Consider the following 144179-nt stretch of genomic DNA (forward strand, 5'->3'; position numbering starts at 1 on the left):
TTTTTTCTCTCTTTGAAAATGATCTTCTATTCATTCTCTTAGTCATAAATGGATACACCTTGAAAACTGGGCTTCGCCAACTAATTTCGGTAGGAACTAACAATTCCTTGTTAGAACGGGTTGATATCTTCTCTCTTCGAGATGGGATGATTTTGTTGGGGAAAAGGCTTGCCTTCCATCATCGATAGGGGAAACAAGGAGCTAGTCCGGGTTTGTCATAGAATCATCTAAAAGCTTGTCACAAACATTGGTTCAGACGGAGGTTTTCTACCACCAGACATGGAATAGGTAAAGGAATCAAACACGGGATCCTAGTGTACCTTATATTTTGAAACAGGACATATTTCTACCCCAGGGATGCCTTTGAGTGTGTTGTGCATTTTATCATGTTTCGTAATGATTGAGGATTGAAAACAAGGGATATTTGGAAACGAAACTGCAACTTTTATTGGAATGACAAATGCTTAAAAGACTCGAAGGAACGATTCCTAGGACACACCCTAGGTCATCGCGGAACAAACGACTCAACTTCAGGAAAAGAAAGTCCTAGACTCGACTCGACTAAGATAAGAAAACGGATCCCGACTCATAATTTTCAAATCTGGTCTTGAGCTTTCTCTTGTTCAGCTGTCAGCTTAGATGCTCGGCTTTTGTCCTTGATCCCTTTGATGGTCTGCCTCCATCCTGAGGTAGTCCTCTGAGGATCTACGCCAATGATGAAGGTTGGTGAATCCAATTGTCTTTTATTAACTTCGTTAATGAGAGGAGTACATTCTAGGGCAAGACTCCCGACTCGAATTTCATTCTTCGGGTTTGGCAAGAATTCAGAGCAATCCACAAATATATTCCCGATAAACACTCCTTTCCAGTGACATGGGCGGATAAGATGGGAATAATCGATATTGTCTTCGACAGAAACAAAGTTGGCGTGATCGGCAAATGGATTGGAGATGTTATTGGGTTTGACAGCTGGGATCGGGAGTGTTCCATTCTCAATCATGTCTTGGATTTCGTGCTTCAGTCGATAGCACCTTTCAGTATCGTGTCCCTTCCCTTGATGAAAGGCACAGTAGGCATTCGGTTTGTACCATTTGCCTTGTTGATCAGTGGGAGGGTCCGGAGTTGGACCAATAGGCTTCAGCTTTCCTTGGGCTATGAGCCTTTGGAGAGCGTATGTATAAGTGCATCCGATATCGGTGAATGCCCTCGGAGCTTGGCGCTGCGGTTTCTTCGATTGCCCTTCTAAGAGATTGATGGCTTCATCATTATGGGTCGTTGCTGGGGCTTTTGTCTTAGATGACGAGGCCCCTTGGTATCCTTTTGGCTTTTCAGCCTCTGCCCTTATGACATCATCTTCTACCTTTATCCCGATTCTTATCAATTCTTTGAAAGAGCCAAAATTCTGGTATTTCAGAGCATTGCGGTAAATAGGTCGTAGATTCTTTACGAACTTATCTACCATTTCAACTTCGTCAGGCTTCTTGACTAATTTCACGCTTTCAGCGCGCCATCTTGCGAGGAATTCAGTAAAGCCCTCTTTTTCCTTTTGTGTCATAACCTCCAAAGTTCTTATGTTGGTTTGAATCTCGACGTTGTCAGCATAGTGCTTACAGAACTCCACCGTAATATCTTCGAAAGTGGGGAAGTTCTTAAGGTCCAGATTATAGAACCACGCCTTCGGGTGTTCATCCAGAGATTGAGCGAAAATTTCGGAGAGCATGTCACAGGCACTCCCTTGAGTGCTAAGTACCCCTTATAGGCCTTAACATGGTGGATGGATCTTTGTGCCCTTGAACTTTGGGATGTCGGTGAGTACCATGTTCGTGGGCAACTTATCTGAATCTGGGGCATAGGCCCTAGCATTCTCATAGTGAATGTTCTTCCCCGGGGAGAGCTTCAAACGGTCCTCGATGAACTTGAACCGTTTTTCCGGATCGATCGTGGTGGAGGGGAATCTTCACCCAGCTTAGATTCGATTGCGTCCATTCGGGTCATCATGAGGTTCACGGCCTCGTAAAGCTTGTTAATGACATCTTCCATTGCTTGACGTCGGGTTTTTGGCGGCCTTTCTACAAGAAAACCCCGAACCGAGTCAATATTCAAATGTAAGAGCCCCTGCACACTTAAGGACACGACACCAACTTGACTCAAGCAAAGACTCGACTTGAGACTGACTAACCAAAAGGTTCGACTCACGGTTGGATTTAGACATCGGTTCATTTTAGACTCGACAAAACGACATGACTCAAACTGTCATAACTCGATTCTAAACCGGACTTGGTGTGACCAAACCCGTGATTGGGCTAACATAGCCCAGGGGTTCGCGTGAAACGTCCATAAGGGCCTAGCCTGGACGTTTTTTGTGGACTATTCTAGACCAAAAGGTCGACCATCATGACTCAAAGCCCAAGAGGTGAGTTTGGGTGACCCAACAAGGTCGTGTTCTAGACCCTTAAAATAAAACATACCCGGCCTAACATGGCCATGACCCGGACACGACTTGACGCATTTCATGCTTGGTTGAGGTTCGAGAAACATTTTGGATTGATTTTGAAAAACGAAGGATTGATTTGAAAACGAGATTTGAAATGGGCAGCATGCCGGCTATAAAAGCTCAATTTGGGCCGAAATTCTAGTCCTATTTGGGCAGCATTCCGCGTTTTGAAAATCATGCTAGGTTTGAAAATAAGTTGTTCAAAAGTTCGGTTTTGGAAAGGACTTGGAATTTTCGAAAAAAAAGACTCGGGAAAACATATTGCACATTGTCATTCTCATGTTATAAGGATGTATGCTCCTAGACATCTCTAAGTCTCGGCAAGTCTTCTACAAGAAGGTCTATGCCCTCCATCCTTTTGCGGTCTTATAAAGCGAGGTGTCTTAAGGTAAAGTACCTAGAAGATCGTCCCCATTCCCAAGAACCACGCGAGGCGAAGTGGAAGCGAGCAATGTGCAGCTTCCTGGCATAGTGGGACGTCGCCCCCCACGCATCACGAAGAAACGCTGGGACGGCCCGGGCAAGTCCTTAAGGGTTTATGCATGAATCGTAGCACTATGAGTAATGTTTTACTTTCCAACACTTTCTTTTCAAGTTTCACCTCGGAGGAAAAGACCCTAGAAACACAATGTAACTAGTCCTCTTTTCCCCAGTGAGTCGCCAAAGCTGTGGACAAGGCCCTCGGGAAGGCTGCGTCCGAGGGATCCACACTGACATAATCGACTCGAGGTTCTTTCGAATCGAATTAAGACATATTAGAGTCGCCACCAAGTTTTTGGGAACTTGGAACCGTTCAAGTCAACTTTACACCTTTCATCGAAAAGCATAAAGCCAATCGACTACGAGTGATTAAAGATAAAGACTTGTACCCTATATCACTCGATTTGAATGACTCTCGTAATCCAATGGTATTTAGACGGATCCACAAACCATAGATCTTGAGTAAGGGGTGAGGGTACGTGTTGGGAAGCCCATAAGGACACCCAACCCCGCCCGTCAATAACGGCCTCTACTAAGTCAAGTGTCGGATTTCAAACAAGGTCATAGCTACTACGATGTATGATATGCAAACGTTGTTTTAACCCTATCATGTGACAACAATTTCTATGTCGTTTTAGATGCAACTAAACTAACTTTGTCAAAGTTGTAATTTAGCATGTGGGTGATTGATCTAACAACATACAAAACAAAGCAAACAAGGCTTAAGGGGGAATGGGGAGCCGTTGGGATCTACTTATTACAAACCAGGCATTTCATGCCGACACAACAACAAATTAAAGATACAACTCGATCTAAATACAATTGCTACATACAACTCAAAACACGACACAAAACACACGGCCATTGGGCCTTGAAAACCGTGCACATGGGGGAGGTGACTCACGGCCTACATGACACACGGCCGTGGGTCCCTCCTCGTGTTGCGTGCTCTCACTTAATCCCATCGAATTAGACATTGGGCTACGCACCAAAGCATGCATTAGCATAAACCGGGCCATGTTGCTTTAAACAACATGCGGTTTACTACGCTCCTACAAGCATTGGGAACAACCGTCTAACCAAATAAAACTAAGGTTTTCAGAAAAGGTTTTGACTCAAAAAAGGAGAACTAATTACAAACAGATTACAAAACGTGACTCAAAGAAACATAAATTAATTACAAGTGATAAAACAAAATAAAGAACGAACGATGCGCAAACAAACGAAATAGGACAGGCCAAACACACGGCCAAACACACGGCCAACCACGGCCCAACCAAAGCCAACCTAGTTCCTAAGTTAGATTCATTAGTTAGATCGAATGATTGCGAAAAGGGATCGAAAACAAGGTCAGAAAACGAGTCAAAAACGATGTTGATTGATTGTCGCGTTATGGTGCATTCTACACGGCCTAAAGGGTCTAATTAGGTCAAATATCATAAGATTAACGCTTACTCGTCGAGTGTTAATAGGAAGGTGCTAATCACGCACTCCTATGCTAGCGAGAAATCAAGTGATAAGAAAGATGCATTCAATTATTTACAGAATCGTTAGTTGATTTATAAAGCTACGTCAAAGCCACCTATTATGTCTAATTAGGTTATTAAATTAAATTAATGTTATCTAAATATGTCATAGGTTAACAACCAGAGGTTAAACTAACATGCAACGGGTCCTAAGGTCCATCGATTTGGCCGAAACAGTAAGAGGGTCGAAAACGAAGATCGAAGTTAGATAACTTGTTTTATTTATGCCCTACCTTGAACACGAGGATATGTAAATGAGACGGGGGTGTACGACCGACAGAAGGAGCGGTTTCTTTTCCCATCTCAAGTCAACGCGGGTGTTCATGGTGGTACTTTAACTCATACTCGGACTAACTAGTTTCATAGTTAATTTAGAACGAACGATAAACAAACAAAAAACAAACAAAAACAAGCTATAAAAAAAGGCATAAAAAACGAAATAAAAAAAAGGAAGAGAAGGGGATTTGATGCACCCTCAACCTACATGTATCGTTGACACCGTCTTGGGTCGTAATCGAAGGTAGGTTTTATCTCGAGAGGCCGTCGTCGACGAAGTAACAAAGCAACACGCGTTTTGGAAAGTTTCTGGACAGCAGTTTTAAAACAGTGATATCTCCCTCGTTTCACGACGAAAATTCGATCCGAAAGATGTTTTGAAAACTAGAAAGAGAGGAGAACAAGGATCTTAAAGCAACCCCTGCTCGATTTGGGTTATTGGGCACGAAAAACGAGCACAAACAGAACTGGACAGACAAGAGTAAACCGCGAAAACAGAGTGTTATTTCACTCTATTTTTCGAGGGATCTCGTGTGCTCTCAAGGTCAATTCGGCTCGTAAATCTTTGTCTAATGTGTAGATGGATGTTATGTGGTTAATTAGGAACAAGAAACTCGAATTTTTATGGTGATTTGATGGAGGAACGAGATGATTTTCGAAGGAGGCACACAAACAGTTTCTGTTTGTGTGTCGGTTTTGTGTAGGGTTTTTGGAGGATGTTTAGGGTTTGTTTCTGAGGTTTAAAGCTTGTGGGTGATGGTTGGATGTATGGAGGACTTAGAGGCATGATTGTATGGTGAAGGGGTGGTATTTATAAGGGTTTAAAATAGGTTAAAAGGGAGTAAGGAGCAGTCGGGCTCATTGAACATGGCTGCTGTCCATCGGTTTTGGGAGGGGTTTCTAGGGTTCGTTTTGGGGGATTTCTTGGTGATCAAGCTAGGATAATATGGGTAGGATACTAGGGTATGGGTTAGGGTTAATGGGTACGGGTCTTGGTAGTGTTTGAAGCGGGTTTGGGCTCGGGAATTGGCTCGCAAAACAGGGGACTGTTTGCGGTTTGGGTGCGGGCTGCTTGTGGTTGGTTTTGAACGAGAATTTGGGCCATGGTATGGGGGGTTCGAACAAGGGTGGATGGGTATTGGTCTAGGTGGGTTAGTGTACTCGAGATTCGTGCCAATTCGTAAAGGAAACGGGCTCAAAAACCGAGCTAAAATCGAGCTCAAAAACAAGATGCAAAACGAGTTTTTCGCTTTTAAAATTGATTTTTCAAACCAATTAACAAATTGAAATAAATGACTTTTCAAATCAAATATACTTATAAAATGATTTTTCAAATCAAATATTTATTTTATTTTCAATAAAATAAACTTTGGGAAAATAAATTTAAAATAAATTAAATTTACCTAAAAAACCAATAATTTAAATATCATTTAAATTAAAAAACGAACTCCCTAAAAAACATTAATTTAAACATCATTTAAATTAATAAAATGAATTCACTTAAAAAAAAACATTAATTTAAATATCATTTAAATTAATAAAATACTTCATCGACGACGCCCATTCTACCTCGTAAAACGAGCTCCAAATAATGACAATGACAACTAAAGAATACATGTGTCCTATCATCATCGGGTGTTTGTCGGGTTCTCTATAAATTCCAATATCGACGGATACGGGTATCTACAGAGAGATTAATCCCGAGCTAGCAGCCTTCGCGCTGATGAAAGGCCTCCCAAGGGGAGACTTAAAAAACGAGCTCATCAAGTCCGGAGGCCTGGGCTTAGACGCCGCCAGGAAGATGGCCGACCAAGCCATCAAGGTAGAGGACTATCACAAGACCTGGGTCGGCCACAGCGAGGCTGGGCACTCAGAGAAGAAGAGCCACCGGGAGGATAACCCGGATGAAAGACGCCGTGACAATAATAGGTCACGGTCGATAGATCGCCGGGAAGCGAGCTCGGCGGGCGCCGGGGAAGTTCGGGAACGTACCACCAAAGGCGGTGCAGTGATCACACCCCCCTGGTTGTATCTGCCGCCGAGGTCTTCGCCCTGAGCAAGGGCAAGGGCCAGAAATGGGAAAGGCCCCCCAAGCCGAAGGGGGACGGTGACACGAGCCAGTACTGCGAGTACCACGGCCACACCGATCACCTTACTGACAACTGCCGGCATCTGAAGAATGCCATTGAAGAGCTGATCCGGAAGGGGAGCCTCGGCAAGTATGTTGCCAAAGGCCAAAAAACTGATGCCGGCGGCTCAAACAAGAAATCCGTCTTTGAACGGATAGGGGTCATCCACGTGGTCATCGGGGGCAACGAGAACGGTGGGTCCGCTCATGGGCACAAACGGCACCTGAATGAGCTATATCAGGCCATCAACTTTGTGCCCAACACAGCGACCCCCGCTTCCAACATCCCCGATATAACTATTGGGAAGAAGGACTACGAGGGAGTCATCGCCCCTCACAGCGACCCACTTATAGTCCACTTGGACATATCCAACCACCTGGTCAAGAGCTGCCTGATTGATACAGGCACCTACATGAACGTCATGTTCAGGGAATGCTTCCTCAACCTCGGTCTGAAAGTCAAGGACCTAAGCCCTTGCACCAGTCCACTGTACAGCTTCTCCGGGGCCGGCCTAGTACCCCTGGGGTCAATCAGACTGCCGGTGATGTTCGGCGAAGGGAGTACGGCTAAGAATGTCCTAGCTGAGTTTGTGGTCATTGACGGCTCGTCCGCCTACAACGTTCTTATCGGCCGAGTCACTCTGAGCGAGGCCGACGCGGTGATGTTCATACGGGCCCTGACACTGATGTATGTCTCGGACCGGGGGGAAGCGCATAAGCTCGTCTCCAAGGACGAGAAGGACGAGGTGGTCAACGTCCAGATATCCGCCAGAGGATGCAACTTGCAATCCCTCAAAGCGGCAAAGAAGTCAGAGAGGGGGAAAAGCCCATCCTTACAACAGGAGGGCGACCTCATGGATGCAACTGACGGCTAACTAGGAAGGTGTGCCTTTAATAAGCCGTTAGAACACTGAGGATCTCAGGGAGTACCTTGTAAAGTGCCGGAGGTGCCCAAGACAACTGTGGGTACCCCGACACATGTTTATATCTAATGAGGAGTCGTCCAAGTTCTCCATCAAAGTGTTCATTTCCCAAATAGTCACTATCGAAAGCAGTCCGGCTCACACTTTGTCATACCGACAAAGAGCGAGTCATCATCAAGAAGCGGCGCCGTCGCAGTCACCCCAAGTAGTAGACGCTACGGCGGTCACCCCAAGAGGTAGACGCCGCAGCAGTCACTCCAAGTGGTAGACGCCACGGCGATCATCATCAAAGCGGCGCCGTCGTTAGTCACCCCAAGTAGTAGACGCTACGGCGATCACCCCAAGAGGTAGATGCGCAGTTAGCCATCACTCCAAGTGGTAGACGCCACGGCAGTCATCATCAAGAAGCAGGCGCCGTCGCAGTCACCCCAAGTAGTAGACGCTACGGCAGTCACCTCAAGAGGTAGATGCCGCAGCAGTCACTCCAAGTGGTAGACGCCACGGCAGTCACCATTAAGAAGCAGGCGCCGTCGCAGTCACCCCAGGAGGTAGACGCCACGGCAGTCACTACCAGCACAGCTGATACTCGCAAAAGCAATCAACATTCCTTAGGAACGTTAAACAGTTGAGATACGCACTCTAGACTGCCTCGGCCAGGCCGAGGCGAAAACAAAAGAGGCGCTCAATTAATAACGTGAGAAGACAACCCAGACGAAGACGAGAAAAGACCTCGGCCAAGCCAGAGGCAAAGTGAAAACGTTTACAGTTAAGACGCTCAACTACTAGCGCAAGAAGACAACTCAGAAAAATGGGGTAAAGACCTCGGCCAAGCCAGAGGCAAAAGAAACGAGCTCTTATTAAAGATGTTCAATAAATTACAAGAAATGCAGGCGACGGCCGTCCCCATAAGGATAAGCCAAAAGACAACCTACCAAGTTTGTACAAAATACAAGGAAAAGAAAGGCAAAAGGTTACAGATATCAGTTAAGCGCCAAAAGATGGCAGGGAGGAAAGGCTTAATAATTGGCCCCCGAACAGCTAAAACTATCCGAGACGCCGGGTGAGCTCGGTGACGACCGCCCGTCTCCTTATGCTGCGCTTGCTTGCCATCGCGCGTTAGCAAAGCATCGTCCTTAATGGGCGACCCGAAGCTGTCTCAATAGTCTCGGCCTTCTCTCAAGACCACGGCCTCGGCGGCCCTGTTTGCCTTCAACCTCTCGGCTTCCTCCTTGGCCGCCTTAGCCTCCTCAGCAAGGGCCGCTCTCTCCGCGGCCGCCTCTTCCTCCTTCTTCACCCTTAGCTCCTCCTTGGCCTTCTCCTTCGCGGCTTCCTCCTTAGCTTCGAGCTTGTCATCAAACAGCTCGTCAAATTTGTCCCACGGAAAGGAGCCATCCAGAGGAAAGAGCTCCTCAATCACTTCCCTGGCAGCTTCTTCGGCCAGGTCCCGGTATTGGGCGCACATGTTAGGGAGGAGCACGGTTTGGAGTGTCTTAATGTCCTCCTCCCTTTGAGCGATAATAGCGTCCTTGTCCCGGACCACCTTCCCCTGGACCTGGAACAAATCTCTAAATTCGTTCCTCTGCGTGAAGTAAAGGTCGGCGCGCTTCTGAACGAGGTCACGCATCTCCCGCAGCTTAACAACTTCAGCCGCCGCAGCCTCGGCCTTGGCTCTCTCAGCGAGGACCTCCTTTTCAGCGTCCTCCCTGAGTTTCCTCTCAGCCTGGACTGCCTCTTCAGCCTCAGCCTTGGCCCTCTTAGCCTCCTTGTTCGCCGCGTCGAGTTCCAGCCTTAGCCGCTCGAGCTGTGGGGCAGCTTCGGCCATGGTCTCCTCTTGCTCCATGATGTGGGAGCCGGCTAGCTGAGTCCATTTCGCCAGCTTCTTACTTATTCTCATCCCCTCTGCCACAAGCTCGGTGGGGGAAACCTTTCGAAGTGGGGGACCGACGGTGACATTTCTATCACCCGCCTTCTCAGGCCGCTTCTCCAATTGCCGCACCGTGTGAACGGCGGCTGCCGACGGTTGATCTGCAAAAAAGTCAATTAAAACATCCGTGTCAGTATACATGGACATATCGGAAAGCCTGTCATCAGGAACGCCTAATTAACCGGCTAAACCTGAGCCACAGGATGTATCTGTACCATGCTTGGCCTTCTTGCCCGGAGGACGCATCTCCTCGCCGGCAGCAGTCGCAGCAGTAGCAGCAGAGGTATCAGCAGCAGGGGTGGGCTCTTTCCTTTTACGGATAAGGGGAGATCCCTCCGCATCGGAGTCCTCCCCATCGGTAATGTCAACGATCTCCACCGTCTCCTTCTGGACTGAAGGGATGGAAGGTGGAGCGGATGTCGACGCCATCGCCGTCGAGGATTTTGTTTTCCGCGTTCGGCGCGGCATGTTACTAGCAACCCTTGCCTGGGCCGCCTCCACATCCAGGCCTTTCAGTTGCTGATCCATCAGATCATTCGGCGACGTCCTGCGATCACGGGCCAGAGCCTTAGGGTGCAAATCAGCAACGGTCTTGTCCTTGTGCAGCCCCATCCTCTTAAGAATATCCTCGGACAGGTCCGCGCCAAAATGATCTGCAAAAGAAGCAAGGCAAGAGTTAAGCAAGGAATGAACCAAAATTCAAAACGGACAGAAACATTGAGAGCAGTCATGGGCCTCACACCGACCCCACTCACCCTGCGCCAGGGCCGGTATGAGGCCGACATGGCAGAGCAGCTCATCCTGAAGGATGATCTGCGTCGGGGGGATCCATCTTTTCGACGCCCCACTCTTGTCCGTCTCAAAGAGCCTCATCGCCAGCCTCTCATCCTCATTAAGAGGGACCTTGTCGGCGTCCATCTTAAGCTTTTTCCGTTTAACCCATCTGTCATGCTCTGCCTTAGTCTCGCACCGCAAATTAACTTGGTGCTGGAAGGACCGGGGGAGCGGATAGTCATCCGGCACCTCAATATACACCCACCGATCTTTCCAGTCTTTACAAGAAGACAGCTTATCAACGGAGACGTAACCCGGCTCCATTTGCACGCTGTACCATCCGACGCGACCGGAAAACGACGGCCGAAGGTGGTGAAGCCGACGGAATAAATTAACCGTTGGGACCTCCCCCTTAAAGAGACAGAGCCAGACAAAGCCGACTATGGTCCTAACAGCCAACGGGTGAAGTGGGCCCACAGCGCGTTCATGGCCCTAATGATGGCCATAACGTAATCATTCGATGGAAGCCGGAGCCCGTACTCGTGTCCGCATATATACGCGGTGCAACCCGGTGGAGGGCAACAGATGGCTGACCCCTCTCGGGGATAACAATTTTGTATCCCCTGCCAAAGTAGAAATGGCCCTCGAAAAATGTCTCGCCGGAACAACGGGCGAACTTATGGGTCCAAGTACGGTCAGGGCCGACCTTACAAGGTTCGCCGTGATCCATGACGTACTGCCTCCCCTCATTAGGATGAGCCCTTTCAGCATCATCACCGAAATCGTCTCCGTCGTCATCAACATCATCATCATCCTCCCATTCCTCCAAAATTTGAGGATCAACTTCAGGAGAAGGAGACCTCGGACCCCCGGACCTTAGTGGGACGGCGGCCAGTGCCTCCCTTTCATCCAGACGCGACAGGGAACCCCTCGGGGCAGGGTTACTAGGTCCGGCCTCAGTAGAAAACATGGTAGCAACAGTTATTCAACAAAATAAGAGATCGAGAAAAGTTTGTTTGTTTACCTTGAAGAAAAACACTAGCCAAAGTAACGACACTGAAGATTAGAAAAGAGAAAAACCCTTGGAAATTTGGAGGAAAGAAAATTTTAAGAGAACGAAATTGGTGCCCAATTTCAAAGACTAACTGCCCTATTTATAGAGGAAAGCCCATGAAGAGGGACCAATCAGGGCACAGCCCATGAAACGTCGACCAATCAAGAATCGGACACGTGTCGACATGCACCACGGAATGTCAATCGTTGCAACAGTTGAATGTCAATCAATGCAACAGTGACCAAGCGTCTTCAACATGCCCCTTCATATCTCTCTGCCTGTTCATCTTCCTCAACAAAATCCTAAGTATCCCTTTCTCCGCCGGCCACATGATCAACCAAGCCAGAAAGCACCGGCCAGGGGGCAATCAGAAACAACCGGCACTCTCAACCCTGGTCTCAGCCAGCGTCATTGCCTTTTCCACATCGGATGTCCATTGCACAACCATGTGGAAGGGGGATATGGTACGGCCTAAGCAGAACCACGCCGAGGTAGAAGAAGCCGGGGCAGAAAATTTTCACTTGCGCAGAATATACGCTCAGCATACATCGGAGCCCATACCACGGCATAGACTACGCTGGGGGCAAATTGATGGGGCATATTCTGCACCCGCTGACCAAGTCAACACATTGAGCAAGGTCAAAGATATCCACAAGCAAGTCAACGGCTTAGACAAACCCTAACCGACGAGGCCTCGTTTCGGCTGTCGGATGGGTCCGGCCGGGGCAACCAGCCAGCCGGGGCACACATCCGCGAACTCATATCCAAGACCCCTCGGCGGTGAGTCAACAGGGCCCGCCGGCCCGCCATAGGTCCCTCGGCCGAGGGGTAGATCGATCTTTCCACCGCTAGCCACTTGGCCACTTGGCCACTACGTGACAAAAGGTGAAAGTCTATAAATACTCCTCAACTATCATTGAGGAAAGGATCCACAATTTAACCTAAGAATCACTATTCATCTGGTAATATCTTCCTTATCTCTCTACAATACGTACTTTGCCAAGTAACAACCACTTACCTCTCTAAGTTACTGACTTGAGCGTCGGAGTGAGTTCGCTCGGTCCAAAGCCGAGCCCTCAGTTTGTTCATCGTTTCAGGAGACCGCAAGGAGGATTCAACTAAAGACGTCATTCTACAAGCACGGGTGGTAACATATAACTGCTCTGGAATTACACCCGGAACAAACATAAAAACGCTTTTAGAAAAATACTCATTTCATTACTTCTTACGATTTAAATTTTTATTTTTTCTAATCAAAATACAATGAGTAGTTAAAAACAAGAAAAATACATGAAACTCTATAGATACCGTGCATACATTGCACGAGGTCTATATTAACCATATATCTCACCATTAGTAAATATTCCAAGTTGATCATGTAAATATTGAAAGTATTATTATTCTTTATTATGTAAATTATTTACTTACCATAGTTGCTAGCATATGTACACTATAAATACATTGTATCCTTCTCAATGTTAATACACAATTTCCATTCACAAACTTATATCTCTTATATGGTATCAAAAGGCTCTCATCGATCCAACCTAACACTTCGACCTAAAAAACCCTTATTCAAACGCCACGCCGCTTCTTCTTCGTCTTTCTTACCAATCGACATGGCAACCAACACCCCCCACAATGATACCGTTGTTCCCAATCCACATGAAACATCGAAACCTTTAACCTCGCTTAACTTGAACCATTGCGTAAAACTCAACGCACTCAACTACACCGCCTGACGATTCCAATTAACCAATATTCTTTTTGGTTTTAGCCTTCTCGGTTTCGTCACTGGAACCGAGACACCACCTGCAAAAACCATGACTGACGCCACCAAAGGTGAGCAACCAATTCCGTCTTATTTGACATGGCTCAAACAAGATGGACTTATTCTTGGCGCCCTCATGGGTACCCTCTCGGCTGCCCTACAACCATTAATAGTACGGGCCAAAACCGCCAAGGAAGCATGAGACATCCTTGCTCAAACCTATGCCAACCCCTCAAGGGCACACATAATGCAACTTAAAAACCGCTTTGAATCTATTTTCAAAACAACTGACCAAACCATAACCGATTACATGAACTCGATAAAGGTTTGTGTTGATCAACTCGCTCTCATGGGCAAAATCCTCGACCCCGAGGACGTCATAGATAGAGTCCTCAAAGGCTTCGACTATGAAACCTATAAACCCGTAATTACCACCGTGAGAGGCAGAGACACACCCATCACATTCGAAGCTCTTCACGAGCAACTGTTAAACCATGACCTACTATCTAACCATGACAACTCCACCTCTCACAACCACTTCACTCCTTCGGCTAACCCAGCCCACCGTCAAACCAACCAATACCGCAACACCAATCGACAACCCTCTGCCACCTACTATCAACAACCTTCTCACCAAAACTCGCCATCAAACCCCCCTGTTTCACGTCCCTTCAAAGGCCGATGCCAATGGTGTCGGGAAACAGGTCATGTTATTGCTAATTGTTCGCTGTTCAGGAAACTATTTCCCAATATTACGTTCCCTGAACCGAACTATCGTCAACACCATGTCCCACCGCAGGCCCCACCGCAAGCACATGTTGCCAATTACGGCAACCAGTCCTACGCTAACACCACTCCAAACCCCAATTTTTTGTTTGACAGTGGCGCCTCGCACCATCTTACGCATGATTTAGACACACTAGCATTCCACTCGCCCTATGATGGCCTTGATGATCTCATAATTGGTGACGGCTCCGCCCTCCAAATCGCTAATACAGGTTCGTTTACGATGCATAATCTTAAATTTCGAAACGTTCTTCATGTTCCACAAATTTCACGCAACATTATATCTATTTCGAAGTTATGTAATGACAACAATGCGTATGTTATTTTTACTGATAATTTCTTCTTTGTAAAGGATCATCAAACCCAGAAAACCCTCCTCCAGGGCCGAGCAACCAAGGGAGTGTATGAATGGTGTCCACCACCGGTCGTCAATCAAGCCGCTCTCCAACATAGAGGAACCACGCCTCCTTCGTGGAAAGGAACCACGCCTCTTTCGTGGCACCATAAGTTAGGTCATCCAACATACGATGTACTTCAACTTATTAATAAAACTTTCTCTTTTCGCATTCGAGATTTTGACCACTGTCATTCTTGTTGTATCTCTAAAAGCAAAAAACTCCCATTTTCTATCACGTCGATCACCTCAAACGCACCCTTGGATTTAATTTTTTCAGACCTATGGACTAGCCCAGTCCTATCTCGTGACAACTACAAATATTACGTCATATTTGTAGACCATTATACTAAATACGTTTGGCTATATCCTTTAAAACGAAAGTCCGAAACCACTAACGTATTTACACAATTTAAAGCACTAGTTGAAAAATATTTTAATCGACCCATTCGTTGCTTCTTTTCAGATAATGGTGGCGAATATACTAAATTAAATCACACATTGCTCGATAATGGCATATCACATAGTACTAGTCCGCCTCACACCCCTGAACATAATGGCTATGCCGAAAGACGACATAGACATATTGTAGAAACCGGTCTTGCCTTACTTAATCACGCTGGCCTTCCCACAATTTATTGGCCATTTGCATTTACTACCGCGACATATCTCATAAATCGTCTACCAACCAAAACTTTAAATGGTGAAACACCTTACTTTAAATTATATCAAATTCAACCCGACTACCATAAGCTTCGAAATTTCGGATGTTTATGCTATCCGCGGCTCAGACCGTATACCAAACACAAGCTAGAAGATCGCTCCATAGCTTGTATTTTTATTGGTTATTCTAATACTCAAAGTGCGTATCATTGTTTAGACCCAAAAACTCATCGAATTTATACCTCTCGACATGTAAAATTCATCGAACAAACCTACCCATTTCACGCCACCACCTCGTCATCCCCTACACCCGTAGTTGATGACTGGTGTACCCTTCATATACTAATCCTTTCTCCGCTGCCCACTGCCATGTCCACACCCACATCTTATCAGCCTACTCCAACCATCGAACCCACACCCTACAACCTACTGTCACAATCACCTATTCACGACGGCCTCGTCCTTCGATTGTGCCACACTCCACGGCTTCCCACCACGAGTCTAACCCACCTGACACCTCTACTTCTAACACTACTTCCGCTGCACCCCCGAACTCCACCCCTAAGGCTCGCAAACAAGCTGCCCAGCCACCTCCCAAAACCATTGTTACTCGTCTAGCTAATGGCATTAGGAAACCTAACCCCAACTACGCTAACAACCTCGCTCAAGCCTCGTCCACCAGTGATACTTTACCAAACACAGTCAAGCAAGCCCTTATTCTTCCTCACTGGCGAACCGCCATGCAAGAAGAATTTGATGACCTTGAACGAAACAACACCTGGACTCTCGTTCCCCGCACTTCCTCTCAAAATGTTATAGGATGTAAGTGGGTTTTCAGAAATAAATTTAACCCCGATGGCACCCTTAAACAACACAAGGCACGCCTTGTAGCTAAGGGATTTCATCAGAGACCTGGCATTGACTTCAATGAGACATTCAGTCCCGTCATCAAACCCACGACCGTACGTTTAATTCTATCCTTAGCTGTCACAAACTCGTGGTCACTAAGGCAACTAGATGTCAATAATGCGTTTCTTCAAGGCACATTAAGTGATGATGTGTTCATGATACAACCACCTGGTTTCGTTAATCAAACCAAAATCGATCATGTATGCAAATTGAATAAAGCTATTTACGGCCTTAAACAGGCTCCTCGAGCCTGGTACACAGAATTAACCTCTTATCTTCTCACCTATGGTTTTAAACAATCAGTTTCTGATTCATCTCTATTTATTTTACAGACACAAACCACCTTCATTTACATGCTTATCTACGTTGACGACATTATCGTCACTGGACCGAATCCTACCCAGCTACACTACTTTATTAACCAATTGTCTCAACGTTTCTCGCTTAAAGACCTAGGACCATTATCTTACTTTCTGGGCATTGAAGTTGCTCATAATCCTCATGGCATTCACCTAAATCAATCCAAATATGTTCATGATTTTTAACCAAATACAAAATGCTCGAAGCTAAGCTTACTACGACACCCATGGCTACCTCTCCTCCCCTGATTCGTGAAGATCACTTAGCTGTTCATAACCATTCGGACTATCGTGCTATTGTTGGTAGCCTCCAGTACCTATCCCTCACCAGGCCTGACATTGCCTTTGCAATTAACCGTCTTGCTCAATTTCTACATCACCCAACCACCACCCATTGGACTGCTTTGAAACGTCTTCTTCGTTACTTACAAGGGACTCAAACCGTTGGCCTCCAATTGTATCGAGACTCACCATCCCGTCTTCATGCATTTTGTGATGCTGATCATGCAGGTGACAAAGACACTTATGTTTCCACCACTGGTTATATTCTCTATGTTGGTCGCAATCCCGTCTCCTGGTCATCCAAGAAATAACGCGGTCTTGCTCTCTCCACTACTGAAGCTGAATTTCGGGCTATTGCATCCGTCACAACCGAGCTTCTCTGGCTCCGTAACCTTCTCACCGAGCTCCATATCTCAGTTCCTACACCTCCTGCCATCTTCTGTGACAATATCTCCGCTACTCTCTATGCCAAAAACCCGGTCTTTCACTCTCGCATGAAGCACATGACTCTCATTTCACTTCGTCAAACAGCAGCTGCTTCATGGTCAAGTTCGCATCCAGCACGTCGCAAGCAAAGATCAGTTGGCTGATATTCTCACCAAACCTTTACACAAGCCTCAGCACCTTGAACTTCGCTCCAAGATTGGTCTTACTCATCGGACGTCCATCTTGCGGGGGCGTATTAACCATATATCTCACCATTAGTAAATATTCCAAGTTGATCATGTAAATATTGAAAGTATTATTATTCTTTATTATGTAAATTATTTACTTACCATAGTTGCTAGCATATGTACACTATAAATACATTGTATCCTTCTCAATGTTAATACACAATTTCCATTCACAAACTTATATCTCTTATAGTCTATACTAGTTCTTTATTAGTTAAGATAATGCGACTATAATGTTGCAAAAAAAAATGTTCACTTGCTTTGTGCTTCAAAAGACAAGGGAGGGGTCGGAATTAGGAGTTTACGGATCATGAATCAAGCTTTACTTTTTAAATTTTTTTGGAGAATTCGGAATCATCCTGACCTGCTTGTAGGCTTGTAGCACGCCTGTTTACAACCCGTTACTCAAAAGACTTGTGCCTGACTCGTGAAAGATCTGCAAGCTTTCGACCTTCTTATGCTTGGCAAGGAATCTATAAGGCTTCACTTCAGTTCAAAAATGGTATTGCTTAGAAATATGGAAATGGAAATCATATAAATTTGGCGACTGATAATTGGGTTAATGGTAATATTTCGAAACTGAAAAATCGGCTCCCTGATACTGTGATTAGTCCTACTTCTCTCATTCTTCCAAATGGAAAATGGAATATGCCTGAAATCCTTAAATGGTTCACGTTTGATACGGCAAAGCATATATGTGCTATGGAAACGCCCGTCTTACCTCGAGTTGATTTTATATATTGGAAGTACACAAGCGACGGGAATTAAACCACCTCTTCAGGCTATAAATATTTGTTGTCCTTAGCTTCTTCTTTAGTACAACCTTCACTTCTGCCAAATATCAAGTGGAATATTATATGGATCTTCCGTGCCTACCCCGATATCGTTTTTTTTTTTGAAAACTAGTGCATGACATTATACCAACTGTGGAGTCTCTTGCAGAGAAAGGCTGCCCAATAAGTCCTTTATGCTCGTTTGGCTGCAAAGAAGAGGAAATAAATTACCATTTATTTCGTACCTGCGTAATAACCATGAGAATTTGGAAGTGTGACAACCTTGGCATTGATACTACTTCGAACCCTACTACCTCTTTCGTTTCTTGGTTTTGGAATCTCCTCACTTACCTTCAACCATTGAATGCCAAAAACCAGGTTTATGTCCAACATTTTTTACATATTTTCAGACAAGTAAAGGTTAATCCCTTGACGATTATGCATCACCTGTAAGTTTTATAGTCTATAATAACATGTTATAGTCTCATAATGAACATGTATAAACTGATTGCGGAAGCGACAAAAAAGATCGATTACTTACCTCCAGCCATTGCTTGAAATAATTGATCCGTCTTAATGAATAACCCAATTTCTTATGCCCCAAATATGACTTGGCTTCCAAATCCTCAGCCTCACAATTTAGACGGTGTATTTTCTTAATGAGGTAGGCTCAGTGAACCTTAATCAGAATAAATATGTTCCCCTTATATAGACTCTTGCCATCAAAGAGTCAACTGAACAGTTTCCTAAATTGTGAATGGTGAGTTATGGGAGATAATAGTGGAAACATGATCCTAGGTAAATTCCATCATATAATGGACCAACTTAATTTCCATAAAATAACTTAACTAAATATTAATATAATACTTATTTATTTTATGGAAATATCTTACATTCTCCCACTTGGTCCATTTAACAAGAGACACAACATATGGATCATGGCGACGAATTCTCTTAGAGCAAGAATTAATCTTCCATGTATCACAATATATCAAGTCACTCACACCACACACATTTAACTTAATGAGTAAACCCCACGTTTACTCGAGGTTCAAACAAAATGATATTTCTCAACATTACTTTATAAATATGCGCATAAATCCAAATGAGAAAATATCCAACTTAATAAAAGTTTCTTACAAAAAACTTAATGAATGTACTACATAATGGAACCAAGTCCCATTCTCACTATATGATCCTTGAAAGTCTTAATTGGCATGCCTTTAGTCAAGGGATCTGCAATCATCAACTCTGTGCTAATGTGTTTAGTTCGACTTCCACTTTTATTATTCTTAGCCATAAACACAACAACTGAATTATCACAATACATTCTTAGCAGCCTACAAATAGAGTCAATAACTCTAAGCCCAGATATGAAACTTTTCAACCAAACACCATGTGAGGTAGCCTCAAAACAAGATACGAACTCAGCCTCCATAGTAGAAGTAGCCGTCAAGGTTTGCTTAACACTCCTCCATGACATAGCTCCATCAGCTAGCATAAGCACATATCCTGATGTGGATTTACGTGAATCTATGCAGCCAGCATAGTCGGAGTCGGAGTAACCTACCACTTCAAGATTCCCAGTCCGTCTAAACATAAGCATGTAATCCTTAGTACCTTGAAGGTATCTTAACACTTTCTTTGCAGCCTTCCAGTGATCAAGTCCTGGGTTACTCTGATATCTTCTTAACACTCCAACCGCATACGCAATGTCGGGCCTAGTACAGACCTGAGCATATATAATGCTACCAACAGCTGAAGCATATGGAATATTCTTCATTTGTTCTTATTCAATGTCATTCCTAGGGCACTGATCCAAGCAGAACCGGTCACATTTCACAATTGGTACTACACTTGGTGATCAATCTTTCATCCTGAATCTTTCAAGTACTTTATTGATATAGGCCTCTTGAGACAACCTCAAAATACCTCGAGATCTATCTCTATGGATCTTAATGTCAATGACATAAGATACCTCACCCATATCCTTCATATCAAAATTACTTGAAAGGAATTGTTTCACCTCATGTAGCAACCCTTTATCACTGGTTGCTAGCAAAATATCATCCACATACAACACTAGAAAACAAACTTTACTCCCACTGACCTTAAGATATATACATTGATCCATTATATTTTCTTCGAAACTGAATGAAGAAATAACTTCATGGAATTTCTTATACCATTGGCGGGAAGCTTGTTTTAAACCGTATATGGATTTATTTAGCTTACAAACCAAATGCTCACCATCTTTAGAGAATAATCCTTCAGGTTGTTTCATATAAACCTCTTCCTCTAAATCACCATTGAGAAATGTTGTTTTCACATCCATCTGATGTAACTCGTAATCAAAATGAGCTACTAATGCCATGATAATTCGAAAAGAATCTTTCTTTGTTACAGGAGAAAAAGTCTCTGGGACTTAAAAATGATCTACTATGGAACAAGGCTGCAGTTGGTAAGCTGGTATGGTGGATCCATGCTAAACCTGACCACCTATGGGTCAAATGGATCAACCATATTTACCTGAAAGGCAAAACCTGGCAGAATTATTCTCCCCCCAATGACTCTAGTTGGTATTGGAGAAAAATCTGCCAAGTTAAGTTTTTACTAGCAGATGCCTATAATCACGATGAATGGGTGGATCAGAAAGGTCGAGAATACACTATCAAGAAAGGCTATGAATTCCTCAGAACTAAAGGAGACAAAATAGAGTGGATGAATTTGGTCTGGACTAACTGGTCGATACCTAAACACAGTATGCTTTCCTGGTTTTACCATCATAATAGCTTAAATACGAAAGAGAAGCTGCATAAATTAGGGATCAGTGAGAATGATACCTGTATCATCTGTGAAAATGGAACCGAAAATAATGAACATCTCTTCTTCCAGTGTGAATATAGCACCGCTATGCTGGATATCATCAGCTCCTGGGTTCGGGTTCATCTTCCCTCTCGGGATCTATTGACTTGGAGATTGAACATGCAGGGATCCTCTCTGCAACAGGATGTGATCAACGCTATTATCAATGCTACCATGTATCATGTTTGGCGACAAAGGAATTTAAGTAAGTTTGAACTTAAATTACTTACCCGGAAAGCTGTAGCTCGTGATATAGTTGAGGAAATCAAATCTAGAATGAGAGGAATGAAGCTCACCAAGGCTGGGGACGGGGATCGTCGCTGGCTGGAGTTGTTGACAGATAGGAAGTGAAATCGATTTGGGGAAGTCTAAGGTTGAAGATGACGACATGAGGATATGTTTTTGTTGGTCTGAGATTTCTCTATTTCCTTTTGTTGTCCATTGGGTTATTGTAAGGCTTTGGGCCGTGATCAGTTGGAGGCTATTCCACTCAGTTTGAGTGGGCTAATCTCTTGTATTTGGAACCGTTTTATTTCGTGATTTATATATACTTACATTTCACCCAAAAAAAAAAAAGTCTCTGTGTAGTCAATTCCTTCCCTTTGAGTGAATCCTTTAGCAACGAGTCTTGCCTTATGTCTCTCGATGTTGCCAAGTGAATCTCTTTTAGTCTTATAGACCCACTTGCACCCAATGGGTTTTACACCATCAGGCAATACAACGAGATCCCAAACTCCATTAGATGCCATAAAATTCATCTCAACTTTCATAACATTCATCCATAAGTTAGAATATGTAGAACTTACGGCTTGTGAAAACGACATAGGATCATTATCAGCTCCAATGTTATAATCCAATTCTTGTAGATATACTTCATAGTCATCAGGAATAGCCGATCTCCTTTCACGAATAGATCTTCTTAATGGAACTTGTTCATCCTCATGGTGAACCTCTTCCTCATTATGATCTACCATATTTTGATCTACATTTTGTGGAATTTCTATCACTGGTTGTGTAACACTCGATTGAACTTGAGGAGTGTTAATGACAACCAATTTGTCACTTGAATCAGAAGGTGGAACTTCCCGATGATCCCTCTCCAGGACAAAGTCCTGAATTAGGTCACTCCCACTGATCAAGCCATTCTCAAGAAATTTAGCATTTCTTGATTCCACAATCTTTGTACTATGAGACGGACAATAGAATCTATAACCCTTATACTTTTCGGCATATCCAATAAAATATCCACTAATAGTCCTTGGATCAAGTTTCTTTTCTTGTGGATTATATACTCTCGCCTCCGACGGGCATCCCAAAATGCGTATATGTCTCAAACTCGGTTTCCATCTTTTAAATAATTCAAAAGGTATCTTAGACACAGCCTTGAAGGAACCCGATTTAATATATACGCTGCCGTCTTAAGAGCATCAACCCACAAAAATGAAGGAAGTTTAACATTATTTCTCATACAACGCACCATATCAATTAATGTCCTATTTCTTCTTTCTGCTACACCATTCTGATCTAGAGAACCAGGCATAGTGTATTGGGCAACAATCCCATGCTCTTGAAGAAATTTAGCAAATGGACCTGGTGCTTGTCCGTTCTCAGTGTATCTACCATAATATTCACCACCTCTATCAGATCTCACAATCTTAATGCGCTTACCGCATATGTTCTCTACTTCAGCCTTAAACAAATTAAAGGCATCAAAAGCTTCATCCTTAGAACGAAGTAAGTAAAGTTACATATAACGTGAGTAATTATCAATAAAGGTGATAAAATATTTTGGATCATTAGCGTTCATATCCGGACAACAAATATCCATATGTATGATTTCTAATAGGCTAGAACTTCTCTTTTCACCTTTCTTAGACATGTTAGTTTGCTTACCCTTAATGCAACTAACACAAGTATCAAAATTAGTAAAGTCTAAAGTATCAAGTACTCCATCTTTACTAATCTTTTTACTCTCTCAATGGAGATATGTCCCAATCTCCGGTGCCACAAAATAGAGGAATTCTCATTCATAATACAACGTTTTAAACCGGCATTGACATGCATAGAATTATGAGTAATATTATTTTGCAGTTCAAGACGATATAAATTATCAGACAAAATACCATAACTAATAATTTCAGAATTCTGAGAATACTGAATCCAGAGTCTGAAAAAGTAAAGGTAAAACCCAAAGGTACAAGTCTTGATACTTAAATCAAGTTTCTAGAGAAATTTGGAACATAAAACGTCTTTTCCAAATGCAAAATAAAACCACTACTTAATATTAAGCTGCATGTCCCAATGGCCTCCACATGTGAACTAATCTGGTTTCCTGAATAGATTGAAAGTTCACCGCCCACTGGTTTCCTTAGGTTTGTCATACTCTGCAAGGTATTCAAAACATGGATTGTAGTTCCAGAATCAATCCACCATGTATTATGATTAACATTAACCATATTAGATTCATAACAAACAAACGCACCAAAATTACCTTTCTTCTTTAGCCAAGCCTTAAACTTTATGCAGTCTATCTTCATGTGTCCCTTCTTTTTACAGAAGAAACACGTAGACTACTTCTTAATGGCTGGCTCAGCTGAAATCTTTCCCTTTCCCTTATCTTTAGTGTGATCCTTTTGCCTCTTTGACGAAGAAGCAAAAGTAAGGTTCACCTTTTCACCTTCCTCCATTAACAATCTGCCCTCCTCTTGAACACACATGGCCATATGTTCATTAATTGACCATTTATCCTTATGTGTGTTGTAAGAGATCTTAAAAGGAGCATATTTTGGAGGAAGAATGCATAAAATGAAGTGCACGAGGAAAGTGTCAGACATGGTAACTTCCAAGGTCTTAAGTTGAGCTGCAATATCCCTCATGTGCATGATATAATCACGCACGCCTTTAGTCTCGGTGAGCCTCAAAGATGAAAACTGCATTATTAAGGTACTAGCAAGAGCTTTATCAGAAGTTGCAAACTGTTCATCGATGGCCTTAATTAGATCTTTAACTTTAGTATCTTTGATCGTGTAACCACGAATACTAGCACACATTCTGGTCTTTATGAACATAATGGAGATACTATTAAATTTCTCCCACTTTTCATAAAGATCAATTGCTTCTTTAGTGCTTTCCTTAGTTACTTTAGGTGGTTCGTCTTTCCGAATAGCATAATCAATATCTAACCATCCCAACTACAGTAGCATTCTCTCTTTCCAGACCTTATAGTTATCACCATTCAATTCAGGAATGTCAAATTTAACATCAGTAGAACTCCCAGGTAAAATTGCTGCAAATATAATAAATAACATACTTATTACCAAAGTTGAGACTTTAAATTTAATCATGCTTTACCAATGTAAATCATGTTCAAATATGAATCTAGAGACATAAAACTTGCCTGTGGGCTAAAGTTCTACTCAATTAGATACATAAAAAATTAACTTAATGACGATACTATCAAATCATATACATCTCTTAACTCCTGTGGGTAGATTAAGAAACAAGATTCAATATATCATCCTAATTAGTCATACAAATACATAAAACAAGATTCATGTGGGTAAGTCTCATTATATTACATACGACTAATCGCAAATAATGTCTAGTTTCCACATGTGATTCCAAAACAAAATTTCAATTAATTAGAGGTGTTGTGGCTACTCTCTAACTAATAAAATTTTGAATCACTCGATATTAAACTTTTTAATCTATATACTCAACTTTATGTATATAGAAAAAAAAACATATGATTGTAAAACTTAATTGATCGTATTTAATACAAGGCAAAAATATCATGTACAGTTGCAATATAATATAACTATCAGAATCCCCCTTAAAATTTAGGGTCCATCACAATCCATAGTAACACGTTTTAAAAGACCAAATTAATAACCTCTCCATAAGGTCAAACCAGTATTAGACACTACGAGTGTACGACATTACAAAGGTAATTCCTTTTGATCTTTTATTTATGAACAATTAGCAAGTGGGCAAGCAATCCACTAACTACGGAGTACATGACAAGCAATACATAATAAAACAATGTTTACGGACAAAGAAGGTGGGATTGTTTGGATTAATTAAATATCAATACATGCTGACATGCTCCAACAATTAGGCATCCAAAAATCAAATCAATATATATGCATATTGCATGGTCACAGGTCGTATAAACAAAATTCTCAAAGCAAGGCCAAATTCATAGAGTACGAATTATTTTATACGACAATGAAAACTTTTTAATTAAGCAAGGCAGAGGCGATAATCGCTCTGATACCAACTGTAAGTTTTATAGTCTATAATAACATGTTCTAGTCTCATAATGAACATGTATAAACTGAATGCGGAAGCGACAAAAGAGATCGATTACTTACCTCCAGCCATTGCTTGAAATAATTGATCTGTCTTAATGAATAACCCAATTTCTTATGTCTCAAATATGACTTGGCTTCCAAATCCTCAGCCTCACAATTTAGATGGTGTATTTTTTTAATGAGGTAGGCTCGGTGAACCTTAATCAGAATAAATATGTTCCCCTTATATAGAATATTGTCATCAAAGAGTCAACAGAACAGTTTCCTAAATTGTGAATGGTGAGTTATGGGAGATAATAGTGGAAACAAGATCCTAGGTAAGTTCCACCATACAATGGACCAACTTAATTTCCATAAAATAACTTAATTAAATATTAATATAATACTTATTTATTTTATGGAAATATCTTACATCACCTACAAGCCCTACTGTTGAAGCATAAACAGATTGATAATCTGATCCGAGGGAGAAAGCTAGATGACAGCCCCACTAATTCATTCCTCAATACTCAATGTCACTCCCAGCAAGACTTTGCTGTCAAAATCCATGCTCACAGAAATAGGCGGGCGGGAAGGTCTTCGTACCAGACTACATCTCCGACTCCGTGGATTTATAATAGTGACTATTTTTAGTCTACATCTTCGTTACAAGCAGACGCAACAGCTTTGAAATTTGCAATTCGTCTTGCACAAGAAAAGCATATCGCAACAACTTCTTTTGAGATCGGAAACAAAACTTTGTACTTCTTGTTAAAAACTGAATCACCACCTCCTATTCATGTTTTACATACTATTAGTTATATTAGAGCAATGTTGCTAGGTAATATAAAATGGAAACTATGTATAAGGTCTTGACACTTTGTTACTTTCTTTCCTATTAATATTAATCCATTGTCAAAAAAAAAACACTTAGCTTCATGCTCATCTACTAACCAAAATTTAATTTATTTTGAGATCCCTCCTAAAAGATAATATATCGCATAGTGATAAATGATGATGCTAGGCTATTTATTTAACCATAGCTAAATATTACTCGCTCTGTCCCAGTTATTTTTTTACCCATTTTATTTTTTAGGTGTCTCAGTCAATTGTTTACCTTCGATGGGTAATTTGATATTCCACACTTAATTTGAACAACTTATCATTCAATAATTGGGTCATGTTTTTGTATTAAAACCAAAGATAAACAAATGACCAAAACGGATGAAGTATATATGAAAACAAACAATCGGGGAGTTGATTTCAATAAACCCTATTACGTAAGAATAATTAGAGATAGTATAACGATAAAAGTGTAAAAAGAACAATACAACAAGGGACCCACATCCGCTATTTTGGGTGCGGCAACTGGGTAAACTCTCGAGTATATGTAATAGTCTGCAAACCACGTATACATAATTTCAGGCTATAGATATCTACAAAATTGCTCTTATAAAGGTTTCAATCTTAATCCTTTGAGGATTTTACCAAATTTTAACCATTATATACTCCACCCTTGCGGGCTGGTCAATCATATTTGATCATCTTTATTATAAGTAGTTCTTATGACGATTAATTTTCCCCATTGACAATTTCTATGTATCCTAAACATGTGATGATAGTTTTAGATCGTTTTAAGTTGTTTTCGATAATTTTTCGTAATTTTTACGGAACATCCTGAAATATGAAAACGACTTATTAACCGAAACGATAAAAGATCTATATCTATATAATAATAACATAAAAAGGCATGATGAGCCTCATTTGATCGACCTGTGGCACCATCAAACCATAACTATGTTGTATGTGGATTAGTAACACCTCGTTCTTACCCGATCAAGGTAATCGGGAGATCATCATCTCGGTTTCCCGAGGCAGTGAATCAGAACTTCAATTAAGCAACATTTTATATAAATATGTTTAATGAATTCCATGAGTGAATAAATGAATGAAAAATGTGAATTATACGTTATACAACTCGGCTAAGGGCTATGTCATCTACCATAGGACTATGCAACTCGACTCCAAGTATCCGTAGCGAGGCCTGTATCTCGATCATTGTCATATCTAAACCCGTACTCCAAACTGCTCCCCATATGACCGGAAATATCATATGGTTCATCACAGACCACCCCAATTAAAGAAGGTGACAGTTACAACAACCAACACACGCCGGTTTCGATAATAAAAACACTCACGGAAAGACATGTAAACATGAACATGATATGCAATGATGAAACACACAAGGCACAAGTCTCCATCCGTCACAACACCACATCCATATAACCCGGTGACGCATCATAACACCGCCACCAAATAACCGGACCGCAGCCCGTAAAACAGGTACTCGGGGGACGTCCGTGGTACTGAGCCCGAGTGCTAACCGGAACCCCTGCTAGACGTCGTGACACCACATGAGTCCCTCCATACTTAAGTCATAAACGTGCACGTCCCTCTTGGAGTGAGTGTAATACTACGGTTTTATGAGTCTTGGGTACTCTATCGAGTGGGGCTTACTCTGTCGAGGAAGTATGTTTTTATACGAAACAGTGTTCTGTCTGATGGGTACTCGATCGAGTAAGTGTGGCACTCGATCGAGTAAGTTGGTCTTACGGGTTATTTTAGCCGGGTTTGTTAATAACGTGTGATTAGTATAAAAGGATTCCGTCACCTTTCTTAATCAGGTTTCACTTTTCTAAAACCTTTCAAGAGAGAAAAAGAGTTACTTTGTTCTCCTTCTTCGCGTTGTTAGCAAATCCCAAAGGCTAAAGTGGTCGGATCGTCGTGTTCTTTACGCCGTTGAGTTCGTCGTGTCGAGGGAAGATCCTTGTATAGTTTTTATGTTATTTTATTGAGTTTGGTTAAAACCCTAATTGGGTAGATTTGGGGGTTTTTGGGTGATTTATATGTATGTGGTAGTAATTGAATGTATACATGTTATAGGAGGAGGATTCGTAGAGGAGAATTATGATTAGCTACTAGATCGTCTGTGGTGATTGCTTTTCCAGGTAGGGTTTTCCCTACTTAGTATTAATTACATAAGTGTGGTTGGTGATTACTGTTGTTGTTGTATATCGTGTTGACATTGGATTCTAATTTGGTGGTTGTGATAGAGTATTATAATTGTTGTTGTATAACTGTCTGTGATATTCAGGGCGCGTCCCTGACTGAGTGTGTAGATACCCAGTATCTGCACCTTCCAAAAACCACCCGATGATGATCGGACTGTAACGTGTTTTTGATATGCGTGCGTGGATTGGCTATACATGAGACGGTTTAATGCACTACTCGAATATGAAAAATGATTTCATAAATGGTTTTCTAACTTCATTTGCATTAAAATAACACTATTTAGAGTTAAAACCGTCTTCGGACCCAAAACCGACTCAGAAACCCGCAACTCGAGTCAACCCAAATCTCGAATATCAAAAATAATGCCATGAATATCTTTATCATGTCATTTCCATTAAAGTGACCTTAACTAGAGTCAAAACTGTGTTCGGACCCAAAACCGACTCAGAAACCCGCAGCTCGAGTCAACCTGAGTCAACCCGAGTCAAACCAAATTTCTAATGTCGAAAATAATGTCATGAATGTCTTTATCATATCATTTCCATTAAAATAACCCTAATTAGAGTCAAAACCGACACCGAGCCAAAAACCGACTCGAAATTCAAATCCCGACTCACACGGACCAAACCCGAGTCAAGGACACAAACCACCTACCTCAAGTAACACCAAAATCATCTTATTTGATGCCCATATTGTTATACGACATCCTATTTGTTTACCACAAATCAAACCAACCAAACAATGGATGGAGAATTGGCCACGTCCAAATTGAAAAGGACAGAGCACCCCATTGTATCACGAGGTAGCTCGCGCCTAAAGCAGGTGTCTACTTAGCCTCTAAGCAAACTCAAACGACCTACCACCCCACATTTCTCTATAAATACCCACCATCACACACTATAATCCTTACGCGAGCGTCCGCCCCTTCACCTCTCCCTTAAACTTCTAGACTCGACTTCCTAAGTCACAAAATCGACACGTGTTTATGACCTAGCGATCGTAAACACAAGCCTTACACATTTTGTTTGGTACCGTCGCCGTGCATTCGACCGAACCATTTGACCAACTCAATTCATCAATCAACATGTTTTAATTAACATATTTTCAAACACATTTTCAAAACAAAATTCTTTTTTAAGGCGCTCTTTAAAACTTCTTGATCGTGAGTAGTCGCTACGAGAAAACTTATCTCTAAAGTCATCTACGTCGCAAAATATCAATACACGTAAGTTTGAGGGTGTAAACAACTCACTTTATTTCATGTATTTACTGTTTTTATGAGTTCATAAGCATGAACCATGCATAACACGATTCAAATACAGGTTAGACGAGCCAAAACCGAGTTTTGGCCCGATACAGAAGCCCTTTGCTATGCAAAGTGGCTCGCGCCTCTTGTGGGTCTTGGGTCAGACTCATCCGTGTTTGTTCTCGTCTTTCCTCTTTATTTCATTTCTTATTTATAATCGGTTTTTACCGTTTCAAATGTTCCAAATCATTTTTATGACAAACTTTTTAGCCATAAATCATAATCACCCTTGGTTCTTAATACCATGACGGTTTAATCCGTGACTCGGTGATATTATTGGTTAATTACAAATTTAATGGGTATTTTAACACCCTTTTCTTTTATTTAGCATTTTTCTCATTTGTTTACGTTTATAAACATATTAGTCATAATTCATAATCATCCTTGATTCTTTATACCATGTCGGTTTAATCCGAGTACGATGACAAATGACTAATTACAAAGAAATGAACTTAACATATTTAGTTCAAATCAAACATTTTACATTTCTATTTGTAAACTATGCTTTTGTACATGAAAATCCGACAACGAATATTACTAACATAATTGTAATTATTCCGAGTCATGTAAACAACACTTGCAAATTATTTAATCATAAATACGGTTTTAAATAACCTTTTCAAGAACCAGGAGACGCCCCCTTATTGGGTCGGCTCATGGCTCGCGCCCCAAGAGGCCGCCTATTTTCCATCTTTTAAAACCTGGGCAGAGCCCTTTATCTCGCCAATAGGTTCGCGCCCTAACGGGGCTGCCTGACACTGTTCTGCCTCGTTTTTAGCACTTGTTTAGGACGATCCCGATTACGGTTAAACCGAATACATGACAGATCAGATTGACAAGTTTATGTTTTTACACTTTGTCATTTGACACCCTTTTTCAAATAAATGGATCGTGTTAAGCATCGTAATCCGAATTTGGTAAATAGATGTTTAATTTCCGTTTTCACATGCAAATCAAACTAAATCCAACTCGACATCAATTACTTGATATTTGGATTAAGAAACCGACTTAGAAAGCTCCCACATGTTAGGTTAAACTTTTGGATGTGCATTCATGCATTTACACCGTTATATCAACTTTTGCACTTATACAACCACGATCGATCAGTAGAGGCCGCTAACGCGGGCGAGATTGGGTGTCCGATTAAAGGGCTTCCCAATACGTACCCTCACCCCTTACTCATAACCTTTGGATAGTGGATGGCCTTATCCAGGGCGTACGAGAGTCATTTTAGGCATAGAATGCTAAAAGGGGGACGAGTCATTATCTTTAGTACCTATGTCAAACACTGCTTTGTGCTTCGTTTGACCGAGGTATAAAGTGGATTTCGAACGGGTTCCAGCCATCCCATAATTGCTTGGTGGCGACTCCGAACATCTCTACATCGTTTCGAGACCTTTACCGAGACGAAACCGACCGATCTAAAGCGATCCGGTCGAAAGCATTTTTACGCCACCGAGCGTGGCTTTCAAAAGACCGTTGTACGTCCACAGTTTGGCCTGGCGTGCTGGTGGCCCGTGACCGCAGATCGGTAGGTGGCCCAAATCCACAAACCGAGATGTGGCCCATGTCCACAGATTGGCGACTCCGCTGGGGAAACTAGGACACTTGTGTCTTTGTGATCCTTAGAGGTGAAACTCGAACGAGGTCGTGGTTAAAAGTGCATTAATTGATATTACGGTCATAAGTCGAGTTCCTTGTCCGGGCCCACAACCTAACCTTTATCGACCAATTGGCTCGTCGCATCGGCGTGAGTTTTCTCATCCCCGCGTTTCGAATCCTGATTGAGTCAAGCATACCGTTGACGTTACACATTTCTGTTTCGTCAAAGAGCTTTCATCACCTTCGAGCACGAGGCTAGGGCACCCTCCTTACACATTTTGTTTGGATTGGTATCTCTCTCGCAAAACGGATTTGATTGCTTGGTGTATAACCCACCCTTTTAAGCCAAAACCCGTGTCAGCATTATGCATAATATAATGAAACTGTGAGTGCTTATGTGCTACTTGATCATAAGTCCTTCCGTGTCATTTCAAAAACACCTTTTCATGCCGTTATAATGGCCGTTTCAAACCTCGGCTTTTCGCCAACCGTTGCACGCCTTTTTAGGCCGTCGTAATGACGATTCTCAAACCCGGTTTTTATAACCGTTTCAAAGCACTTTTTGCGCCGTTATAATGGCCATTTCAAACCTCGGTCTTTCGCCGACCGTTGCATTTCGAACAACACGCCTTTCCAGGCCGTCGTAATAACGATTTTCAAACCCGGTTTTCTATAACCATTTCAACACTCTTTTCTAGGTCGTCGTAATGACGATTTTCAAATCCGGTTTTCACAACCGTTTCAAAATGCACCTTTTTATGCCGTCGTAATGACGATTTCAAACCTTGGTTTTCACAAACCATTTCAAAATATCTTTTTACGTCGTCATAATGGCCGTTTCAAACCTCGATCCCTCGCCGACCGTTGCATTCTCAAAGCGCCCTTTTACGCCGTCGTAATGACGAATTCTACCCTCGAATTTTCAAAATTCGAAATCAGTTTTCAAATAAAAACGTTTTTCAAACCGTCGTAATGACGATTTCAACCCATGCAACTTTCCAAATTTCGAATCTCGTTTTCGAATCAAATTTGGCTTTTATAAGCCGTCGTAATGACAATTTCAATTCTCACGATTTTCGATTTGCATACCTTCTTTCAAGGTTAAAACGGTTTTCTAACCCGCCGTAATGACGGATTTAATCCTCATAATTTCCATTTTCGAATCATTGAAAACAATTTAATCGTTTTCAAATTTCAATTCAAAATCAAATCTTTGAAAACAAATTTAACCGTTTTCATATTTTAATTCAAAATCAAATCTTTGAAAATAAATTTAACCGTTTTCAGATTTTAATCCAATTTCAAATCTTTGAAAACAAATCTAACCGTTTTCACATTTTAAATCAAAATCAAATCTTTGAAAACCAATTTAACCGTTTTCAGATTTCAAATCAAATTTCATATATTTGAAAACAAATTTAACCGTTTTCAAATTTCAAATTCAAAATAAAATCTTTGAAAACAAATTTAACCGTTTTCAAATTTTCAAATTCAAATTTCAAATCTTTGAAAACAAATCTAATCGTTTTCAAATTTCAAATTCAAATTTCAAATCTTTGAAAACAATCTAATCGTTTTCAAATTTCAAATTTCAAATCTTTGAAAACAAATCTAACCGTTTTCAAATTTCAAATTCAAAATCAAATCTTTGAAAACGAATTTAACCGTTTTCAAAGTTCAATTCAAAATCAAGTCTTTGAAAACAAATTTAACCGTTTTCAGATTTCAAATCAAAATTCAATCTTTGAAAACAAATTTAACCGTTTTCAAATTTTCAACCCAATTTTAAATACTTTGAAAACAAATTTAACCGTTTTCATGGCCATTGTGATGACGATTCCAAATTCTTCGATTCTCGATTTTCAAATCCGTAATTCGGAATTTCAAAAACCGTCTCGGAGACATCACATTGTTTTTAGAGCCACCACAATCTCAACTTAAACCGTCTTTTGAAAACAAACCTAAGACAACCCTTTCAACTGGCCGACCTTTTGAAGATCCCTACTCTTCGGAAGCTGTCCATAAAACGACAAATGGATCTTTTTGAAAATTTCTATTTTCGAAAATTTCAGTCCACCTTTCTGATTCAGCCTCGAGTCGATTTCAAGTAAAGTCGTCTAGATAACGTTGAGTCTCCGCCGAAGTTAGTACCTACCTTCTGGTCTAGGTCGTGTCGCCTAATTGTAGAGACATCTTCACCGGCGTTAGCAGAGTCAAAACCTCTCGGGTATTAAACCCGTCTTTTCCCTACATTACGGGTCAAAGGTCAAGTTTGTGTACATATCCTGTCCAACGGCATCACGCCATCAACAAACATCCAATCTCGTCATAAGTCTTCTGTCTAGGCATCACTATGCCAAAGCCGACACTCGAGTCTAAGTTCAAAGTCGTGCACCAAGAGTTCAAACACAAGAGGTCATCCACGATCTTTAATGAACTCATAACTTAGTCACACCGTCGCGTCTTCACGAAAAAACTGCCTTTTATACATATGTGTCGTACTTGCCTTTGTTTGTGCAATCCCCTTCCAAGACAAGTTATAACGCCTATCGTTGTGTCAAATAGGATTCCCTTGGGTGCCATCGATCGCCAACCAGATTCTCAAGAAGCCGATCAATCTGCATCTGCCATGACTTCTGCCGAAACCAACAACATGATCCTTCAACTCCTAGCTACCGTGAAAAACTTAAGCATTCGTCTCTCCCATGTTGAGGACAAACTGATAACCTAGAATCTTCCCTCTTCTGATATTGAGCAAAGGGTTAAGCTTCTTGAAAGCCGGCTACTGGCCAACGACCAAACCAAAACCAGACGACCTCAGAGGTCCTTCCCCGATTTGGGTATGCCTTATGCCACAGCCTTAGAAAGGCTAATCTCACAAGAAAAACTCAAACCAATTGGTCCAACTCCAGACCCTCTACCAAACAAGCGAGGTCGAAGATGGGATGGAAACCTCTTTTGCCAATATCATCAAGGTCGCGGACATAACACCGATATGTGTCTCCCCCTAAAAGGCGCCATCCTTGATATGATTGAAAAGGGTGAATTAAAATTACCTCCCTCAGCAAACAACAAAAACAACCCTCCAGAATACCCTATGGACACAGTCAAGAATCTTTCCTAGACTGCTCTCATCTCATCTCTCCTGACGATGAGCAAATCCATGCAATTGATGAGGATGGCATATAAAGCGGTATAATGATGCTCTCCGTCTCCATCAACAACATATTCTCAAAGCTGCAAGTGGCTATCGATGATTTGAACACTCGGGTAGCAAATCTGGATAAGAGGTTTAGTAGTACCGAAAATAAACCTGGCCATCAAGGAGAAACCCAACCCCACATTCACCAACCAACAACTGTTGAAAATGAGGAGTCATCTGATGGTTCCCATATCTACGAACCTACCAACAAAGAACATGAAATGGCTTCACCAAAATCCCTTTCAAAATACCCAGCAACATCCCAAAAACTTCCCATCGACAATGACCAAATCCTGCTTCCGCCCAGCATTGACAAAATCAAAAACAAAAACAAAACTCACAAAAACATCCCAAAAAACACCAATGTTGGAACCATGGGAAAGCATCAAAGGGTTTTCACAGATCTAGGAATAGAATATGGCACCGCTCTGGGGATACTTGCTTCAGAAGGAATGCTCCAACCCATTGCTCCGACTCCGGACTCACCAGAGCACAGAAGAGCCCGATCCTAGGATGGTAATGCCTATTTCCAATACCATCAAGGCAAGGGACATGACACCGAAGCCTGTCTCAAACTCAAGCATGCCATTCAAGATATGATTGAAGCTGGAAAAATCATAGTCGCACCTCTCAGTCAAGACAATCCTCCTGAATGTCTCAAGTCAAACACCAAGGTTAAACGTTCTCAAAGGACATTCACCAATCTCAACACAACCTATGCCGCAGCTCTTTAAAATCTTGTGACTGAAGGGAAGCTACAACCGATCAGACCCACCCTGGACCCGTCTGATGCTAAGAAAACTCGTTTCTGGGACGACAATGCCTATTGCCAATATCATCAAGGAAAAGGTCATGACACTGAAACATGCTTCAAACTCAAACATGTTATTCAAAATATGATCGACAACTATCAACTGATAGCTTCATCCCTAGGCCAACCAAGTGATGAAAACAACCCTCATGAACATCTCTTTCTGCAAGGAGATGAAAGCCTCATGGACTATTGTCCTCATATCGTCCCAAACAATGAGAGTAAAGTGCTCAATTGGGTCAATGCTCAAGACCAGACATTCAAGCCGATGAACGCTGCGAAGGAGACCTTCGAGGAGGAAAGTGATGATTAGGAGTCCGAGCCTGCGATTGAGTATGAGTCCGAGTCCGAGTCTCAGGCTTTCTCATATCTATCCTAGTGTATGTCCTTTCATTCCTAAGTGACAACTGGGGGGCTGTCCCCATGAGTCACACGTATTCATCGAGTCTGTGCTAACATCTTATTTATATAAATAAAAGCACAATTTCCAACTATCATATATTCTCCTCTTTACCATTTCCCGTTGACAGCGAGAATTGATTTGAGAATTGATTTAAAACAAACAATATGTTCTAATTCAATGTGAGTACACTCGAGTGACATTCCGTACTTAGCAAGCAGAGGACTCGAAACTCCGTGTCCATTCTCTTTACCTATTTCATGTCTGGCAACAGAAACCTTTCATTAGCACCCAATTTCGAACGAGCTTTTATCAAAGGGATTCTACGATGAACCTAGATAACAAACTAGAGCATCTCCTTGTTCATGGTCAATGACAGAAGGCAAGCCTATTCCCCACAAAAATATCCCATCACCAAATATCAACCTCTCACCAATGGGTACATCCCCGTCTGCACATCTACCTTCCTCGAACGAAGGACGGTAAAAAACCAATATATCCAAAGCAAAACCAAAACGAAAGGCCAAAATCAAAGGCCCAAGCCAATAGCCATTCACCCAAAGCCAAAGCGAAAGGCCAAAATCAAAGGCCTAAGCCAATAGCCATTCACCCGAAGCCAAAGTGAAAGGCCAAAATCAAAGGCCCAAGCCAATAGCCATTCACCCAAAGCGAAAGGCCAAAATCAAAGGCTCAAGCCAATATCCATTCCCCAAAGCCAAAGGTCAAGGCCAAAGCAAAAACCAAAGCCAAAAGCAATTCACTCAAGGTCAAAGCCAAAGTGAAAGTCGAAGCAAAAACCAAAGTAAAAAACAATTCACTCAAGGCCAAAGCCAAAGCTAAAATCAAAGCAAAAACCCTAGCCAAAAGCTACTCAGGCGAAGGCCAAGACCTAAGCCAAAATCAAAACAAAACAAGATTGAAACTCTTTTCCCAAAAAGGCCAAAATCCAAAGAAAGCATCCAACACACAAAATCCTGGACAAGTGAGTCCAAAATACCAAGTCCATGACCAACAAGTCCAAAGCCCAGGACCAACGAAGTCCAACACACCAAATCCCGGACCCACAAGTCCAAAACACCGAACACTAAAACCTCAACCAAAACTGCTTCACCCCTAAGTCCTTCTACAGACTGTTACAGGGAGTCCTATCTAGGATCCTAGGGATTCCCCTCGAGATCATAATCAAAACTGCTTCACCCTTAAGTCTTTCTAGAGACTGTTATAGGAGAACTATCCAGGCTTCTGAGGATTCCCCTCAAGTTCGTAATATTACACCTTAACCTTTAAGGTCCAGACATGGGAATCTGATCCCACATTATTTACCAACCATTTCGTGCTCAGGCCACATCAAGCTGGAGACCCCATTCCGCACCACATTACAAGCCGTAACCCATCGGCCTAAACACCACAAAATACAAGCTTCAGATTTTATCTGTTAAGCAAACCTACTATTACCAGGCTCCACATTTCCATAATGTTGAAGCCATTTTCACCCTGACCCAGATACGGAGTTTTCAAAAACATTGCTCCCTGGAACAACACATGCCCATTACATTCTTAGAGTCCACTTTTTAGTGTGCTCACATAACAAGAAACATTTTCACAAACTATACCTCTTCGATTCATGATCAAGAGGTAATTAACTCCAATCAACCTTCGAGTCACCAAACGGAATTTTCCGTCGTGAACCTCAACACCAGATTTTTATCTGACAAACGAACCTGTTATTACCGAACTCCACATTCCATAATGTCGAAGCCATTTTCACCCTGACCCAGATACGGAGTCCTCGAATGCTTTGCCACCGAGAACGGGACATACCCAATCTACCCTTAGGGTCCACTTTTTAGTGTGCTCACATGACAAGGAACATTTTCACAAATTACACCTCTTCAATTCATGATCGAGGGGAATTCTCTCAAATCAATTTTTCGAGTCACTAAACGGAATTTACCGCCGTGACCCTCACACTTTAAGGTCCTAACAACTCGCTTAGGCACACACGCAGAACTACGGTCCGGTTTGATTTCGCAAACACGCGAATACGTAGGCAGTCCTATTACACGGGCACAACCGCATACTCCTTTCAAAACATTTCCAATTTTTAATCCTCAATAACCAGCTCAGAACTACGATCTGGTTTGATTTCGCAAACACGCGAATACGTAGGCAGTCCTCCAACAAGGACACAACCGCACACCCATTTCAATCTCAACCATCGACATCAATCCTCAAAAGCAGCCCACCTAGCTGCAAAAATTAATCTTATACCTCTTTACTGGGGGCTTCTTCCTTAAGACGTCGCCCATTTCCTGTTTTGTCAAATTCCCACCTTCTCACTCTGGGGGCTTCTCTTTCGAGACGCCACCCGTCCTTTATCCTCAAACATCTCTTGAGTCTCAACTACAGTCCAAAATAAAACCCCCCATAGTCTAGTGCTCGGTTCGGACGATGACAAGGTCTTGGTTCTGTTCTCCGAATCAGCATACCCCGAGAAGGGATCTCAAACAAGCAAACAAGGGCAAAGATGTTGGAGAAGATAATCAATTCATGTTCCCCAGCCGAGCGGACCTTCTACCTCAGGGATTTGATACGCGTTGTCACCCTTTCTTGGCTAAGGAGGTGCACACACATAGGCAAAGTCTATCACAGTCACCCTCGTATAGTGTCGATACCAAATTTGCATCATGTTCACGACATCCTGTATGTGATTCTGTCAGTATGCGTCCATGTGAGTCAATATCGCAGCGGTCATATGTCTCTAATCTATCAAATCACAGATCTACGAGTAACAAGACTCGCCTTTAAGCTTCACAACTTTCAAAACTCCTATCTCCCCTCACGCGGGATATTACGTGCTTATATGCCAACTGCTCGCATGCTTATGTGCTTACATGCTTATATGCTTACGTGCTAATTGCTTATATGCAAACTGCTCACATGCTTATGTGCTTACGTGCTTATATGCTTGCATTCAACATGCTTGTCTATGCGACTGCGGATTTGTGTGGTCACTAACCATGCAGATTGTCTTGAGAAGACAAACTCACTCCAACTGAGTACTGGGATCTTCCCAATAAACGAAGACCCGTCAAGTCCAAGGGCTTTTAGCCCCATCGACTACATGGCTGGCGAGTCTCAGAACGCACCTTCAACGTGGCTGGCGAGCCTTACAACGCACCATGACTGGCGAGCCTTACAACGCACCGCGGCGGGCGAGCCCCTTCACATCCGCATCAAGCTGGCGAGCCTTTATCCGCAAACAAGTTACAACTCAAGGACGTATCCCGAAGATGCCTCGGGTACGACTCCTTATCACAGCTGGCGAGCTTTTGTCCGCAAACAACTCAAGGACGTATCCCGAAGATGCCTCAGGTACGACTCCTTATCACAGCCGGCGAGCCTTTGTCCGCAAACAACTCAAGGACGTATCCCGAAGATGCCTCAGGTACGACTCCTTATCACAGCTGGCGAGCCTTTGTCCGCAAACGCGCAAGGACATATGCCGAAGATGCCTCAGGTATAATTCCTTCTTATGGCTGGAGAGCCTTTATACGTAGTCTAATGGACTTTAAACGACCCGAATCGAAAGTCGACAGACTCTAAAATGTTCCCGATGGCAGGTCCTTGACTCGAATCCCCGAGTCTCCTCGACGTCTCCCTTCCCGACGGCAGGTCCTTGGCTCAAACCCTTTTGAGTTGCCTCGACGTCGCAATGGTCTTCAGGTTATGATATTCGATTCACCTGGAGATCATACTTTGACTTTTGCCCCGTCCAAGCCTCAGTCAAAGTGGGGGCTCTACAGATACCCAGTATCTGCACCTTCCAAAAACCACCCGATGATGATCGGACTGTAACGTGTTTTTGATATGCGTGCGTGGATTGGATATACATGAGACGGTTTAATGCACTATTCAAATATGAAAAATGATTTCATAAATGGTTTTCTAACTTCATTTGCATTAAAATAATACTATTTAGAGTTAAAACCGTCTTCGGACCCAAAACCGACTCAGAAACCCGCAACTCGAGTCAACCTGAGTCAACCCGAGTCAACCCAAATCTCGAATGTCAAAAATAATGCCATGAATGTCTTTATCATGTCATTTCCATTAAAATGACCCTAACTAGAGTCAAAACTGTCTTCGGACCCAAAACCGACTCAGAAACCCGCAACTCGAGTCAACCTGAGTCAACCCGAGTCAAAATAAATATCAAATGTCGAAAATAATGCCATGAATGTCTTTATCATGTCATTTCCATTAAAATGACCCTAATTAGAGTCAAAACCGACACCGAGCCAAAAACCGACTCGAAATTCAAATCCCGACTCACACGGGTCAAACCCGAGTCAAGGACACAAACCACCTACCTCAAGTAACACCAAAATCATCTTATTTGATGCCCATATTGTTACACGACATCCTATTTGATTACCACAAATCAAACCAACCAAACAATGGATGGAGAATTGGCCACGTCCAAATTGAAAAGGACAGAGCACCCCATTGTATCACGAGGTAGCTCGCGCCTAAAGCAGGTGTCTACTTAGCCTCTAAGCAAACTCAAACGACCTACCACCCCACATTTCTCTATAAATACCCACCATCACACACTATAATCCTTACGCGAGCGTCCGCCCCTTCACCTCTCCCTTAAACTTCTAGACTCGACTTCCTAAGTCACAAAATCGACACGTGTTTATGACCTAGCGATCGTAAACACAAGCCTTACACATTTTGTTTGGTACCGTCGCCGTGCATTCGACCGAACCATTTGACCAACTCAATTCATCAATCAACATGTTTTAATTAACATATTTTCAAACACATTTTCAAAACAAAATTCTTTTTTAAGGCGCTCTTTAAAACTTCTTGATCGTGAGTAGTCGCTACGAGAAAACTTATCTCTAAAGTCATCTACGTCGCAAAATATCAATACACGTAAGTTTGAGGGTGTAAACAACTCACTTTATTTCATGTATTTACTGTTTTTATGAGTTCATAAGCATGAACAATGCATAACACGATTCAAATATAGGTTAGACGAGCCAAAACCGAGTTTTGGCCCGAGACAGAAGCCCTTTGCTATGCAAAGTGGCTCGCGCCTCTTGTGGGTCTTGGGTCAGACTCATCCGTGTTTGTTCTCGTCTTTCCTCTTTATTTCATTTCTTAATCGGTTTTTACCGTTTCAAATGTTTCAAATCATTTTTATGACAAACTTTTTAGCCATAAATCATAATCACCCTTGGTTCTTAATACCATGACGATTTAATCCGTGACTCGGTGATATTATTGGTTAATTACAAATTTAATGGGTATTTTGACACCCTTTTCTTTTATTTAGCATTTTTCTCATTTGTTTACGTTTGTAAACATATTAGTCATAATTCATAATCATCCTTGATTCTTTATACCATGTCGGTTTAAACCGAGTACGATGACAAATGACTAATTACAAAGAAATGAACTTAACATATTTAGTTCAAATCAAACATTTTACATTTCTATTTGTAAACTATGCTTTTCAACATGCAAATCCGACAACGAATATTACTAACATAATAGTAATTATTCCGAGTCATGTAAACAACACTTGCAAATTATTTAATCACAAATACGGATTTAAATAACCTTTTCAAGAACCAGGAGACGCCGCCTTGGGTCGGCTCATGGCTCGCGCCCCAAGAGGCCGCCTATTTTCCATCTTTTAAAACCTGAGCAGAGCCCTTTATCTCGCCAATAGGCTCGCGCCCTAACGGGGCTGCCTGGCACTGTTCTGCCTCGTTTTTAGCACTTGTCTAGGACGATCCTGATTACGGTTAATCCGAATACATGACGGATCAGATTGACAAGTTTATGCTTTTACACTTTGTCATTTGACACCCTTTTTCAAATAAATGGATCGTGTTAAGCATCGTAATCCGAATTTGGTAAATAGATGTTTAATTTCCGTTTTCACATACAAATCAAACTAAATCCAACTCGACATCAATTACTTGATATTTGGATTAACAAACCGGCTTAGAAAGCTCCCACATGTTAGGTTAAACTTTTGGATGTGCATTCATGCATTTACACCGTTATATCAACTTTTGCACTTAAACAACCACGATCGATCAGTAGAGGCCGCTAACGCGGGCGGGATTGGGTGTCCGATTAAAGGGCTTCCCAATACGTACCCTCACCCCTTACTCAGAACCTTTGGATAGTGGATGGCCTTATCTAGGGCGTACGAGAGTCATTTTAGGCATGGAATGCTAAAAGGGGGACGAGTCCTTATCTTTAATACCTATGTCAAACACTGCTTTTTACTTCGTTTGACCGAGGTATAAAGTGGATTTCGAACGGGTTCCAGGCATCCCATAATTGCTTGGTGGCGACTCCGAACATATCTACATCGTTTTGAGACCTTTACCGAGACGAAACCGACCGATCTAAAGCGATCCGGTCGAAAGCATTTTTACGCCACCGAGCGTGGCTTTCAAAAGACCGCTGTACGTCCACAGTTTGGCCTGGCGTGCAGGTGGCCTGTGACCGCAGATCGGTAGGTGGCCTAAATCCACTGACCGAGATGTGGCCTATGTCCACAGAGTGGAGTCACTTGTTGGAGTGGCTTCACGCCCTTGGTTCGCCCTCTGTGGAACCCGCCATAGGAGGGGATGTGCACATTCAGGAAACTTGGGTTTATTGCTCAGTGGTGATGAGCGGGGATTTGGTGGGTACGGCTGCGGTCCCCCACTGGCGGCGTGGAGTACTTGTTGCGATGGGTACTCTGGCAGGGCTACACACTTTAGTGTGTTGTCAGTTGTGTGGAGATTGGAGATGGAGACTGGAGATTGGTTTGAGCTGTTTGAGCTGTTTGTGTTCCTGTTTCATTGCGGCTATTGTTTTTGTGTAATCAGTACTGACCCCGTTTAAATGTTTTAAAAACTGTCGTGATCCATTCGGGGGTGGTGAGCAGTTATTGAGCAGGTATGAGACGATGCGCATGGGATAGCTGGGATAAGTCATCACGTTGCAGTTTTAGAAGTCTTCCGCTGTGTCGAACATTTTGTAGTTGTTTAGTAGTTGACAGTTTTGAGAATAAACTTTCTTTTATATTATTTCAGTTGGTTTGACAGTTTTGAGAAACAGTTGTATTTACTTTATCGGTGTTGGGATTTGGACTTGTATCACTTTAAACTCATTTATTAAAGTATGTTTCTTTATTGTCAATTTGATATACATTGCCTCGGGTAACCGGGATGGTAGCATTCCCATGCCTTAAGTGGTCCTGGTAAGGCACTTGGAGTATGGGGGTGTTACAAAGTGGTATCAGAGCGACGATCTTGAAACCTGTAACCAATGAACATAATGAACATAGGGAGTCAAACTAAAATGAACCCGGGTAGGAGTTGTTAGGAGCTAATGCAAAGACCTGGGAGACGTCCTAAAGTCGCGAACTCGCCCTACAACTTTAAACCGGTCACTATGGGGTGTCATGGGATCGCTATGTGTTTGTTAATGTTCTATTGCGTATGTTGAATGATGTTTTGAATAGAAATGTTGCATGATAGTTGGTTTACAATGTTGTTTGGAATTGTTGGAAAAGTATATGAGAATGATGAATGATGTGGAGGAAAAAGGAAGTAGTTCATATATGATAATATGTGATGAGTAATGATGTTTCAGGATGGATGATTTATAATGTGTCTATACTAGTAACATGTGATTAGGGGATGTGATATGATTCTACATAATTTTGTTTGCGTAAAGTTATATAATAAGTTCATATAATTGTCTACTGTTGTTAGATGGAGAATGTGATTGAGCAAGATGAATTAATTGGAAAAGATGAAGTGACAATTGCATTAGAATATGAATTTTGTGATTATGAATATATTTAGGTGACAAAGTGGATTTGTAATATATAGTAACATGGAAATAGGATTTGTAATGTATGAGTATGTTTTGTTTTACGAAAAGTTATAAAGTTAAAGTATGCGGTAGTACATGATTGATAAGTTGAATGTTATACGAGCATGATAGATGTTATTGTTTGGCTTTTGGTAGGTAGTAACATGTGGTTAGGGATAGTGGTTTCACAAGTATCGAGTCGCTTTTATTCACCTTGTTGATGTTTAAGTTGTTTGAAAGAGAAAATCAAATAGTATGTCGTCTGATTACAGTGAAGTTGTCTTTAAACTGTTATAACTTGAGATGCATAAATGATTTTTATGTTATTCCAATTGAAAGTGATAGCTTGTTCTTTTACGATTCTAACGATAGGTCACACGCCTCAAATGACCAAGAAACGAGTGAGATATGGCCGTTTTACGAAAATTGGACAGTGCTGAGAAATGCGTAGGGTACTCGATCGAGTGGCCCTCACTCGATCGAGTGCACCTCTTGTTACTCGATCGAGTAACCCTTACTCGATCGAGTAGCCCTGGTAATTTGTTATACGTGTCTCTGACCTTCACCTACTCGATCGAGTAAGTCATTCACTCGATTGAGTGGCCTGTACTCGATCTAGTGACCCCTGTTCTGGGTCATATGCTTATCTTTTGATTTCGTTGCATATTATGTTTAATTCAAAGGTGTTCTTTTGCTTCTTTATGCATTGTTTTACGTATGTATTGGTCCTGATGCGTAAGTTACCCAATCTTATGATGTAAGGAGTGACACCTGTGGTGAGTATGAGTTCGGTGGGAGGACATGAGTTATATGTGGTTGTGATAGATAGTGGAAAAAGAAAAGGAAGATCGGTATGGCTTATTGAGGCATGGAGCATGTTTTGTGAGATGATATGAGTGATAAGATTGTATGTTGAGTGATGTAAAAGTAAGTGAATATGAAGTCTAAGGAACGTGAGAATGAAGAGATTGGAAGGAAGGATGTGGATACTAGCAACTTGAGATGTGTAAGGAATTATGGAGAGAGATGGTTAGATTGTGTTGGTTAAGAATGTATGTAATGAAAGATCGTTGTAGAGGGATGGAGAAGAGTGGTATATAGTGAACTTAGTGGAGACATGTCGCGACGTGGATGTGTGAGCGAGTTTAAGAATCTGTATTGTCAAGAGGTGAAACTATTGTGTGATTTCCTTGGGCGATTAACGGTATGAAATGAGTTTGGGGATTAAAAAAATTGATTGGTGATAAGTATGAGTGATAGCATGATAAGAGAAGATCCATGGTAAGAAAGAGTGAGATGATACTGATATGAAATAATGGGATTTGAGTTTTGGAGCAATGAAAAGGTAACATGATTACTAGAAGGTTAGCTACAAGAAGTAAGGAGATGAATTGTTAATTGATTTTGTCGAATGTAAAAAGAAAAGAAGGATAAAAGTAAGCTGAGAAAAATGTTGACCGGAGTTATGTGATATAGAAGTAAGGAATCGTTGGGATGTGTGATATTATCATGAGAATGTTAGTTAATGGTTATACAGAAGTTTCAGGACAACATAATCATGAGTTTCGAGGAATTAAGGGAGTAAGAAGTTGGTAAAGAATTTGCACGATACGAGATTTTGTGGAGAGTTAGGTGACGATACAATCAAGGATATAATTGGGAAGAATGTCGAGGTAAATTTTGTTGGTGGATTTAATGCTCGTTATTTGGGGTGTTAACTGAAGATGGGAAAGGAACCGTAATATTTAGAGATGAATGTAAGAGGTTTGATATACGAAATAGTGGTAGTGTTGAGGTGTTGTCACTAGTGGTTAAGGGTGATGATAAATAGGAAAGATGGTCATTCTTAAGAGGTTGATTTTGTAGAGACCTGATTGATGTGTATGGTTGTGAGGAAGTATAAGATGTAGTTATAGGAGGCGATTGCTAGTAATTGAGCATTAATGGTATGGTTACATATGGCAGGAGGTGATGGTCATGCGAATGGGATAATATGTTATGAGGGGCATATGAGTTAAGCTCGGGCGAGAGGTAACCTTTATCAGGTGGTAACTTACGTGATCAGGATTGACTAGTTGGATGTGATTATGGGTTTATGATGTGTATAAACGTTTGTGTGAGGTTCTAACCTCACGATAAGTTGTATGGTGTGATAGTCATAAATTTGTTATCTGAATGTTCTGTAATATATATGTTGGATACGGTAACCTAATGGAATGATGTTCAAAAGTGATAGTTTGGGTGATCTGGCATGGCTAGTTATACTTGTATGTGTATTCATGATATATGTTTATTCCGTGAAAAGGTATGGATGATATTCATGAGATTCTTGTCTGTTTATTACGAATAATATGTTGGGGTATGATCTAGTAAAGCAGTTTTGAGTAAGTTTTCTTGTCCGGAAAGTTATACTGAGTCAGTGTTTATGGGAATTGTATGTGGTTGTGATGTTTATCGATGTGGTTGTTGTGCCCCGGGTGGTGATCCGGGCACGGTACTTCGTGTTGTGATGTGGGTATTTTCGCGCTGCGGTGCGGCTGTTGGTGGAGGTGTTGCGATACCGTCACCGGTTGTGGTGGAGTAGGCGGGATGATTACGATACGAGTTTTCGAAAGTACATATCAGTTATACATATATTGTTGTTTTGTTTGCTGCTTTTTCCTGTGAGTTTCGGTTTGGACGGATATACGGTTGTTCTGTTTATTGATGTTTCTTACCAGTTTCAGCTTGGGTGTGAGGGTATATTATGATATGGAAGAGACTTGCGTATGTTTCTGTTGCCGGCATGGTATAGCGATATTATGTTGATGGGACACAGTTGTGATTTTGACCTCATTTTAAGATGAGGCATTGGTAGACATAGTAATGGCAAGTGAGTTGTGGAACATGTGTTGTACGGATTTGAAAGCTACAGATAGTTCATCATGTTTTTTTTTTTTGAGACAGTGAGTATAGGGCGTTGGGAATTAGTATCATGTTAAGTTGTGGAGGGGTTTTGCGGTAATGAAAGAAAAGAACTTGAGGATCTAGTGTGATTGTACGTAACAAGTATGGATCGTGAGTTATGCTTTTCGCGATAGGAGTTTTATATAGTTTAGATAGAGAGTTAAGTCGTATTGCGATAATGTGGAAGAGTTGGAGTGTTGGTTATGATAAGGATTTTGTGGTATTGGTTAGATGAAGTGCAGAATGAGTTGAGGTGTGAGAACTGTTTAAGTAAGAGAGCCTTGGAAATAGGAATGATTATAGGTGTGAGGGTATAGGCGGTTATCTTTGACAGGTGGTGGTGATGAAGATAATGAGAAGATATAGCTAAGGATCTAGTATTAGTAAGTTACGAGGACGTAACATTTATCTTAAGAGGAGTGGGATGCGATAAAAGAAAGTTTCATGGTTGTGCATGTTGTAGTGTAATTGGAAGTAGAGTTTTGGTGTAGCATAAAGGATGGATCTTTGTTGTGATTGAATTTATTAAAAGTCTTGGCCGTACTTGTAGTAGTATGATGTTTAGGAGTGTGAAAATATTTCAACAGTGTTGACAGTTGGATGAGAATGTTTATGAGTTCGATAGTGTTGAGAGTTGGATGGTGGTGTTAGGAGTGTGAGTAAACTTCGAGGACGAAGTTCCTTTTAAGGGTGGTAGAATGTAACATTCCGTTTGATGTTATGAGTATCTTGATATTGGATTTTCTAGTGGATGATATGTTACGGAGCTAGCAGCGTTTGTGTTGGTAGTGTATGGAGTTAGTGTCGAGAGAGATATAATGTAGTTGATACGATATCGTGAGACGTGTTGTGGAGGTAGGAATAGTTGATGGAATTGGTGTTACGAGTTCATGTTTTATAGGTTGGAGTTTTGTTTTGAGTTTTTGGTTGCGTTGTTGTGTGTTGATCGAGTTAGTATGTTTGTTTTTGAGTATGGGTTGAACTTCGGGGACGAAGTTCCTTTTAAGGAGGGAAGACTGTAATACTACGGTTTTATGAGTCTTGGCGTACTCTATCGAGTGGGGCTTACTCTGTTGAGTAAGTATGTTTTTATACGAAACAATGTTCTGTCTGATTTGTACTCGATCGAGTAAGTGTGGCCCTCGATCGAGTAAGGGTCACTCGATCGAGTAAGTAACTTACTCGATCGAGTAAGTTGGTCTTACGGGTTATTTTAGCCGGGTTTTGTTAATAACGCGTAATTAGTATAAAAGGATTCCGTCACCTTTCTTAATCAGTTTTCACTTTTCTAAAACCTTTCAAGAGAGAAAAAGAGTTACGTTATTCTCCTTCTTCGCGTTGTTAGCAAATCCCAAAGGTTGAGGTGGTCGGATCGTCGTGTTCTTTACGCCGTTGAGTTCGTCGTGTCGAGGGTAAGATCCTTATATAGTTTTTATGTTATTTTATTGAGTTTGGTTAAAACCCTAATTGGGTAGATTTGGGGGTTTTTGGGCGATTTATATGTATGTGGTAGTAATTGAATGTATACATGTTATAGGAGGAGGATTCGTAGAGGAGAATTCTGATTAGCTGCTAGATTGTCTGTGGTGATTGCTTTTCCAGGTAGGGTTTTCCCTACTCAGTATTAATTACATAAGTGTGGTTGGTGATTACTGTTGTTGTTATATATCGTGTTGACATTGGATTCTGATTTGGTGGTTGTGATAGAGTATTATAATTGTTGTTGTATAACTGTCTGTGATATTCGGGGCGCGTCCCTGGCTGAGTGGAGTCACTTGCGGGAGTGGCTTCACGCCCTTGGTTCGCCCTCTGTGGAGCCCGTCACAGGAGGGGATGTGCACATTAAGGAAACTTGGGTTTATCGCTCAGGGGTGATGAGCGGGGATTTGGTGGGTACGGCTGCGGTCCCCTACTGGCGGCGTGGAGTACTTGTTGCGATGGGTACTCTGGCAGGGCTACAGACTTTAGTGTGTAGTCAGTTGTGTGGAGATTGGAGATGGAGACTGGAGATTGGTTTGAGCTGTTTGAGCTCTTTGTGTTCCTGTTTCATTGTGGCTATTGTTTTTGTGTAATCAGTACTGACCCCGTTTAAATGTTTTAAAAACTGTGGTGATCCATTCGGGGGTGGTGAGCAGTTATTGAGCAAGTATGAGACAATGCGCATGGGATAGCTGGGATGAGTCATCACGTTGCAGTTTTAGAAGTCTTCCGTTGTGTCGAACATTTTGTAGATGTTTAGTAGTTGACAGTTTTGAGAACCTTGTACTTTCCTTTTAACAGTTTTTGGGTTTGGCTTGAATCACTTAAACTTTATTATCATTTAAATATGTTTCGTTATTGTCTATTTGAGTATCATTGACTCGGGTAACCGAGATGGTAGCACTTCCATGCCTTAAGTGGTCCTGGTAAGGCACTTGGAGTATGGGGGTGTTACAGTGAGAAACTCCAAAAGGCGACCCAAGCGTAAGACGGTCTCCCGAACCGTCTAACGTCTCCTCAACAACCACACAACACAACCACTCTATCAACAACCTCCAACATCTACCAACAATCACATGTATACAATATGCGCACAATATGCCAATTACAATGCTTTCACATGCATAACTCTTACCAATATGCTTCTTCTCATGTATAATGAATGTCAAACATGTCATGTACTCATGTATGTCAACAACCAGAACAATGCCTCAAGATATCATCCCCCATTAATATGTTATAATGCAATTCCACAAACACTATCCTTTGAGACACAATTATCCAATCCACATGTTATAATGCAAATCTAATTAGCATGTAAGACTAACAATAACAAGAACAACATATGTTTTATGATTAAGCATCCATATTACAAAACCAAGTAGGGAAACCCTACCTTTTAGCAAACTTCGTAGGCAACTCGAGACAACCAAGAATCCGTCTCATAAAACTGTCTCATCCAACATAAATCACATAATTATCATCACAACATATCTTGTACTGTTACACTATATAAAACCTCTTATTATTATCCTTTAATTACCCATATTACTAATTAAAATCACTAATTAATATTGCCCATCATAACCCTCAAAAGCTAGGGTTTGATAAAAGACAAAGGAAATAGGTGAGACTGGACTTACAAAGAGTGGAACGTGAAAAAGGTAGGGGAAATGGTGTATCATCTTCAAACTCAAGCTTAGATTCCAGGGCAGGAAAGGGTGTTTCGGAGAAATCTAGAGAAAAGGGAGATGATTTGGAGAGAGAGAGAGAGAGAGAGAGGGATGATTTAGGGTTTGGCGGATTTTAGGACATAGTTTATATCGCCACTGACACGCTGCAGTCGGTCGAGTGTGTCTGTACACTCACTCGGTTGAGATCTGCCCATACTCGGCCGAGTCCACTTACTTGGTCCACTGCACTTCCACTCGGTATAGCACACTCACACTCAGTCTAGAATAGGTCACACTTGGTCTAGTGTGTCTCTCTTTACCCACGATTACGACTCTCCTCAAAGCTAAGGGTGCACTCCCTATTCCTCAAAAGTCTTATAGAAATCTCGAAAGATTCGGATATTACAGTGGAACTCTCTAAGCACTTCTAATAAGAAACAATTAAAGGTTAACTCTTTGTCTTCCCCTACTAAGTTAGGTATTAACATATATATACCTCAATTTTTATAGTCTTTTCATTAATTTCTCATTGCTCATAATTTGACTATTAATCTGATCGATGGTTACTATTGACTTTGAAATCCACACATAATGTCATCCTAAGAAGATGGATATAAGATCCTATGCGTCCGCAAGTTTCACTATCGTAACACTTTAGCTACAAACTCTTTAAGAGGTTATAAGTTTTTTTTTTTTGGTTACCCAAGAGAACACCCGAACACCCTGCAAACCCGGGGACCAGATAAGTTATTAAAGTTAGCCTTGATGGCAGGTATCGCAGCACTCTCGTGTAGGGAGTCGAACCCGGGACCTCTCAATTCATTGCCATTTTACAACGCTTTGAGGTACTCCCACGCTCCACTACACTCAAGCCAATTTGGTAAGAGGTTATAACCAACTTATAAGAGGCTATAAGTTGATTATATAAATTAAAGTTGTTCATCCCAAATACATATATGTTGTGTTCGGAAGTTAGTTAATTTGACCGTTGCCTTTGATTGTTGGCTAATTTGTTTGAGCAGTATTATACATACTTCCTCCTATATTCTAAATAACTGTTCCATTTGCCATTTTTGTCTATTCACATAACTGTCTCATTTGCTATATTTGGACATGGTTTTACTTTCCTACCTTTATCTCTTTTCTTTATTTACCACCCCAACCACCCATAACCCATCATATTCAATACTTTTCATTATTTAACTCATATATTCTTACCTCTATACAATAATTTTCATTATTTTAACTATATTCCTTAATTTTCGTGCCATTGTCCAAATAGGACACTTATTCAGAATAGGAGGGAGTATTTCTTTTAGGTAATAATCAACTTCATACATAAGCAAAATATCTACTAAAAATTCTACTTAAATTAAGGCCTCGTTTGGTTCATGCAGGAATCAAATGCATGTGTTAATTTGCAATGCACGGGAATTTAATTCCAACATCAAAATTCACATGAATAACAAGAATCCGTTTGGTTGCCATGATTCTCCTAGGAGTTTCCAATGACCATGAGGGGGGTAGGTAGTTAAATTCCCCCATCATGCAGGAGTTGGAAACTCCCCCATTTTACAAAAAATGGGGTAATCAAACAACCTCCAAAAACCACAATTCATGGGATTTTAGAATTCCCATAAATTTGGTGGGCAACCAAACGAGGTCTAAGTTGATAAACAACCCTACAATATCGTAACTTGCACATCAATAGTAAAACACATTTGAGTTTATTTCTAATAATAGTACACATACATTGCGTTAAGTAAAAATAAATACATAATCGACGGTGCAAACAACCTTCCCTTTTAAAAAATCTTCTTGACATTGTCAAACATATTATAAAAATACAAATTCTCATTGAAAACGGACATTATTCGTCACAAGTTAAAGATGGATATTGTCTCTCTTACAAAAAGCAAATGGATAGTGCAAGTGAGTGAAATGGATACTCCCACTTGCCTTTCCACTTGCAATTTGTGAGAGGGTCACTATCCGTCTTCAGCTTGTGACGGATAGTGTCCGTCTTCAATGAGACAGTTATAAAAATAATACCAACTTGTCTCATTGAAGACAAACACTATCCATCACAAAGATGAAAACGAATAATATCCCTCTCACAATATCACAAATGGAAAAGCAAGTGGGGTGCTTCATTTAATTTCTACTTAATTTACCACTTGTATATTTCGAGAGAGACTATTTTTGACGGATAAAATTAATATTGTCAACTAGAAATAAGAGTGATGATCCTCTATTCCATTTGGTGTCCCATTGTGTGCCACTCCACCCACCTTCTAACACATCAACAAATTAATGTAATTGTTGCAATATTTTATTTTGCAACAAGTGATGTGTCAAAAAGTGAGTGGAGTGACACACATAATGAGACACAAAAGTGGGACGGATGATCCTCACGTTTAGAAATTAACCGTCGTGTGAATTTGACTTCCAAGTGAATTTCTTCGCCTTCCTATGTCCCACCACTTCCACTGAGAAACTCTGCAATGACTTGTTCAAAAATCCCCAAATTTTCATCTTCAATTGAATGGCGTCACTACTCTCAATTAACGCCGACTATTGCGGAATTAATCCTTCATGATTATCTTGTTCGAAGGTATCTCAACTGCTTATTTAATTTTTTGTTGAACAAGTTGACGTTTTCTTTTTTATTTGTGTCCTTATCTTCATTATTTATTATCTGCAATTCTTATTATTTTAATCCCCCAATCGCATTAATTGATTATATAAAACAATCCTAATGCTCTCATGTGATAGTAGCATCATTATTAGTTGTTATCGCCTTTCGGAGCGAAATTAGGTGAATAAAGCGGTTTTGAGGTTGAAAAATGAAGAAATTCCGCAACTTTGATCATCATTTTAATTTGGTTTATTTGCAAGCTCTCGGAAAGAGGGTTAAGTGAAGAAGTAATGATGAACAAATCGACCCAACTAAAAGGACATGGCGCGTTTGGTTCGCGCGTGGGTATGAGTTTGGAATCAGGAATCATACCTGGGTGGTATGAGTTTGTAACTTGATCCCTCATACCCTGTGATGTTAAAAATAATTATTTTTGATATTGAAAAATCATGAAAATGAAGATTTGATCAAATAAATGTAAAAAAAATTCATTTAAAATGTTCCATATAAGTTTTTTCATAAATTATGGTTTTATTATTTGATATCCATGGGTATCAATCTCATACCCACCTCACCCTTGGGTATGAGAAACCCAGACCTCATGGGTTTGAGTTATGGGTATGAAACCCCTATTTTTGCCACACAAATACCTAGTTTGGGTTTGGCTCATTCCAAACCCATACCTCATACCTTTATTAGTTGAAACAAACACCCCCTAAATGAATGAGACACAAGGAGTACTATTTTAGTCATTGTATCTAACTTGCGCAAATGTAGCTCCTTATAAGATGACAACAACTTTTGATTATTTAAGTGGTCGTCTCGTTGAATACTGTACAATGCACCTGCCTCCGACTATCACTTAGCAAGACAAGATGCTGTTGTTAATCATAGATAAATAATGACTCAATATGGTTATACTTTATAATTTCCAACCACTTGAGACTTTAAAATTAAGAAATGAGCATCCTATGTTTTTTCATGTTCTTTTATTAGCTAAAGCTATAATACATCATAATTATAGCTTCGAGTTCCCTGAAATGCGTTGTGCTTAGTGTTTCGTGTTTTTAGAAGTTGTGTCAACCGAATTCAATTAAAACAAAAAACAAAAAAAAACAAAGCAAATAGTGTATGTTTGTGTTGGGAGAGTAACAATGTCAATATCAGATGCTTTTAAATTTGTGGCAGGGCCTGTGAAGACGTTGGTTGTCGATAGAATAGTACAGTATCTGAAGTTCATCAAGAGTTATGAAGATAACATGAATGTTCTGGTGGAGAAGCTTGAAATTTTATGTGCGAAGAAGCTGGACCTTGATGCAAAAGTGATTGAAAGCAAGCAGAATATGGAGGTGATGACTAGAGAAACTGCGAATTGGCTGAAAAGTTTGTACAGGTTGATCGAGAGGGAGGAAATGAAGGAGCTTATGAGAGAAGACAAGGTGGCTGAGATTACAGTGAAGATGATGAACCAACGTGTTATGAAGAAGTTTTTTAAAGAGGATAGGGAGATTTTCGACATTTTAGTCCATGTGGTAAAAAAGAAATGCAATCTGCAGGCTGATGATGCAGAAGAAGATGCTGACTATAAGAAAGTTGCCAAAATAGCTCGGGAAGTTATGAAAGACATTTCCGAGGAGTTTAAGAAGTTTATAAAAACAGATGACGCAGCCGTTGCTGCTGTTAATTTGTTAAACTATAATGATCTCGAGAAGCTCAAGAAAGACGATGAGGAGATGGCTAAGATTTTGATTAAAGCCGAGGGTATTAATCGATGGGAAGTTGAACATCATGATGATGGGGATGTCCAACCTGTCGATAAAATTAATATTGTCAACGAGAAAGTTGGTTTTTGGCGTAAACATATGGGGAGTTTAATGGCCTTTCTAGATGATGAGAACTTTAAGAAAGACCTGCCAGATGGTGTAAAAATAGGGTTGGAAGTCATGGATGCTTTCAACAAGAGTAGCAAGAGTACGGGGTCTGAGGAGGTTGAAGCGAACGACAAATCACACCGGTACTGTGGCTGTTGTGTCGTTCGATTCAAAGTTTACTCTCATCGTCATGATATGAGTGTAATAGCTGAAATTATGGTTGAGGCTATTAAGTCCATGATTCTTGAATGCCCTTTAGATCATGTGACTAGAAGTATACGAGATGATGAACTTGAAATTATTCCGAGTGAGTTCATAGGGGGTTTGGATTCTAGAGAAATACTTCTGCAAAAAATATTGAAAGTTTTACAAGATGATCAAGTTAACATTGTTGGTGTATTTGGCATGGGCGGTAGTGGTAAGTTTTTTGTCTTCTTCTTCAGATCTTTGATTTTAAATTGGGTTATGGTGTGTTTGGGAACAAAGATTGTATTCTCAAATTCAGATTTGGACCAATTTGCATGTTTGACAAAGCTATTAGATTTGGATTTCCAAATCCCTACAAAATCCAAGTAAGGTTAAAATAAACCCATTTGAAATCCACTCTCTAACCCCCTCATTTCCAAATCTTTATTTCACTTTGCTAAATTTAAAATGATGCATTTTAAATTAAATACTTGTTACCAAAGACTCTCTTATATGAATTCAAGTATACATTTTCCGTTAACTTTTTAGATTTATGGATCGGTTTAAGAGTCAAGTAAATCTTGCTCCTTAATTAGCCGGTCTTTTTGAGTTCTACTTTAGCTCAGATCAGGAGTTAAAGAGAACGAAGGGTTGGTCAACATGTAGGATCTTTATTAGAGGTAGTGGAGAGAGAGGGGGCTTGCAAGGGCACTCACTGATAGCGGGGTTTGTCGCACTCCCCCAATCAAACAATTAACTCAGCTAATGTATAAGGGTAGTCGAGGTCGAACCACAAGGAGAGAGTACTAGTTTTGTCTCAAATTATAAGTTAGCTACGCGGATCAAGAAGTTGGTTTTAAACTAACTAATTAATAACTAACTAAGACAACTAAAATAAGAAAACAAGTAATCGAAATCACAATGGTCTTAAACAATAAAGGAAAGGCTAGGGTCCGATTTCTCCTCCAACACACCATGTTTACACTCATAAATCCCGTTAATAAGTCATTGGGTCATAGCTAGGGGGAAAAACGCCTCTAATTCGCCTACTAACTTCCTCTCGGGCTCATAGTAGGACACTAGTAATCCCGACCAACCTCCCTCTCGTGTTCGTAAGTCGGACTCCCTAATCCAAAGCCTAAGGTCAATAAGTCCACGTTATCTTCCAGGTCATCCCACTCCCTCTCCCAAGGGTCGATTTCAAACCGAAAATTAAAGGCACCCTTCTTAAGTTCTCCCTCCCGGGTTCAACTCAAGTTGGCGATTAGTCTAAATGAGGTGAGCCGACTCCCAACCTAGCCAACTCCCGTCGACGATCAAGGGTCAAAAGTCAACAACAATCTCAAATAAAACATAACAAGTCAAATCCTTTAATTAACCCAAATCAATTACTCAACAACTAATCAAAATGGGATTTAATCATGTAAACTTGGCATGTTAGAGATTAATCAAACCCTAGTGAAAATACTACTCACTAATCATTACTAATTTAACACTAAATACATTTATAATTACTCTAAACATAGTATTAAACAAAATAAAGTGATAAAGATTGAAATTTTAACTAATCTAATGACTAAATATGAATAAATTAACACTAAACATACTAAGAGTAACAAAGACTAAAACTTTAACTAATTAAAGTGATTACTCTAATTAAAAACATAACAATAATTAAATAACAATAAGAAAAAGGAAGGAGAGAAAATAATACCCAACTTGGATTAAAATGAAATTAAAAGGAGAAATCTTCATACAAATGTTCCAAATTAAGACCATAATCTAAATCTAATTCTAAAAACAATTAAAGGAGTGGATTTTTGATGAACAAAAAGCTAAAACTGAGTACTCCTATCTACTGCTACTTCTCGTATTCTGCCCTCTGCCCAGAAATCTCCCAGTAAATGAAGAGCTCTCTGCCGACGTCTCCTGGCACCCAATCCCAAAAAATGGAGGCTCCCCTCTATTTTTGTTCTCTGCCTAATCCTATCCCCCAAAAAATGAATCCCCCTAACCTACTGCTTTCCTCGGCCAAAAACAACAAAACCAAAAATGTGGAGCTCCTCTTGTCTCCAAAGTGGCAACCCAATTTTGTGCTTGTCTCCCCAAATGTCAGCCCACCTTAGCAATTCAAAGTAGCCCAAGTCAAGAAAATGAAATGAAAACCGGTCCATGGTGGATAGTTGATGGCCCAAGTCTTTATTTGGCTCATTTTCTTCCCGTCTTTGTTTTACTATCCGTCTTGATCGCTTTTCATACTCGAACTTTGTACCTATAAAATTAAAAGACAAAAGCATTACCAACATCCAAAAATAATATAGAATTACACTATTTAAAACTAATTTACTAAACTCTATTTTATACTAAAATGAGTAAATAAATTCAACTTGGGTTATTAATTCGATTAAATAAGAGATAAAACGTTGGCTAAAAATACGTAAAATAAAGTGTTATCACTCACCCCCGCTACATCATGAGAATTTCAAAATTTTTATTTAAATTTTTTTGAGTTTTTTCGATTGTTTTGCTTATGGCATTACTTATTTACCCCGTTGAAACTTTTCGCCTCTTAAGTGCAAATCTTGCTCTGCCACTGATCTAAATGCCTCATCAAGATGGCTTAGTTAGTTTAATTTGTTTTGCTCATGATCAAAACTAGTGAAGAATGACGTGAGACAAATTTATTTTCCCTTGTGACGTGCTAATCTCGACTCTTGGTGTTGAAAATATTTAAGCCTAAAAAAATCCAAAAGATTGATTTAACATGCCTTTTCAGGTACCTATTTTGACTAAAGTAGCTTTTTTGTCAAAAAATTCAGGTAACTTATTCTCTTGGCAGTGTTTGGCAAATAGCTTATTTGCCGGCAAATAAGCTACCTGAAATAAAATGCTATTAGCGTAGCATTTTAGATTTCAGATACCTGATTATAGGTTATATTACCTTTTTACCCTTTCAATCTATAATATAATAAATAATTATTATATCCTTTTATGGTATGTTTGGGAACCTTGAATTGGAATTGAATTCCATAATTGAGACATTTCAAGTGTTTGATAACCCCTAGAATTTGGAATTGGAATTGACTCAATTCCTTATCAATTCCAAGCTAGTTAAAATTTTGGGTTCTCAAATACCTATCATATAGTAGTCATTTTAATTTCATCACTTCTTACATTTTATTTTGTGATGCAAATTTCATCGCAATATTTTTATTTGTGATATTTTTTCCAATCGCAAATATTTTCCGTGACAATATTTATTCTTTTCAAATATAAAACATCCGATGACCTCGACCCATATCCGTCTTGCCCAAATCCAAATCCAATTCCAATTCCAATTCCATGGGTTTCCCAAACGCTATTTTGGAATTAGATTTGGAATTGAATTCAAACATTTGGATTTCTACAATTGAAATCATGAAAATGAAATCAATTCCGCGTTTCCAAACACTGCCTAACGTCATTTCACTAAAATAAGCTACCTTTACAGTTAGTTTGCCAAAGATTTTTGGGATATTCTACGGTGTACCCCTGAGTTTTTCGATTTTCTATGTTATACCCCTCCTTTTTTTTTAATTCTACATCGTACCCCTAACTTCTTACTTATTTCTCCATCATAACCTCGTTTAACCCTCCATTAACTTTATCACTATCAAACGACCGTACTTTGACCTTTATTATGACTTATGAATGTTGTATCACCATTTTATATGAGAAACATCACATATCACTTTTAATAAGCACCAACTACTATTAAAAACATCTGTTATGATTCATGACATGATAAAAGAGATTTTTTGAACTTTTAGTTAGTTTCGTATACTATTTCTTGGGCTAATGAGTAATTCAGCAAATTAATAAGTAAATGAGTAGCTAATCAAGTAATTGGAATGATAAATAGACGATTTAATAGGTCATTTAAGAAACTAAGTTAGCAATGACAATAAATAAGGTCATGGTATAGACTAATGTATAAAGTTTAGGGGTACACCATAGAATATAAAAAAAGGAGGGTTACAACATAGAAAACCAAAAACCACGAGGGTACACGGTAAAATATCCCAAGATTTTTTTATATAATCACTTAATCAGTCAGCTTATCGGCTCCTTGTTTTTAGCTACCTTTTCAGGTTTTGGTTAGTTTTTCAGTTTTCAGGTACCTTTTCAGCTCGTTTTATCATCAAATAGAGCCTAAACTTGGACCTAATTAATCAACTAGTACTCATAACTAATTTAAAGAGAGTAATTTTGGGAGAAAAACTACCCTAAACCTCTAAGTAAGGGTATTTTAGTAAATTTGGGTTTTAAAATAGAAGGAAACAAGACCAAAAGGTGGATTGATCTCGACCCGGGCGGATCAGCCTTCAATTTGTGTCACGAGCAAATTTTGACAGGGTTGCTTTGGTGGACTCGAAGTTGCAAGTGTGTGTTGACCCATGGTAGGTGGTGGGACGAGCAGGTGTGAGAAACAAAACAGTAGAGGTCGAACCACCAAGAGGTTGCCATGGAGAAATTTGATCATGGATGCTGATTGGATTTCGATAAACAAGGCAAGGAATTAGAGATGAGGAGTTGGCTAGTGATTTTTGGGTAAAGTAATAATTGGTCAATGGTTGGGTTTATCCTAGACATTATTCTACATAATTCATTACTTCGTATATTCTTTCATCCCACTCTTTCAACCCGTTTTATTCACTGTTTTCTTTTTCGTTGATTTGAAACTTACAACATAAAAAGATAGAAGCAGCACCAAAATTTCAAGGGATAATACAAATTGAAAATAATTAACGTAAATTAACTAATATTTTATTTTAATACATGGATTAGATGAAAACGTTCATAGTCTTTTTTCTCGAATTGAGCATTAGTTTATTTCTTTTCCCCGAGCTCCCACTCCCAACATCATAAATCCACCAATAACTTTATGCCATGATGATCGAAAATGAGGCTCAGAAGTAATAGCCGGAAGAGTTAGCCTCCCAAATAACCTCACTGTCAAATTATTTCATAATGTTCCACTTTTGGTTTTCTAGATAAATGTAAGAGATCAAATTGAACGGATTGGAGTCTAGGCTAAATTTAAAACCTTGAATGTGTGTTTTAAGTTTGCACTGATACAAAGTGGCACTTAGTTACCAGAGTTTTAATTTTGTATTTCAATCGTAACTGATTCCAGCTAATAAAGCAATATGGATGCAGGAAAAACACTGTTGGCAAAAGAAGTTGCAAATAAAAGAGCAAGTGATTTATTTGATAAAAGAGTAGTGGTAGAGGTTTCAGAGGCTCCAAATATTAAAGGCATCCAAAGTCAAATTGCAGGAGAAATTGGGTTGATATTGGATGATATGCACACCGTGGCTCGAAGAGCTCGTATTCTTTATAATAAACTGAAATCGGAGAAAATACTCATAATCCTAGACAATGTATGGAAGAAACTTAAGTTAGACGAAGTCGGTATTCCTTGTGAAAGTACTAAAGATTTCTGTTGTAAACTCCTTATTACAACAAGAGAAAAACAGGTGTGTAGGGTCATGGATGTCCAAAATGCTAATATATTTGAAGTAGGCATGTTAAACGAAAGAGATGCTTTAAATCTATTTGAAAATAAAAATGGAAAGAAAGTTGGTAGTGGAGAATTTAAACCCGTGGTAGATAGACTATTGACAAAGTGTGCGGGTTTGCCTCTCGCAATTGTCACTACAGCTAGCGCATTAAGAGGTAAACATCTAGAAATGTGGTGTCAATTTGCTGCGACATCGGAAAAGCCTATATCAAGTCAAGTTAGCAATGAGTATCGTGAGATATACTCAATTCTCGAGACAAGTTACAAGCTTATGGATAGCGAAGAAAAAAAGTTATTTTTCTTCCTTGTTTGTCTATCTCCCCTTGATTCAGCTGTAACAGTCGAGGACTTGATGAGATATGGCATTGGTTTGGATTTATTTCAACGTGTCAACGATCTTTCAGAAGCCATGGAGCAGGCAAATATGTGGATTAACGAACTCACTTCATCGTCATTGTTATTAAAAGGCGATTCTGATGGAGAAGTCAAGATTCATGATCTTGTTCGCGCATCTGCTATCTCATTTATTGATAAAGGTAATGTTACATTGACTACCCAAACTTATTGTCATTCTTTTTGAAAAATAAAAGTAAAAATTCTTTTATTTCTCCATGTTCATTTTATTATTGAGAAATCGGTAACTTACCTATGAGAATTTACAAAGTTATTGAACTATAAATGAAAAAAAAAAGATTGACAACTTTTGGGGTTTTACTGTTTTAGTTTACTTTTTAGTATACTAATCTTACAATATAGGAGTATGTATAAACTACTGTCAACTGCCAAGTAAATGTACTGGAGAAATATGTTCATCCCCTCGACCCAAAATCCTTCTTTCACCGCTGAGCACGAGAATTTGCTAGGCTCTAAATGTATCAGATATTTAATTGGTTATGCATATTGCTTTACTATCATTTGGCAGGTAAAGATCGCATGACCTTAGTTGAAAGAATCCCTCGATGGATGTGTAGGGACACATTTGAGAAATTCACAGCCATATCATTGATGTCTGGCCATGATTATTCTCGACTGTGTGGAGTGAAGGCTCCCATGCTTGAAATTTTGTTATTGAAAGGTGACGCATCCATAACAACTCTTAATTCAGATTTCTTTGGAGGAATGAAGAATTTGAAGGTATTAAGTCTGTCAAATATGAACTTTAATCTCGGGCTACCAAAAACAATGGGAGAATTGAAGCGTCTACAAACATTGCATTTGCACCATTGTAAGTTGAAAGACATTAAATTGGTTGGTAAGCTAGTGAGCCTTCTTGTCTTGAGCTTGCGCGAATCAAGTTTGGAAGAGTTAGCAGTTGAAATTGGGGACTTGTGCAATCTTCGCTTGCTGGATATAGGAGGTTGCAAAGGTGTGAAAAGGATCCCAGCTAATATCTTGTCCCGCTTATCCCATTTAGAAGGTCTTTACATGCACAATGTTTTTGATCGTTGGGCAGTCACAAATGCAGAAGTTAATGATGGAGGGGATTATAAGCCGGCAAGTGGAAGTGAGCTTGATACATTATCTCACTTGAATGTTCTTGAAATGGATGTATGTAGAGCTGGCCAGTTGTTAACTGTGAATAATAGTCAGCAAGCCGAGCAATTGAAGAAGTTCAAAATACGTGTGAATTCACACGGAATTTATGAAGAAGTAGTACCTGCATTAAATTATGTTTTGGAGTTGATGGATATAAATGGAAGTCCAAGCAACTGGTTAAGAGCGTTACTAAAGAAAAGTGAATGCTTAATTCTAAGTGCTTCGAAGAGGCACTCTGAGAATGTTGTCCCTCAGTTGGACGAAGATGGTTTTAAGGATTTGAAATATTTAATCGTCAGTCGATGCCAAGTCAGAAATCTAATCAGTTCAAACGAAGAAGATGAGTCAATAGCCTTTATGAGTCTGGAGGTTTTATGGCTAGAACATATGAACAACTTCGCGATGATATGTGATGGGAAAGCTCCTGTAGGGATATTCTCTAATCTCCGTCGCCTCAAGTTAATTTCTTTGTCCTACTTGAAATGTGGGTTGCCATTGACTTCCGGTTCACTTAACTTGTGTGAAGTTTCTATCATAGAATGTGGATCTTTGGAATTTATTGCTTATACGGATGGGTCTATCGCAACGAACGAGACAAATGACGATCTGCTTCCTTGTTTGAAATCACTTCAGCTAAGCTATGTGACTAGTCTATCAAGCTTGGTGGAGCAATCACTCAATGAGGTGGTTTCTCTCTTCAATGCAGAGGTAAGTCATGTTACTTTTTATGCAGCGGAATGTATTAGGCATGGAATTTCCGAACATAGTTTTTTATTGATGTATTGAATTGTTTGATATTACAATATTATGGGGGAGAGTAGGGGTGTTAATGAGACGAGACAGCTCGCGAGCAATTCGTAACGAGTCAAGCCAGCATTTCGAAAAGCTCGCGAATGGCTCGATTTTGTGTGATTAGATAAGATATTGCTCATATTTTATAAATAATATTTTATCATGATTATATATTTGTATAACACATATCAAATGTCTCACAGATTTATCAAATACTTTTACTTATAACATTCGAGCCTTGTTATAAAAAATGTCAAAAGAAAAAAAATAAACAATTAACAATTATATATAGAGGCTCGATTTGAGCTCGGGTTTGGCTCGAGCTCGCGTTAAAGCTCGCAAACTTGATAACGAGCACATTGTTTTCAAGCTCGGGTAAGTTCCGGCTCGGCTCGTTAACACCCCTAGGGAGAGTACTCGTGAGACTATTTAGCTCCTTAATTGGAGTTTAGGACTACACACTACAAATGATCCCAACTCTCATATTTTATAGTAATACATGGGAGTATTCTAGATTTACAATCCTTCTTATTGTGTTCTACAATTTTCTAGAACATTTTACATATAATTTATTATGCTAGGCATTCATGTTAATTCAAGATTTTTCTAATGTTTTAACGCTCCCTCTTAATATGAAAAATCTTGTTTCTTTGAAATCAGAAAACTGTAGTGGTTCCCTGATGTTTTTTTTTTAAATACCGTAAGTGCACGGTGTTGTTGTAGCACTTAGGGATCGATTCACGGGGAGCTAGTATGCAATAATAGTCCATTCTAGCTACAATGTTTAGCTAAGCCGACAAGATATTGTTTGGTTTTTAACTAGCAACTAAACTAACTAAAATGATATGCAACTAGACTAGATATTGAATATGAGCAAGCAACTGTAAAAATGTAATTCAATAATGAGGAAGGCCTAGGACCCGACTTGTCCACCGATAATTGCTCCTACAAGTTTAATTCCCGTTAAGTGGTCGTTTAGATAGTGATAAGGAGGAAGACTCCTCTAGGTCGCCAAACACCTCCCTTTCGATCTCGTGAGTGGATATTAGCTAACCCTTCTAACCCCCTCTCGGGTTCATTAGTCGGGTAACTAAATTCAATTTCCGACTCCCCCAAATTCATGCATAAACTTAGAGATGGTTTAGAATAGATTTAGGTTCATTGATTTCCGCGTCATTGTTCCGAGTCATCCCTCTCTCTTCCTCAAGGGCCGACTTCAAACCAAAAATTGCTCTCACCAATGGTCAAGGTAAAGAATTTAAGAGTAAATTCCAACAAGTTCAAACCACAAATTAATCCCTTAATTCACCCTTAACACCACCACCTAAAATGACCAATTAAATGGGTCTTAAACAAGTAGAATACTCATGTCGGGGGTAAAGTTCAAACCACAAGTTAATCCCTTTAATTCACCCTTACCACCACCTAAAATGATCAATTAAATGGGTCTTAAACAAGTAGAATACTCATGTTGGGGGTAATCGAGTCATAGTAAAAGAACTATTCACTACTCATGTTAATTAAGACAAAACAATTGATAAAGGTTGAAACTTTAGTAATGAACATGGTATGAAATTGATTTCTACCAATAATCATGCAATTAGTTATAAGAAAGAAGCCCACAAAAAAAAAAGTTATAAGAAAGAAGATAATTAACTAATTGAACTCTAATTAAAAAGGATTAATGGAAAAGGTAAGAGACTTTGACTCAATTAAACTAAAGAATCAAACTTTAATAGAAGAACAATGCCAAAAGCATGAACAAGTAAACAAGAAAGAGAATTACTCTATACTAGCAACAAACAAGAGAAATCCAACAATTACTAACAAATGAAACTAGAGGAAAGACAAATGTAAACAAATGAACAAGGGAAAGAAATTCTACCAACTAGAATGCAAAAGAAAGAAACTTGGATTGAGTGAGAATGGAGGAAATCATCAATCTTGTTACAACCCAATTACTAGGTCTAGAAATAATTGAAAGATTAAGGTCTAATTAAGGAATGATTAACAAAGGATTAAGAAAGTTTGAAACTTGGAAGTGCAATAAATTATCTAGGGTATTGTGTCGAAAATAAATTAAGACAGGCTATTTATAGTGTTCCCAAAGGTTAGGGTTCTAAAAGGAGAGCTTAAGACAAAACATGGGTGGCAGCGACGGACTGCCGGCCGGCAGGCGGACGCGCCGAGACATTCTTGCTTTGGAGCCTTAATTTCTTCAAAATCATCAATGAGGGTAGGTCGACCGGCCGAGGGCCTTCTTCAGCTCTTTTCTCCTCCTCCATGCTAGCTCATCCTCGTGTCTTGTTTACTTGCTTAAATCTCCTTCCCGAGCCATATACCTACATTACAAGGTGGTAAATGGTAAAAGTGGAAAGAGAATGCAAAATTGCAAGCAAAAGACTCGAAATATCATCGAAATACATCAAAAAATTTAGAGGAAGTACGGGTAATTGGCGCCAAATATCTATGCATCATTCCCCCTTTATCTTGAATTTCTCGAGTCCTGTTTTTGTTGCAAAATTTCTTAAACTTGATAATCTTATCTTGCACCTTCTTTAATGATGCTCCTCTCCGTCTTTGCTTCCCATGTTGCATTAGCCAACTCGGTTAGCTCCCCTTTATGCCATGCCCTTGATAAATGACTGGCTATAAGCCGAAAATAATAGAAAAGAAGGGAACGAGTTCGAGGTCCAGAAGGAGAAGGGGGAGGGGGCTGGGGCTGCTGGTGAACCCGGAGGAAGATAGGAAATGGAATTAGATCGGTTATCAACTTCTATAGGTTATAGGTGCACTTCTAAAGTTCTTTTGAACCGGGCAGGCAGACGGTCGGCATCGGCATCGGCGTAGATACCTATCCTTCTTCCCATTAACCCGAAAGGCATAGAATTATGGCAGGGTTTTTTGGCTTTGCTTCTTCAATTTTGTTTGTTCTCCTCTTCCCGTAATTTGTTTTGTGTCTCTTGCTTGAATGTAGGATCTTTGTCCCATTCTGTCTTGCAAGGTCGATGCCCTTGTTGCTTGTGTTTGTCGAGTTTGATGCCCGCATTGTGATTGTGATTGGGGTCTTTCAGATGCCCCATGATGCATTTGGGTTGACACTCTTTCGTCACCCTTATTTGATCATGTGGGTTGATATTTTTTTTTTGTCACCCTTCTTGAGTTCGGGTTAGCCTCGTGTGCTACCCTCATTGGATTAGCACTTTAGCTTTTTTTTTTTTTTTTCGGGGGAAAAATAAATAAACTGTTAGTTTTTTATGCCACTGTTGTTAGCCGTAATTTGGCAAGGCAAGAATGTTCGGGAGAGTTGATTGTATTTGTATGTGAATGTTTTGTTATTGATTTGTTTGATTGTTTTTCATGTTACAAAGTGGAGTGCCATAGCCTGTTTATAGGCTTCTACGTGAGTTCATCCAACATGTATCTCTATCTCCTAGATTTTTACATAGAAATTTCCATAATTGCTAAAGTAAACTATGAAATAGTATAAAAGTACATTTATCAACAAAAAAGAATTTTCTTTGTGAAATCGGTACTTGAGATCTAACATGTGACATTTTAATATGTGCCACAGAGCAAATATCCATCTCTTGAGAGTTTGGAATTGTCGTTGAATTATAGAATTGTGACGCTCTGGAGTCCGGCATGCTACGTTTCCAGCTTTCAAGGTTTGAAGGTTCTATATATTGATCAATGTTCTGAGTTGCGGAGCTTAGGGTCTCCATCTATATTTGCTGCACTTGTCAAACTTGAAGAGTTGAGGATAAGTGAATGTGAAAAGTTGCGAGAAGTCATAAGCAACGAGATAGAAGAAGACGGAGTTCGTGAACATGTTATCAGTTTTCCTCTACTGAAACATCTTTCCCTGGAGCGTTTGAGAGCAATTGAAAGTTTCTACAGAGGAAGTTATAAACTTGAGTTCCCTAATTTGAAATCACTCTGTTTGTCAGTAGCCGAATCTTTGACTAATTTTGACGGCTCAAAAAACTCCATCGCCTTTTTCTCTGACAAGGTAGTATTCTCATCAGTAAGAACCGAGAATTGATGAGGAAATTTGCAATTGATCCAGAATATATACACTCATATAGCTTATTAATGTGCAGATTGAATTTCCATGCCTAGAAGAAATGGACGTACAATATGTGTCAAACGAAGTTGCGAGGCTATGGAATTGGTCTTCATCAGGTGTGCAGGGACAAAGGGAAAGCAGTAGCAGCTCAGTAAACCCAGTTCCAAACTTGCAAAACTTAACACTCGGTCAGGTCCATGGGTTGACGTCCATTCCACCCTACATTTCTCACAAATTGTCTCATCTCCAAGTCTACTATTTCAATGATATCAGATCTCTATTCTCAGTTTCAGCGGTAAATAAAGAGGTCCTCTGGACATATTCACAGCTTCCGAACTTGGAAAACCTTTCTGTTGGTAGTTGTGAGTCATTGGAACAATTGTTTGACAACAAAGACGATGATGTTGCTATATCATTATGTCAACGCTTAAGAGCAATAACGTTGGATACTTTGCATAAACTGAAGATGTTCCCATTGCATCTGATCAAAAATGTTCGCACCCTCTCTATTACAAAGTTAAGTTGGAAATATGTATTCTCAGCTGATCTATTCATAAAGGGCAGAGAACAACTGCAGCAACTCGAAAATCTTGAGATTACTAAATGTTACAGAATGGAAGTAATAATCATGGATGAGTTAGTTGGGGATGGAGAAGACAGAGTCTTCAATTTCCCTCGCCTTAAGAGCCTGATGTTAGATTGTGTGACGATGACCAATTTTGTCTCCAAAATAAACAGCGGATTACAGTTTCCACTGCTTGAAAGTATGAAGTTGAAAGACTGTAGTTCTATTCGTTCATTTTGTTCAGGACCCTTCACAGCTCCAAAACTAAAAGAATTGGAACTAAATTTATGTTATTTTATGAAGTGTTTTCTGCCTGGAAAAATGAATGAAGTTCAAGAATTTCCATCTTTGGAAAGCGTGACAATTTCCGGTTGTCCACATATGCTCTCATTTTCGTCGGCGCCTGTTGTCGCAACCAAATTGCATCAAGTGACACTAATGTATTGCGGTGAAATGAAGTGGTTTTTACCTGGAGATCCAGATCAAGATAATATTTTGATATTGCCGTGTTTGGAGAGTGTTTCGATTGGAGGGTGCGGTGCCATGAAATCGTTCTCGTCAGGAGGAATAAACTTTCCCAATCTATGTGAATTGAAGGTTAACAGTAAGGACTATTCTAAGTGTGCAAATGAGGAGTTGCACCACTTGTTGGTGAACCTGCCCAAGTGGGAGCTTCGTTAAGGTATTTCTTCTATTCTTCTATGTTATTATCACTTCTCCGAAATAAAAATTTCATATATTATTGTATATCGTTCAGATAGAATATAATCTTCGACTTGTAGCGTGTTTTTAAGAGAGTACAGACCGTCTTAAATAGAGGTAATGATTGACGTATAAAGATGTCATTTTTTTTGTAACATTTTCGATTGATTTTGCTTAAAACCGTCTTATCACAATCCCCCTTTATTCCCACTTCTATTTTAACCGTCTTAAGTTAAGACGGTTTTAATTAAGAATTGGTGATTTTGTAAATGACCGTCTCAACTAAAAGTGTAGTCGAATTAAATTGATTTTAGTGTTATTTGTTTTGTTCCTCTTACCCCTTTGGACTCTTTTGCTTCCTTTATTTCTCTCCATAATTTCCCGGTGGATCTAAAAAAGGGGATTTCTATTGAGCAAGTACTATATTTTTTTTTAACATTTACTCACTTGTTTTGAATATTGTATCATCGATTATACCTCTAAATTCAATAAATAAATTGAAATTATCCGAAGTACCATGATTTTTTTTCCAGTAATTATCATTAAAATATTTGCAGGGAGTGAAGCTGATATCTATCGTCCTGGAATAGGTGATCCTACTCGTCACAAAGTTACAAGCGGTCGTCAGAGCTCACCATTTGTGTCGTCTGACCATCCACGCACTTATTCGGGTAGAGTACCATCGAATGAACCCAATCAAGAATCTACAATCAGGAAAATTGAGAGCCTAAATGTCAACAACCAAGAGAGGTTAGACTGATGACTAATTGACTATCACGAAAGCTTTGGTTTGGTAAGCAACACAAACCCCGGCCCCTCTCCCCCTTGTAATATCTTCAAAGACCGTTTGTTTCTCATCGAACGCTCATTTTTCTTTATTTTTTTTGGGAGAGGTTAGAGCTGAAACGAGACATGAGTGAGAAACGGGAAAGGTGACTTTTTTTATAGGAAACATTTGTAAAGCTGTTTACATCTTCAAATCTTCATGGGAGGCGTTTGCATTTCTAGATCACTCTCGTCGTGTCTGCAACCAAAAGACGAATATATGCGTGTTGACATGACACCGTCTCATACTGAACTCATTTTAATTTTGATTCCACTACCATTCTCGATTAGGATTCATCCTGGCAGTTCATATTTTAGTATGCAATTCAATTTCTTTTTGATGTTTTCTTATGGCTATTTTCTTATGTTTGAGTAGGCTTTGCTCAGTCCTAAAGAAATTGTACGTAGACCGGTTAAATTCTGACCCGACCCAAAAACCCGGCCCGTTTTTCAGGGTTAAGACCAGAAAATTTGAACCGGCAACCCGTTTGAACCGAATCCGAAATGACCCGTTATTTTAGGTCAAGACCCGACCCCTTGGGTCAAAAGTAAATCTAGAATTTTATTAAAATATTAATATTTATATATTATATTTGAAAAAATAGTTAAAAAATTATTTTTTTATTAATTAAAAATGCAAACACAATTAAAAAGTCAATTTTATATAACTTTTATAATATTTAATACTAAAATAATTATTAAAAAAAAACACTCTATTCTAATAATTTTTTTTGGTCTAACAAAGCGCGCATTTAGTCGCATTACAATAGAAGGGAGGGGGGCTTCGAACAGGGGACTTATTGTCCCAAATACCTCCGTCTTAACCATAGAGATGACTCAATATAGACGATTGGTCGCCATCATCATGGTGCTTAGCATACATTGCAGAGTTAGAAGCAGTAGCTGCTTCTTTGCCAAACCTGCTTCTTTGAGGGCGAGCATAGATCTAGCCCTATAGAAAGGAGGAAACGGATTGCTTTGGCGAATAGTAATACCCATAGCATGATACGCGTTAGTAAGACCAGAAACCATCTGTAGGACAAGACGGTTGTCACCTTGCCGGGGACCAGAGAGCCAACGTTTTATCCATTGATCGGCGAGGCTCGTAAGTCTTTGACAGTATGCCGAGGCAGTGGGAAAATAAGTTAGACGTATGCGAAAACTCTTGTTCAAGAGTCACATCACGAGAGTGTTGATTGTCTTGAAAAATATCTTGGATACGGTTCCAACAATCCATAGCGTGGACTCGTCTTTGACAATAGTTTGTAACAAATCGTCGCTCACAGTGGCGTAAATCCACTAGAGAACGGTGGCGTCCAAAGTGGCCCACAATTCCTTTTCATCATCGGTGACAGATGCTTTTGGGGCGACCTTTGGCTTGATGATGTGATGAATCACGCGATTAGCTTCAGCATGATTTATGAAGAGAGCAACCCCATAGTGGATACTGATAGTTGTCCATTGATACGGCTGTCGCAACCTATCAAAAATAACCCAAAGGTCTCGAACTAATATAGCTAGGGTGTAATACCCGACATTTGTGGAACTCGCACTTAGACCTTGGACCGCGTGAGAGGAAGGAAAAGACGACCTTACACTTACCTGAGCCTAGACCATGTGGTGTTGCTGCGGATCGAGTGGGTTTACTCGGTCGAGTGAAAGGTATACTCGACCGAGTGCGTCCACTCGACCGAGTGAAGTGCTACTCGGCCGAGTGAGTCCACTCGACCGAGTGATCTCGGCACTCGGTCGAGTGCCGCTGTTTTCAGAATACGGGATTTAATCCCTTTTTCCCTAACCCTAAAATCATTTCCCGCCTTCCTCCTTATCACTCCAAACTCCCTCCTCTGTGTCTAAAATGCTTCCAATGCCTTTCCCTCAACCTTCAAGCTTGGATTAATGGTGGAACATGTGTCCTATGCCCCGATCTACCTTTGTAAGTAGAAACCTCACCCTTTTCTCTTTGTCTTATGAATAAATTCGAGTTAGGGTTTACTAAGAGAGGTTAATTAGTATTTAGTTAGGATTAGTGACTTATAATGAGGGATTTTATGTTATAATCTAGTATAGAGTGGATTGTGATAGTTATTACATGATTTATGTAGGATGAGACGGTTTTATGAGATAGATACTTGGTGATTTCGATTAGCTTGAGGATTATGCTTAAAGGTAGGTTATCCTACTCGGTTTCAATGTTGTATAAGCATGTTTGTACGTCTTTCTTTGTCAAATGCATTCATGAGTTTGGTTAGTATATCATATGGGTATTGGAAAGGTTGTTATTCATAACATGTGGGATGGAATTCATGAATTGGTCATATGCTTAATGTGGCTCTTCCATTTTCTATGTATAGTTGTGAATGGATCGTGTTGGAAATTTTTGACGGTGGTATTTGATTGTTGAGGAGACGTAAGACGATTGGGAAACTGTCTTACGCTCGGGTCGCCCCTTGGAGCTTCCCACTCCAAGGGGAATGTGCACATTAATGGCTTGATTATGGAGGGACGCGTGTGGTTGAGACACGACGTCTGGCAGAGGATCCGGTTGGCTTCCGGACCCGGTACGTCTGGGTGTGTCCCGCTATCTAGTGTGATGGTCGCTATGTCTGGGCGTGTCCCGGTACCTGTATGATGGTTATGGGTATTTCTGGGCGTGTCCCGATACCGGTATGATGTTGATTTATTCGTGTCTCATTCATATAATCAACATGTCGCATATTTCCGTATTATGTCATGTCTTGAATTTATCACCGAAACTGACGTTTGTTGTGTGTGTAAATGTCACCTATTTCCGAGGTGGCGTGTGTCGATCCATATGATATTTCCGATCATATGGGGAGCAGTTGTTTACAGGTTAGCTTTGGTAGCATACGGAAGAAGGGACGAGGCTTGTTGATCTCCGAGTCGGACTTGTTAAATAGATTAGCTTAGAAATCATGACTTGTAATCTTTCGTTACTTATCTATTCGTTGTAAACCATGAAACATTTTATTTATAAAATCGTTCTTGGATTGTATCTCCGATTTCACTACCTCGGGAAACAGAGACAGTAACACCCCGATTACCTTGGCCGGCAGTTGGGGTGTTACATAGGGAAAGTCGGGATCGAATCCACATGGAGGCTATTTGCTGTCTAATTGTCAACTTAAGTCTGTCTAAGTAACCAAGGGGGTTTGTTTGAATTGTTTTACTAAACTAAAAGCAAATAAATAAAAGGATAGAAAAGAGAAATTAAGTCCAGAGAAATATAAAAGAAAGTAGCTAGGACATCGGTTCACCATGGATTATTACGGGTCGTAGGTAGGGTCATAGGCCAGTCACAATTACCAGTCTATAGGGCAGTGAAAAGGTCCTCTCGGTCCGTTATTCACCCTAGAATGCTTCTAGCTGGCTCTCGCAACTTACTAGGGCACTCTAATGTGTGTGACAGGTCTAACCTTTTCCAGGCTCTCGATCTTAGGTCGGGGTTTACCAATGCAATCTAATTAATTATGCGCATTAACTAACCAAATTGCAATTAAATGTCACAATTAACAACATAGACCAATTATATCGACCAATCTAATAACCCAATTAAGACCGTCTCAATCCATGGCTTCCTTAAATCCTAGCAAAAGGGGTTTAGCTACTCATACTTAAGTTTGCAGTAATAATTGAATTAAACGATAAAGGGAAAGAATTCATAATGAAAATAATTGAGAAGTAATATAACATAAATTAAAACTATAATAATAGAAGAGAAATAAATAAAATTAAAACAGAAGAATTAAGATAAAAGAGGAATTAAAATACCGATTGAGTCCGAGTTGAGCAATAGAGAAGGAGAAGAAATTTTAGATCTAAAGTTTTAGAGAAGAGAGTACGTAATTTAGTTTTTTAGCAGTCAAAGGAAGAATGAATGATGACCTAATAAAAAGATTACAAGAGGCGTGTTGGACCATATAGATATATGCTTAAGTTTTGATAATGACAAGTGTGTATATGATATTATATACTCTCTTGCTCGTAATCGTTTGTTTAGTCTTTAATAGATTGATTAAAGTTTACAATTTGAGCAAGTAATGTTATAGCACTTGGGTTTGATTGTCTTTGATGAATCATATGGTAATTTCCGCCCATTAGGAGCAGTGTCGACAGTTGTGCATATTGAGTAGCAGGCTTGGGAGCGGTCTACTTTGTTGTCACCACTTGTTCTTATTTAGTTTTGACATTTAAAACTCCATTCGATTTGGTTGTACTATTGAGATGATTTTCATATCCCTTAACTTGTGGTCACTTAACATTACAACTTAACTATTTATGTAATCTAAAGTACTTCTTTACTTGTTGTTAGCACTACACTCTTGGGAAACCAAGGCTTGTGACACCTCCATGTGACGGGAATTGCCTAGAAGAAGGGTCCCGACCTATGGGGGTGTTACAAAGAAGGGGCAAAATAGTTTGGATATGTGGAGGTAAAAGCCAAGCTAGCACCGAACACAACCAAAAGTAACCGTAATTTGCACAGTGCCAAGCGCAGCATAAACTCGCTCATAACCACAACAATACTCCTCAAATTATGAATAGGTTCAACATAGGAGTAAAATAAAATTTCCATCGCTTTTTTTCTTTTCTTTTCAACTTCATTTTTTTCTTATAATTTTTTCTTTTTTCTCATCTCTCTTTTTTTTAATACTTTTTCATTCATCATTTTTTTCACCTTCATTCCAACATCCATCACAAAAGCAATAAAGTTGACCGCAATAAGGCTTTCAACCTTACCAACAAGACTAGCTTGACAAGGGTAGACCATATAGGAATGTAGTTGAATAAATGGGTCAAAACAAGGCGAATTTGGCTAATGTGAGGCTAATAGGGGTACAACATAAAGGAAGAGTCGCTTCTCCACATGTGTCACCGCCACAAACCCGAGTGTATGAAGGCAATAAGAGACAAATTTCATGCTCATGCAAATTAATGTTACATGCTATGTAAGGAGCACTACTCACATCCTAGATGAAACCGATCATGAATGTCACCAGTTTATAAGCTCTAAACTTTAGAATGTATAGTAGTTCGCCAACATAATAGGTCAAGTCTATTTGTTTGGTAGAAATTATCAAAAACTCGTAGATAATGAAAATGAATATATTAAAAATAGAGTGTCAAAAATGCAAGGTTTAAACGAGTAGCAAGAGTATAAAAGTAATGTCATCATCATATAGCCACTCCGACTCAACCTAAGACTCTACCTAAATGCAAAGTAAATGCAAACATGTTTTTGTATTTTTTTTTTGAAAATTTTCAATTTTTTGGGTTTTTGAAATAAATGCATGCGGAAATACAAGAAATATGCATATGGATGCAACACAGACATATGTATACCCTCCTCAAACCAAATCACACAATGCCCTCATTGTGTTCAGCAAACAACAATAACATCAACATATAGGGAAAAAGGGATATACAAACAAGATGAATGCAAATGAAATAAAGCAGATAAAAGCAAACTTACAGATTTATACAATACGGACCTCCCCAAACCAGCCAACAATAAGGGGAGGTCGTACAACCCGGGTTGCTTCCCGGTCAGCGCTGGTTTCAGACAAGTCCCGCACGAAACCTTGCTTACCTTACCAAATAATTACCCACAAATGTGCATAATCAAAACAACTCAGGGCTCTCAAAAGCCAGTCAAAAATATGCGCATGTGCTACACAAAAGCATAAGTAGCACCAACATATAATAGGAGCATATAAAAGCAATGTGAAAGACCGTCTCAGCTTGTTAAAATTTCTTTGACATCTTTCGTAACAATCCACCAAATTATTCCACCCTTAAGCTAAGCATGGACCATCAAAGATCAAACCATAGGGCATAAAAGACAAACGACCGACTCCAACGTCGACAACCAATATGTTAGTATTTTTCATCACTAATTCATATGGGTTGGGAGGTCTACCTCTACTGCTGTCAAAAGAAGAGGGAAAATTAAAGAGCATTGAAGCATTTAACATCGAAACCAAGCGAGTAGAAACTTCACGGTTAGACGGGTATTCTATGTGAAATGGAGTCAAGTGCAAAGTAGGAGAAGATGGGTAGTCATCCCAAATGCAAGGGGTGGTAAAGTCAATTGTATCAACGAGGTCTCCCATGATAATCTCATCTATTATATCGTCATATGTGTCCCATTTGACCTCAAGACCTTCCAATCGCACATCCTCACTCTCCTTAATGCAAGACTCATCACAAAAGGGGTTCTTTAGGGAGTCCGTCAATTCTTCTTCATGTGGCTCATTATCTGTAAAATTATCATAGAGGGGTTTTAGATTCCCCTCAAAGAAGGGGTTATCAACTGAGCATATGGTCTCCACCTTTATGTTTCCGTCAATATCTTTTTCATTCTTTAAAACGGTTTCTATGGTCTCTCCCACGCCCTTATCCATGTCTGACTGAAGTGAGAAAGTGGTTTAATACTCTCAATGGCAAACCAGTCAAAGAACTCCAAAACCTCATTGGCAGGTTTCCCACTGAAGTCTCCCTTACCTATTGAGTTGAGATATGCTCGTGTAATGTCATTTATACCCTGGATAATAGACAAACAAATCTGGAGGGCGACAAATTTCCATGATTTATTGTATCAAGCCATTCCTCGAACCTGTCTATATATGCACCAAAAGAGTCGTTCTCATCTTGCAGAAACCTGATGGTAAGTAGCATGAGAACGGTCTCAAGGAATTAAAGTTTCCTGAGACAAAGACAAACTTAAATTAAACAAATAGAAATACACCGCCTCCCCGGCAACGGCGCCAAAATTTGACACATGTGTCGCAACCTTATCAAAAATAACCAACTGGTCTCTAACTAATATAGCTAGGGAAGTCGGGATTGTATCCACAGGGAGACTAAAATGTGTTCTACTTTCTAACTAAAGTCTGTCTAGATAACAAATTCGGGGTTGTTTGATATTTTGATTGATAAACTAAAAGTGTTGAAGGAAAGAGAAATAAAGAGTAGAAAACGAGTTCAAATAATGAGAGAAAAGGCTAGGACATCGGGTCACCATGAAAATGCAATGGTCAAGTCTAGGGTTAAAGATCAGTCATGAAACGGTCTGCAGGGTAGTGAAAAGGTCCTCTCGGATCGCTATTCGCCCTAGAATGCTTCTAACGGGCTCTCGCAACTTATTAGGGTACTTTATTGTTTGTAGCAAGTCTAACTCTCATCAGGCTTTCGATTTTAGGTCGGAGTTTACCAGTTCAATTAATTAATCACGCGCATTAATCAACAAATCACTATTATCTGCTACAATTAACAACACAGATTCATATTCGTGGCAGACCTAATTAACTAATTAGGACCGTCTTATCATCATGGCTTCCCTAAATCCTAGCAAAGGGAATTAGCTACGCATGTTCATAATAATGAAAACGATAACTATGATGGAACTTAGGGCATAGTTCATGATTAAGGAATAATAAAAATAATTAGACATAAAACGAATAACCAAGGAAGAGCAAGATGAGAGTAAAGCGATAATTAAGTATAAAGAATGAAGATTAATTCAATTACCGAATTCGGAAGAGTAGAGAAGAAAGGTTGCAAAAGCTAGATCTAAAGTTTAAGAGAGAAAGTAACGTAGAAGTACAGTGTATAAAACGTACCCTAACATTGTTTTCAACCCTTTCTTAAATACTAAGTCCAAAAGAAATAACAATTAAAAGCTAAATGGGCCGGAATAAAAGGAGCAAAAATCCGGCCAAAAACAGATACCATTCGATCGACTGACAATCCCAGTCGATCGACTAAAACATCTACTTGAGTCTTCGCCAAAGCCACATCAGTCGATCGACTAACAACATCAGTCGATCGACTAAAACATAGATTCCAAGTTTCGTCAAAGCAAACTCAATCGACTACAGATGTAACACCCCGGCTTATAAAAGAAGTCCTCGTCAAGACATTCCTGAATAAAACGGACTGTTACCATCTCGGTTTCCCGAGGTAGTGAATAACAAATTAAACTCCAAGGCAATTTATATAATATTTTAACTTAATTATTACAAATTCTCTTTTCAAATTAAATTACAAGAACTGACATAAATAAAAGTGAAGTCTTCTAGATGATGATCTAGTTACTAAGTCGTTTGATCCAGTGTCTCACGCCCATCCAGCTCCCGTCCTATCTCTTAAACCTGTCAAGTCTGCTCCCCATAAAACGGTTCATCACAGGTGTTCACGAATACACAGGGTTAACCACGAGGTTGAGTAGGGAAAACAATAAAACAATAAAATATGATATGCATGATACTCCGTCACCTCCATCTCCATCTCAACTCATCACACACATCTCATACCCCGGAACGCCCAGCCATACCGATCCCCGGTAGACTATAAATATCGACCGAAGTCGATCGCCCGACTCAACGTTGAGGACACCAGGGCAAGTCTGCGAGAACCCGCCCTGGGCCTTATCACAACATCACATCGTATCTCAACATCGTCACCACCACATCCTCCTCCAACTCCAATGCATATGAAATGTTCAACAGTAATTAATGCAATGCAATATGTATATAAATCACTGAACTGATAAATCATAAAGTCATGCCAGTTACCCGATGTTGTGATATCATACTCAATACGATCAAATCAGTCAATCACCTTTCCGAATATAAATGATAACGTAAATCAACAACCAGGAATCCAGTCAACACAATTCAACAACGTTAATAGAGTAAGTGTATTTCCCTACCTCAAGTGCCAACAATTCCAATTAAGCGATTAAGCGATCCAGAAAGTAAAGCAATGAATTTGATTATCGATCCTTCACGAATCCGTCACCTAAAACAATTATAATATTTATAATTACTAACTACTAAATATAGACATCTCCCAAAATGGAAACTTTCCCGATATAGTAACTTTCCTCTTTTAACAACCCAACTCAAAAACCCGACTTGAATTATTTAACTGACTCGGGAATTAAATTGGATAACCAATATGATAATTAAATGAATTATATGATTAAAAGAATCCGAATCAACATTGAACAACTCAACAATCCCGACTCAAACCCGTCTCTAATCATATTAACTAATTCGGGAATTAAATTAATTAATTAAAAGTACGACCGATTAACGAATTATAATGATTAACTAATAAAACCCGCTTCAAAACAAATCGAATAACCCAACTCTTACACTCACACTTCACTCACGCCCACACCCTTAAACCACCGCCTGAACCACCACGACAACCACCAGCCGTGGTCCCCACTTCAACCCAGCCACCAACAACCACCCCCACTGGGGTCGACTCCCGCCGGCGAGGTGAACCACGGCCGTGAACTGGCCAGGTTCAACACCGAGCCTCACCAAACGCCTCTGTTTCTCCTCTCACCACCACCGCAACCATCACTGAACTCCTGTCAAACCACCACGGCTATGCTCGCCGTCAGCCCACCAACACAGACACCGTGGCACCACCATTTCGACCTCCCCCGAGTCCACGGTGGTGCCACCCCAACACTACTCGTCTAACTCGCCTGAAAACTGCATTTAAACTCGTTTGTTACCCCCTATGTCGATGCCGCCTATTACTGCCACCCTAACCACCTACAACCACCCCAACAACCACCAAGTTACTCGCCACTCACCACACCACTCCTATAACCTGACAACAACCACTAACAATGCCCCTATCAGACACGCAACCACCCACAAAACCCGACATAAATTCGAAAAACAGAGAAGGGGATTGAATGCTTACCTTGCCGCCACCACAACAGCCACCACGGCCACCTACGACCGTCGACAATAGTCCCTAGCTCCTCCCTGCTGCACGGTCACCACCTAGGCTCACTCTTTCTCTCTCTCTACCCGCGAAATCTGAAGTTTTGGTGTTGGTGAAGGAGGGAGGCGGGTTGAGTGAATGAGAGGAGGGAGGCGGGTTGGCTGTTGAGGGATTAGGGGTACTATTAGGTTTAGGGTTAGGGTTAGGGTTAGTGTTTAGTTGGGCTTAGGGTTAAATGGGCTGGACAGTTATTGGGCCAGCTCAACTGATTAGCTCACATTTCGAATTCAATATAAAACCCGTCTTAATTAACTTACGCTAGTTTAATGTAATTATCGACTCAACTATTTTCCCGACATAATTGTAATATAAAATGTATAATAATTAATATAAAATAATATCCGTTTAATTAATTATATTATATAAAAATACGGGGTATTACAGTCTTCCCCCCTTAAAATGAACTTCGTCCCGAAGTTCGCTCCCGTACCCAAACCTCAGAAGGGGATTGCCTATCGTACTTACGGATGTCACGCATTTCTAACACGGTTAACACCCACTTGACACATCAATTAAACTTGACAAACACGGAATGTTACATTCTGCCCTCCTAAAAATAAACTTCGTCCCGAAGTTTAACTCATCTTTTTCTTAATCCAATTAACTACAACTAATAACTACCTGCGAACACAAGTGTATAACACTATATAATCATCTGAGAACACCATCATCTTTCATCTAAATTCCGATCTCAACTTTAAATAGCTCAATAACCATGGTCTCACTGGACCGCAACGTAACTCGGCACAAAGGCCCCACAACTCATAACTCAATACCGGTAGTTTGACTATACTCTCTTTTTACACATCAACCAACTAACAGAAGTAGGAATAACACATATAGAACTCATTTGCATAGGTACTCCACCACGAAACATCGACTTGGTCAACTATAACCTACAAACCAGTATAAATTAAGCATCAAGATTTTACAATCCTCCCCAACTAAAAACATGGTTACGTCCTCGTAACCTTCATTATTATAACCAAAGTTCTCAACTACTACTAACAACTGAAAGAGGAAAAAAAAGATTCTCAACTCTCGCTTAAGTTAACTAATCTTTACCAAAGACAATCGATATGCAAGCTCTCTCAAGGAAGCTACCGTTACCCGTAGAATCATTAGTAATTATTTATTTTATCAATCATTGTAATCTCATACCTTAGAAACATAGGGAATCAATCAACATGAGAAAAGAATTAGGGTCAAAACTTGATAACTCGATTTTTGAAAATTTATAACCTAATAGGTCCGATCTGACTTTCCTTTTCTTAATTGTTCAGATTTAGGTCAAGACACAGAATCACCGATAAAAATGAAGACAACCAGTTTCCGCAGTACTTATCGTCCCAGAAATATTTTTAATCCTCCTAACAAAGGTTTTGGGCTTTATTCACGAATGACGCAGGCATATTGAATGGCAAATTTTACAACTTATTGGTCGAGTCAAACAGCAATATTGGAAAGTTAACGTACAAGACTATTATACACAAAATTTCGTTCTTGGTTTTAAATATATTTTGACTGCACCCGACACCATGACATAAAAGATTAAAGTATTTAACTACATCAATTTTACAAATATTCATTATATGTTATGCTAATATCAACTTACCATGTTAACACATTACCCCCTTAAATCACCACATTACCTTTCCCGTTTTGACATTTGTAACTAATCACAACCCACCAACTCGCTACATGAACAAACCACATGACTAAATTATCCCACTACTTATGACTCCGTTCTAGTTTCATTCCTCCAGACTAGCAATTATCATGGAACCATACCACCAGACATTGGCTGGAAATCTCATTCCGAATTTATACTCACACGACAAAATTTAATTTCATTTTCAAAACTTTTACTTTCATACTGAACGGTGAATAATTTTCTTAACATAAGTCTTATAACAGAGCCGTTATAGAATCCATTTACAGCTTACTACGAATCTCAAAATCAGATAAAATTAATTCAATTCCTTTAAACAAAACAAGCTTAGGTGTCGACTAATATATCGTAATTTTGAGTTCATCTTGTTCATTTCAGCCCTATCCTTATTAATGAACGACTATTACTTTAATCATCGTGGATTTTAGTTGCACTTCTTTACTCAGTTATATTCACGGCTCAATTAAACGTAACTATAACAACTATCATTTAAACTAACGCGTATCATGTGAATCGTCAAAGGTTATCCCATTATAATTGCTAATATAATTATCATAAACAATCTTTATTAAAATATAATTGATAGTAATGACTCGAGACTATAGATATGTCAAATGTTGTGCTACAATTGCAAGAATCACTTTAGCATTTTATGATAATATAATAACGAATATATCCAATAAGAAACAACAATACTGTTTATTATTATGTTATAGGTTTAGGCTCCACTGAAATAATTTAATGAAATGAAAGTTATAAGTATCACTATAGACACACCGTCTCACATAAAAGACATTAGAACTCAAATGACATTCTACGTGTGTGAACATTTAGACACAATCATTACTACCATCCATGTGTAAACTTTTAAACATAACTATTATAATTATTCATACGAGTATATTATAACAATCAAATTAACATTTAACGCCATCAGCTTTACCTAGATATGACGATATAGTTTTATATTTATATATATTCGACCACTATGCAAATATGATATAAAATATTACAACATGCCAAATGTATATAAAATATGCAAACAACTGGACTCGTATAAATATTTCACCCTTGATTAGAATCAATTTAAGCTATTCAATTTTACTCATACTATCATGCCAACAAGGTTATTAACTAAGTTTTAATTTTATCACTTGTTAAGATACTTAATTACTGAACATGCGTGCTACTATCGTCATATAGAATATTATAATATCACATTACTAAAGCTCATGAATTAACCAAACAATTGTATGAAAATCAACATAGAACGCACATTTTAAATGTTTTGATTCACGTTGTAACTTTCAAAGATCACGAATAAATAACCGTTCGATTTAAACTTGATTCATATTACTTTTATAAAATACAGTGAGTTCAAAACACAGGGAAAAAGAATTAGGTTTAAAGCATAAGAATTCCATTTTTAAAGAATTTTACAACTCAGTTGGTCCAAACAAACATGTGACAGCTATTGGTCTAAAACTTGAGTCAGTTTGCAAAACTTATTATTTAATATTGAGACATCAAGATTTTTCGTGGCTTATTAATTTGAAAACATATGTAAATTTTATGATCGGTGGAGTTGGAATTATGCGAAAATTATTAATACAATTTAAATGAGGATTTTTACAAAATCGTCGGTCAAAACATCACTGCACAGAACTTCCTAACCACAGCTCACTAAAATATTTATTACTCCTAATCCGTATATCATATAAGCATGAAACCGACGCCAAATGAACACTAACTGACGAGGCTACCTCTCATAAAATTTTCATCGATAGGCACTAAACAGAAAAGAAATGGTAGTAAGGTCAATTAAAGAGTAACATCAACCAAAACAAGTTTCATCACTAATTCTTTCATTTCCTATGTCCCAATTCTTACAACTATACTATCGATACTAACCCATACCAACTTAGATCTCACACTGTACTTACGTAAACATATACCCCATAGAATCCCTTCGCATCTCGATCTACTCATTACATCTAAATCACGATTGTGATGACTAAAGATATGAAATTCTATCGTGTTTCTTATTACTATCACAAGACTATACTAACATGGCTTCGGGATCACATAACCGCATATTACTTAGTCATAGTAGTACTATCAACACATCATTCATACAATTTACTTACCGTAGCGTTGTCCTGCAATAATCAATGTATCAATCAATTAACACTTAGGCAACGATATATGAATTTCCTGTTCATCCTCAAGCAACTATTCTACCCTTTCTCTCGTATACACTCATGGTTTCCGGTCCAACTGAGAGGACCACTGGTTCGGTGTGAGGGGGCCCCTAACTCACACCTTACCTTCATGTGTTCCTAACAGTTCTATCCCGGGGTTCATTTTATTTAGACTCTTCCTATGTTCATTGGGCTCATTTGGTTTAGGCCTCGAGGATCGTTCGCTACGATACCACTTTGTAACACCCGGCTTATAAAAGAAGTCCTCGTCAAGACATTCTGAATAAAACGGATCGTTACCATCTCGGTTTCGAGGTAGTGAATAACAAATTAAACTCCAAGGCAATTTATATAATATTTTAACTTAATTATTACAAATTCTCTTTTCAAATTAAATTACAAGAACTGACATAAATAAAAGTGAAGTCTTCTAGATGATGATCTAGTTACTAAGTCGTTTGATCCAGTGTCTCACGCCCATCCAGCTCCCGTCCTATCTCTTAAACCTGTCAAGTCTGCTCCCCATAAAACGGTTCATCACAGGTGTTCACGAATACACAGGGTCAACCACGAGGTTGAGTAGGGAAAACAATAAAACAATAAAATATGATATGCATGATACTCCGTCACCTCCATCTCCATCTCAACTCATCACACACATCTCATACCCCGGAACGCCATGACCATACCGATCCCCGGTAGACTATAAATATCGACCGAAGTCGATCTGCCAGCTCAACAGCTGAGGACACCAGGGCAAGTCCTGCAGAACCCGCCTGGGCCTTATCACAACATCACATCGTATCTCAACATCGTCACCACCACATCCTCCTCCAACTCCAATGCATATGAAATGTTCAACAGTAATTAATGCAATGCAATATGTATATAAATCACTGAACTGATAAATCATAAAGTCATGCCAGTTACCCGATGTTGTGATATCATACTCAATACGATCAAATCAGTCAATCACCTTTCCGAATATAAATGATAACGTAAATCAACAACCAGGAATCCAGTCAACACAATTCAACAACGTTAATAGAGTAAGTGTATTTCCCTACCTCAAGTGCCAGCAATTCCAATTAAGCAGTTAAGCAGTCCAGAAAGTAAAGCAATGAATTTGATTATCGATCCTTCACGAATCCGTCACCTAAAACAATTATAATATTTATAATTACTAACTACTAAATATAGACATCTCCCAAAATGGAAACTTTCCCGATATAGTAACTTTCCTCTTTTAACAACCCAACTCAAAAACCCGACTTGAATTATTTAACTGACTCGGGAATTAAATTGGATAACCAATATGATAATTAAATGAATTATATGATTAAAAGAATCCGAATCAACATTGAACAACTCAACAATCCCGACTCAAACCCGTCTCTAATCATATTAACTAATTCGGGAATTAAATTAATTAATTAAAAGTACGACCGATTAACGAATTATAATGATTAACTAATAAAACCCGCTTCAAAACAAATCGAATAACCCAACTCTTACACTCACACTTCACTCACGCCCACACCCTTAAACCACCGCCTGAACCACCACGACAACCACCAGCCGTGGTCCCCACTTCAACCCAGCCACCAACAACCACCCCCACTGGGGTCGACTCCCGCCGGCGAGGTGAACCACGGCCGTGAAGCGCCGGGTTCAACACCGAGCCTCACCAAACGCCTCTGTTTCTCCTCTCACCACCACCGCAACCATCCGAACTCTGTCAAACCACCACGGCTATGCTCGCCGTCGCCCACCAACACAGACACCGTGGCACCACCATTTCGACCTCCCCCGAGTCCACGGTGGTGCCACCCCAACACTACTCGTCTAACTCGCCTGAAAACTGCATTTAAACTCGTTTGTTACCCCCTATGTCGATGCCGCCTATTACTGCCACCCTAACCACCTACAACCACCCCAACAACCACCAAGTTACTCGCCACTCACCACACCACTCCTATAACCTGACAACAACCACTAACAATGCCCCTATCAGACACGCAACCACCCACAAAACCCGACATAAATTCGAAAAACAGAGAAGGGGATTGAATGCTTACCTTGCCGCCACCACAACAGCCACCACGGCCACCTACGACCGTCGACAATAGTCCCTAGCTCCTCCCTGCTGCACGGTCACCACCCAGGCTCACTCTTTCTCTCTCTTTACCCGCGAAATCTGAAGTTTTGGTGTTGGTGAAGGAGGGAGGCGGGTTGAGTGAATGAGAGGAGGGAGGCGGGTTGGCTGTTGAGGGATTAGGGGTACTATTAGGTTTAGGGTTAGGGTTAGGGTTAGTGTTTAGTTGGGCTTAGGGTTAAATGGGCTGGACAGTTATTGGGCCAGCTCAACTGATTAGCTCACATTTCGAATTCAATATAAAACCCGTCTTAATTAACTTACGCTAGTTTAATGTAATTATCGACTCAACTATTTTCCCGACATAATTGTAATATAAAATGTATAATAATTAATATAAAATAATATCCGTTTAATTAATTATATTATATAAAAATACGGGGTATTACAACAGAAGTCAGTCGATCGACTAAAACACCAACTCCAGGTTTCGTCAAAGCAAACTCAGTCGATCGACTAAAACACCAATTCCAGCTGCACCAAACACCACTCCAACTCTCCTATCGGTGTCTTCACGCATACCGAGGCATAAATTTCCGAGCTTACTTCTTAGCAACATCAAATGCAGCTCCAAAGGCGGTTTTGGCTCGTTCGCTAATTCTTGGATCTGTAACCTGCAAAGATTACAAAACAACCCAAGTAGTCAATTCATGGGAGAATAGTAGCTAAACGCTACACAATATGCATAGAAATGCGTGCAAAGTAGTCGGGTTTCTATCTAGGTCGAGTTTGGATTGGGTTAAGTTGGGCCGGGGTATATCGGGTCAGCTTATCCTTTCGAGCCGAGTCGGGTTCGAGTCGGTCATTATCGGGTCAGGTCATTTCGGGTCAAACGATGTATCTGGTCGGGTCAGGTATCGGATCTGGCGATTTTATCTAATTACTTCAACTTTTAGCCATTATTATTTCGACCATTATTTGTTTTAATTATTTCATTATTAAGTCAAAGGTATCAAACTAAGCACCAATTCGCTTTCAATTTAATCAATATTAAGTCATCAATTTAATCAGGTCATCAATTTAATCGGGTCAATACCGGGTTGGTCGGGTGTCGGACGGCCGGTTCGAGTCACTGGTTATCGGATCAGGCCAGTTTCGGCTAGGAGTATTTTCGGGTTTTATCGGGTCGAGTTTACTAGGGTTCGGGTCAGGTCGCTCGAGTCAAGTCGGACTTGCCAGCTCTAATCATAGGTGACAACCTTATGTAGGATCCATCATTTTAACAAAGGGTGGTACTACCAAGGCACCAAGTAGTGGTACAATCATTGGCGTGAGCATCAACCTAAGATTAAAACAGACAGAATCGAAAAAATAAATTAAGATGATAAAAAACTGGACCTAAATTTTCTTGTTTTGGACAGGAACTTTTCGCTATTTACTTACGATTACTAAATATTAATTTCACAAAATCTAATAAACTAGTTATTTGTTCAATAGCTTAGATATTGAGTTTATAATATCTTTTGTTCGCAAAAACTTATTCTTTTAGTAGGGGTATTATTTTGGAATCAGGAATCATACCCGGGTGGTATTGGTTTGAAACTTGATTTCTCATACCTTGTGTTTGCTTCAGTTTTGGGTGGAATGAGGTTGAACTTCATCAAAGTTTAAAAATCTAAAATACAACATTAAAAATAATTATTTTTAATATTGAAAAATCATGAAAATAAAGATTTGATCAAATACCCATTTGCCGGATACCATTTTCCATACAACTTTAGAGTGAACCAAACAATAAATACACAAATTCTCATACCTTGTGTTTGCTTCAGTTTTGGGTGGAATGAGGTTGAACTTCATCAAAGTTTAAAAATCTAAAATACAACATTAAAAATAATTATTTTTAATATTGAAAAATCATGAAAATAAAGATTTGATCAAATACCCATTTGCCGGATACCATTTTCCATACAACTTTAGAGTGAACCAAACAATAAATACACAAATTCTCATTATAGACGGACACTATCCGTCTATACGTATAGACGGATACCATTTTCCCTCACAAAATACCCATTTGCCATAAAGTGGAAAGCACATGGGGGTGCCCCACCTTGTCCCCCTACCCATTTTATTAGAGGTCTTTACCCGTCTGTTCGCCCCCACCCGTCTATACCAAGACCTATTGCAATAAATAATAGGTATGAGATTCTAAATCTATACTTCATGGTATCTCATTCAATACATTCTGACTTTTTGAACTAAACGCCCAAAATTTCAAAGATTTAATCGTTAAAATCATAAATCGGCCTATCCAATACGGACCTAAATCACCCAGTTTTCAACGTTCGGACTGAAAACCGATACTTCAAAAAATAAACACTAGAGACCGGACCTTTGAAAACACTCCGTCCGGAACCTAAATTTGCACGGCCCTTCATATGGTTGGTTAGTTTTATGGTTTCGTCGTATACTCTATCACTCAATCATCTAAATTTCAGCTTCCAAGATTCCAGAAATTCTACCATGGCTAAATTCCTCAATTTATCATATTCAAATTCAAACATGAAACTGTTGCAATTTTTACGTTATCTACTTCAATTGAAAGGCGTCTCTACTCTTAATCAACGCAGATTATTGCGGAATTGAGCTTCCATCATTAATCTTGTGTTCGATTTTAGGTATCAACTGCTTTTAATTATTTAATTATTTGCAATTTTTTTTTTTTTTTTTTTTTTTTTTTTGACAACAATTAACTGATATAAATAAAAGAAAGTCTACATAGTAGTCAGTTACATATTACCCATTTTCAAATGGGTGTACCGTAAAATCGCAAAACGATTCGACATCCAATTAACCGAACTAAACTCTAAGGTGAAGCAAGTGAAACGACTAGACGACGTTTCTTGAATGATGGGTAGTAATCATCGAACTGGATCAGGTAGTCATCTACCCTCTTAGTCTTCCGAACTGCAGTACTTGTTTTGGTGTACCTGCAAAAAGAAGATAAACGGGTGACAGAATACGAAACTCTCTTCTTCAAACAACCAGTGGCACAGGCTACTTGACCACGAGATGAGGAACGAATTCCTTTATGGCATACGTGCTCTTTCGATTGCGTCCTAACTGCGTCAAATTTAAATTGGATTATGGAGACCTTACTAGCATAAGAAATGTCACAAGAAAGGCGTGTCTTTTTATCCGTTTGGACGAAGCATTCATCTTGAACCGACGCTTCATCCGCAGAACCAGAATCAGTTTGCAAAGGTGCTTCCTTCGACACACTAATATCCGGCAAAGGATAAGACAAAGGAACTGCTGCTTCCCATGACTTATCGTCATGGAGAGTTCCCGGCTGGATAGTTTTTGGAGTGAGGGGGTGAACCCTCAAAACTGCCCCAGATCTGGGGTGAAAAAATTCTAAATTCTTCCCGAGTAACAAATTATTGTAGTCTTGAGCCGAAAGATGTAATTTCCTGTGAGCTTGCTTTTTGTTAGTGAAAACACATTTGGCTTGTTCCGGGGTAGAGGCTGAGGACGGAGTAGCAGCTTCAAATGCAGACGCCGAGTAGTTTTCAGTCATGGATTCCAAAAAGACTTGGGTAGGTTACGAGGGAGTATTTGATGATGATGAGTTAGTGTTCGCGGATGGAGCAGGTCGAGCGCTCATCACCCCGAATCGGCATAGATGGTTCACGAAGAAATTCCAAAACCTCTGAGCTTGTACCAGTCTCTGCCAGCTTTTCCACCATGGCAGCTTCTTGATATTGGGGTGAAGAAACAACTTCTTGACTTTGAAGAGAAGAAATAAACAGTTTCCCAGCTCTAACATCTGTTGCATCTAAGGTGTCCATGACAACACGCTTACCATTTGTATTAATTGTTAGAGCCTGCCTAACATCGTCCAGCTCGTGGAGAATATCTGTATTATGAGGCTCGAGCAAACGTGCCTCCTCCAAAGTAGTACATGCCTCGGAAAACCTTTTCAAATTTTTAAGCGCTATAGCCTTACGAAAAAGAGCTTTAGCATTGCGAGGAAAGAAATTTAAAACCATAGAGGAGTATGTCAAAGCGACCTCAGAAGCTTGAAGCTTATTTGCACATGCAGCTAAATTTAAACACAAAGAAACACCAAGCGATAAAGTTGAGTTTAAATCAAGCACGCTTTTGTCTTTGAGAGACGAACTCGAAACGACATGCCTTATCGTAACAATCACCCGCTTTGATCAAACAAATGTTGTCGAAAAAGGTTATTACCAAAGTCTTTAAGGGCTTGAATTTGAGAAAACGGTGAAAAATTTAGCTGGGTAAGAACCTTGAGAAACTCAAGTTCCTCATCTGACAACTTCTCAGAACCATAAGTAAGCACGAAGAAATCAAGAAAACCGGTACCAGAAGCGGACGAAATATTTGGAAAAGACGCCATAGCTTAACAACGAAGATATACAAACTAGACCAAACCAGAAAACTTAAGTGAAAGGAAGGCAAGGAGATTCGAAAAACAAGAAAGAGGAAGGACTACTACGACCATCCATCCACACCACACCAAACCAACCACACCACCTCCGCCAAACACTCGACCAAAGTGACACACAAAGAACAGACACCACCTCAAACAGCAAACAACAGACTCCCAACAACCTCTAAAAAAGGTTTATTGTATTCCAGAAAAGAAAATGGCAACAGCGATACCCACTCCAAAGGCGGCAATCGCAAACCAAGAACCAACCGAGAAAGGTAGATATAGAGCAATAGCAAACGATTTGATGCTTAAAACGGAACCCTTGAAAAGAACATGAAACAATCAAAGGTTATAAATAACCCTTCAACAAAAGCAGATAAAAAGACAAAGGGACAAACCGACATAGGTAACCCAGATAACCCTTCAATTAGGGAGAGAAGGAAATCCAAGCGATGAACTGCCCAAAAATGAGACCGAGTCGGATAAAAGTCAGAAAAATTGCAGAGAAACCGAAGGTGCCTCATAAAAGAGTAAACCAAATCAGAATTGAGACTTTGAAAACAGTCCACCATCCAAACCCAGAAATCAGAATTTGTGCAAAGGGTTCAATTGTATGTGGGATTCTAATTAGAGCAGAAAAAGGGGGAATTGATGGATATATTGGGGATTTATCCGATCCGGACAGAAAGTAAAGGTTGGAGCGAGGTGGGTCGAAAACGGAGCAAGGATGGAAACAAACCTTGGTCAAGCGGTTGGAGACCGCCGGAGATTAGCCGAAGGACGACCACATCTCCGGCGGCGCCAGAGGGGCGAGTCGGAGGTTAAGGAGGATGGCGGTGTAGTAGATCAAAGATTACCTAAAAGGGAAGGAAAGGGAAGAGAGAGGGGAGAGCGTTTTTTTTTTTTTTACGGAACTTACTTGGTAATTATTTGCAATTTATACTCCATTATTTTAATCCTCCGTCGTTTGAGTTGGTACTGTCAAATAATTATTTGTTTACTACTGTGATTGATTACTTGTTGATCCTCTGGAGTAGAACCAACCTATCTCATCCTTTCGAATGAGGGAGGTAAGTTGAAGCCACCGGCTATCAAACCACCTCGAAAGAGTTGGACATGAATGTCCAATAGAAGCCATGAAGTCAGCAACCTTGTTGGCTTCACGAAAGCAATGTTTAATTATCACTTCATCGAAAAAATGAAGGTCTAATATCACATCCTTAATGATACTAGAAATTTCCCAAGGAATTTGCCAGGTACCTCTAATCGAGTTAATCACACATAAATTATCACCCTCCACAATTAACTTTGAGATTCCTAAATATTTAGCTGCTAAAACGCCTTCTTTTAAAGCGAGAGCTTCCGCAACAAGAATACTATTGGAGCCGCACTTTTTTGCTCCTAACAAAACGACTTTACCATTGTAATCTCTTATTGAATATCCTAAGGCAGCTTTACTACCTTCTATTCTCGATCCGTCAAAATTTAGCTTTAGGAAACCGTTTCTAGGTTTTTCCCACCAAATTTCTTCCTTCCTAGGATTGTTTCTAGCTGACTCTTCTATCTCGGGATTGTTGAGATCCTTAAATATCGTCACATTGCAGGTCTTAATGCTATTATTACATAAAGTAATAGGTTTGCTGATATTTAAGTTAACATTATTAAAGATAATGTCATTTCTATGAAACCATGCATTCCACCAAATAAAGATAATCTTAGTTAAATCATCTCTTGAAATTAAATCTTTGAGAAAATTAAGCTTCGTTGGAAAACTTTGACTTGTAATATTATCATATTTTGACACAAACTCATTGAAACTAATAATGTTCAGGTCTTGGATGACAGATCCAATCAAGGGACATTCGTAAAAGAAATGATCTTTGCTTTCAATAGGATTGTTGCACAGAACACAATGAGATGGGACATCAATATGACTCTTAAGAAGTCTACTTTTCGTTGGGAGACCGTCAACACAGGTTTTCCAAAGAAACAATTTTAATTTTGGAGGAATATTCAGTTTCCAAATCCATTGAAATTCACATTTGTCAAGAGCTTGATCGAACAAACCTTGCGCTAACCAAGTTGCTGTCTTGGTAGAGAAAGTTCCGTCTGCGGACAACCCCCAAATGAGGGTATCTGGAATATCATTATGTGGTAGAGGAATGTTAGTAATCTGATTAACTATATCGTCATTCACTAAACTGGATAATTTACAAACATCTCATTGTTTGTCTGAGGTTATGAAATATTTAACCAAAAGGTTAGGGTCACGGTTACTATCATCATCAATCATAATGCTTGTAAGTGGGTGTGAAAAAACCCAATTATCAGACCAAAACTTAATGTTGCTACCATCACCTACTTGCCATCTTAGTCCTTTTCTAAACAGATTTCGAAGACTCATAAGCTTACGCCATTGCCAAGAGGATACTGAGCTTGGCTTATGGTCAAAAAGTGAACAATTTCTCAAGTATTTTTTAGTTATCACTTTGACCCATATATTTTCCTTGTCCATAAGAATTTTCCATAAGAGTTTCATTTGAAGAGCTTTGTTAGCTGCTTCAGACGTTTTAATTTCTAGTCCACCCGAAGATTTCGGTAAACAGACTTTTTGCCATCCAATCAAATTAGGGGATCGTTGAGAGGGATTCTTGTTCCAGAGAAAATCTCTATTAATCTTGTCCAATCTTTTATGGATTGATGAGGGAAGCAAGAAGCTTTGCATTTAAAACGTTCCTTTCGAGGCTAAATTTGCATTAATTAGAACTAGTCTACCTGCTTGTGATAAAGAATTCGCTTTCCATTTTGATAGTTGATTATGAGAAGAAAGAATAATCTTTGTCGAAAGTATTTTTAGTAACTCTACTATCAATTATGGGACAACCTAAGTACTTACCTAGGTGAGCTTCCTCGTTCATATGAAAAATACCTCTAAAGGATTCTCGAAGAGGCCGGTCAATATTTCTAGTGCATTGAAAGGTGGATTTGTCAAAATTGACAAATTGTCCTGATATCGTGCAAAAGTTATTTAAAATAGACTTAATGGTTCTACTGACTACGATTAGATGCTTTAGCGAAAATGATAGTATCATCCTAAAAAAGTGAGAAAAGGGATTTTCTCCACCCCGGATCCAATTCTAATACCAATATCACTAGAACTAAGATCACTATTTTTTTGTAGAGATCTTGCTAGAATCTCGGCGCACATAATGAATATATATGGCGAGAGTGGGTCTCCTTGTCTAATGCCTCTAGTGGGTGTAAAAACATCACCCGGTGTTCCATTTACTAACATAGAGAACGAGACAGTTTTTATACATTCCATGATCCATGAAATCCAAATATCATTGAAACCCATTTGTCTAAAAGTTTCCTCAATAAAGTTCCATTCTAGTCGGTCATATGCTTTCTCCATATCAAGTTTAATAGCAATCCAACCACCTTTACCTTTTTTACGCTTAAAAGAGTTGAAAATTTCGTGGGCAAGAAGGATATTATCTTGAATAAAACGATTAGGTGTAAAAGCACCTTGAAAAGGGTGGATAATCTTATGCAAGACACTACGAAGACGAGTGGCCAAGATTTTCGCAATAATTTTATAAATTGTTGAGCAAAGACTAATAGGGCGAAAATGGTTTGCTGTTTGAGGATTATCAATTTTAGGAATTAATGCTATGAAAGTATGATTTATTTCTTTTAATAATTTACCCGAATGGAAAAAAGCTAGAATTGCTTTAGTTACCGAATTTCCTACAATATCCCAATATTTTTGAAAGAATTCTATAGGGAAACCATCCGGGCCAGGACATTTATTTGCGGCTAAATTAAAAACGGTTTGTTTAACCTCTTCCATACTAACATTACTTGTAAGAAATGCATTATCTTCTTCTGTAATTAATCCACTAATCGACTTAAAGTCCTCATTTTTGTCAAAAAGACAAAGTTCATTTTTTGTGAACCTAACTTTAAACTCGTCAGATATTTCTTGTTTAATGAGTTCTCGATCGGTAATACAAGCACCGTCCCTATTTATGAACTGCTTAATTCCATTCCTACTACGTCTAATAGTGGCGTGGTTTTGAAAATACTTGGTGTTATTATCTCCAAACTTATCTTTATCTATACGAATTTTCTGTTGCCAATAAATGCGTTTATAGTCAAGTAGGGCATCTCGTTTTTTCAGCCATTTCAACTGCGCTACTTCTAAAACCGTAACATGGGATGAACCAAGTTGGTTTTGAATATTCTCCAACTTTTTCTCAGCAATTGAAAGTTGTCTAAAAATATTTCCAAAGGTAGATTGATTCCATTTCTTAGCCTTTTGCTTTAGTAATTTGCATTTTTGAGAGAGACAAAACATATAAGATCCACGAAATTGGTACTGCCAACTACTTTTAACCATCTTAGTGAAGTCATTTCGAAGGGTCCACATGAGTTCAAATCGAAAAGGCGGTGCTTTTTTATGAGCTTGCTCATGAAATTTCACGGAGATAGGACAATGGTCGGAGCTAGTGAAAGCATGGTGCACAAATTGTAAGTTTGGATAACTACTAATCCAATTTGGAGAGGCTAAGGCTCTATCTAGAATTTCAAAAACATTTTTCGAGCCATATTTCTTTTTCTCCAAGTAAAGAAATTAGGAAAAGGGGAGGTCTACACAATTTGTATTGTTTAGGAACTTATTTAGTCTCATACAACGCGCATTGGTAACTTTTGCACCACCTTCTTTTTCACTAGGACTTTTAATCTCGTTGAGATCTCCTAGTAATAAGAAAGACAACTCAAGATTTAGGACAAAATTTTCCAACTCACTCCAAAAATCCGCCTTTTCAGACGGTTGAGCCGGAGCATAAACGAAGATAAGACAAAAAATCAAGTTATTCTGTAAGTCACATACTTCACAAGCAATGAATCTAATTGACTTGAAAAGGACATTTATCGAAAAAGTCATGGAAATAGACTCTTTCCAAAATAACCAAATACCACCCGATAACCCAATACTCGGAATAAAATCGCAGTTATTAAAGCCAAAACTGGCAGTCGTGTAAGGTTCGGGCATTGACGTTGATTTCGTATCACAAATAGCTAATATTTTAATACCATTTGATGAGCTAAAGAAATTCAGTTCCTCGGCAAAGTTTTTTCTTTTCGTACCCCTAACATTCCAAAAGGCAATATTCATTTAAAATGAAGAAAAAACAGTAGACAAAGAATTCAAAAAGTGTACACTTAAGCACACAATTCTTGCAAGCTTGTAGGCTGTCGAAATGAAGTGGCCAAACATAGCTAACGAAAAATCGGATAAGACGCATATGAAATTTCTAATTAAACAAATTTGACCATACCATTTAGCAAACATTGGAGTGTAACACTTTGCTAAACTCAATATACTTATAAGCAACCAGAACAGATAAAGTTCATCAGCTAGAAAATAATGACGATAGAAACTCAGAGCACACCTATACACTCTGAATCCACGATTGATTCTATAAGAGGTAAAATGGCTCCAAATAAGCTTAAATAAACCAAAGAAAAGGTTAGATCCACTAATCAAATTCTGAAGACAAAATCTAAAGAAATCATCAAAACATATTTGATGGTCACGGAAGTCATCAAAGATGATAAAACACACTAGGCTAGGCCAACAATAATACATTAAACTGTCAACAAGATGATTGTCATCAACCTCAGCAATAGAAAAGATCCTTTCCTGAAGACTTAAAACATAGCAAGACGAGTAAATTCTAACAGCTGTTTGTGACAACATGATTTCTGTAGCTAAAAAAGACCAGTTCAGCGAGATTCTACTTAAAACACCAGTGTCACAAAGTCTAATACAACCAATAAACTTATCAGTTGTACGAAACAAGAATTCAAGACAAAAAATTGGAACAAGAGAAAAGAGTCCGCAAAGTATAGAAACATCATTAAAGATGGCAAACATTACGTTGGATCCAAAGAGCACTTGACTGCCAGCAATGTAAAATACAATACCATCAAATGGAGAGAGATAATAATGCTTAAAAACAAGGTAAATGCAACCAAGAACAGATCTGCAAAAATCACTTATCAAAACAAGGTACTCAAATATAAGGCCCCCTTCTGAATACTTCACTAAGCAAACAAAGTAATGATACCAACTGAGATTAAGGGTACAAAAAGCAGACTGGTCCGAGTGGGACTTGACTACAGAGATTTTAGCTTGGGGGAAACCTAGATCCAAAATTGCTTTAAAGCAGACAATAAGCTGATAAACGCTCTCCAGTGCTAAAGCGGAGAGCAAATCAATGTCTACGAATAAAGCAATTGGCGGACTAGGAAGACAGAAAGAATCAAAAGAGAGTAAAGTCACAACCTCCGACAAACCGAGAGAGTAAGGACTACTTACTTCTGAAAAAATTCAGAAAAATAGATGAATAGGAGGCCATCGAGTCTCGAAAACCACCGACCGTCACAAAAGGGGGAAAGTAGAGCCCTAAAAAAGGAGACCTCATAGATCCAAGGGCTAAATCGTCTTCCTCCCAAACCGATAAGAACACAGATAAGTTTGTCTTCTCGGAATGGTACCTCGCCGATGCGAAGGATCCCGAGGCAAAACTGATAAAGGCATTAACAACCAGCACCCCGCCATCGCCGCCTACTATCAGAAATACTTTGTGGACATAGCCGACTACTCTTAAAGGATAGTGCAGAATAACCCCTTGTGTTCTCTCAAAAACAAGGCTATCGCCATCAAGATCGGAGAGAACCAGATAAGGTGTTGGTTTTTTTTCCCTTTCTGGGTAGATTTCTTTATAATTTTTCATTTATTATTTTTCTTAGAGAGAAGGCAGAGGTTTTTTTCTAGAGAGATGTTTCATTTTTTCAGAGTGGTTTTTTTCTACTACCTTTCCTCCTCTTACTGATGCATTTTGCCTGTTCTCCCTTCGTGTCAATCATTTGTTTACCTTTAATTAAAATAACTACTACTAAAAATATTCTGATCGAATGTAAACAAACAATTAAGACGGAGGGAGTATTAAATGTCTGTTGTTATGCTGAAAGTATTTAAGTTGCGAGTATTTGGAAAACCCCCAAAATTCTATTCACTTGCCCCGTGCTTCTATCTCAATCATTGTTTAACTTCTTTATAACGGATATTTTAATAAAGTTATAAAAAAATGATTGAGACGGAGAGGATACTAGATTTTGGTCATTATGCTGGATTGCTGGAAGTATTTCCCCCTTAACTAACAAATGGTGACCAAAATGGTCCGTTCAAATTACGATGTGGTTGACATTTGATCGATACAGCGAATACAAGGTAAATAAACCCGATACTAGACGTCTAGACCAATACAGGTTGCCTGCCAGAATTGATTTTACAAACATCGCTGTCTGCACAACGGAGCACGATTGTTTGTACTCTGATTTATAAATACTAGAATATCAGACTAGGATATGCAGATGTATCCGATATTATAAAATAAATGCCGATTAATTATATAATTGGGCAATTATTTGATGACCAGCAAATTATTTGGTTATTTAATTGATCGTCTGTTGAAAACTGCACAATGCACATGTCTCCAACTGTCACCAAGCAAGAAATTAATATTAACAAATGGGCATTCTGTATGCTTCATTTAAATCTTGCAACAACATTTTGACTTTAAAGGAAATTTAAGAAATTGATTGCTTTTGTTAATCTACTCCTCTGATTCTCCATTTCTTCACGGTGTCTTAGAGTGATTTATCGTTCAATTACCGATATTTGTCAGTTCTTTATAATTTTAGCTTCTTGTTCTTGGAGTGTGTTGTGTTTTTCAAAGTTATTTCAGCAAAATTCAAACAAAAAACAAATAAATAGAGTCTGTGTTGGTGGAGAACCGAACAATGTCCGACCCGATATTAGGTGGTGTAAAAGCTGGGGTGGGTTATTTTGATACATTGGTTGTCAAGAGAATCCAAGAGTATCTCAAGTTTATCACGAGTTATGATGATAACATGACTGCTCTGATAAACGAGCTTAATGTTTTATGTGCAAAGAAGCTTGACCTTGATACAAAGGTGATGACAGAAATGGACGATCTGCGGAAGATGACAAGAGAGACTGCAAATTGGCGGAATAGTTTAATGAAGTTGATTGAGAGGGAAGAAATGAAGAAGCTTATGAAAGAAGAAAGGGTGGCTGAAATCGTGGTGAAAATGATAGAACGTCCTCTTTTGAAGAAGTTATGGGAAGAGGATAGGGAAATTTTTGATATTGTGGTCCATGTGGTGAAGAAGAAGTGCAATCAAAAGATTGTTAATGGTGATGTTGATGCTGAGGAGGATGCTGATTACAAGAAAGTCGCTAAGATTGCAAGCAATGTTTTGAAAGATATTGCCGAGGAATTTAAGAATTTCATAAAAAAGGACGGCACGACTGTTGCTGTGGTTAAACTGTTGAGCGATGATGATCTCGAGAAGCTCAGGAGAGACGGAAATGAGATGGACAAGATGTTGCGTAAAGCAGAGGATGTCATTCTAAAGGAGGCCGAGCTTAATGATCATAATGAAGAGGAATTGCTGCTCCCGAAACATGGCAAGGATGGCCAACTAGTTAATGAAAGTATCATCAAAGAGAAAGTTGGAGGTTGGCGTAAACGTATGGGGAGCTTGATGACTTTTCTGGATGACGAGAGCTTTAAGAAGGGTTTGCCAGATGGTGCAGTGTTAGGATTGGAAGTCATGGATGTATTGAGCAAGAGTTCCGGGTCTCAGCAGGTTGAAGAAATTGGTAAATCACACAGATACTGTGGCTGGTGTGCTGTTCGATTCGAAGTTTATCGTCATCGTCATGATATGAGTGAACTAGCTGAAATTATGGTTCAGGCTATCAAGTCTATGATTGATGGGTGTCCTCAGGGTAATGTGACGAGGCGTAAAAGACCAGATGAACTCGAAATGATACCTGGTGACTTCATGGAGGGGTTGGAGTCTAGAGAAGAACTTTTGCAGAAAATATTGGTAGATTTACAAGATGATCAAGTTAAAGCTGTTGGTGTATATGGCATGGGCGGTTGCGGTAAGTTATACTGCGATTTTCTTTTTCAGATTTATTTTATATATGCTGCAAATATGCATTTTCCCCCAACTTTTTTAAAATCTACAAGTCTGTTTATGGATTGGGTATGTCTTGTCCCTATATTAAGGTGCCGTTCGAATTGTCTTGCATCACAAGTTAAAATTACCAAGTTCATGACAGTGGATTGGGTTGGGGACGTAGCCAGAACCAAATTCTAGGCAGGGCCGAAATTAAAATTTTCATCATCGAACTTAAATATATCGGCGAAATTAATGTACCCATATATATCTCTTATGCATTTTATCAATTTTCGGTATTATTTATTTCTTTTCAATATTTCTCAGAATATATGAATAAAAATTTACAAATTATTACATGAGTATTACATGAAAATATTAGAAATTAATAAAGATGTATGAAACCAGTAAAAGAAATGGCGTAAGGGTAAGAATATATTGCAAAAACAATTATGCAAGTTGTAGAGTTTAATCATGGCGTCATGGTATAATTCTTCATTGATAAAACAATTAAGGAAAAATTTGATATACTATGGAGAGTCGAACGCACAACCCTCGGGATAAAGGCTACGTCTTTTATCATATGATTGACCAACTGTGCCAATAGAACTACATGCTTTAATAATTTTTGATTTTTATTACATAAATATTTAACGAGGACCCCGGGCCGAGGCCCAATTTGGCCCAGCACTAGCTACGTCATTGGGGTTAGGTCAGGACAATTTTATATATGCTGACCCCGGGCCGCATGGGCGGTTGCGGTAAGTTATACTGTGATTTTCTTTTTCAGATTTATTTTATATATGCTGCAAATATGCATTTTCAGCCAACTTTTTTAAGATCTACAAGTCTGTTTATGGATTGGGTATGTCTTGTCCCTATATTAACGTGCCGTTTTGAGTTTGAATCGTCTTGCATCACAAGTTAAATTACCAAGTTCATGACAGTGGATCTGGTTGGGTCAGGAGAATTTTTCTAAGATCTAGGAGTAATAGACGATAGGCTACAAGGTTGGCCTTATAACTTCAATATACTTCACAATTTCACATACACTTTGAACTATTTCATTATTGCTAATTAAGTTGAGTGCTTAGATTTGACATTATATGTTTATGAATCTATGATACTCATACACTACTAGAGAGTCAGGTTATTCGGGCCAGGTCATTGAGTCGAGTGTTTTGCAAGGTCTAAGTCCATGCCCATTCAAATTAAATCATAAAAGAATACTTACAAGAGAAAGGATGAATTAATAGTTGTCACAGTATATTACATTGGGATCTAAGTTGTTACCTTTTGTATTTTTGTGAAGGTTATCTTAATCAAAAGTAATCAAATGATCATGACAAGTGACTTAATAATTATAATTAAGTCATTATATCATTCTCGAATTAGTAAAGATAACACGAAATAATCATGACACTACACTCCTCTGTTTTTGTTTTCGTGTTTCTGTCCAGAAAACAGAGCACGCGAACAGCCTTACTTTCTCGCCCATTTGACCACCTCTTAGACTACCCTTCAACACCCTTTCGTCCACCTTTAAAAACTTCACACTCCCACAATTCTAAGGCATCCTTACACCCCTTTTTATTACTCCGTTGTTTCATTTATGCTTTCGTTTATTTACATTGTTTGTATTGCTAGCATTTGATTTACAAGTCTTAATATGCGTCAAAACCATTTCTAAAAACCACGCTTTGAAATTGATAAGACAATTTAAAGTTATCGTAATAATTACCGCAATAAACCGTATAGCGTTGATAACATTATAGCCTGGTTTATGGTTTTATTATCTTAGCCGAAAATCGCGTGTCTTAGCCAGTTAAAATTGGGTCGAATGCAAACAACAAAAGAGCGTTACATGAAGATGTTTGTAACGTGCAACACTCTTATGCACGTCTTTTGATCGATTGTATATTACCATATGACAGTATGACACCAATAATGAGCTATCTTATCTACTCCTAGCGCCTTTTGACAGTGGCTCTTTTTTCACTTCCCTGACTAAATATTGCCATTCGAAAGATGCATCATTTAAAAATACATGAAATAGAAGAAACGGTTCAATCTTTTTTCCTCAAATTGGGTGTTGGTTATGTTTTTTCTCCTAGTTCAGACTCCGAATTGAAGATCATCAATCCATCACTACCTCTAAGCCAATATGAGGCTCTAAAGAGTAATAGCCGGAACTTGGAATAATTAACCACCCAAAAACCCAAATTGTTTCAAAATGTTTCCGCTTTTGGATACAACATCAACAACATTATGTCAGTGCATCAACGATGTAGGAAGCTTTACCCTTGTCACCTTCTCTTAGCAACACAAAGAGGTTGTTTCCGCTTTTGGATATTGTAGATAAGTGAAAGAGGTCAAATTGAATGGATTGGCGTCTAGAAGGAATTAAATGTGGGTTTAAGTTAGCACGGATATAAATCTGCCACTTTACGCAATTGGTTACAACTGATTCTAGTTTGTATGGATGCAGGAAAAACAACAATGGCAAAAGAAGTTGTCCACAAAAGAGCTCGTGATTTATTCGATAAAAGAGTAGTAGTAGAGGTTTCTGAAGCTCCAAATATTAAAAGCATTCAAAATCAAATTGCTGGAGGAATCGGCTTGACACTCGATGATATGGAAAATATAGCTCAAAGGGCCCGCATTCTGTATAATCAACTGAAATCAGACAACAAAAAAGTACTTATAATCCTTGACAACGTATGGAAGAAGCTCAAGTTAGATGACGTGGGGATTCCCCGCGAAACCACTAAAGATTTATGTTGTAAACTGTTGATTACGGCTAGAGAAGAACAAGTGTGCAGGCTCATGGATGTCCAACATGCTAATATATATAAGGTGGGCTTATTAAACGAAAGAGAAGCTTTAAATCTTTTTGAAAACCAAACTGAAAAGAAATTCGACGGTGGAGAGTTTAAACCTGTGGCAGATAGATTATTGAGGAAGTGTGGTGGGTTACCTCTCGCAATTGCCACAACAGCGAGTGCATTAAGGGGTAAAGATTTGCCAATGTGGTGTCATTTTGCAGAGACATCAGAAAAGCCTATTTCGAGTCAAGTCACTAGTGAGTATCGTGAGACATACTCAATTCTCGAAACAAGTTACAAGCTAATTGATATCGAAGAAAAAAGGACATTTTTATTTCTTGCTTGTTTATCTCCCCTCGATTCAGCTATAAGTGTCAACGACTTGATGAGATATGGCATTGGGTTGGATTTATTTCAACGTGTCAATGGTCTCTCAGAGGCAATGGAGCAAGCATCTACATGGGCTAACGAACTCATTTCATCGTCATTGTTATTAAAAGGTGATTCGGATGGGGAACTTAAGATTCACGATCTTGTTCGTGCATCCGCCATCTCATTTATTGATAAAGGTAAGGTTATATCCACTGTGTACTAACTTCATTGGAATAACATTATGAATATTTTTTGTTATCAAATCTTTTCACAAAATTTCCTATATCTAGAACTGAGAAAGTACTGTGGTTGTATTAATTTATTATGGGTATAAGATACTTGATTGGTAATGCATACTATTTTCTTACCATTTGGCAGGCAAAGATCGCATGACTTTAGTCGAAAGCATTCCTCGATGGATGTGTGAGGAAACGTTTGAGAAGTTCACGGCTATATCATTAATGTCTGGCAATGATTTTTCTCCACTGAGTGGAGTGAAAGCTCCTATGCTTGAAATCTTGTTATTAAAAGGCGACATATCCTCGACAACTCTTCCTTCTGATTTCTTTGTGGGAATGAAGAATCTCAAGGTTTTAAGTCTTTCAAATATGAACTTTAATATGGGGCTACCAGAATCAATGGAAAACTTGGAGCGTCTCAAGACATTGCATTTGCACCACTGTAAACTGAAAGACATTAAATTGATTGGTCAGTTGGTGAGCCTTCTTGTTTTGAGCTTGCGCGAATCAAGTTTGGAAGAATTAGCTGTTGAAATTGGGGAGTTGAGCAAACTTCGGTTGCTGGATATAGGAGGTTGCAAAGGTATGAAAAGGATCCCAGCTAATATCTTATCCCGTTTACATCATTTAGAAGGACTTTACATGCTCAATGGTTTTGATGGTTGGACATCGACAAATACAGAAGTTATTGATGGTTGGGGTTGGGGTTATAACCAGACGAGTGGAAGTGAGCTTGATACGCTGTCTCACTTGAATGTGCTTGAAATGGAGGTATCTGAAGTCGAACAATTGTGGAGTGTAAATAATGTACAGCTCGTTGAGCAACTGGGGAAGTTCAGAATACGTGTTTGCAATTCTTACAAATGGGATATGACAGAGGTATCTGCGTTCCGTTATGTTTTGGAGTTGAAGAATATTTATGTAAGTGAAAACGCCTGGTTAAGAGCGCTACTGAAGATAACTGATTGTTTGGTTGTAGTGGACTCTCCTAGGCTCACACAGAATCTAGTCCCTGAGTTAGACGAGGGCGGCTTCAAGGAATTAAAGTATTTGGATGTTCAAAACTGCAATGTCGAATTTTTAATTAACTCAAACAATCAGGATGAGTCACTGGCCTTTGCGAATCTGGAGCTTTTAAGACTAGCGAATTTGAACCGATTAGAGATGATATGTGATGGGAAAGCTCCAACAGGAATGTTCTCTAATCTCCGACGCCTCTTTTTACGTGGTTTGCCCATCTTGAAGTGTGGTTTGCCTCTAACTCTCTTTCCACTTAACTTGAGTGAGGTGGTTGTTGGAGAGTGTGAACTTTTGAGATTCATTCTTAATAAGGATGCTTGTGTAGCAGAAAACGAAACAGATATCGTCACTTTTCCGCTTTTGAAATCACTTGACCTATTCGTTGTGCGAAGCTTATCAAGCATGTCAGGGAAATCACTTGACCTATTCCCAACAGATCGTCCTTTCTTTGATGCAAAGGTATGCCTTGAACACTCTCCATTTATCCTCAACATAGACCTTCATATGACGCGACAACAGAAAACTGACCATTTTATGATAAACCGTGATTGTTTTATGTTAAAAATTAACCACATTTTATTATTAAAAAGGTAGCACTGTTAGAAAATGCGAGTTTTTATCATAACTATGTGAGGTATTTTAGTTCGACTTAATATAAGAGAAAAATTATTGTTAGAATATGTCAATATTTTGTATATATTTGTTATGATCTCATTTCCTTATTATGCTGATTCTTAGCATATTATTAGTTGCCAATTAGGTGTATATTTTCCTAATTAGTAGGCTAGAATATTGACATATTCTAACAATTATCTTTTAAATCGATTAATTACTAGCAAATTAAATTTGGTTGAGCCTTTAGTTCGGTTGTACCATCTAACTTGTGACGTTTTAATATGCGCCAGAGCAAATTTCCTTCTCTTGAGAGTTTATGGTTGTCCGTCAATGAAGCAATTGTGACGCTGTGGAGCAAGACATGCGACGTTTCAAGCTTTCAGCGTTTGAAGATTCTGAATATTTCCGGATGTACAAAACTGCAAAGCCTGGGATCTCCGTCTATATTTGCTGAACTTGTGCAACTTGAAGAATTTACCACAAGTATGTGTCCCGAGTTACAGGAAGTCATAACAAAAGAGACGGAAGAGGATCGAGTTGGTAAACGTGTTATCAACTTCCAGTCACTGAAGCGTCTTTCCTTGGCATATTGTCCCAAAATTGAAAGGTTCTATGGAGGAAGTTATAAACTCGAGTTTCCTAATTTGAAATCACTGAGTTTGTCTGAAGATGGTAATTTGACTAATTTTGATGAGTCAGAAAACTCGACCGCTTGTTTCTCCGACAAGGTATTATTCTCATTAGTGATATACATGATGAGGAAATATATCGTAACTGGTTAACTGAAAAGTTAATGATTATTTATGTGCAGATTGAATTTCCGTGCCTAGAGGACCTGAAAGTAAGTCTTGTGTCGAATGAAGTTATGAGGCTATGGAATTGGTCTTCATCAGAAAGCGAAAGTGGTAGCATCTCATTAAATCCTGTTCCGAACTTGAAAAAGTTAACACTTGGTCAGGTCCAAGGGTTGACATCCATTCCACACTTCATCTCTCAAAAATTGTCCCATCTGGAAGTGACGAATTTCAACGATATCAAAACTCTATTCTCAGTTTCAGCTGTGGATAGAGAGGTCATCTGGACGTATTCCCAGCTTCCGAACTTGGAATACCTTACTGTTGATAGCTGCTATCATTTGGAACAATTGTTTGAGAATGAACAAGATGTTAATGCTGTGATGTTATGCGAACGACTGACAAAAATAACGCTGGTGTCTTTGCCCAAACTGAGGATATTGCCGCTGCATCTGCTCAAAAATATTTGCAATCTCTCTATTAATGTTTTAAAATGGAAATATGTATTCTCAGCCGATCTGTTCATTAAGGGTAGAGAACAACTGCAGCAACTCGAAGTTCTCAAGATTAGTGAATGCAAAAACATGGAAGTAATAATCATGGATGAGCTAGCTGAGGATGGAGACGATAGAGCTTATTGTTTCCCTCGCCTTAAGACGCTGAGCTTGGAGTATTTGAGTATCACCAACTTCGCTTCCAAACCTACTACTCCGTTACACTTTCCGTCACTTAAAGAGTTCATCATGACCAGCTGTAAAAACATTCAATCATTTTATTCAGGACCCTTGACAGCTCCGAAACTAAAAGACGTGAAGATATGGTATTGTGATGGTCTACAGCATTTTGTGTCTGAAGAAATGGGTGATGTTCAAAAATTGCCGTCTCTTGAAATCGTGCGAATTGCATATTGTTGCAAGTTGTTGTCATTCTCATATGAGCCTTTAGTAGCACCCAAATTACATCAGGTAACGCTAGCATGTTGCGATGAAATGAGGTGGTTTTCACCTGGAGATCCAAATCATGATTATATTTTGGAATTGCCGTCTTTGGAGAGCGTTTCAATTGAAAATTGCTGGGCCATGCAATCGTTCTCATCCGGAGGAATTAAAGCTCCGAATCTATTTAATTTGGAGGTTGACAAGAAGGATTATTCTAAGCTTGCAAATGAGGAGCTACAAGTTTTATTGGTGATGCTCTACCAGTGCAGATAAGGTATAATTTCTCTCTTATCATCACTTGTCTAAATTCCAAAATTTGTACACAAATTCTTGTTTAAGACGTGTATATCCGTGTTAAACTTAAGACGGATAAAATAAAAAGCTAGGTAAAATACCCTAGTAAACAAAATGTTGAATTTTCGCATTGATAGCATTTTTGCACCAGGAAGTGGCCCTGGTGTAATCGTAATGTATGGGCAGTGTTAATCATATCTTAAAAACCAGCTGTTTATACAGAAAAAGCAAGGCAGTCTGAATTAGTGTAGCTGTTTTTTCAATCTTTGTTGATTTTTCAACTCTTTATTTTTAAGCCACTAGTTGTTGGACTGCCCACGAATCCACGATATCTCAGTCGATGGGTAACACTGAAACGGGAAGCATTTACATTAACATTTGGTAGACCTTACGGACTTTGTTATGCAATTCACAAAGGAAGCATGAATTGACATTCGGTAGACCACATTTTCCATTCTTCTTGACACGGACCTAAAATCACTCTCCGGTAATCATGCTTCTTTTCACATAGAACCTGTTCCCCTGTCACACGCATTCCATCAAAATGATGGGAACCATTTGTGGTTACAGTTAATGGATGAGAAGTGGACTCTAATGCAATTAGAGGATCAAATTACCTGTAAAAACCTCATAATATAAAAAGGTAAACACATGAGTAAAACACCCTACATAATGTCGAATTATTAATGGCACTACGATACATTTATTAAGAGCCAGGAAGTGGACCTGGTGTAATCGCAATGTATGGCTAGTGTTTATTTAGCTGCTGCTGCTGCTGCTTACCAATGAAAGTACAAGAAATGTATATTTATCACCAAAAAAGATTTTCCTTGTTATATCTCTGAGATCATGATGTAATATCTAACATGTGATGATCTTTAATATGTGCCACAGAGCAAATATCCATCTCTTGAGAGTTTGAAGTTGGAGATTAATCATAGAATTGTGGAGCTCTGGAGTCCGGCATGTTACGTTTCGGGCTTTCAGAACTTGAAGGTTCTATGTATTGATCGTTGTCGTGCGTTGCGGAGCTTGGGGTCTTCATTTATGTTTGCTGCACTGGTCCAACTTGAAGAACTCAAGATAAGTAGATGTGACAGGTTGCAAGAAGTCATAAGCAAAGAGACAGAAGGGAACGGGATTCTTGAAAAAGCTATCAATTTTCCCAAATTGAAACATCTTTCCTTGGAGAGGTCCATGACAATCGAAATGTTTTATAGAGGAAATTATAATCTTAAGTTCCCTAATTTGAAATCACTGCGTTTGTGGAAAATCGGTCATTCACTAATTTTGACGGGTCAGAAAACTCAACCACCTTATTATCTGATAAGGTAGTATTCTCATTACTGGTAAATAAACGAGAAAATATATGGGTTGGTTTAGAATATATAAACTTATATCTGATTAACTAAAAATTACTTCTTATTAATGTGCAGATTGAATTTTCATGCCTAGAGGAACTGGACTTACAGAGTGTATCAAACGAAGTTTTGAGGCTATGGAATTGGTCGTCTTCACTTGTTCAAGGAGAAAGTGAAAGCGGTAGCATCTCATTAAACCCTGTTCCAATCTTGCAAATATTAAGACTTGCTAAGGTCCATGGGTTAGTGTCCATTCCTCATAAATTGTCCCTTTTGGAAGTTGATAGATTCGAGAATATCAAATCCCTATTCTCAGTTTCAGCAGTAGATGGGGAGGCCTTCTGCACATATTCTCAACTTCCATGCTTAAAAAACCTTTCTGTTCGTAAATGTGAGTCACTGGAACAATTGTTTGACGGCGATGACGATGATGTTGCTATATCGTTATGTGAACGTCTAATAGGAATAGCATTGCATACTATCCCAAAACTGAAGATTTTACCCCAGCATTTACTCAAAAATATTCGCACCCTCTCTATTAATAAATTAAGTTGGAAACATGTATTTTCAGCTGATCTTTTCATTAAGGGTAAAGAACAACTGCAACTACTCGAAAGTCTCGAGATTGTAGGCTGTAAAAATATGGAAGTAATAATCAAGGACGAGCTAGTTGGTGACGGAGAAGAAAGCGTTTATAGTTTCCCTCGCCTGAAGATCCTAACGTTAAAGATTTTGAATATCACCAAGTTTGCCTCCAAACCAAACTCAGGAATACAATTTCCATCACTTCCTAAGTATAGAATTGTTGCATTGTAATAAGATCGAATCAATTTGGTCAGGATCCTTTATGGCTCCAAAACTAAAAGAAGTGAAGCTACTAGCGTGTCGTAATATTCAGTGTTTTCTATTTGAAAAAAAGAATGAAATTCGAGAATTGCCATTTTTAGAGATGGTGGAGATTAATCATTGTCCGAGGTTCTTGTCATTTTCCTCTGCGCCTTTAGTTGCGCCCAAATTGCATCACGTGACCCTAGAGAATTGCCTTGAAATGAAGTGGTTTCTATGTGGAGATCCAAATAACAATGATATTGTGGAATTGCCTTCCCTGAAGATTGTTTCTATTGAAAACTGCCATGGTAAACATTATTTAATTTAAGAGACGATAATTGAAATTTACCTATATTAGCGATGTCGAGACCAGAGCCATCGCCAATGATAAGGTCATCTTGACCGAAGTAGGGCGAGTGAAATGCGAGGATGTCTAGGTCATGAGTGACGTGGTTGGATGCCCCGCTGTCAAGAAGGTAGTTGGGGTTTGGGTTGGGGTTAGCCACGACAGAGGTGGCTGTGTGGGCCTGTGGTTGTTGATGTTGGCGGGTTGGAGGTTCGGGAAAAACGATGGTGGGAAAAAGCCTGCGAAAGAGAGGACAGTCGGCTATGACATGACCCACTTGACGACACCACTGGCAGCGACCTTTGAAAGGCCGTGGATTCGGGTTTGAGGTGTGTGCGGGTTGCTGTTGGGTGGCCGAGTGGTTGTAGGCAGTGTTGGTGTTGGGTTGGTATCGCTGGTTTGAGGTGTGGTGGGTCGAGTAAGGTTGCCTTTGGTTGCCATAGTAGCCACGGTTTTGGCGATAGGCAGCGTTGACAGAGGGATGAAATAAATCGGTTTCTGGTTGTTGTTTGATTAATAATTCATGTTGAAGAAGTTTTTCGTGTAGTGCTTCAAATGTGATTGGGTTGTCACGGGCATGGACCGTGTGAATAATGGGTTTGAAGACTTTGTAATCAAGGTCTCGAAGGACCTTGGATATGATGTCTTCGGGGTCGATAATTTTGCCCATTAAGGCAAGTTGGTCGACGCAAGCCTTGAAGGTGTTCATGTAATCGGTTATCGATTGATCGGTGGTTTTGACAATCGAATCGAGACAGTCTTTTAGTTGTAAAATATGAGCACGAGAGGGGTTTGCGTAGGTTCGTGCAAGAATATCCCAAGCTTCTTTTGAGGTTTTTGCTTGAATGATGAGGGCTTGAACGGTAGATGATAGAGTTCCCATAAGGGCACCCAAGATCAACCCGTCTTGTTTAAGCCATGTAAAGTATGAAGGGTTTAGTTTTTCGGTTTTATCATCACCTACAATGGTTGGTGATGGTGCCGGGTGGGATCCACCGAGGAATCCGAGTAAACTAAAGCCAAAGAAAATATTGGTTAATTGAAAATACCAGGATGTGTAATTCATCGGTGTGAGCTTCACGCAATGATTCAGATTCAGCGAGGTAAGAGGTGCGGTTGCTTCATGAGGGTTGGGCACTACCGTGTCTTGGTTGTTGGTCATGGTGGAGGCGGGTTTGGGGTGGACGAAGATTTGGCGTTTGAAGGTTGTTTTTCGAGGTTGAAGAAGGTGTTTTGTGGATCGTTTTGTGCTCTCTGATACCATATAAGACTAGTGATAATAGGTTGAATGAATGATGTAAATTGTATATTCTGAATGTGCAAATGTACAGCTTATATAGTAGAACTAGAGATGCTATTTGAGGCAAATAATAGGAGCCTCTTGTCATGAGAATATTATACTATACAATCATTCTATATTTACTATGATAGGGTATCCTTGATTGATTTCCTTGATATGCTATGATTTGGAAGAGATATGGTTAATAGAAGGAATGGAAGCTCCCAAACTATGTGAATTGGAAGTTGACGAAAAGGACTATTCTAAGTGTTCAAATGAGGAGCTGCAAAATATGTTGGCGAACCTGCCCAACTATTACATAAGGTATATTTTAATATTACTTGTCTAAAAACCAAATTTCAGATATTTTTATGCTTCATTCAAAATTAGGCCATGCTTATCTGTTTTATGATTAAGATTCAAATCCAGACTTATATTTTTACACTTTATCTCTAGATATAATACGTAGAGTTTACTCTTTTTAGTCACATTTGTGTCAAGTTGAGTCTTGCATTTCAAAGACGATCCAACAAAAATCCTTTTACTTTATCACATGTTTGATGGTAAGGCGCATGCAAAGGTCAATGCAAGTCTAATGCTAGACACTCAACTTGGGTCTTCGGGTAATGTTAGCCTTCCTCTTGGTAGTATGTCATGGTCCTCCGCGTATAAGTTGATGATTGAAGCATAAAGATCTCGTATATTATTATTGACCATCTCAATTAAAAGTTTAATTCTTTTATATATAGCTAAATATCAATAAATTGTTTAAAACTTAATACTTACGGAGTATTTATTTATGAGAAGTCTAGAAATTTTGTTTTCCACCAAGTACAAATTTAAGCTTCATGTTAATGAGCATGAGGAGGAGGAGGAGGAGGAGGAGGAGGAGGAGGAGGAGGAGGAGGAGGCGAATCAAACAGTGATGGAGATTAAAGCTGGAGGAGCTACGCACTGAAATACAAGGCAATGACAAATCCCAACAAGAACAAAGCACGGTAGGAGAGGCTGAAATGGTGAAATGCAAGGCAATGACAAATCCCAACAAGAACAAAGCACGGTAGGAGATGATGAACTGGTGGAGCTACGCACTGAAGTTAATGACAAATCCCAATTAAATTTACAAAATCAAGACAATATATATTGCTATCAAAATTTCGCTTTTTATCAATAACATAGGGCAAAAATACGATGTTTACGGTTCCAATGGGTAAATACTGGTCAGTTTCAATGGGTGGTAGTGGTCAACAATGCTTCAGCTATATCAAACATTTGGCAGAAAATACTGGTACATCTCCTTATAAGAAGCATGAAATCTGCTTCTCGTTGGAGAAAAGAGTATTATAGTTTGGGACCATCGTAATCCTGCTATGCGGCTAGAATCCGTTGAGATAGTTTGGTCTGCGCATCAAATGAGGGTACCTAGTTTTGGTCAGGCAGTTCGTAGAAGAGCAATTATTGGTATTATATGCAAGAATACTGGGCTATATTTAGCACTTCAATTGCCATATAAATTGTCGTTATAAACCCTGGTTCTAGTAGTCTGGTTGTAAGGAGTTTGCAGTTTGCACTGAATAAATCATGCCCGTCTTGTTTGCGACCAAAAGACTCGATGTATGGTACTCTGTAATAGCAACTAGCAAGACTAGTCTATCAGTTATGCCGTATTATAGGTTAAATTCCTGATGCAAAAAATAATGCTTTCCCTATATGCAGTTTGTGATATGAAAATTACTGTCTATGCTGCTTATGACTGGCTTAGGCCCTCCTATGTGTGATGATCCGCACACTCCGAACCCTTAGATTTATTCATTCTTATGTAATTTCTCCTTTGTATATTTTTAGTAAATACTTTCCTAGTTTAGCATAGTTAGTATTGCTTTTATTTCCATAAATAGGTATATCGCTATTCTACACTTTCAATGTTTCCTTCTACCAAGATGTAAATATCAAATTTCCCTCTTTAGGGAGTACTAGTGAATAAAAATCTGCTTCCTACCTTGTGCCTTCGTGTTGCTTGTTGTTGCTTTGTTGTGAACGACTCTTTGCCTTCACTTTTCTAACAAGCCGTGTTTGTGGGATCCACACTAGGATCCCGACTTACACACCCGAGACCGATTATGAATGCCTAGTGTTTGAGAAACACTAGTGCTTGACGCTCTCGTTGCAATCCTGTCGAGTGTTGCCGAGACCCGAGTATCGTGCTAGTGAGCGATCCTTCACTAGTACGAAGAGCCTTGTCGCTTGCATCTTGCCTTGAGCCGGGCAAGGGTGCGCGCCACGATCCGGCAAAAGTACCGTACCGTGACATTTGGTATCAGAGCCCGGTCTTCTGACGAGTTTCTGCACGCCGCATTTGTTTATCGAGATCGAGAAAATGGGCGAAACAATTGAGGATCGAGTGGATGCCTTAGAGGAATAAATCGACTTCAAGCTTCCCAAACTCGAGGGCGTCGTTATGCGGATGGCCTCGAGCCTCGAGGAGTTGCAGAAGACGGTTTATGAACTCGAGACGAAGGTGGACGGGATGAACACCCGCATCCAAGCGATCAGTGATGCGATCCCCGATGATCGGGAGGAAGAGATCAATCATCTCCACCGAAAGGTCGAGATGTTAGAGAACACTTGCGCCGCGCTTGTGAAAGTGGTGGCCAATGACGGGAAATCTTTGGGGGGCCATAAGGTGAAGGCACCTCCACCTCGTCCCTACCATGGGGCAAGGAATTCGAAAGCAGTCGATAACTTTATCTTCGATATGGAGCAATACTTCCAAGTAAGTGGGCTCGACGAAGACGCGGAAGTTGTCACGGCAAGCATGTATCTAGTCGACGACGCCAATATGTGGTGGAGGGCTAGGTACAAGGAAATTGATGTGGGCATGATTACGGTGACATCGTGGGCCGACTTGAAGAGGATCTTGAAGGATCACTTCTACCCCGAGAACACGGAGTTTGTTGCTCGAAAGAAGTTGAAGGAAATCAAGCACACCAAATCAATCCGGGATTATGTGAGGGAATTCTCAGCGTGCATGCTCGAGATTACGGAAATGACCGAGACGGACAGGACCTTCGAGTTCGTCAACGGATTGAAGAGGTGGGCTCAAAAGGAGGTAATGAGACAGAACCCCAAGACTCTGTCTTCAACCATATCAGCTGCGAAGCGTCTTCTCGATTTCCACGGGGAGCGAGAGGTACCTCGAGAGGTGGTACCAACGGAGAATACGGGTGCGCCTCAAATTGGGTTCAACGGAAGGAAGCCACAAGCAAGTTCGATTTTGGTTGGGAACAGTCGGTTTCTCTCACAGGGGAGCCAAGCTCAAGTGGCAAGCAGTTCGAACTCGCCCACAAGCTCATCTTCAAAGGTGGGAAACTCAACTGCGTCTACACCAAAGAAACCGTTCGCATGCTTTGTGTGCAAGGGTCCTCATAGGATGGCCGAATGTCCCAACAAGGCCGAGTTCAATGCAATGATTCAGAAGATGCCAAAGGGGGCTCAAGAGCGTCTTGACGGGGCGCTGGTCGACTATCACCAAGAGTATGATGAAGACTCGGGTGATGAGGAAAACCAACCGCGTATGAGCTCACTTCAGAGGATAAGCACGATGGGGAAGTTGGATGAACCCCTCGCCAAGAAATCCGCCGGGCTCATGTACGTGGACTTGACGGTGAATGGGAGGCAAGCACGAGCCTTGATCGACTCGGGCGCCTTCCACAACTTTGTTACTAAAGAGAAAGCTGATCGGTTGGGGCTAGTTCTGCGGGATGCTAACAGCTGCCTGAAGCCGGTCAATGGGAAAGTGAGACGCGTCCAAGGAGTGACTAAGAAGGTCGCGGTCCAATTGGGTGAGTGGGCAGGGGAGCTCGACTTCACCACCGTTCCGCTGGATGACTTCAAGTTAGTACTCGGGATGCAGTTCTTTCAAAAAGTATTGGTAGTATTGAAACCGAGTGATGGATCGATGCTACTAATGGGGTCTATCGTAGTTAAGACGGTAGACGGCGACGAAGACAAGGGGCAGCATCGAATTTCGGCTATGAGGGTGATACCGACGCCGAAACAAGGGATGCGACCTTGGAGAATGCCTAAAGGTTCGTTGGAGCCGAGGGCGAACAAGACCCAGACTAACTACACTGCTAAGTGGCTTGGGGGACGAAAGGAGAGTCTACCACCTCACCGAGGAGTAGACAATGAGGGCCGAGATGCCCAAAGAAGTAGGCCTCGTACCATCAGGGGGCCGCGTCGATATGTTGAATCGATGTCGTGGTTTGCGGGTCAGTCGACCCAAGAGATAAGGCCTCGTACCATCAGGGGGCCGTGCTGAAATGCTGATTTGGCATCCTGGAGATCTCACATGTCCTTGAATGCAGGTACCGCAGTGAAGATAGACAAGGGGGAGGTCCATGGGAACAAGTGTTTGGAGAGACCCCGAGAGATGTTTACTCGGATAACGACGAAGTGGAATTTCCTGGAAGACAAGGAGCGAGGAGTGGACTTGGAGAACATGATGTTCGGAAACTTCTATGTCAAGGAGATTCAGCCTATCCTTGAAGGGACGATGACGCCAATCATTGTGTGGTTAGAAACTCGCCCACAAGCCGGAGTGCAGAGAAAGCCAAATCCCAACACAACATGGACAACCAGGGCTCAAGCACGATGTCTCACTGGAGTATCATTCAAGACTATGTCGTTGCTGAGGGCGGCAACAAGATTAGGTGGGGGAGAGTGTGATGATCCGCACACTTCGAACCCTTAGATTTATTCATTCTTATGGAATTTCTCCCTTGTATATTTTTAGTAAATACTTTCCTAGTTTAGCATAGTTAGCATAGCTTTTCTTTCCATAAATAGGTATATCGCTATTCTACACTTTCAATGTTTCCTGCTACCAATATGTAAATATCAAATTTCCCTCTTTAGGGAGTACTAGTGAATGAAAATCTGCTTCCTACCTTGTGCCTTCGTGTTGCTTGTTGTTGCTTTGTTGTGAACGACTCTTTGCCTTCACTTTTCTAACAAGCCGTGTTTATGGGATCCACACTAGGATCCCGACTTACACACCCGAGACCGATTACGAATGCCTAGTGTTTGACAAACACTAGTGCTTGACGCTCTCGTTGCAATCCTGTCGAGTGTTGCCGAGACCCGAGTATCGTGCTAGTGAGCGATCCTTCACTAGTACGAAGAGCCTTGTCGCTTGCATCTTGCCTTGAGCCGAGCAAGGGTGCGCGCCACGATCCGGCAAAAGTACCGGACCGTGACACTATGGCAGGTTACCTTGGGTTAAGGCTATTATAGGACATACATTAATTCCTAGTCACAACATCATTGCCATGATGGCTGCAGGCTTTTAGCATGAGAGACGTGTTTCAAGTAGAAGTCTACTAAGTTAATTATTGTGACATTAAGATCTCATATTTTGTAACTCGTCGAGTCTAATTAATAATTATCAAATGTTAATCAATTGTTTTACCGTAGAACTTATCATTCGGTTAATTAAGTTGATTACTATGGGAAGTTGTCTAGAAATTTGGTTTTCAGTAGGTACGAAATTTATGGATTCCTATGAGCGAGGTGCTCTTATATTTTTCCGAATTCTAACATATACTCACTTGAAGTAAGTGTCGCAACCTCAATTTAGTTCATCTTTGTATTCAAAACAAAGATTTTTGTATTACGGAGCGTTATTGTATTAAGGATGGTTAAGAAAAAGGAAATTTAAAGATGATATATACAATTGTAGGAAACTAAATAAAAAAAGAGGGAGCAGGGGGCGTAGTTTTGCTAGTTTCGAAAATTTGGTTTAGATACTAAAAAGTTTTCTGTGGCAAAATTAATTTATGCAAGAGTATTTTTTTTTGTTATACTGAGTTAACATTTCATAGCTCTCGGCACAATTTTCATCTTAGATCATTCTGAGTAGGTCTCTTTGTGTTATTAACACAAAGGTAAGATTGCGTACATTCAATCTCCTTTACCCCGCAGTTTGCGGAAGTCATTGAGGCATTAGGCTAATGTCGTTGTTGTTGATGTAACACTTACGATTAGGGCATATTTTTAGCTCAATTGATTGCCACACATTTCACAATATTTGGTTTTCATTGGTGGTTGAAGAGTTTGGACTCAGGGGAGAGGGTGAATTAAGTAATATTTTAAAAAAAATTGAACTTAATCTTTTTTTATTAACTAGTTGTTCCTCCGCGCGCGATGCGCGCGGAATTCCAAGGCCCATCTCCGTCTTTTTTTAAATGTTTTTTGCGTAACACTTATTAATTAGTTTCAAATCACCATTTAGCATAAGATTAACACTTGTTTGAAAATTACTCAGCGCGTGTTCTATTATTTACCCGAGTAGGCTTAGTATGAGCGAACATTTTTTTTTTCTCGGATACAGTTACATCCAAGCGTTCGCCACAATTTTTTTGTTTTAAGCAAGATTTATGGCAATTTATATTTTGAATGCTTGTCCACTGATGGTCAAAATCCGTGAACAGACATATCGACTTAACTATCGAATACTTCATTGAATGGGCACTTGTTCTTACACACCACTTGAAAGACCCATGTTTTTGGTCTTCTATTTTAGAGACTGGTGTTTTGACAGACGGATGTCGTTCTGTGTATTTATAGCAGTGTCATAGGTTGTATTGACATCGGGACCCTGAGGCTATTATTGGTAGATTATACTCATGTCCGGTGATGGATAAGTTATCTATTTCCGTTTTAGGATGCATCGTTCTATAGTTATCTATTTTCATTTTTAGTACTCTTTCCAAGTATCTCATTTGTTCTCTATTTGCTTTTCCATTCAAATCACTTTTTTTCCCTCTTTCCTTTTTAGAAACCTTCATATGGTCAAATCCAATTGCATGTGGAGTTGAATGTTTTGTATTGTCCAAAATCATTCTTTTTTATTCTCGTGCCCGAAAAAAAGGAAAAGAAATGAGAAACTCGTATGTTTTTGTGGGGCTTTTCATGTGCAAGTGGAAGATTGGTGATTTATGTGGTACAAAATCATCCCCTCTTCTTTTCTTAATCTTTGTGCAAATACAATAACTATTAATCGTGATAGAGGGATTACTATTTTCTTAAACAACAATCTTAATCCCGCATCATGCTTCACTCCCCGTCCTCCCCCTTTTCCTTATCCATTTCATCTCTTGTCCTCCTCCTTTCTACAATTCCCCTCCGTCATCACGTTCTCCCTTCGCCATTGTCGCTAGCTCCTCGACTCCTCCTTTCTTCCTTATCCTCTTATCCTTAGTCGTCGTCTCTTCCCATTCTCCATCTCCCTTACCATTTTACCTTTACCCTACCTTCATCACCTCACCCTCATTTTCAACTCTAACACAATTGGGTAGCCTGGACGCGTAACTCGGAAACTAAAATTATCGAGTACTGAACATCAAATAGTCATGTTAAATGTTAGTATGTGACTCGTATGTTGCATACAAAATATGTCGGAGTAAGATTAAAGATGATAAAAATAAACTTAGGGAGGAAATATAGGAGCTAAGACAAAAAAGAAGAATTGTCCGAATGTCACACAGGTCGCGTATGACTGCTGTTCGGCTGATGCGTATTGCTGCTGTACAAGGAGCTACGTGATTTTGCTTGGTTTTAGGAGACTAGTGGGTCCCTCCCACTTTCCTAATTAAAGTAAATTTTGTTGATTGTTTTTTTTTTTTTTTTTTGGTAAAAAACCATAAAGGCCTTCAATTATATTACTAATATCATTGAGAGCTACAATACCAAACTCAGCTGGCAAATCCGACGTCCAAAACCGACTACCATGAAACCATGGCATAGCATGTGCTAACATATGTGCTAACTTATTAAATTTCCTACTAATATGCTTAAAAACAATCGACTCAAAATATAAACTAAGCTGTCTAATTTCCTCATATATCGCAAATAATTCACTTCTACCACGTCTATTCTTTCTCAAATCATCAACCACGATCAGACAATCGCTTTCAATGACGACTTTTCTTGACAGCATCCTTTTTGCTTCACGCAGGCCCAACAATATCGCTTCAGCCTCCGCCATATCTACTGCACACCCCGAGCCACGTTGCAACACCACAGCCCACTCAACCTCACCCGCCGAGTTCCGACTAACCGCTCCCAATCCCGCTCCTACTCCCTCCACGACCCCTGCATCCGTATTGATTTTAGACACACCACTTACCGGCGGTTCCCAGCTCCCCAGCCGGCTCCCTTCCACAACACTCGACACCTTATCGTCTTGCACCGACTCCATCTCCCATATGATACCCCAAATTCTCCTCATAATCCCTCCCACATCCCACCTCTCCTCCTTAAAAACCATCTTATTCCTCCTTTCCCATAAAACCCAACATGTAACAAGGAACAACACTCTCTCCTTCTCCTCCCTGCATCCTGTTTGTTGATTGTTTTTTTTGGTCTTAGTCGTTTCTTAAGTTTAGTTTCCGTAAGTTTGTTTATTATATTTCCTAATTGTATTAGTCTTTGTTAGGGTGGTTTAATATATAAATAATACCCTAACTTAGCTATTCTTTAAGGAGAGATTTGTGAGGCAAACACATTAAGAGTTTTAAGAGACAGATCTAGAAAAACTATGTGCTCTTCTTTTGTAATCTGTAATTCTCCCGACATAGTGAATTATTCTCCCTTGCCCTGGTGGATGTAGCTATCACATTGATAGTGAACCACGTAAATCTTGTGTGTCTTTTATTTTTGCATCTACTCCGTATCGCTTCCGCATAACAATTGGCACCAGAGCTTAGGTTTTTGGAACCAGGGAGGAGAAGATGGCTACTGACACTATAAGGATTGAGAATTTCGACGGGAGGAATAGTTTTGCACTATGGCAGATAAAGATGAGGGTTTTGCTAAAGGAGCGGTGCATCTGGAAACCCTTGCCGTCGGGTTTCTCCACGAAGGTGACGAAGACTGAAGCTTCGGCTGCGGGTGTTGAACCTAGGGTGACTGAGACGGAAGATCCTGCCTTGTTAGCAATGGAGGAGAGGGCTCATTCATCGATCTTGTTGAGTTTGTCAGACGATGTCCTAACTGAGGTAGCCGATGAGTCGACTGCAATAGGGTTATGGTTGAAATTGGAGAGTTTGTACATGACAAAGTCGCTCACCAATAAGTTGTTGTTGAAACAACGTCTGTTCTCTTTCAAGATGCATATAGGTATGTCACTTCGTGATCATCTAGACAAATATAATACTATATTACTAGATCTGTGTAATATAGATGTTAAGATTGAGGATGAAGATGCTGCTTTAATTCTGCTAGTTTCTTTACCTGCGTCGTATGAGAATTTGTGGATTCTTTTGTTCTTGGTAAAGAAACGTTGACTCTAGAGGAAGTGAAGTCAGCACTTTGCACTAGGGAGTTGCGACAAAAAAAATTTATTGACTTAGAAAACGGATCAGGGGTAGGTTTAGTTGTTGATAATGCTAAAAAGGGTGGAGCTCGGAAGAAAAAGGCTAAGGCTAATATTCCAGACACCAAATACTGCTGATAATTCTGTTATCTGTTATCTATGTAAAGAACCCGGGCATAAAAGACCTAGTTGTCCTAAGTTGAAAGCTAAGTCTAATGCGGCTGTAGTTCAAAGTAAGAATTTGGAGTACGATTCTGAGGCGGACTATGCACTTGTGGTTGATTCTGTTCGTCCTATTGATCATTGGATTCTAGATTCAGGGTGTTCTTATCATATGTGTCAAGACAAGCATTGGTTTAATACTTATGAGTCCTTTAATGAGGGTGGTGTTGTTGTTGGTAACAATGCTACTTGTGAGATAGTGGGTATTAGATCAATCAAGGTGAAGACTACTGAGGGTAAGAAGTGTTCTTTGACTAATGTGAGACATGTTCCGGCTTTAGGGAAGAATCTTATATCACTTGGTTTATTAAGTAATTTAGGATATGAGTTCCAGAGTAAAGGGGAGATTTTGTCTGTCACGAAGGGTTCTAGTTTGGTGCTGAAAGGTGTCAAACAAAATTCCTTGTATGTATTGCAAGGTGAAACACTGACTAATTTTGCAAGTTGTGCATCCGTAAATCACGAGATGAAGACTGAGGTTTGGCGTAAGCGGCTTGGTCATATGGGTGATAGAGGGATACAACAATTGTGCAAGAGGGATCTTCTGAACGGTGTCAAGATGAGTAACCTTGAGTTTAATGAGCAACGCGTGTTTAGTAAGAAACACAGATTTAAATTTAGCAAGAGTGTTCATAAAACAAAAGAAGTCCCTGACGGGCGCTGAGCTTAAGGTGGAGCATCCTTGAGCGGCCCGGTCCAGGGCAAAATAGACGCAGGCCTAGTCGAGGGCTTATTGGACGGCAGACCCTGGACGGCAGACCCAGTCCAGGGTATATTGGATAGTTAGAGACTCAAGGTGGAGTCTATGGTGTTCTAGTGTGAGAGCTCAATTTGCTAGAACATGGCAGATATAAGTCTACTTGAGTGACTTGTATAGTGGTCGAGTGATTTGGAAGTCGTTTGCTAAATGCGACTGTTCGAGTCAAGGTGGAGAATTGTTAGTATATGACTCGTATGTCGCATACAAAATATGTCGGAGTAATATTAAAGATGATAAAAATAACACAAAATCTCATTTGTGACGGCACGTATCCGTCACTTTGGAGTGACAGATACCATTTTCCCTCACAAATGACCCAAATAGAGGAGAGAGGGAAGCACATGGGGGTGCCCCCCACCTTGTCCCCCCTATCCGTTTTGTGAGTGACATTATCCGTCACTTTCTCCGACCCGTCTTCAGCAAGACTAATTGTAAAAATAAACTAAGGGAGGAAATATAGGAGCTAAGACAAAAAAAGAAGAATTGTCCGAATGTCACACGGGTCGCGTATGACTGCTGTTCGGCTGAGGCGTATTGCTGCTGTACAAGGAGCTACGTGATTTTGCTTGGTTTTAAGAGATTAGTGGGTCCCTCCCACTTTCCTAATTAAAGTAAATTTTGTTGATTGTTTTTTTGGTCTTATCGTTTCTTAAGTTTAGTTTCCGTAAGTTTGTTTATTATACTTCCTAATTGTATTAGTCTTTGTTAGGGTGGTTTAATATATAAACACTACCCTAACCTAGCTATTCTTTAAGGAGATATTTGTGAGGCAAACACATTGAGATTTTTAAGAGGCAGATCTAGAAAAACTATGTGCTCATCTTTTGTAATCTGTAATTCTCCCGACATAGTGAATTATTCTCCCTCGCCCTGGTGGATGTAGCTATCGCATTGATAGTGAACCACGTAAATCTTGTGTGTCTTTTATTTTTGCATCTACTCCGTATCGCTTCCGTACAACAATAATTTTTAGGGTGCAAACACATGTCCCACATCGGTAGAATAAAGATGAAAGCTCATCTTTATAAGTGTCTACAAAAATATAATAGTACGAGGCCTTTTGGGAAGGAGCCCAAGAGTAAATCCGTGAGGGCTTGGCCCAAAGCGGACAATATTGTACTATTATGGGTTGTGGAAACAGATGCATCAGAGGCCCAAAACGAGATATTTCACGCTTCCGCACCACAAGTGGTATCAGAGCCCAAGGTTCTACTTGGGCTAGACATGGAGATTCATCAGGACCAAGACTTGAAGGTGGACGTACACTATAAGGCGTGGAACTCCTATAGCTCGAGGGAGAGCTAATATGTTCGCGAGAAGCGACATGGTCTCACGGCGTTGAGACGGCAGGCCGTCCAAGAGAAGATCGTCAGCGACCCGGCAAGGTGGGCTGAGGCTTAATAGAGGCAACAAAATCGGTCCATGGTAAGTCCAATGGCGATTCCAAGGCGACGCGCTGAGGCACTGGATACGGACCTAGTCCAGGGTATATTGGATGCAGAGGAGTTTGGTACGCAAGTGTAGCACAAGCCCCATGAGACACATGGTGTGTCATTTAAGGGAAGGTTATCAAGACTTGGTGATGCGAGTGTCTAGAAGTTGGGGCTGTATGGTATGGGAAGTTCTCTATAGAGGTCAAGGTCCGAGTCAAGATGATGGTCCTTGGTTTGAGGGGAGGATTGCTATGGTGAAAACCCATGTCCCACATCGGTAGAATAAAGATGAAAGCTCATCTTTATAAGTGTCTACAAAAATATAATAGTACGAGGCCTTTTGGGAAGGAGCCCAAGAGTAAATCCGTGAGGGCTTGGCCCAAAGCGGACAATATTGTACTATTATGGGTTGTGGACACAGATGCAGCAGAGGCCCAACACGAGGTATTCACGCTTCCGCACAACATTAAAGATTGAAAATTCATAAGAAATAAACGCGACCCAGAAACATAGTACCCATCATCAAATAGACATTAAAAAGTTTGAAACTTTGCAAGAAATAAGTGAGACCTGGGAACTACACTAAAAAGATTTAAATTTTGCTACGACCTACACGAAACATGGATATTATAGTTACGCATGATCAAATACACTGAAAACTGAAAATTAGACTTTGCTGGAATAATTTGAGACTTTGCTACGAACTAAACTGAAACTCAGTTATATAAAGTTTTTCAAGCTCCATATGCCTCCTAATAACAGAAGACATGCCATCATAAGTGACAACAGAGTATTCACTCAGGCTAAGCTCTCGTAATGATACACACCTGTTCCCAATAGCTTGAAGGCTTAAACATGTTTAGCTTGATAGAATGTAGTCCTGTATGTCAGCCTTAGCAAACTACAAGCAAGCTCAACGGTGATCTGAAACCAGTGGCATGATCTGCAAAACTGGCAATTTTGAAACTATTTGAAATTTGACCACCTGGTGTGTCGTAGTTCTCAATAAAGGTAGTTGCACGAGAATGCCACCAACCGACTACCCCTTCGATTTTTGCTTTGAATCCGTTAAACGCTGATATTCACTTTTCTTTAGCGCCTGGGAGAGAAATTTTGCAGTCATAAGCACAAGCTCTACTAATATCGAGCATACCCATTGTCTCAGAAAGCACAAACAAAATTTTAAATTTTGTTACGAACTAAATGATATTTGGATATTATAGATACGCATCATCAAATACACTGTCATCCATGGGAACACATGAAAACAAGAATGTATACCTGTCATCCATGGGAACATAAGAAACTGTAATATCAGCATTGTTGTCAGTGTACTTCTGTTATGTAGGATAACACGTAAGTTAGAATGAATCATCAACAACTCGAAAAATATGCCTATTTGATACCGTCGTCAGGTACAAAAAATAAATACCTAAGTACTACTAACAGAAGCTAGCGGTAAGTAGGGTCGATCTCCACAGGGAGGCAAAAATGATATTTATCTGTTTTAAGTTAGTCTAAGAGTAACGGGGGTTTGAGTACGATTTCTAAACTAAGAGAGGAGACAAGAGAAATTGAGCGATAAAAATAAAGGGATTAACAATAAAGAGAGAGAACTAGGATTGTCGGGTCATCAATGAATGTCAGATAATTGTAGCTAAGGTCACAAATCGGTCGCTTGTATCGGTCTAAGGGGCAACGAATATCTCCTTCCGGTCTCAATTCGCCCTAAAATACTATTAGCTTAGCTTCCGCCGTCACTAAAGCATCCTAATGTTCACTGCAGGTCTCACCCCTTCCAACCTTCCGGTCTAGGTCAAGGCTTACAAAGATTAATTATCTAGTTGTGTCGACTCAAGTAGACAAGAACAATTATATGCAGTGATTAACAACAAAGACATGATTTAAGCAACAGATCTGCAAACCTAATTAGCAACTAACATCAATTCATTGAATCCCCTAAATCCTAGCAGAAGAATTAGCTAAACATAATAATGAATAAAGCAAAAGAAAAGGAAGAATCAAGAACAAACATAATGAAGGAATAAGCAAAAGATAATTAATATAAAAAAGAGAAGAAAGGTTACAGAAGTTTAGAATCCGGCAAAAGAACAAGGTAGCAGCAGTGATTCAGAGTAAAAACAGTGATTAAGAGTATATGAGATGTGATAAGTGATGTTTATTAACCTAATGACGACTTCCTTATATAGGGAAGTGAAAATAAACAAAAGATGGCCTAAACACGGATTTAAAATCCCGAGTATAATAGCTAAATACTCGATCGAGGACTTTTATATCACTCGATCGAGCAAATCCAAGCTAAAACCTCTCGATCGAGTACTTTAGGTACTCGATTGAACACTTATTAAATAGGCACTACTCGATCGAGTAGAAAAAGGATTCGATCGAACACAATTGTACTCGATCGAGTACTTTCCAGCGCACAATTCGTGCTTCGCGCACTGAACTTCAAACGGCTGCCATTTCTTCGTTACTTGGGCAAACAGGGCGTTTCCAGTGGCGTTGGAAAGCTAAGAGGACAAGCTTTCATCTCCAATTGGAATAACCTGAAAATATGTTGTAAAACTCGAGATATGGCTCTTCAAAATAGGCACTAGTAATTTGAAGTTCTTCCTTTGCTCGGCTAGCTATCTTACTTCTTTGCACATCACAATTAGTAGTTTCCAAGCTCCGACTCAACTCATCTCCTAAATGCATGCATAAGGACGTGTTTTAGGCTTGATTATGGTCCTTTCCGGTTCATACCTGTAAATAATACAAGAGAAACCAAAGTAGACAATTCGGGGGACATTTGTAGCTAAACACTACACAAAATGCATAGAAATGCGTGCAAATGAAGAACTAAATACTTATATAAAATATACGCATCAAATCTCCCCAAACCAAACCTTTGCTTGTCCACAATCAAACTATATGCAAAACTAATGGAACAGAAAAGAAAACTCAGAGCTAGCTACAAATTGTCCACTTAAACCAGTTTAATGCAACAAACTAACACTTATAGCAAAAATGTCAAATGCAAATGAGTTGTAGGATGTTTATAATAAAGCTGAACTATCGACCTTGCAAGACCATCAAAATCGGACTCTCACGGGTCACTCTTCTCTCATGAAGCAAAGGGTGAAAGTATATGTGTAAGAGAAGAAGAGAAAAACAGTCACTCACCTAAACTGCGACCTACATAACATGCATGCAACAAAAATGATAGACGATTCTAGTACCATACATACATCCCAACCAACAATGTCTGTCACAGACGAGGGCTTACAAAAGATATGGGAAAATGAGGCTACAGGCGAGAATAGGCAAAATAAATTATGGAAATGTGGAGGTAAAACGTCAAGCTAGCACCTAAACAGGACCATATAAAACCATCCGAATCTCAACTGTCTCGAAAACAAAGCTCAAGTGCCCTTCATTGGCACTCATCTCAGTACCCAATACAAAAAGATATGAATAAAACAGAGGATTAAGACCGCCACAAGATAGAAATAAGCGCATACGATCTTCTATTTCTCAAACTAACTCAACATCTTTTTTTCATTTTTTTCCTTTTCTTTCCTCTGTTCACGTTTTCTTTCTTTTTTTTCAAATTTTTTTTCTTTTTTTTTTCCTTTTTCACGTCTCTTCTTTTCCTCATTCTTTCTTTTTCTATCAACTCTGCACAATGAAAATGAGCCAAACTCACAACGATGAATAATATACCACAATAGTCACACTAAACTAGCTTGACTGGCAGGCTAAATTTTGGGTGTAGCTAATGGGTCAAAAAGGCTATATTTGGCTAAAGTGGGGCTAAATGGGTGAAAATGAAAGAAAGGGAAATTGTAAGCACCTCCCTGTATGTGACACCGACCACAAACCCGAATGTATGCAATTGACAAGAAATCGAATTTCATAAATGTGCGAAAATGATAAACATGTTATGCAAGGAGTGCTACTCTCAATTCCTATGTAAACTGGTCATGAATGTCACCAGTTTATATGGCTCTAAATCTTAGAAATTATAAGTAGCTTGCCAAAATTTTCAGGTCAAGTCTATTCGTTCAGCTTAATTTTAACATTAACTCGTAGATATGCAAAATGACAAAGCTAAAAAGATAATTAGTTTAATGCAAGGTTTAAGCAAAAAGACAATTGCAGTGCAATTTCATCATTGAAATCTACTGTTCCGACTCAACCTATATGCTAAAATAAACGTGAATTTTTTTTTTCATTTTTTTTCGAATTTTTTTTATGAGATTTTTGAATTTTATGAAAATGAACAACAATGCATACAGAAATTAAACGTGATAACAGAAATGCAATAAAAACATAAATGCATACACAGATATGGATGCATAACCTCCCCAAACCAAATCGTACAATGCCCTCATTGTACCCAAAAATAAGGAAAGGAAATGCAAACTAAAAAGGAGAGAGTGGAGATGCGGAAAACTCACAAGAATACGCGAAGAAGGGACCTCCCCAAACCAGCTAGCAACATGGGAGGTCACAAACAGCTTCACAGTGGCGTCACAGAAAGCGAATCAAAACGGAAGTACTCGATCGAAAGGGCACAATGATCGATCGAGTGAACTGGGCGTCTAAGCAGTTCGGTCGAGGAAATAGGGCTCTCGATCGAACGACCTTCTTTTGCAGGCACTCGATCGAGGAGAAGGTATGTTCGATCGAGTGAAATCAGCAGCAAAAGGGTACGATCGAGTATAAAAAACACTCGATCGAGCCATCCACGTTACATTCCTGCAAAGATGCAATAAACAGCCCGCGAAACTAACAAAACAAGCTAAATGTTCCAGTCTATGGTTTAAAAACCAATTATTACACACGCAACAGAAACTTAAAAGCAAATCAACTAAAAATTTAAACTTCGGGTTGCCTCCCGGACAGCGCTAGTTTCAGACAGGTCCCAGCTCGACCTTCTTTTTTTTCAGTCAGCTACTCCGATTGAGCCCAGTCAAAACAGCTCAAAGCACGCAACAATCGATCAAATAACTGCGCATGTGCTACACAAAAATGTAAGTAGCACCATAAAATAGCAATAGCATAGGAAATTAAAATGAAATAGCATTTAAGTCTAAATAATTTCCTATGACAGCTCCTAAAAACATCCACAAAATTATTCCTCCCTCCAACTAAGGGCGGAATATATAAGCTTAAATTAACCGCGAGTGAAAAATAAGAGAGCTCATGAGCATTTGACTCAAAAATAACGCGAGTATAATCCCAGATGCACTGACGGGTTTATATTGTGAGGTGGAGGAATCTGGTCTTCTAAAGGAGAAGGTGGGTATTCATCCCAAATGCAAGGGACAGTAAAGTCAATTGGGTCCTCAACAATAGGTTCATCCATAATATCGTCATAACTATCCCATTTAACCTCAAGACTGTCAAAAATTTTCTCCTCACTCTCCTTAGGACCGGACTCGTCAGTAGGGAAGTTCTCAAAGAGACCTTCCCAGTCGTCCTCACTATCTGTGCAAGAATCATAGAGGGGTTCTAAATTACCCTTATAAAAGGGATTATCAACGACGCTAATGGTCTCCTCTATTTTTCCGTCAGTATTTCCTAAAACGGTTTCTAAGGTCTCACCTACCCCCTCATCTGAGTCAACATGAAGAGAGAAATTGGGTTTAAGAGTTTCAGTAGCAAACCATTCAAAAAATTCTAATACCTCTTTTACGGGGATTCCTTCGAAATCCCACTTACCATTAGCCTCGAGGTATGCTCGCGTAGGGGAATTAATTCCCCGGATGATAGACTGGTATATTTGGAGTCCCGAAAGCATTCCTCATCTTGGTTCGAGCCACTCCTCCCACCTGTCTATATAAGAACCAAAACTTTCGTTCTCTCTCTGCGGAAAGTCAAGAACGAAAGACATGAGAACGGTCTCAAGGAACCGAGGTTCCTTGAGATTCCTTGAGACAAAAAATAGACTAAATAAAAACAGATAAAACTACGCTGCCTCCCCGGCAACGGCGCCAAAATTTGATACCGTCGTCAGGTACCAAAAATAAATACCTAAGTACTACTAACAGAAGCTAGCGGTAAGTAGGGTCAATCTCCACAGGGAGGCAAAAATGAGATTTATCTGTTTTAAGTTAGTCTAAGAGTAACGGGGGTTTGAGTACGATTTCTAAACTAAGAGAGGAGACAAGAGAAATTGAGCGATAAAAATAAAGGGATTAACAATAAAGAGAGAGAACTAGGATTGTCGGGTCATCAATGAATGTCAGATAATTGCAGCTAAGGTCACAAATCGGTCGCTTGTATCGGTCTAAGGGGCAACGAATATCTCCTTCCGGTCTCAATTCGCCCTAAAATATTATTAGCTTAGCTTCCGCCCTCACTAAAGCATCCTAATGTTCACTGCAGGTCTCACCCCTTCCAACCTTCCGGTCTAGGTGAAGGCTTAAAAAGATTAATTATCTAGTTGTGTCGACTCAAGTAGACAAGAACAATTATATGCAGTGATTAACAACAAAGACATGATTTAAGCAACAGATCTGCAAACCTAATTAGCAACTAACATCAATTCATTGAATCCCCTAAATCCTAGCAGAAGAATTAGCTAAACATAATAATGATTAAAGCAAAAGAAAAGGAAGAAGCAAGAACAAATATAATGAAGGAATAAGCAAAAGAGAATTAATATAAAAAAGAGAAGAAAGGTTTACAAAAGTTTAGAATCCGGCAAAAGAACAAGGTAGCAGCAGTGATTCAGAGTAAAAACAGTGATTAAGAGTATATGAGATGTGATAAGTGATGTTTATTAACCTAATGACGACTTCCTTATATAGGGAAGTGAAAATAAACAAAAGATAACCTAAGCACGGATTAAAAATCCCGAGTATAATAGCTAAATACTCGATCGAGGACTTTTATATCACTCGATCGAGCAAATCCAAGCTAAAACCTCTCGATACTTTAGGTACTCGATCGAACACTTATTAAATAGGCACTACTCGATCGAGTAGAAAAAGGAGTCGATCGAACACAAGTGTACTCGATCGAGTACTTTCCAGCGCACAATTCCTGCTTCGCGCACTGAACTTAAAACGGCTGCCATTTCTTCGTTACTTGGGCAAACGGAGTGTTTCCGGTGGCGTTGGAAAGATAAGAGGACAAGATTTCATCTCCAATTGGATTCATCTGAAAATATGTTGTAGAACTCGAAATATAGTTCTTCAAAATAGGCACTAGTAATTTGAAGTTCTTCCTTTGCTCGGCTAGCTATCTTACTTCTTTGCGCATCACAATTAATAGTTTCCAAGCTCCGACTCAACTCATATCCTAAATGCATGCATAGGGACGTATTTTAGGCTTGATTATGGTCCTTTCCGGTTCATACCTGTAAATAATACAAGAGAAACCAAAGTAGACAATTCGGGGGACATTTGTAGCTAAACACTACACAAAATGCATAGAAATGCATGCAAATGAAGAACTAAATACTTATATAAAATACACGCATCACTATTCATCAGACAGAAAGTGAGTACTACACTAATACCTGAACAAAGTCCATGTAGTCCATTTGGTAGAGATTATCATCGGATAAAATAATAATATTCTCCACATTCTTGTACTTTGAGTGCTACAGAAATCATTAAAGAAATAGGATCTTTCTTAGCCAAGCTACTCAATGTTATCAAGCTTCTTTGGAAAAATAGAATATTAAAAGGTACTAAGCATGTACCTCAAATACCCAGAAAAATTGTCTCACTGGAACCACCTCTTTCCGGCCTCTTCACGAGTTTGAGTTGCAGCCAAAACCTATGTAAAATCACTCAAAATCATTTCTTGTTGCTTGATTCATGCATACATATATAGAGTATTAATTTTCTAGGGGGTTTTCACCATCCGAATTGGTCGGGGTTCGAGCTGTGTAGGACCACAACGACGGAAAAGTTCTCCCCCCGAAATTTTGACACTACTGCATTCCCTATGAACCGAAACCGAGCCCTATGGTTAACCTAGATAAACTTACAGCGTAATCCCCTTCAGTGAAGGCATACCAATTCACAATGATCTAGATTGTTGCTAATCATTTTCTTTGCACTGGCTACTGAAAAAATAATTATAATTGGCCAGACTACTTAACTGTACTACAGAGGAAATTAAACTGAACCAATCAGTCAATCGCAACTTGTAAGATTTGAAACATACACAAGGCGGCTCCACTGTCCACCAACCCATGACACAAACTCCGCACCTAAGGTGAGGTAGACATGCATTATGACAGGAAAAAGTCGACAAATGCTAGTCTCGGTTACTTACCTCTACAAACCCGTCACCAAGATTCACACCATCTCTAAAATTATAAGCTCTAGCAAGCTTTTCTTTCCTGCTTCTCTTATACAAGCACTATGGTTTAAGGCTGCAGCACTTGACTCCATTATTTAATCTTTTACAATAACTTCCTAAAGAAATCAATCAATAAACAATGTTAGAAAGCTAAAGATCTCAACTTTACCAAATAAACAAATTATAGAATAAGACCGTCTCACGCAATAATTATTGTATCAAGTATAAAGCAAAAATGAGCTAACTTTTATTGTAAAAGTATGTGTTTTTACTGACCTAATATCAAGTTCTCGTCCAGCTCATGCTCCCTATCACTCTCGCTCTGATTTGGATCATTTCTATAAATGATACAAATCACCATTGCTTCTCCGCGCGTGTTGCGCGGGGAGTCCCAAGGACCATATCCGTCTAATCTGAAAATATTACCCTTGCATATTACGCATGACCTTTTTTTTAATAATATTTGTTTACGTAACAATTATATTAGGTAGATACTCTAAGGTAACAATTGAAAATAATGGCTACATTTTTTTGTACAGCAAAAACATTACTATTAGATAATGACTATAGATGTTTGTTCGTTTAGTAATTAGCTTTAGTTTAGGGGTACATCTTATATATAGCACTCAAGTTAGATTTCATTGTTAGCCTGATGTTTGTTCGTAAACATCAGTAATTAGCTTTAGTTTATGGTTCGCAAAAATTCAGAATGAAAAGCAATACCAGAAATTACCAAATTCGAGTAAGAAATTCATTGTAGTCCTTATTTATTGAAAGGGAACACATATACCGCAATAAAGCTAATAACTTCCTTGTTTTTTTAGAAGGGCGGGACATCCATTAACCAACCATGATGAACTCTCAGGTTTGTTATATTCAGTACAAAAAAGAAATAAAACAGCATGATATATGATTTTAGAATTAAGAAGATAGTAAATTGAAAAAGGGACATTACCAGAATAATATGAACCATCTGCCTGTTCCATCTCCCTCTTCCAACGATTAGCATAAACCTAACAAAGACCACTAAGACTCGATAAATTGAACAACAAATATTATAAAACAATGAACTAAGTCAAGCAAAACAACGAACTATATACTTAAATTCCAACATGGGTACATATCTGGGAAGGAAAATGGTTGTAGTGAGTGTTGTACCCTATGTGTAAAGAACACGCACGACAACAACTGGTATGCAGCACCAGTCCTGCGAGTAAATGCAATTGCAGTAACAGTTCCAGTATGCCTCTGTAATTTTGATATTAGATATCCATTTGGCCAGCGTCACTGAATAACAAATAAAAATAAATTTCAATAACAGGCCACAATTAGGCACAATAAGAAAGTTGTATAAAACATATGCCACCAGAGCATTGGTCGAACTTACAGCCAAGTCAGTAATGCCTCCCTTGCGAAAGCATTCAAATCCATCACAATTAGATCAATACTATTAATACAATATTTTCCAAACCTCGGAATTGTAAAGCATATAATTTCACAGGCAATTTGTTAAAGGTTCTATTAATGAGTCGAAGAAAGATAATTATTAGCTTACGAGACGGTGTGTGGGTATATGCTTTCTCTTAAAAGAGTAGTTTGGTAATCAAACTTCTGGGTTCAGTGTCAAATTTTGGGTCCATGAACAATCATGTTAAAGGGTTTAGGGCGGATTAGTGAACCAAAAATTTCGTAAATCTATGAAAATGTAATGTCCGGACTCGCTCCTCTTGCAAGCGAGGTATAATTGTATGAGACATGTCCTTGAACGGCCCTTCATGCAATGAAGGGAATAAAGGTTGCAGAGTGAGAAAGAAATATTATTGGGTAAAGAAGGAAATAAAAACACAACAAATTAGTAATCTAAAAAGAGGAAATCAGCAAATGAAATCAATACACAACAAATTAGTAAACTAAAAAGAGGAAATCAGCAAATGAAATCAATACCTGGGCTTGAGCGAGTTATAACCACATGCATTAAACAAATCCAGATACACAGTCTCTTTGAAGCTATTGCCCAAATCGAATTATTAATTACAGAAGAGGCTATCGAGAAACACCAATAGTTTTAGCCCTACATATGTAACACCCCCATATACAAAGGAGCCTTAACAAGACCTTCCCTAGTATATAGGGGTGTTACCATCTCGGTTGCCCGAGAACAGTAATCATCAAAAATCGATAAAAGAACAATTAAAGTTTATTACAAGTGATTAAACAGACTCAGATAACAAAGATACAACTCAGACTACTACCAACTAGGTGATCTACACTTCTGTCAAAACTCGTGAAGGACTCATCCCACCCAGTATCCAGCTATCAACCAAGACATCACCTGAAGGGATCACGGCAGACACAACAGAAACAGACAAGAAGACAAACCACACAAGGTCAGTAACTGAGGAAAGACACAACAACAAAAGCCAACACACTACAGATACAACCAAGCACACGCACAAGCCACAACTACTCCAACCAATCACCGTCACCGACTGTCCACTGGACCAGCCCTGCCAGTAGGGGACCGCAGCCGTACCCACCAAATACCCGCTCATCATAACGAGCGATAAAGCCAAGTTTCCTTAATGTGCACATCCCCTCCTGTGGCGGGTTCCACAGAGGGCGAACCAAGGGCGTGAAGCCACTCCTGCAAGTGACTCCACTCAGCCAGGGACGCGCCCCGAAGATCACAGACAGATACAAACCAATCAACAGTATTACGTCAACGATAAACACCATAGCACAGCACCAACCAACTATTACAATCCGACAACCATACTAATATAACAACAACCAGACCACATCACAAGACACACTAGACAACCAACAGTACTGAGTAGGCGAACCTACCTTTAGCCATCCGCAACAATTCCACGTTCAATCACATGACATCGACCAAGCAAGCAAAACACCTATACAAATAGTAAAATAACCCATCACAACCATTACGACCCTAACTGAAAGCGACAACGACAACGACAATGATGATGACGATGACATACTTACGCATCGCTATCCGGCGTCAAGACCGCTACCCGACTCAAGCAACTGATACCCAAGGCATAAGCATCCTCAAAGGCTCCAAAGGAAGGTATTATGGTGAAAGGAAAGAGGAAAGGCGACATCTAGGTTTGGAGGGAGGAGGCGGAAATGATTTGCGATTCTATCAAAACACGATTATAAATCCCTGCTGAAAAGACGCTACTCAATCGAGTAACTAACTTACTCGATCGAGCGACACCTACTCGCTCGAGTACTCTAGCTACTCGATCGAGTAGCCTCGACTAGATCGAGTACCACTCACTCAAAGCTCACCACTTCGCCAACCAACGCTCATAAGGCTTCCCAAAGACTAAGTCATATCACTAAGGTCGGTCAACGTCAGTCAACGGGTCCCTAAAAGGACGAGTATTACAGTCTTCCCCCCTTAAAAAGAACTTCGTCCCCGAAGTTCGACTCCTCCTCTCCCAATCCACACGACAAGGCCACCCAAGTCAACACCACCGTTTACCCGACGCAGGTCAACAAAACTGTTTAGCAATACTATCCCCTTACGTACGTTCATCGAACATCATCATCATCAACCACCTAACACCCAACACACAAACAATCCTCAACAAGCTACTACTCCCTTTTTTTTTGCATTACTGAACACATACCAACCATAAAGACAACCAACTCGACTATCACTTGCACTACAACCTCATATTATTCAAACATGCACCATACAGCTACGAAACAATACAATCATTCATCACCCGGTCAACAATTACCACTTACAAAACACACAACCCACCGAGATCGTCACAGGTTCACCACAACACATGTTTCTGACTTACACCACATATGTTTCATTATAGCCAATTACCTTGACCTTACAACACAATTCCGCTAATAACATTAAAGTCTCAAGTCATCATAGCGAATACTACCGAAATAAAGTATACAACATGCTATATCATTCGATAATTATTAATTCTTACTCAATTGCACTAAGACCGCCATGAAGCTATCCAAAACAATCATATGAAACTTATTTAAACCGTCATTCACATACTTTAAAATATCACAAAAATACCGCAACATTGTTATAATTACATCATTTTTCTTTTGCGACATTACTCTTCCCCTCTAAAAAGGAACTTCCTCCCCGAAGTTCACCATCAAACAACTTTCATGTTCCTCAACCCGATATATATGATATTATTTTGACATTACACATGAACAACCAAACAACCTTGATTCATGCTAACAAAACCTACTCCTTGATATTACTTAATTACAACTCATACAACATAAAATCACAGATATTACGTAATACATTGCGGATATATCGATACAAACTAGCGGCAAATACAACAACTATTTGTTATACAACCATACCGACCCAGTGACAATATTATAAACAAAGTATTCGATTTATCCAACTTGACCGAATACAGATTACGAAGTGACACAAATACCCCTAAAAACTGTGTGAATTGATCAAAATCCATATCCGGCTCATGACAGAAACAACATTCTCTTGACGTTACTTAACCACAACTCACAGGAGATAGATATATATACAAATACGAACTTAAACAACATCACTTGCACACTAAGTTCTTGCAACAACATGTCTTATCGTTCTGACGCACCTATATCACATACAAGCTCACTTATAACTCGACCACAAGCCAATTCATGACCAACGGTGAAGCTAAAACATGTTACTAAACACCAACAACTATGACCAATGTAAAAACATCCAAAAATATGAGGATTCAAACAATTCAAACATCGAAATGTGCCTGTAACAGTGACACTCGATCGAGTTGGTCAGGCACTCGATCGAGCTGGCTCTACTCGATCGAGTTCATCAGCTACTCGATCGAGTAGCCCAAGATCAGAATACTCTTTAAATGACACACCTGCAGCTACTCGATCGAGTGAGGGGCACTCGATCGAGTTGCCACAAGTCAAAAATTCCCCAGAACTCCACACAAGGCACATAATCATATAAATACGAGCCGGGATGCTAACCCGGCCCTCAAATCCTGCATAAAAGTGTAACAGTATTCAAAATACGGCCTTATGGCCCAACATACAACCCAAGTCCGAAAAGTACCAACCGAAAACGAACTAATATCCACCATAAAATATAAAACATAAAAGAAGGAAATGGAGTATCATCACTCCTGCTGCTGCTCATCCATTACTGCATCCTCATCACCACCGCCACCCGAAGTGCCTGCTCCCAACGCGCCAAGACCCGCATCACCACCAGCTCCAACATCTGCTCTCACTACCAAGAGGTCAAACAACCATAGGGGTACGACTGAGGCTCTCCCCAAGTCGACATGTCCACACCAAAAGAGTGGAAAACTCCACTGCTGTTCCCGACTCCCCTCCACCAAACCGGCTGAGGTCCCGTGGTACCTATACCCTGAACTTAAGTCATCTCATGTAGGTTCCGGAGTGTCAAAGTAGAAGACACTCTCTCGGCAAGGTAGCTCTCACGCATCTCCGGGCTATAAAAAGGAGGGTAACCCGGGAACTAATACTGTGGTGGCGCTGGCTGCTCTGGATGAGTCTCAACCATCCTCTCTCGCACTCAACGTGGCCCCCTCCCCACTCTAGGTTGGTCCTCCTCCGCTCCCGCATTCTCCCCTTTCGTTGGCTCGGGCATAACCTGAAGAATCTCTTGGTCAATGAGGTACGTCTGCCTCGCAGGACGCCCCTCCCCCTCCTCATCCTCGTCAGAGTCGGCAGATATCAGTGTCGCGGGTAAAGGCTCTGTCACTGGGAGGTGATCCGGGGCTGGTATCCACATCCAACTCATACCCCACACCCTCCATGCCAAACTACCATCCCCAAGGTTCTCAACCATTTCTGGTCGAGGAAATAGTCGCGGTCCAAGGTAGGCACTGTGGTGGTCAAAGGAGTATAGGTCGAGGAGGCCTCAAAGGATGTCAGTCTCTCTGCCAACCGAGTGGCAATGGCCCCAAAACTCAGGAAGTGGGTGTCGGAAGAAGCCATGAGCGCTAAACTGGCACACACCATGGCAGGGGCACTAAAGGTCACTCTCTGAGACCGCTCGGGGTTAATGTACGCCATCAACAACATCAACTCATGTGAGTTCAACTTACTCACATCCTTTCTCTCGTAAAGAAGACATGTCAAAGCACGAAGGAAGATCTTCAAAGTGACGTGTTGAACATCATTAATCAACATGTTACTTGAAGTAGGAGCTGATTTCTCGGTGAGACAAGGCATAAGACTACTAACCCCACACTCCGTGGGTATGTCCCAAAGAGCTCCCTTGGTGGGTTTAGCAAGGCCAAGGTGAGAAGCAAACAGGTCCATGGTCAAGATAAAGCTGGTGTTCATGAGGCGGAACTCCACAGTTTGTTCCACCGCCCCGTATTTAAACGAGCTCCTGAACTCAAGAGTCAAAAAGGCATAGGAGTGCTTACGGAGGTGATACAACCCAGTCATCCTCAAGGTCTCGAAAATATGCCTAACGTCAGTCTCAATCCCCAAGTCAGTCAGAAGGGTCGTGTCTATACAGCGGGTGGGTCTCATCTTACGGCTCTGCAAAGCCACAAACCTCTTCCTTTGTGTGAAATCCACAAAGACTACAGACGGGTATTCGGGTACAGCCGGAACTACCGGTCCACTTCCCTCTCCTACCTCGGGCTCAGAAGACCTCCCTCTCTTGCTCTGTCGGGTTCCCACTGTTGGTCTCGGCATTTGTTTCAACATATAACTTAAATATACAAACCACATATATATGAAAAATCATAGAAAGAAGCAACTAGGTACACACTATCACCATCAATCCAAAAAATTATAAGTAAAATTCTCAATTCTAGTCATCAGACGGTCTCTACAGCTGTAAAAATTGTAACCAGATTGGCATTCTTTTACATTACAACTACTAATTTTGAAAACTTGACATACAAAATAGCTTTACCAACCAACAAATTTCACCAAGAAGTAAGACGAATTTTAGTTTGGGGCACTTTTAAGACGGAGTTTTAAGGCAAATTGTTGAGGGAAACTCATCAAAATCATCTCTAGACATGATGTGTATAACATATATCACCCAATTTTCATCCTTTTACATACAAAAGACAACCAAAAATCAATTCAAATTCCCAAACCCTAGAAAATTCGAGTCACATAAACCCCTATTTTGATTCGATTTTCGCATAACCATCAACAATAATCATCAAAAGAAAGCATCTAAATCATATTGCAACAATTAGAGGCAAGATTTAATTCATATAAATCGGTTTTCCAACAATTTCCAACATCTTATATGTTTCTAACTAATTAAAACATCAAAATAGGGTAGACATACATACCTTAATTGATTAGCAAGTACAAGGAACGAATCACGCAAAGAAATCACCAAATCCAAGCACCAAAACCAATAAGAATCAGAGTATTTTGAGAGAAATTAGGGATTAGGGTTTGCGAAAAAGAAGAATGAATAGGAAGAAAGAATTAGAAAATGGTATATTAACCCGCAATTCCCCGGTACTGTAGCACTTACTCGATCGAGTAAGTATGTTACTCGATCGAGTGGCCTCCACTCGATCGAGTTGGAGTTACTCGGTCGAGTTTTCACAGGAAATTCCAACTTTCTCGACGTAATAGCTTCCTAACTAGATCGAATGAGGTCTACTCGGTCTAGTAATCACTTGTACTCGGTCAAGTAAGGCTAGATACATGGTCGGAAATATAAGGTTAACTAGAGATTCCTGCAAAACAGCAACGCGTGTCGAATCCAAAATGAATTTGGATATTGGCACAGATTAACATACTCATTCACATCGTATTACTACTATACAAGTACAACGTATCAACCCAACAAATACATTACTTCATTCAACTCTTCGTTTTTAATCTATAACCATTATGATGCAACCAAGTGACCAAACTTTCAATTTTTTTCTTATACACACTCTTAACACATTTCGTTCACTTATAGGCATACAATTACGACTTCAACGAAATAACTTCTAACCATATTACTTTAATCATACATCTAACACTTACCACACACTAACTTGATTACTCAACTGAATTATACCACACACGGAAGCATTCAATCGTTCATCTACCACATTTACTCCCACACTATTTTGATAACCACTACAACAATTTTACAACCTACTAACCATCACTATCACTACCATATACAAGGCTCACAAGCTTTTGTATCAATTACCAATACCAACCATTTTGAACAAGCATTACCAACACCACATCATATACACTGTCACGTACCATAAAGGTTTCACCACTTACACTACTTTCATACACATTCCTATTCGACCACGTACTTTCACATTCTCTCATCACAACCACATATGCTAGCATCAACAGAGACTTCACCACAAACATTTCTAACATAACCATTATTCATACTAGGCACATAAATCCCGACTCAATATTCCCCATAACCGGTGACTGGCTTAAGCATAATGGGGCCATGATTTTGAAATGAGAGCGCCTACTCACCCAAAATCTAGCATCAGCTGGGGATCCCAATATACATACACCAGGTTCATTTTATTAGACTCGCTACATTCATTGGGCTCATTTGTTACAGGTTCCAAAATCGTCTCTCTGATACCACTTTGTAACACCCCCATATACCAACGAGCCTTAACAAGACCTTCCCTAGCATATAAGGGCGTTACCATCTCGGTTGCCCGAGGACAGTAATCATCAAAAGTCGATAAAAGAACAATTAAAGTTTATTACAAGTGCTTAAACAAACTAAGATAACAAAGATACAACTCAGACTACTACCAACTAGGTGATCTACACTTCTGTCAAAACTCGTGAAGGACTCATCCCTCCCAGTATCCAGTTATCAACCAAGACATCACCTGCTAAGACTGACTGCTCACCATAAGGGATCACGGCAGATACAACAGAAACAGACAACAAGACAAACCACACAAGGTCAGTAACTGAGGAAAGACACAACAACAACAGCCAACACACTACAGATACAACCAAGCACACGCACAAGCCACAACTACTCCAACCAATCACCGTCACCGACTGTCCACTGGATCAGCCCTGCCAGTGGGGGGCCGCAGCCGTACCCACTAAATCCCCGTCATCATAACGAGCGATAAAGCCAAGTTTCCTTAATGTGCACATCCCCTCCTGTGGCGGGTTCCACAAAGGGCGAACCAAGGGTGTGAAGTCACTCCCGCAAGTGACTCCACTCAGTCAGGGACGCGCCCCGAAGATCACAGACAGATATAAACCAATCAACAGTATTACGTCAACGATAAACACCATAGCACAGCACCAACCAACTATCACAATCCGACAACCATACTAATATAACAACAACCAGACCACATCACAAGACACACTAGACAACCAACAGTACTGAGTAGGCGAACCTACCTTTAGCCATCCGCAGCGATTCCACGTTCAATCACACGACATCGACCAAGCAAGCAAAACGCCTGTACAAACAGTACAATAACCCATCACAACCACTACGACCCTAACTGAAAGCGACAACGACAATGATGATGACGATGATATACCTACGCATCGCTATCCGGCGTCAAGACCGCTACCCGACTCAAACAACCTATACCCAAGGCATAAGCATCCTCAAAGGCTCCAAAGGAAGGGATTATGGTGAAAGGAAAGAGGAAAGGCGACATCTAAGTTTGGAGGGAGGAGGCGGAAATGATTTGCGATTATATCAAAACACGAGTAAGTTAGTTACTCGATCGAGCGACACCTACTCGATCGAGTACTCTAGCTACTCGATCGAGTAGCCTCGACTAGATCGAGTACCACTCACTCAAAGCTCACCACTTCGCCAGCCAACGCTCATAAGGCTTCCCAAAGACTAAGACATATCACTAAGGTCGGTCAACGTCAGTCAACGGGTCCCTAAAAGGACGAGTATTACAACATATGACCATCTTCGTCATCTTCATCCCCCAACAATGAACCATCTCCCCGATTTTGTCGTCTCAAGGATATGGTTATTAGGGTTGGCAAATGGGGTTTTGTTGTTTGATGAGGGAAAAGGGTAACAATAATTGATGATTGAGATTGAATAACTAATCAATATCAAGTAATTTAGAGAATCGATATCAAGCAATTCAATGAGGATGAGATATGAGATAAGGATTAGAATAAGAATCCAGATGAAATAAATATAAGAGAAGCAATTTAGAGAATAAAGATGAGATAAGGATTGGAAAGGAGCGATGAAGAAACGAAGAAAGACGGAGCAGATCGATAAAGAAAGAACTAGTCGCAGTTGTAGAAGAGGGAGAAGAGCGCAATTGCAGCAGTTGTAGAAGAGTGAGAAGGGCGCAAGTGGACAAGATCACTGTGTATCACACGCCGAGCACGGGAGTTACTGCTCTACTATTCCTCATAGAGATAATTTCCAAAGTTTGGACATTTATCAAGTTTTTCAAGCTCCCTATGCCTCCTAATAACAGAAGACACGCCATCATAAGTGACACCAGAGTATTTACTCAGGCTAACCTCTCTTAATGATACACACCTGTTCCCAATAGCTTGAAGGCTTGAACATGTTTAGCGTGATATAATGTAGTCTTGTATGTCAGCCTTAGCAAACTACAAGCAAGCTCAACGGTGATCTGAAACCAGTGGCATGATCTGCAAAACTGGCAATTTTGAAACTATTTGAAATTTGACCACATGGTGTGTCGTAGTTCTCAATAAAGGTAGCTGCACGAGAATGCCACCAACTGACTACCCCTTCGGTTTTTGCTTTGAATCCGTTAAACGCTGATGTTCACTTTTCTTTAGCGCCTGGGAGAGAAATTTTGCAGTCATAAGCATAAGCTCTACTAATATCGAGCATACCCATTGTCTCAGAAAGCACAAAAAAAATTTAAATTTTGTTACGAACTAAGTGATATTTTGATATTATTGATACGCAACATCAAATACACTGTCATCCATGGGAACACATGAAAACAAGAATGTATACCTGTTATCCATGGGAACACATGAAAGTGTAATATCAGCATTGTTGTCAATGTGCTTTTGTTATGCAGGGTAACACGTAAGTTAGAATGAATCATCAACAACTCGAAAAATATGCCTATTCATCAGACAGAAAGTGAGTACTACACTAATACCTGCACAAAGTCCATGTAATCCATTTGGTAGAGATGGTCATCGGATAAAATAATAATATTCTCCACATTCTTGTACTTTAAGTGCTACAGAAATCATTAAAGAAATAGGATCTTTCTTAGCCACTCTACTCAATGTTATCAAGCTTATTTGGAAAAACAGAATATTAAAAGGTACTAAGCATGTACCTCAAATACCCAGAAAAATTGTCTCACTGGAACCACCTATTTCCCGCCTCTTCATGAGTTTGAGTTGCAGCCAAAACCTATGTAAAATCACTCAAAATCATTTCTTGTTGCTTGATCCATGCATACATATATAGAGTATTAATTTTCTAGGGGGTTTGCACCATCCGATTTGGTCGGGGTTCGAGCTGTATAGGACCACAATGGCGGAAAAGTTCTCCCCCCGAAATTTTGACACTACTGCATTCCCTATGAACCGAAATCGAGCCCTATGGTTAACCTAGATTAACTTACAGCGTAATTCGCTTTAATGAAGGCATACCAATTCACAATGATCTAGATTATTGCTAATCATTTTCTTTGCACTGTCTACTGAAAAAATAATTATAATTGGCCAGACTACTTAACTGTACTACAGAGGAAATTAAACTGAACCAATCAGTCAATCGCAACTTGTAAGATTTGAAACATACACAAGGCGGCTCCACTGTCCACCAACCCATGACACAAACTCCACACCTAAGGTGAGGTAGATATGCATTATGACAGGAAAAAGTCGACAAATGCTAGTCTCGGTTACTTACCTCCACAAACCCGTCACCAAGATTCACACCATCTTTAAAATTATAAGCTCTAGCAAGCTTTTCTTTCCTGCTTCTCTTATACAAGCACTATGGTTTAAGGCTACAGCACTTGACTCCATTGTTTAATATTTTACAATAACTTCGTAAAGAAATCAATCAATAAACAATGTTAGAAAGCTAAAGATCTCAACTTTACCAAATAAACAAATTATAGAATAAGACCGTCTCACGCAATAATTATTGTATCAAGTATAAAGCAAAAATGAGCTAACTTTTATTGTAAAAGTATGTGTTTTTTCTGACCTAATATCAAGTTCTCGTCCAGCTCATGCTCCCTATCACTCTCGTTCTGATTTGGATCATTTATAGAAATGATCCAAATCACCATTGCTTCTCCGCGCGTGTTGCGCGTGGAGTCCCAAGTACCACATCCGTCTAATGTGAAAATATTTTTTTTGGTAAAAAGGTAAGCTTATATTAATAAGATAGCCAAGATACAAACAATCTGAGCTCAACTAGCTAACAAAGCCAGCACAATTCGACAGTTTAACATACCCTAAGATACAAATCACAGTAGGCAAGATCATTACACTATACAGCAGCTTTCCTATCTTTATCAATCCTGGCTACAAGGAACTCAGGACGCATAAGGATGCCTTCTTGTATGCAGTAATTTCTACTCCACCAGATTGTATAGATAAGGGCCAAAAGTATAGCAGCAATCTGATTCTTCAACTTCTGGGAATGGAATTTCTGTCTAGTCCACCAATCAGACCAGCCCTGCCCAGGTAGATGGCAACCCAAGCTGTGGGACATAATCTGAAGGCATTTCTGGCTATACTCATAGTCAAAGAAGAGGTGAGAATGTATCTCAGTTGCAGCAGCACACAAAACACAAGCATCATCAGTAATAACCCTCATTCTCTTCAGTCTATCTCTAGTAAGCAATCTACCATGCATCACAAGCCATCCTACAAAACACTGTCTAGGAAGAGCTCCTGTATCCCAAACAAACTTTGCCCAAGGTACTTTCACACAAGGAGAGCCAAGCCAAGCATAGCCACTACGAATAGTATAGTCCTGATGTTGATGAAGCCACCAGTCTCCCACATAACCTGCCATAATAATATCTTTGATCCTACAAAGCTTTCTCCAAGCCCAACTGCCATTTTGTTTAGGCTGATAGCTATGTCAATCACAATCTTTGATATAAATAGAGTGCACCCATCGTACCCATGGATGGTCTTTCTTTTGAGCTATCCACCAGATATATTTCCCAAGAGCAGCTTTGTTCCACCTTATTATGTCAATAACTCCCAAGCCACCATATTCCTTCTCCTGACAGATCTGATCCCAAGCAACCAAGGTTTTACCCTGATCATTATCAATCCCTGTCCATAAGAAATTCCTACAAATATGGGCAATTTTCTTGAGAATGGAAGTAGGGAGAACAAAAATTCTGGCCCAATAATTGTGCAAATTATCCAATACAACTTTAATCAACACTAACCTCCCAGCATAACTCAGTTTTCTGTTGCCAAGACTTCGAATTCTGCTAACCACCTTATCAACCAGACTTGCACATTCTAACACAGACAATTGTTTAGAAGCAATAGGAATACCAAGATACTTGAAAGGAAGAGACCCATGAGACATGCCAGTACACTTGATAATATCAGCCAGAATAGTTTTATCCACCCCATTACTATAGATGTTAGACTTACCCTTATTCTTTTTTTTTCTTTTTTTTTTTTTTGATGACGAGGGGGTTGAATCCCCCCGGGCCCATGCATTCCCGCACCACCACATGGACCATGTAAGCCACCCCTTCGGGGCTGCAGTGGCCAAGTGATCATCGCCTCAGCTGGTAGTCGAACCCGGGACCTCTCAACTCCTGCATTTCTACAAGCTTCAAGGTTTAACCCGGCTACCACTAGACTAACACCCCTTGGTTGACTTACCCTTATTCATTTGTAACCCAGAAGCCTTAGAAAAGGATTGGAAAGCCCTAAGCATACCAGTAATGGAAGTTCTATCCCCTCTACAGAACAAGAGAAGATCATCAGCAAAGGCTAGATGATTAAGTTTGATTCTGCCACAATGAGGGTGATATCTAAAATTAATATAATCTTTTATCTTGCCAAGAATTCTGCTCAAATATTCCATGCAAATGACAAAAATAAGAGGAGATAAGGGATCCCCTTGCCTCAATCCCCTCTTCCCTTGGAAATAACCAAAAGTTTCCCTATTAAGGGACAAAGAATATGAGGGAGAAGTCACACACTCAAGGATCAAATTGGTGAAAGAGGGAGGGAAGTTCAAAGCATTCAACATGTTTCCCACAAAACTCCATTCAATGGAGTCATAAGCCTTCTGCAAATCAATTTTCATAATGACCCTTGGAGACACATCTTTTCTATTGTACATTTTCACTAAGTCTTGACAGATTAGGATATTCTCAACAATATCTCTACCCTTAATAAATGCACTCTGAGAAGGACTAATGATATCAGGTAAGATCCTACTCAATCTACTACATAAAATCTTACTGATGCACTTATAGATGGTGTTACAACAAGCAATTGGTCGAAATTGAGTCACATCTTGAGGTAAATCTACCTTAGGGATCAGGGTGAGTAAGGTGTTGTTTACCTGCTTAAGTAATTTACCTGATACAAAGAAATCTTTCACAGCCTTAATGACACTCCCCCAGTGATATCCCAAGTATCTTTATAAAATTGACTGCTAAATCCATCAGGGCTAGGAGCTTTGTTACCACAAATGTCAAACATAGCCTTTTTAACCTCGTCAGAAGAAACCTCAGCAATCAAAATCTCATGATGAGCCTCATTCAATAAGGTGCCAGCAGTAATAATAGAGTCACAAACTGGATCAACTTCTTTACTACTCCCTAACAACTCTTCATAGAAGGAAATGAAAGCTTGCTGAATGGCAGAACTAGTAGTACAAAGCTTTCCAGAAGTATCCTGTATCTGAATAACTTTATTTTTTGCTTTTCTAGTCTTTAAATGAGAATGAAAATATTGAGTATTATCATCCCCCACATTAATCCAGACCACTTTAGCCTTCTGCTCCATATATATAAACAAATGCCAAGCTGTTTTCAAATTCAGAAGCTCGTCAGAAAGAACCTTTGCAGATGCAACCAGAGTAGGTTCCATAGGATTGGATACAAGCTCTTCCTGAATTTTGAACAAGGCCAATTTAGCCACATTCACCTTATTCTCAATATCTCCCAGGGGCCCTTTATTCAAATGCTTCAATCCATGTTTCAAGTTTTTCAATTTGCACACATGTTGGAACATCTGAGTCCCCTTAACCTCTTTATCCCATCCCTCACTTATCACTTGTTTAAAATTGGCATCAAGCCTCCACATATTGAAATACTTAA

The 144179-nt window shown here is 39.7% G+C and overlaps 6 protein-coding genes and 1 long non-coding RNA gene across 10 annotated transcripts in view; 3 read left to right on the forward strand and 4 right to left on the reverse strand.

Annotated features, from left to right (window-relative positions):
* Positions 1-19349: 19349 nt before the first annotated feature.
* LOC141589591 (secreted RxLR effector protein 161-like) lies at positions 19350-19973 on the reverse strand. The gene has a single exon (XM_074410272.1). The coding sequence runs from the start codon at positions 19971-19973 to the stop codon at positions 19350-19352; it is 624 nt and encodes a 207-aa protein (XP_074266373.1).
* Positions 19974-20506: 533 nt separating this feature from the next.
* LOC141589607 (uncharacterized) lies at positions 20507-21406 on the forward strand. The gene is made up of 2 exons (XM_074410273.1): positions 20507-20530; positions 20597-21406. The coding sequence occupies exons 1-2, from the start codon at positions 20507-20509 to the stop codon at positions 21404-21406; spliced, it is 834 nt and encodes a 277-aa protein (XP_074266374.1).
* Positions 21407-23625: 2219 nt separating this feature from the next.
* Positions 23626-24105, reverse strand: LOC141589638 (uncharacterized). Its single transcript, XM_074410275.1, has one exon. It carries the CDS (start codon positions 24103-24105, stop codon positions 23626-23628), a length of 480 nt encoding a protein of 159 aa, XP_074266376.1.
* Positions 24106-51935: 27830 nt separating this feature from the next.
* On the forward strand, positions 51936-68671 carry LOC141613882 (uncharacterized). 2 transcript variants are annotated; one of them, XM_074432629.1, is made up of 8 exons: positions 51936-51977; positions 52159-52351; positions 53564-54664; positions 59632-60531; positions 60918-62239; positions 65898-66335; positions 66427-67639; positions 68217-68671. In XM_074432629.1, exons 2-7 carry the CDS (start codon positions 52333-52335, stop codon positions 67636-67638), a joined length of 4992 nt encoding a protein of 1663 aa, XP_074288730.1. In that variant the 5' UTR covers positions 51936-51977; positions 52159-52332; the 3' UTR covers position 67639; positions 68217-68671. The 2 variants fall into 2 exon arrangements, with proteins under 2 accessions (XP_074288730.1, XP_074288726.1); XM_074432625.1 differs by lacking the exon at positions 51936-51977 and having other exon boundaries at positions 52173-52351; positions 53543-54664.
* LOC141617327 (uncharacterized) lies at positions 64220-65200 on the reverse strand. Its single transcript, XR_012531100.1, has 2 exons — positions 64771-65200; positions 64220-64665 (listed from the first exon to the last, which is right to left on the reverse strand). It is a non-coding gene; the product is annotated as an uncharacterized LOC141617327 (long non-coding RNA).
* A 17985-nt stretch (positions 68672-86656) lies between the features above and the next one.
* LOC141613889 (uncharacterized) lies at positions 86657-106168 on the forward strand. Of its 3 annotated transcripts, none has more exons than XM_074432637.1 (7): positions 86657-86967; positions 96780-97797; positions 100303-101208; positions 101390-102729; positions 103176-103613; positions 103697-104891; positions 105806-106168. In XM_074432637.1, the coding sequence occupies exons 2-6, from the start codon at positions 96801-96803 to the stop codon at positions 104888-104890; spliced, it is 4875 nt and encodes a 1624-aa protein (XP_074288738.1). In that variant the 5' UTR covers positions 86657-86967; positions 96780-96800; the 3' UTR covers position 104891; positions 105806-106168. The 3 variants fall into 3 exon arrangements, with proteins under 3 accessions (XP_074288738.1, XP_074288746.1, XP_074288734.1); XM_074432645.1 differs by having other exon boundaries at positions 86716-86967; positions 96808-97797; XM_074432633.1 differs by lacking the exon at positions 86657-86967 and having other exon boundaries at positions 96309-97797.
* Positions 106169-143454: 37286 nt separating this feature from the next.
* LOC141589661 (uncharacterized) overlaps positions 143455-144179 on the reverse strand; it is a 1747-nt gene continuing 1022 nt past the window's right edge. The window contains exon 2 of the mRNA XM_074410296.1: positions 143455-144179. This exon is cut by the window's right edge and continues 575 nt beyond it. Coding sequence (XP_074266397.1) covers positions 143455-144179 — 725 coding nt within the window.

Source organism: Silene latifolia, chromosome 1 (assembly GCF_048544455.1).
Source record: "Silene latifolia isolate original U9 population chromosome 1, ASM4854445v1, whole genome shotgun sequence".
NCBI classification, from domain to species: Eukaryota; Viridiplantae; Streptophyta; class Magnoliopsida; order Caryophyllales; family Caryophyllaceae; genus Silene; species Silene latifolia.

Excerpts from the sequence above, each read along its gene's own strand:
- LOC141589591 (XM_074410272.1), bottom strand. The coding sequence starts at position 19,973 with ATGAAGAATATTCCATATGCTTCAGCTGTTGGTAGCATTATATATGCT.
- LOC141589607 (XM_074410273.1), top strand. The coding sequence starts at position 20,507 with ATGTTGTTTTCACATCCATCTGAT. Across the intron at positions 20,531-20,596 it reads TGTTTTCACATCCATCTGAT|GAGAAAAAGTCTCTGGGACT; the intron begins GTAACTCGTAAT and ends TCTTTGTTACAG.
- LOC141589638 (XM_074410275.1), bottom strand. The coding sequence starts at position 24,105 with ATGTGTGCTAGTATTCGTGGTTACACGATCAAAGATACTAAAGTTAAA.
- LOC141613882 (XM_074432625.1), top strand. Across the intron at positions 54,665-59,631 it reads ATTTGGCATGGGCGGTAGTG|GAAAAACACTGTTGGCAAAA; the intron begins GTAAGTTTTTTG and ends ATATGGATGCAG. Across the intron at positions 60,532-60,917 it reads TATCTCATTTATTGATAAAG|GTAAAGATCGCATGACCTTA; the intron begins GTAATGTTACAT and ends ATCATTTGGCAG.
- LOC141613889 (XM_074432633.1), top strand. The coding sequence starts at position 96,624 with ATGTCCGACCCGATATTAGGTGGTGTAAAAGCTGGGGTGGGTTATTTT. Across the intron at positions 97,798-100,302 it reads ATATGGCATGGGCGGTTGCG|GAAAAACAACAATGGCAAAA; the intron begins GTAAGTTATACT and ends GTATGGATGCAG. Across the intron at positions 101,209-101,389 it reads CATCTCATTTATTGATAAAG|GCAAAGATCGCATGACTTTA; the intron begins GTAAGGTTATAT and ends ACCATTTGGCAG.